Below are 144,179 nucleotides of genomic sequence, written 5' to 3' on the forward strand. Positions count from 1 at the left end.
ACATCCTTCATGATTTAATCTTAGGCATGACACTGGGTGGCTGGACAAACAAACTCAGCGGGTTCATTTAAGACAGATTCCTCTCTCTCTCTCTCTCTCTCTCTCTCTCTCTCTCTCTCTCTCTTCCTCTCTGACTGACTGAACTTCAAACACAATAAAGTCTTTTGCTGTGATTACGAACTTTGCACTGATTAGAAAGAAATGGTTTTATATTTCTGCTTGCAGAGGTTTCTGGCTCTTCGTTTTCCAGATTCCTCAAACCTCCATACCTGCTTCTGTAGAGGTACCGTTGCTATATTGAAAAATATTGCACAGTCCTATATGTCACTGTATCCATGCATGTAGTATATGACCCACTAACCTACAGAGAGCTTGTCCATACTCTGCCTGTTGGTTAGTGACTGATTCCAGGCATGGATTAGTGACTAGCCTATGGGGCCAGTGCCAATGGGCCTCTGACTGCCAGGGGCCTTGGATGACCCCTGATCACAAGGCCCAACTCAAACCAGTTTACTAATGATGTAAAACAGTAGATGAATGAAAAGCCCTTGAATGTATACCAAAGACTGAATAAATAAAACCTACACTGTGTACATTTTGTGAATTTGAAGAACATTTTGCAGTGTCGGTTATGCTTTGGACCACTTTCCCAAATGGATGAATCTGATGACTGCGAGTGCTTTGACAGAGCATTCAAAGAGAACTCAGTCAAAACTTGGTGAAGGACGTACATGGATTATGTACTCATCATCATATCTCAGTGTAATGTTGCTTTTGCATTTTGGACCTAAATCTTGAGTCAGACCTTTTTGGGTCTGTGCATGCACTGCTAGAAATAAAGGTTCTGTGCAGGTACATTTTTTGTTCATCAAGGTGCAAACAATGTAAATGTACACTCAAAGGTACAACAGTGGTTTTAAGGTTCAATTGTGTACCTTAAATATGTTTTTCCAGGTGAAAAGTACATATTTGTACCTTTTCATAAATTAATGTTTTAAAACAGAACAATAAAATTAAAAGCCTGGAGACGAGATGGGGTTATTTTAGTGTTCTGTTTTAAAACATTAAGTTATGAAAAGGTACAAATATGTACTTTTCACCTGGAAAAACTTATTTAAGCTGCACAATTGGGACTTTAAAACCACTGTTGTACTTTTGATGGAACATTTACATTGTTTGTACTGGTGAATGAAAAATGTACCTGCACAGAACCTTTATTTCTAACAGTGAACTCAGTGATGCTACTTATTTCAATATTAACTAAAAAGGCTTAGTCCTCAGGGTCTTCATCCCATACAGTTACCAAAAGCAATACCTTTCACATGAGCATGATTTAATGTGACCAAAAAGAAAGAAATGTGTTGGTCCTTAGTATCCAATCAGAAGCTCTTTGTGCCAGTTCATGTGCATTTTCAAGTGTGAGATGAAGTGACAATCAAGTGTTGGAATACTTCCAAGGGCAAAATAATAAAAAAAAAAAAAGGTGATGAAGAAACAGGGGAACTACAAAGACACTTTGTTGCCCAGAGGCCTCGTGAGACTGTGATTCCTCCCTGACTGGTTCAAACACAAACTGGTTTAAGCACTGTAACCTGGTTTAAGCACTGTGTATAAACCTTGTGCCTATTACCCTTCCATGGCAAACACCTCTATGGATAAAGCTGGCCTAGGACACCCTGTACTGACCTAAATCCTCTGTTGTAAAGTTGTATATGTGTGAATGTGAGTAAAGGTACTTGGCCTCGTCTAGTTTGGTCTTGTTCTGCTGCAATAGACTATGTTGTTTAAGACTTAATGACTCATAGAGTAAGCTGTAGTTATATAACAGCCTCTAGAACACACGTCTCACTCTCTCTTGCTCTCTCTCTCTTCTTCTCTCTCTCCGAATCTACATTCACACCCTCTGTGTCTACATCTGACTCATTCAAAGGAAATGCTATGGGATAAACCCTGGATTTTCTGTTCTATGGACCCATCAATGGGCGCTGAGGAAGCTTTTAAAAAGTGCTTACATTTAGTCAATAAAGCTAAAGAATCTGTTGCTTACCCTGCTGAAAGACAAAGCTGGCAAACTTCTCATTCAGAAATCAGGCAAGACCCCAACATTATCTGCTCAGGCTGGTAATCCTCGCAGCTCGTTTCATGTCTTTTTCAAACTGTTCTCAGAACGGTAACGGAAAACGCTTGACATTGAAGTCCAAACATGACCTAGAGGCAATTTATGTAAAGCCAAACAGTCAAACACAGCATTTGTAAAGCTAAACACAAGGAGCGAGTGAGCTGGATAAGCAGTTAACCCTTAGACTCAAGAGTTATTTTTAACTTTTGCTATGCTGTTTAAAGTACAGAGTAAAACGTGGCTTTTTTTGAGCCTGGAAATGGAATGGAGTAAGAATGAACCATTCAATTACAATAATACTTAAGTACAGTAGAAATCTGAAATAAAAAAAAAAAAAATATAGCAATGAGAACAACAACTCAATTATTTTCCACTCCTGCAAATGTAGTACTTTTACATTTTATGGCATTTGGCAGACACATTTATCCAGAGTGACTTACAATTTGATCATCAGACAAAGGCAGTGTTAGGAGTCTTGCCCAAAGACATAAGGTGGTTACCCAGGCAGGGACTGAACCCCCTTGTTTTGAGTGAGCTACAAGCAAGAAATGAATTACTGTACACCGTGGCTCACGAGCACCGAAGCTAACTGAATCTTCAAGTTAGGGTGTCCACTGGTCAGAAGACCTAACGGGGCCTGCCAGAGCTCACTCAAGGTCTTCCCTCACGGAGGCGAAAGACGAACGGCAGGACCTCGCATGACTGCATGCTCTAGTGGAACAGCAGGGTTGGTTTTGGCTTAAGGTGGAATCTCACAGCTTGTCCTGCCCAGTGTGTGAAGTAAAGACCTCTCGGCCTGTGGTGTGTGAGAGTGTGTGTGTGGGAAGACTTCCCTGTCTGCTGCGGCGGTGGATCTTGTTTTGACAGCAATTTCCTTGGCAGAACGGCAGCATTGGTAAAGGTTAGCTGGCATGCTCTGCGCTATCATCTGGGGCTGAGAGCAGATTGAACAGAGGAAGCCAAAGGCCTGGTTCTCTCTTTTCGCTTTTATGAGCTGCCTTTTCCCACTCTTTTTGCTTCTTTTTTTCACCCCCCACACCCCCCGCCCCCAACGACCCCCTTTTGGCCTCCACACCAGAATCCATTTGGAAAACAGTGCAGTGCCACCATTGAGAGGTCGTATAACACCTGCTCTGTGAAATGTGTCTAAATTTGTATCAATGCATCTCTTTGTGTGTGGGACTGTTGGGTTTGTGTGGTTGTGTGTGTTGGTGAGCTCAGCGGCTGTGTGAGTCTTTTTGTTTCTGTTGGAGTGAACATGTATGTGTCTCTCATTAAGCTATAGCGTTATTGTTTAAGAGATTATGCATGGACAAGTACATGAGTGTGGCTTCTACCAGCTTGAAATGTGCTCGAGGAACATCATCACCAGAGCTTCTCTTTGTCATCCCAGCTAATCTAAACAACAGCCAGCAGTATAAACACACACACACACACACACACACACACACACACACTTATTTTTATCACAGTACTGTGTAAAGGTCAGAGATCACCCTTCACTTATTTAATTTCCAGTCAAAACAGCCATTAAGTAAAAGTTTTTAATTTTACAGCATCAGTGTGTTAGTAATGAAGATGAGGAGCAGGAGTGCAGTGTGTTAGCGATGAAGATGAGGAGCAGGAGTGCAGTGTGTTAGTGATGAGGATTAGGAGCAGGAGTGCAGTGTGTTAGTGATGAGGATGAAGAGCAGGAGTTCAGTGCTAGTGTTGAAGATGAGGAGCAGAAGTTCAGTGTATTAGTAATGAAGATGAGTAGCAGGAGTGCAGTGTGTTAATGATGAAGATAAGCAGCAGGTGTTCAGTGTGTTAGTGATGAAAATGAGCAGGAGTGCAGGGTGTTATTGATGAAGATGACAAGCAAGACTGCAGAGTGTTACTGATGAAGATGAGGAGCAATTCAGTGTTAGTGACGAAGATGAGGAGCAATTCAGTGTTAGTTATAAAGATGAGGAACAGGGGTTCAGTGTGTTAATGATGAAGATGAGGATCAGGAGTTCAGTGTGTTTGTGATGAAGATGAGGATCAGGAGTTCAGTGTGTTAGTGATGAAGATGAGGATCAGGAGTTCAGTGTGTTAGTGATGAAGATGAGGATCAGGAGTTCAGTCTTTCCGTGGAGGAATTTTGCCAAATTCTTCGTTGCAAATGGCTTTAATTCAGCCACAATGGGGGCCTTTGAGCCTGAGTTGCCTGTTGCCTGCAAGGTCTTGCTCCTGCTACAGCATCTCAATGGGGTTCAAGTCATGACTTTGATTTGACTTTGACTAATTTTGTTTGTTTGTTTGTATTCTTCCGTATTTCCTTTTGGTAACTATCCAAGTAAACACAAATACAGTTTTTAAACAATCTTTTTTTTTTGTTTACTGTCCAACACCAACTGACCCTGTGTGAAAAAGTAATTGCCTCAGTCACCAAATTTAGTTGATAATTGGGATCTATTAAATGAGACACACCCAGGCTTCCAGCCCTGTGGAATCTAAACACCTCTTCAATAGCACCTTTCCAGCAATGTGAAGTAGACTAAAAGGTCTCAACAAGGAGCACACTATGCTAAAAGGCTCAAAACAAACAAAATTATACACAAAATTAGTTGAAGTCTAGTCCTGACTTGAACCCCACTGAGGTGCTGGGGCAGGAGCAGGACCTTAAACATGCAGTTCATGCTCAAAAGCCCCCCAGTGTGGCTGAATTAAAGCAATTTTGCAAAGAAGAGTTGGCCAAAATTCCTCCATGGCGATGTGAGAGACTGATCTCCAGTTATGGGAAACGTTTGGTTGCAGTTGTTGCTGCTAAAAGCAGCACAACCAGTTATTAAGTCACTTTTCACATGGTTGATATCGGAGTTGCAAAGACTTTTTTCCTTCAATAAATGAAATAGTCATTGCTGTGTTTTGTGTTTCATCATGTTCTCCTTGTCTTACATTTTGTATTAGGATCTAAAAGCATTTATCGGAACAAATATGTAAAAATAGGGGAACTTAAAGGGGGCACATACTTTTTTAGAATGTTGTACATTTTTGCATCAGTACTTCCACTTTTAAATGAGTAAGATTTGAGGTACAGTTTTCATGATTACATTTGTAACTCTAAGTGCTATTTTTGTGAAATGGAAGCACCTAGTAGCTACTACAGCTAAGCCACGAAGCCAAAGACCATGCAAACTCACAGAGTGGGGTCACCGAGTGCTGAAGTGCACTGTGCCTATCCTCTGTTGAATCACTCACTAAAGACTTCCAAAGCAACATCAGCAAAAGAACTGTGCATTAGGAGCTTCACAAAAAGGGTTTCCATGGTCGAGCAGCTGCACAGAAGCCCAGATCAAAATGCACATTGCCAAGCATCATGGTGGGGGGGGGGTGATGTAAAGCATGCTACCACTGGACTCTGGAGCAGTGGAAATGTATTCTGTGGAGTGATGAATCACGCTGCTCTATCTGGCAGTCTGATGGATGTGTCTGGGTTTGGCGAATGCCAGGAGAACATTACCTGCCTGACTGCACTGTGCCAACTGTAAAGTTTGGTGGAGGAGGGATGATGATATGGGGTTGTTTTTCAGGGGTTGGCCTTTAACCCTTTGTTCCAGTGAAGGGAAATCTGAATGCTTCAGCAGACCAAGACTTTTTGGACAAATTGTATGCTTCCAACTTTGTGGGAACAGTTCATTGAAGGCCATTCTCTGTTCTAGCATGACTGAGCCCCAGTGCACAAAACAAGGTCCATAAAGGCATGGCTGGGTGAGTTTGGTGAGGAAGCACTTGAAAGGCCTGCACAGAACCCTGACCTCAACCCCATCAAACACCTTTGGTATGAACTAGAACAGAGATTGCGAGCCACACCCTCTCGTCCAACATCAGTGTCTGACCTGACAAATGCTCTTCTGGATGAATGCGCAAAAATTCCACAGACATTCTCCAAAATCTTGTACAAAGCTTCCCAGAAAAGTGGAAGCTGTAATGTGTAGGTGTCCAAATACTTTTGTCCATATAATGTAGCAAAACTGATAGTCTGAAAAACTGAAAAATATTTTTCATACATAAAAATGACAGACACCCTAAATGTATTCAAAATCATATCAAATTTGTTTTTTTTTTTGGTTGTTTTTTGGAACAAATCAAATGCAGATAGAAGCTTCTAATCCCAAGAATTTACTTTCTGCTTGGAATTATAAGGTTCCATCTGGCAAAACATGAAAAGAAGCAACGATTTCCAAGGAACACAAACAGTTTACTCATAATTTGTTTTAAAACAGGATGCGTCCCCTTTTGAGTCTCGGTTCCTCTCAAGGTTTCTTCCTCTTGCTCTTATGGAGTTTCTCTTTGCCACCATCACCACTGGCGACGCTCATGGGGGACTGGACCTGGATTTTCTGTAAAGCTGCTTTGTGACAATGCCTGCTGTAAAAAGCACTGTACAGAGTGTAACATGTATCAGAAAGCTAAATTTAATGCTTTCTATGACATTTATATATATATATATATATATATATATATATATATATATATATATATTAGTACAAATCATCTTTTTCTTATTCAAAAAGCCATCGCAGATTAAGTATAAATATCAGTGCTAAGAATGTGGCCTGTGCAGAGGTCAATTTTAATTAGGAAGCATTAATTTAATTTTCCTTTAGGTTGGACAGCAACCAGCTACTGTATAAACTGTCCCAGCAAGTAAGTGTAACAGGTCAGTATAAATCCAGTATGAGGTTTTGTTTTAGATCAAAAATGTGACTCTAATGAGCCAAAATGTCTTATTTTGGGAGAAAGAAGAAAAAGAAAAGATGGATGAATGAATGAAATGAATGTTTATGATGTTATTAAGACCCCATCTAGTCAAATGTTGTATTTAATTTCCTTTAAGGCTTAATATTTACAAAATTTAAGACAACAAGACTTTTTAAAGAACTGCAAGAAGACAGACAGTTTCAGCAGCATGTTTTCATGTTTGATTAAGTTTTAGAAACTTTTCCCGCAGTCACTGAGCAGTGCGGCGACATGACAATGCTGACTGGCTAGCAAATACAACCTTATAGAACTAAGTTAGAGTTTGAATTTGGAGAACTTTTTTGTTTTCTAGATAAAGAGTCCAGAAATGCACACAACTTCAAACTAAGACCTCATGTAATGTTAAAAAGTTGTTACAGAATAACTCAGTTCTGACAAAAGTGTCAGACAGAACCTTGTAATTCCAAGGGGACAAGATGCTACTAGAACCCATGCTAAGTCTGCTCTTGTCTGTTCGTGTGGGATCATTTCTTTAAGCAGGCCACTCTAATCTCCAGGCAGGCAAAAGCACAGGAGGGGACGCTACTGCCAGTGCTGTGGGCTTGCTCAGAGGAGTTGTTTGTAAACTGAGGATTGCCCCTGCTTCTGTTCACCACACTCTCAGGCTTCTGCACTCGCCGGCCTTGCTCAGCGCAGGGCCTTCATGCTTGTTCCAGGATGCACGGTTTCCATCTCCTAAGGAGCCTGGCAGCGATGGTTTTGTGAATGGATGAACTTTCGTAAATAATCAGTGGAAATTTTTCCTCCTCAGCTCACAGCGTCTCTCTCACATACACATCAGAATACTTCCACACAAACTTACCAAACATTTACAGAGACCACCAAATGCGCTCTCCAAATTCTGCTCTGCACACTTTAGTATTCTCTTCCAAGACATCAAGGGAGGACAGAACATGCAATTGAAATTCCATTTTCAGTCAATTTGGTGCAAGAAGTTTCCATACATGGATCATAGCAAAGCAACGCACTACTTGATATCAACCTGGGTTTGCTTCTGAACTGTTCCATACACACAGCGCACGTATCGGGGAAGGTAATAACCGTTCAAATACCTGAATGATTTCCAACACCTGGCGATGACTTTCAATGGTAATTTTTTATTTTGTGCTTTTCTGAACATTTCACTTGGGTAACATGGGAAATATTAGAATACATGGCTTAGTGGGGATCCCTACACTTTTTAAAATCCAATGATTACCGCATTTGCTAACACTCCATTTTAATATGGGGTCTTATGATAAATAACATTAAAGAACAGGATTAATATCAGTTAAGTAAGTTTGCAAAGTTAGCTTTTCTTAGCACAGCTGTTGACAATTACTTTGATAGATCGGTCAGGTTAAACAGGACTGTACAGCACTTACATGCAAAACATTCTGTGTAAAAATAAATATCAATGTACCGATCGACATGCTATATGTTTTGTTTCAGTAAAGCTGAACTACATATGATTTTTGGTTAAAATTGAAAGATGTTGCATTACCGAGTCCTGAGTGCTGCTATGAAATTGTGTCAACAACACTGTGAGATTAAAAACAGTCCTGAATAATGTTAACTAGTTAGCTAATTTGATGTTCATTCATTTTTTCTTATACACTCTAAAAAGGTCTGAAACTGTCACTGGGGCAGTGCCCCTCATGTCACTGGGGTGGTGCCCTCAAGGGTACATCTCAGTACCTTTAGTCAAGGCACATAACTGTACCATAATCCACTGAAATTATATTTTCTAAGCTGTACTGACTCCACACACTCCGTCTCGTCTCCAGGCTTTTTATTTTATTGTTCTGTTTTAAAACATTAGATTATGAAAAGATACAAATATGCACTTTTCACCTGGAAAAATGTATTTAAAGTACACAATTAGACCTTAAAACCAGTGTTGTACCTTTGAGGGAACATTTACATTGTTTATACCTTGATGATCGAAAAATGGACCTGCATATAACCTTTATTTCTAACAGTGTATGTTTATATATGTATGTTTATTTATTATATTTGTCTTTTTTTTTATATGTTAAACTAAATAAATAGAAATTGTGCATTGAACTTTGCAGAAAAATTCAATTTTTGATTATTTTCCCAGTAGAGGATGTGTTAACTTTGCATTTAGAAAAACAACTAAACATGTAATTTTCCTGGGAGCATTCAAACCTTTGCATACAACTGTGCTGACATATTTGCACTTTCTGAAACTGTTACACACCCACACACTCAGAGACACACACACACCATCATCACCCTTATCTTTATTGCACCAAAACGAAGCACAACTTCCATCAACATGTGCTCTGTTCCACTAAATCATCGCCACACTGTTGACGCCAACTCAATCAGCCGCTGGACCCCAACTGCAGGCTCTGAGCACCAGACAAGCTCGGGCTGCTTCTTTTAGCCACCAAGAATGTGCTTGTTTCCTGAAGAAGTCCAGCTTGTTCTTGGTCGCAGCCTCCAATGTTAACGAACTTTGGAGATGGAGGGCCGCGGAGAGGAGCGTAAAATGCTTTAAAGCGTGAAATGGGAGGACGCCTTCGCTGCCAGAGGCGCAATTCTCTCTGCACCTCTTAACAATGTTCTGACCCCGCCATGCGACCCGGACAGAGGGCTGTGTGCTGGTTGGCTCACCTCTGCCTCAAACAACGGCCCAAATGGTTTGCAGATGTTGATCAGCTAATAAATTCTTTGTGAAGTCAGCGAGCGTCGGGGGGCTGAAGACCGGACCGTAGGGGGCTGTTTTGTTTCTTCGCCAGCATGTATTTTTTTCACAAATTTTCTTGAGACTTTACATAAGAAGTCGGGGTCTGTGACCACAGTATATTTTACATACCAGCATACAGATTTACGGAGGTGCTTCCTTTCTCATACATTCACTCTGTCTGTCTCTCCTTTCTTTAAAGGAATATAACATCCACCCTTCTTTCTGCTGCCTTGTCTGTTTTCTTTCTCTCCTTTCTTTTCCCTCATGTATTGGAATATACTATACACCCACTCTTTAGGCCCTTCCCCTTCTGTGAAAAAGGCAAGGAAATAAAACAGCCTTTTCCCTAGGCTCTTAAACATTGATATAGCATGACCACATCTCCATAGCTGAAACTAATAAAGCAAATTTTGTCTGTTTATTTTTCCATCAGCTCCCCCGCGACTCCCACCCAACCAAGAGCACTTTCTTACATTCATTACGAAGCACATGAACCCCCTATATCATTTATATCAGATGAAAGATATTCAGTCCTGTGGTGCTGTGTAATTAAATTAACAGATGCTTTATCACTTGCTGTGTTTTGCTTCAGGCTATGTGAGCACTCCGCCAATGTGTGGTTAAACAGGTCAAAATCCACAATGTAGGAAAATGAGCACCGAAGAGTTTCTCCAACTCAAACTTTTAAAGCCAAGAGGGGGGATGGAACACCTGGGTTTCCTCACAAATGAGCCCCCCATTGATACTCGCTCACACACACACACACACACACATACACACAATGTGAAAGCTTATGTAAAGGCTGTCTCAGAGGAGAAAAGCCTCAGTGACATTAAACATCAGCGGTAGAGAATGCTCAGAGTAAACAAGAAGAGACGCTCAAGGCCCTGCCTTTAAACACGCACACATACAGAGTGCACTTACCCTTACAGCCAGGATCAGCACTGTTTACTGAGGGCCAGGGGTCACAGAGAGAGAGAGAGAGAGAGAGAGAGAGAGAGAACAAGAAGAGTGCAGCCTGACAGGGCATAGATTTGGTTTCAGAAGTGGGAGGGGGCAAGTTAAAGCATACATATACAAACCCTCAGTTCTACATACATTTATATTAGCCACCATGAAAGTAGCACATCATGGTGAACTTGCTTTGCCTAGTCGTTCTTCCAAAATAATGGTAAAAATTAGTTTATAAAATGTTGTGATGCTGTGAATATAGACATAAAGATCCACAAAAAAGTAAAAAAAAAATACATCATAAAACAACTTTAGTCGAACCAACTCACTTGAACTCCAGCTAACATTAATAAACATCCTCCTCATAATTTATGTATTAATGCAGGGACACAAACATTAAAGTTCCATGGTTGCAACCAAATCAAATATTTCTTCTACTAACTCACAAAATATAAATGTGTTGTTCAACTGTATTCAAGAGTATTCTGTGCTTCAACAGAGTGACATAGGGAGAAATACATTTTTGGGTAGGCTAGTAAAAAAGTGTGCAGGCCAGCTTCAAAATTCCAAGCGTGCTACATCCCGCAATGTCATAACATCACGCTACAGCATATTGCTGACAGCAGTGCAGTCATCACCCTACCTGTTCAAACATTTCTGCCCTGTGGTGATAAAAACCAATAGCAAGACTGCGTAGACATCAACCATCCACTCTTCACAGGCACAATGCTTGCCCAATAATGACGACAGTAAAGTTAAAATCAGACGGCCGAGATGTACAAAGAGAAGGAAAAACACCACAACAAACATAAAAACCTGAACTTAATCATTGTACACTAAAGCATGCTGCCACAGCAGGCATTAAATTGTAAATGGATCATTTATGCCTTACCTGTGCTGACTTTATACATTGAAGTAGATGACTACTTTGACATTTTTACAGTTGACTGGGTAGTCCTGCGACCAATCTGGGTACACTTAGGCCAACCTAGGCCTGCTCCAGCAACTACTACAGTGAGTTCTGTATTGGTTGTTAAGTGGCTGCCTAGTCATTAAAGCAGTCACATTTGGCAATTTTGTATAGTAAAAAGCTGCAAGTCCATAACAAAATGTGGCTTCAATCATCAAAGCCATTTCAGAGAAAGAAAAGGGCCAATGATGTCATTAGTTGCCTGCTATCAATAACCCAAACGTCCACAAAACATGTGCATGTGTTCAGAACAGGATGGCCTAATAATTTCAAGAGGGATTTTAAATTAACAGACACCAATTCCAGTTTGGAAGATGATCTTGACTGCTGCTAGTCAGACATTATAAACAGAAATATCACAGCCACAGAAGAAAAGCTGTGGTAGGCTGTAGTAACTAAGGTAGCATTGCTGTAACCTGTAAATGCTAAAAACAATGACATCATGCTATAAGTCTGCTATAAGTGCAGTGATCTTATTGGTTGACATTGCCTCCAAGTTTATAGGGGACGGGAGTAGATAGACCATGCATGTCATGCCACTGTGTTGATTCTTCAGTGCTGTGCAATAAAGACTCACTCTGCTTCCTGCACACCCCTCGATGGCACAAGCTCACATACTGACTTAGAGTTAAGGGATTTGTTAATTTCGTAAATGTAGCCCTTTACTGGAGTTGCAATTTTAAACAAATGACTCATTGTATATGAGAATCCATGCTGTTTTGGTTAAAGAAGGGGTATGGCCGGCCCTGTGCAGCGCAGATGTTGCCACACCTAAAATAATACAACAGACCTCTGAGAGATACAGCAAGTCCAAAAGTATCCACACCCCCTTCTAATACATTTATCAACTTTGTGGTGCACCCATTGCTGATGCAGGTGTTCACCCGACATCACTACCTGACCTCACAAATGTTGTTGTGGCTGGATGCAATCAAGTCCTTACAGCAGTTTTTCCAACATTTAATGTAAAACCTTGCCCAGAAGATACGCTGAATGAACAGGAGTCTATAAACTTATGCATCTGCATATAAAAAAGAAATAATACGATGTGCCATCTGTGTGACCGGTTTCCCTTTTAGTGAAACAGTCACCTCTAGAAAATTGCCGTTACATGCAAATCCTCCTAGCTCTTCTATTTTAGCTCTCCTAGCACATCCTAGCTCTTTCCCTGTTCAACCACAATGATTTCAGTTGCATACTCAATGAACCTCAGAGACAGCAGGCAGCACATGGCACAGCTGGGATTCATGTCTGTGCTATAAGTAACTCACACTGGACACAGTGTTTTAGTACCATTGGAAACTGGTATGATGCTAGTGATGCGAACTGTAGCTCAGCTTGAGTCTCATTACTGCCTTGCTGCAGATGATTCAGTGACTCCAGGCCTGAAGTGGATCAGCGGCTGATGCTAGTTCTCCTCATTTAGCCCTGATCTCAGCACTCAGCTGAATGGAATGTTCCACAGTCCAGCTGTGTCAGGTCACCTGTTGGCTCTTGCTGGAGATGAACTGATGATGGAGACTGGAACTGTTTACAGGCAGATGGCAGTTTGCTGCTCCTTCCCAGTTTGCATTTTTTATTGTCAGTGCTACTACTGAAATGACATCTTGCAGCTAAGACTACACACACTGCAAGCAAGTGTCTGTGTTCATTTACACCAATCAGGTATAACATTATGACCACCTCCTTGTTTCTACGCTCATTGTCCATTTTATCAGCTCCACTTACTATATAGGTGCACTTTGTAGTTCTACAGTTACAGACTGTAGTCCATCTGTTTCTTCTCTGTTTGCATACTTTGTTAGCCCCCTTTTACCCTGTTCTTCAGACCCTCACAGAGCAGGCACTATTTGGGTGGTGGATCATTCTCAGCACTGCTGTAACACTGATGTGGTGGTGGTGTGTTAGTGTGTGTTGTGCTGGTACGAGTGGATCAGACACAGCAGTGCTGCTGGAGTTTTTTTTGGTCATAATGTTATGCCTGATCGGTGTAAGTCTGATTCATCTCTCCAGAGAACATGTTTCCACTGCTCTAGAGTTCAGTGGTGGCGTGCTTTACACCACTCCAGCTGACACTTGAAACCCATGTCATGAAGTTCCCGACGTGTGGATCTTGCACTGATGTTGATGAGGCAGTTTGGAACTCAAAAAAGAGAATGTCATTTTTATGCGCTATGTGCTTCAGCCCTCGATGGCCCTGCTCTGTGAATTTTGAATTCAATAATAAAGAGGGGTGTCCACATACTTTTGGCCATATAGTTTAAGTCTATGTCTTTTGACGAATTCAGGCTAATTCAGGCTGCTTGTTTTTGGTAGTCACCGCCGTATTGTTCATAACTTGGCACAGGGAAATGCGAGTCAGCGTTGCCTCGTGTACTTCACTCACTGTGTGCGCTTGATCAATAAACAAAAGCACTTAAAAGAGATATCATCATCAAGGACGTCGGGGAAGCTCGCGTTCACTGACAGCACGCTGTGAGGTTGAGATTGTGAACCTGCTGCAGGTGGGTGTGGCCATCTCTCAACACTCCTCTCAACACGAGCAAATGAAATCTGTCAGTTAATGTTTAAATCAGTCATTGGCTGTGACAAGAGTTCGGCCTATTCAGATTTCTGCCCATGATTACACAATGCAGTTTATTAATTGCCTAAAACCTGCTGAAATTAAGGCAACTAGCCCAAATTTCATTTGCCTGCCAAGGCACATTTTTTCCTGTGCAATCTAACTGAAAAATGTCTGGCAACACTTTTTACAACCCATGTTTCACTTTAAAAAGGTGCTAGCCAGCTAGCCTACCAATATTGGTTGTTTATGTGTAAAAAACACCTGACAGAAATCTGATCAGCAGATGTGGAGCATTGTTATTTGTATTATTTTTGAGGTGTTCGCTGTCTTTCTTCTTGTAGAAGTTTAATTTTACTCTTCGGGATGAAGCTGTATATTACAGAGGGACGTCTGTGTGTGTGTGTGTGTGCATCTTGCTTTGAGAAAATACAATATGTGCACGTTCCCTCTCCTTGATAGCATCGGTCAATCACAAGGGCTTTCTCTGCCCTGATGCTTGGGGTGCGGCTGAATCAAAGAGACAGGAAATTGCACTGCAAATCTGAGCTTTATAACTCACGGCCAGATGAAAGAAGCAGCAGGCAAAAATCATACAAATCTGAGCATTTATTGGATAAAAATCCATCTAGGGACACACATCACTGATCTCAGAATTCCCTTATTCCCCAGTAGAACAATCATGATATTAGCTCATAAATCACAGCGCTATAGGAATAATGCAGGGCTATGGATGCCTGGACTGATTTCCACATATCCAACCAATAACACTTGTCTCTGTGCTTGCTGCACTGGACTTTATTGATCCAGGGCTCTGACAAGAAAATTACACCAACCACAATTGCATCCTTTGTGCAGTCCTTCTTTGGGGGAACATTTTACTCCAATGTAATTATTAGTTTATATAACCACACCTGGATTTGGCCTCCACACATACACAGGTCAAGCTTGGATATTGTGACATGCCTGAACAGTGTTCATGGCAACAAACACACACAAAACCCCCCTAAAATAGACTGAATATTTATAAAAGAGCATCATTTTTCTTTAACTAAAAAGATTTATTTATTTTTAAATGGATTATAAAACATTTTCCTTCCCTTGTGTCATGATGTAATGAGCAACTGTCTTTAAAAGTGTGTATGTTTGGATTTTACTTGAGTTTAAGGATTGTGATGTAGGGGATAAACCACTTGAACTCTAGCCTATTCATTCAGTTACTACTATAAATTATTAGTATCTATTATGAAACAGATATGTAAACTATGTATGAGAGAGGAATTGCAGTGTGGGCCAAATGGGAATAACAGAATACATGCAACAGTGTTATGTAATCATGATACAAAAACCTACTGTATTCCATTACAGTTGTGGTAAAAAGCACAGTAATCAGATTACAGGTACATTATAAAAATAGAGTGATGACATTCAAACCACATACACCCAAATGGACACCTTCCATAAAACCTTTTGTCAAAAATTGCTCTTTGTTATGATATATATGTCACATGAGTCATGTAGATGGTTTTTTGAATTTCCTGTGGTCAGCTGAGAATTCAGACTCCCCAGTGGCAGTTTGCAGTCTTTTATTCAGCCAAACTATAGTTTACTCTGTTGATCATATCTACTATGTCTATGTTTACTTGTCATTTTAATGCTAAAGTGAGCTAACATTAACTAACAGTTCTGAAATGTGAAAAGAAAGCAAAATCTCCTGAGCAGTAAGGTTGGTTGGTTTTCACATATGTATTTTCTTTCTTTGAATGATGGATGCAAATGTAAATATGTACAAATTTTCATTGCTTCAAACTAAGACAATGAGCTACCACTTCATTTTCATGTAAAGCAGCTTTTTAACTTTTTAAACTTTTATGTGTTGCTGCCAAAACTGCTGAGAGCTAAGGCGGTGTCTCCAAATAACATCAAAATCAGCAAACATCAAAGATCAACAACAAATAAATCACTGCTGTCAGAACAAAACCCCACATCTCCAAAATGATAACTTTACAGAAGAAGTAAAAACCATGCTTTACTCCTAATGAAGGTCAATGTAACCAGCCTGATTTCTAAATCATTTTGGGACATCTCTTTTGACCCATTTATCATGAAATTTACACACAATATAAAGGGCAACTTACATTTTCAAATTATGTTGAAAACTGAAAATCGACAGAAATGGAGATACAAGATTTTGTTCCAACAGTAGCAAAACGTTTGAAGCCTTTTGAGCCTTTATAAACCAATATAGCAAATAAAACACAAACGATGGCCAGAGTTTTTAGGATTGACTCTATTTATAATTATTTTTTGGTGAAGAGTTTCAAAAGAAGATTTTGTACCAGATTGATCTTTTGACTTTTGACCAACCACTATTTCAACCCCTTAAAATCCAAGGCTTATTACATAGTAAGGATGTTTCTACTGCAGTCTACTGCAGTCCCTGTAGTTACTATTCAGTAACTACAGGGACTGCAGTGTAAACTAGTTGAGCTTAGGTTATTGAAGTACAATAAAACTTTGGGCCAGCTGGACCATTTAAGGGGTTAACACAACCTGCATTTGCATAGTTGTTGAAAGCAAGGACGTGAGGTGATTACTGTGCTTTAGTCTCAACTTAACAGAGAATGCTTTCTCACTACTGGCCTCCAATGTCAAGGTACATCTGGAACTAAAAAAGAGCAACTATTGCCACGAGGGATTCTCTGCAAAAACTACAGGTGATGATTGACCAATGCTCAACGACAACCAATGGGCCATGTGTCAGCCTTAAGGCCAATTTATAGTCCAGGCACTAAGCGTCGCTTGACAAAAAATGACGTAAAAGAGACAAAATTCATGTCTGCTAGGTTGTCGCAGAGCTTGTCGTGTACATCAAAAAATTTGAGAGGGCGTAGACACTGTCGCGCACTCTGATTGGATGGGACCTCAAAGTTCTACATTCTGGACTGTTGGTGAAGTTACAGTGTGCGTCTGTGTGTACTTTCTTGCTGCTCTGCTGCTTTCAGAAACAGAACAGGTTGGCAGCTGTTCAAGACTAGGATCAATATACATTTCTAAAAAGAGTTGTTTTCATTTTCAAATGTTTTTTTCGCGACTGCGATTACTTTAAAAAGCAGTCCAAGCAGAAAACGCACCCTGCAACAGTGTAATTTCCCCCCGCACTGCACTTTCAGACTAACTGGAATTTTTGCAAAAAAAAAAGCTGATCTGGCAACCCTGCTTGATGGAGAAAGAGCTTGTGAGTGAGACCCAAAGCATGTGGAAAACAAGTAGTATTTCTGGTTGCCATAGCAACCCTGCAGCTTAAAATCCTACTGTTAATGCAGTTTCACAGCAGCAGCTGTTTTCAGACTGTTCTGTATGGTTTCAATGCTGCTTCATTAGCTGCATCATCACACAAGTTTTCATAGAAAATACAGATGATGTCCTATTCCGGCATCATGCCACTGGTGCAAGACTATGAAAGCCTATAGCGCTGCGACAACTGATGACCACAGTATTTTTTTGTCGAGAGACACTTGGCACCAATACTAAAAACTAGCCTTTAGGGTTTAAATGATTAACAGCAAAAGAAACTTATTACACATTTATTATCTCCCTTACTCCTTTTTAAACGCTTGTCGATAGACAAAAAATACTATTGATATATTTATTTATTTATTTTACTTGAAACAGTATAATGCATTTCCATTTGGTTTATTTTTGGTACCTGAAAGCACCACAATTTAGACTATTAATATAATCAATAATAATGTAATAACAATGTAATTATTAATAATAATTACATGTAGCACAAACACCAAAAACATCTTAATGGAGAAAAACTAGCAAGACAAAAGTAGCAAGTTGGCTGGTTAAGAGCTAAAAAGAGAGACTTTCTGTAGAGGAACTGATTTTTAAGCTTCAGCCAAAGATTTTGTCAGGTCCTTCTCAAGTGCAGGCTCAAATTACTCGCCCTAATTACACTCTAACATACACACAGAAACTAGATCAAGCATGCTGATACACACAAAGCAACTGGTGTCCTGTTACCAAACAATGCTGGAACTGAATTAAAGAGCTTCTACTGCTGTGTGATAGTCTTAAAGCATTTTCTGTGCTTCAATTCATTTTCATCTCTGCTTTTTACTCTTATACTCCTTTGTGCTATGTTTGGCAACCACGGGGTTAATTTTAATCTACAAGCCTGATACAGAGCCTCTTTGTTTGGGGGGCAGGAAAATGTTAAGATACGAGATGAAAGAACTAAATCAAGTCGGTGGTCAAATAAGCTTTAAAAATATTTCAACTGTGCAGACGTGAAAACAGCTCTCTTCACTTCAAACGAAAGGGTTGGGGAGCTTACTCTGAGGTAATCTCTGGAGGATTATGTATTTTATAGTGGGGTTGTACATTAATGAGTGGTGTGTGTGAACATGCAGCAGCACTGATCTACATCAGAAAGCTCTTTTAAGAGAACTTCATGAGATGGTTAGATGCATATACACACAAACTTGCAGCAGAAACATTAAAGTAATGCAGACAATGTAGACAATGTAGTTGGCTGAAAGTCTTCTGGAGTAGGAACTTTGTCATATGTGTGCAATTAAGCCTTTGCACCTACGTGTGTGCATGTATTTAGCTCTTTGTGGGAAAAAATATCCTCATGTTGATAGTAAACCACAAATATTTAGCCATTGTGAGGACATTAACTGGTCCTCATAAGAAAAACATGTAACCCCTTAAAATCCCAGGCTTATTACTTACTAAGGCTTATAATTCAGTAACTACAATGACTTCAGTGCAAACTGGCTGAGCTATTCTTAGGTTATAGAAGTGTGTAATACAACTTTGGGCCTGCTGTCAGGCCCTGGCCATGCAAGGGGTTAACGGGCCTATATCCTGCATGTTGCTAGCATTCATTGTTTTTGTCCCTGAGGTCCACTTATAACATTTGTTTGTGTTTATTTACCAAAACCAGTCATAATTCACTTGTACATGACCATTTTCCAACCCCTCTTTACCCCTTAGAAATACAGGTTATTTTTGTTACTGTTCCTTTAAGACTAATATATACAAATGAGCTCTGTTCCAGTTGGCCACCCTGTATTGTGCCTCATTAAAAAGCAGTCTGGAAGTTATGTAAAATATTTATTTTGCTCATCTAACCTGAAATTTTGGTATCAGTTTACTTAAAAGGTGTCTACACAACACATTCATAACATCTTACATAAACAATTCATAACATGTTCATGAATGTTTAAATTAACATTTATAAAGTATACATGTTTTATATGATATTAATATGGACAATGTCATTTTATTGACAGACCTTTTCAAAATAAAGGTTCTCGTTTTTTATTTTGAAAATGTATGTAATTTTCAGTGCCTCATTTCTGGACAACCAAAATAAAAATGACCTCGCTTTATCTCTTTGGTCATTAAGTGCTTTGACAGTCAGGCATGTTTCGCCTATACTTTGTATTTCTTTTTAATTACCTGTTTTTTCTTAAACATTTGTTGCTTTGCATGTCACTTTACTACATAGACAGTAGATTACTCACAAATATGCTTAGGAACAATCATTCGACTGAATCTTAGTATGGTGATGTACCTAAGTGTCAAAGCACTTAATGACCCGAGGGGTAAAGAGAGAAAATTTTTAATTTGGCTTTTATTTTGTAAAATGTCTCTAAGTAAAATTACATCGTAGTCCATATTAATATCATGTAAAACATGTATGTTTTATGAAAGTTGATTTAAACATTCATGAACATGTTATGAAATGTCTATCTAAGATGTTATGAATGTGTTATGTAGACACCCTTCAAGTAAAGTGTTACCAAATTTTGTGTTACATTCCTTCATTTAAATGTTTGATGAACGATTTTACAGTGTAGGCAGATATACACTATATGGCCAAAAGTATGTGGACATCCCTCCTAATAATGGAGGTCTTGTGTTTCAGCCACAACTCATTGCTAAGAGGTGTATAAAATCAAGCAAAAGGCCTTCCACTCTCTATAGACAAACACTGGCAATAGGATGGACCATATTGAAGAGCTCAGTGACTTTTAACATGGCAGTATCATTTTTGCTCAATAGAAGTATCTAGGAGCAGAAACAGCTCAGCCACAAAGTGGTAGACCACAGATTACAGCTGCCAAGTGCTGCATCAACATCAGTACCTGACTTCACAAATGCTCTTTTGACTTATTGGGCACAGATTCCCAAAGTTGCACTCCAAAATCTTGTGGAAAACCTTTCCAAAAGAGTGGAGGATGTCATAGCGACTGAGGGAGGCCAACTCCACATTCATGCCCATGGTTTTGGAATGGGATGTAAAGCTCATATAGGTATGATGGTCAGGTATCTGCATATTTTGGCCATAAAATTCAGGTAAATGTGTCAGTTTTTGTGAATTACGAAAAAAAAAAATATCAAAATGGCTTTTTTGTGGCTTACTTTCCTTGGACTAAAGAGAGAATGGTATGCTTTGAAACTTGAACAGTGTTTACATGATACATCAAGCTCTTTCATTTAAAAAAATGAGAAAATTTGGTCTCCATTGATATAAACCATTTAAAAAATATGATAAAATTATATTATTTATAAAGAGCCTAAAGATATGTTAGTGTTAGAGCCCCTAATTCAGATATAGTGCTACACAAGTCAATGGAAATACCTCATAAAGATAGTTTAACAAGACTGTGTGTGTGCACAAGTGTGGCATTGAGTTTTTCACATGCCCAGTTATGGAAAATAAAAATCAAAAAGTAACAACTGGGCTCCAGAAAGCCGTTCTCCATTATGAAATCTAAATATTTAGGTCACGCCATTCTACCAGTTCATTTTAGGATACGTTCATAAACAGTAAGCTGCTGTCATCTGAATGAGCGCACGGCACACATGATTAAAGACAATATTAGTGGAACTGGAGTAAACAACTTGGTAGTAATTCTTCATAAAAAAGAATTTGTTGGCATGTACCAACAGTCTCAGGCAGTTTGATATTATTTCCATACAAAATGGATAGCACATTACCATCGTCATGCTGGGAAGAAGTCTCTCAACAGCTTAGCACTACCCAGGGGCTGTTTTTTTCTTTTCTTTTCAGTGCCTTTTAGATGAGCTTATTGCGTAAGTTGCTGAATGCACTGGTTGTGTCAGCGAGCAAGATCAGTAAACTGAAGAGAACTTGTTGACTGGCAGGTTGCTGCTTGGTCTGGTTTAAACTGGGGGTGGGGCATTAGCTGATTTCACACACTATTGCGCCTCAGGTGGATCTGTGAAGGATTCTGTGATTTACAGCTCTACGAACAATAAGGAAGGGTTGACCCGGAAAAGAACAAAAGATATTGAGCAATGTGTTTAAATCATTTAACAAGCAAATGACTGCAGTGTTGCATTCTGGGTAATGGTTTGGCTTTGGATATGTTTTCTCACCTGAAACACTCAAGAATATGTCTACCGTCTGTACATATAGAGCAACAGATGTTATGTGGCATCAAGTAATATTCAAGTTTTTTACAATAATGTGAGTCTACCATAAAGACACAGAATGATATTGTTTTGTCATATATATATATATATATATATATATATATATATGTGTGTGTGTGTGTGTGTGTGTGTGTGTGTGCGTATATATAAACATATTGGAATTTTATTTTTGCAATACAGACATGCATTCAGCTGACTCGTGATGTGAAACAAAAATAATGTCAGCTGTACTGGAACAAGAACAATGGCCATGACTCAGAGACCTGTTGAGCTTTAACTGTCGCAATGAGGACTTACAGCATAAACAACTTAAAGACAGTAATTGATTTGCAAAGGCCTTCAGGCCAAATATGCCCTTTAGTGTTCAGCTGATTTTAAAAACAACAATTTTCCCCTTACCACACCAAATATATATATATATTGTTGATGTCGAAAGAAGACCTCCAAATCTCCAAATGATATTTTATAGGAGAAGGGAAAAAATTACATTTACATTACTTTTAATGTAAGTCAGTAGAACCAGCCGTTTTTCTAAGTCATTTTGGGCTTCTTTTGGTGTATTGATTGTGAAACACAGTGTAAAGGGCAACAGGTATTTTCAAATTAGGTCAAAAACTGAAAATTGACAAAAATGGAGATACAAGGTTTTGTTCAAAGAGCATTAAAGTTAAAGTAAATAAATGAAAAAAATGGAGTTCAAAAAATTACTAAACAATACCAAAAAAATGTCGGAAAAAAAAAGAAATAAATAAAATAAAAACACTAAAATAAATGTGAGATGTGGAGTAAGGTTTCATGGGCTGATTGGTCAAAAATTTATTTGGGCTTACCTGGGTTGCGAGAAGCAGAATACAACCAACTTCTAAGACTGAACTCTTAGAGATATGGAAAGTATCCCTGCAGAATTCTTTGAAAAATCTGAGAGCCAGACTCCCTAACAGAATAGAAGCTGTAATAAAGGCTAAGGGTGGACACACTAAATACTGAAAAATGTGATATTTACTTGATGACCCATTGTTAAATCTTTGTTAAATATACGTTTATATAAGATATAAGTTTTCTGCTGTTTTCCTGAAGCTAAAAAGTAATAACTTGTAATGGAAGCTTATACTCCACCAGTTAACATAGTGAAAAAGCATTTCCTGAATCAGCGCACATTTTTCTGAAATTGCACTAAGATGGTAACTTATCTCAAACAGCTCTGCTTATGTTGGTTTCCGACACTGAGCATGCAGTTATCTATATAAAAAAGAAAAACTAATGGACAAAACTCAGGTTTCAAGATGGCTGCTACTACTGTTCGAGTGATGTGATGAACAGCCCATTTTTAATTATAACAGTATGTCATATGGTATAAGAAACCACATAAGTAAGTCTGTTCATAAGACGTGAGTGTGTAATGACATAAGCATGCAGTTTGTATCACTTTAATTGCTGGGTTATAAGCATCCACAACTTCTTAGCTCCATAAGCCTTGTAGCAAAATCAGACACCAAGCATGTCTTGGCTGATTAACTCCATCTGGGGGAAACAGTGTAAATTAGAATTTTGTTTTGTTTTAGCTGCATTTCAATTTGATTTTCTTCAATAGGAAAGTTCTTTCATGGTATTCAATGCCCTACGTGCCTAACGCTGGTTTGAAATGCAGGGGAAAGGCTGTAACCACAATCCACCATTATAATCTGACTCCTAGAGGGTTTGTTGTTTCAGGCCTAGACAAAAGAGGGCAGGCTACAGGATCACTGTAAAGTAGCCAAGACATGTCCGAGTCTGTGGAATAGCGAGTGTGCTGGGGAGAAGATTGCTGTTCCAGGGCTTCTCCCGCTGCCTCGCAGGAAATTGTTCCATTCTCTGGGAGAAACCACAAAATTGCTTGTAGCGTCCTCGCTCGCAGATGCTGAAAAGAACAAAACACACACATACACACGCATGCACACCAACTCACCACAGCCCACCAGGAGAGAGCAGAGGCAAGTTAGGAAAGACATACAAATGAGCGGCTATTTTTAGGGTCTAACCAGCCGTATCCCATTGTTCTCCACCGCTGTACGAAGCTCAGTGACTGAAGCCCAAACACTGTACAGTAAATCATGTACTTCCTGTTTACAGTAGCACAAAGACAGAATATGCCATACTCTATGCATGTGTGTGTGTGTGTGTGTGTGTGTTTGTGTGTGCATGCATATCGTCACTGTCCAAAGAAAACCATGTATCCCCATTTTTGTCGTTTTTTATTTTTCTACATAATTTCAAAACACCAGCTGTCCTTTACATTGGCTGTGTTTACATGCAAAGATTTTTGCCAATCTGATTGAACATATTCCTATTATAAATTAAGACTGAGGTGTTTATATCCTCACTCTACTCAACAATCTGACTGAAACCTTCATTTGCATGCACACTACAAGTAATCCGATCCAAAATTACGCACATGCATAGAGGACCACTTATTGTAGACGTTACCATGACTACGAACATCATGTGAGTCCAGTCAGAGTGAGACGAGCAGCAGTGAGCAGTGCTTGTGTTTTTAATTACCTTAAAATGATGTCAGACTCAGGAAAACGTACTTCACATGTACATAATAAAGAAGGGCGAGAGGAAGACGTCGTGTTCTGAGGCATGTAAACTGGACGTCCGTCCCACTGCCGTCTTTTAAAGCTCAGAGCATGAACTTTGTCTCCTCTGCAGACCAGTTTCTGCTCCGCCATGTTTAATGTTATAATTTTTCGCTGTGACATGAACAAACAAGCACAGAACGTACTTAAACTTTCCGAATGGGAATGTAATCAGATACAGGCGTTTACGTGGTGATTATTCTTCTATTTAACGGATTATTTTCAGGATTACCCACCTCGTTCAATTGGATAGAAACTGTATTCCGAACGGCCTCAATCAGACTAGTCTATTCTGATTGATGTGTTTACATGGGCGTATTCTATTCTGATTGAGCTATTAGTCGGATTATTAACAGATAATTAGGCTGCATGTCAACGTGGCTGCTGTGTGAAAATTTCACAACGAATGGGACAAAAGAATCTAAAATCACTTGGAATAAAATCTCTTTACTTTAACTTGTATTGAAAGGTAAGAGCGTTTTTGCCTTCTCCTGTAAAGTTACTGTTTTGGAGATATTTGTTTTTGTTTGGACAGCGACAATATTTGGATTAATGTATGATGTTGCATAGTTAGGTTATCCCTTTATATGCTAATATTTTCATTCCTCACACTACATAAATTTTATTTTAATGTCTTAGTTACTGAATAATTCAGAGTAGTTACTAAATACTTAATTGTAGTTACCAAGTATTTCATAGCAGCTACTGAATAATGTTTGTTTATGTGTGTGTGTGTGTGTGTGTGTGTGTGTGTGTGTGTGTGTGTGTGTGTGTGTGTGTTGTGTATCAGTGCAGAAAAGCCAAACTGAACATTATGCATAATGGAAAGAACAAACACAACATGTGCAGGCACGTTCACAAGTCCACATCATAACATCTCTATAAGGCAGCACTGCAGTCGAGAGGAGATGAACATGATAACATTTGATTCTGTAGATGTAAACAGATAAAGAAAGGCTGTTTTTTTTGTGTGGGAAAATCACACTTAGGAGCTTTGGAGAGTGTTGGAGATGATGTGGGCCATCTGTGTGCGTGTGTGTGTGTGTGTGTTAGGCAGGATGTGAATGTGACACGGTCCAGGCCCCTCACACAGTTTGCCCTGTGAAGCCCTGAGCTGTTCCATTCTTTCTGGATTACCACACTGGATGTCTAGTCTTGAGTTATGTCAGCTCTCTATCCCACACAGGCGACACAGAGAGTGGAGGATGAATAAAAAAGAAGAGAAAGAAAGCAAAGGAATTCAGCCTGATGAGGTCAGAGGGGTGGTAATATCACCCATCAGAGAACCCAGTATCACTCTCCTAACCACATCAGCAAGAATGCTCTCTCTCTCTCTCTCTCTCTCTCTCTCTCTCTCTCTATCTCAGTCTCTCTTTCTGTTTTTCTTTTTCTCAGTTTTGCTCTTTCTTGCTTTCTCTCTCTCTCTTTCTCTGACTCTCCTGGCCTCTCTCCCTCCAGCTCTCTCTTTTTATCTCTCTCTCTGTATCTCAGTTTCTGTTTCTGTTTTTCTCGTTCTCTCAGTTTTGCTGTTTCTTGCTTTCTCTCTTACTCTCTCTCTTTCTCTGACTCTCCCAGCCTTGCTCTCTCTCTCTTTCTCTCTGCCTCTATGTCTCTCTCTTCTGATCTCTCAATATCTTGGTCTTTTTGTCCCTCTTTCTCTCTCTCTTTTGCTCTTTCTTGATCTCTCTCTCTCTCTCTCCTGCTCTCTCTATATCGTGGTCTCTCTGTCTCTCTGTCTCTCTTTCCCTTTCTCTCTTTGGCTCTATTTTTGCTTTCACTCTCTTGCTGTTTGTCTGGATCTCTCTCTCTCTCTCTCTCTCTCTCTCTCTCTCTCTCTCTCTCTCAACTCTGTATAGAGGAGATTATGAAATATGCGCCTTCATGCTTTAATTCACCAATTACTTTAAAATCATTTCAACATCAGGCACTGCATGTGCAGACTTGTAGATAATTTATGCTTCGGCTAATCAGGCTAATCAGAAGAAAGTTCGATTAATTAGCCGTGCATTGTTCTCTTTAATGGTTCCCAGCAGCAGAGCGGAGCAGCTGGCGGAGGCTCTATCAGGCGCAGAGATGAAGTGTTTAAATCACAGCTGAGTGATGGGTATTTCCCGGCCTATCACTCATTAACAGGGCTGCGGTGTTTGTTTGACAGTTTGCGAACGCTCTGATAGTGCAAGCAAACACACCATTCATTATCCGAGGACTTTCGAACTGACACTGAGGGTGACTCAACATTTTATCCATGTAAAAACAGAGAAGAGGAGGCTGAGGTGTCTGACCCCTCTGTCCCGACAGCTCGGGACACGATGGACAGCAATGGACCTGACATTAGGCTAAAGACAATGCTAAGAAAGACATGATTTCTATAAAGTCTTGTCATGAGTTAACACTCTCCCACCCCTTTCTGTCTTTCAAGACACTGTGTCTTGACACCTCATCAGCCAGGAGACCCTTAATTGGAGTCGACTTCATTTTGCCGACAAAACAATGGAGCTATTTATTCAATTGTCCATCTGGAAAAGCTTTAAATGTCTTTGGAATCTTTCTGGGGAGAAAAAGAGGAGAAAAAACAGAAAGTCCTCACAAGCTGCCTTGGATGTAATAGGATGTAGCAATCAGTGTGCATGTATGTGTGTGTGTGTGTGTGCGCGTGTGTGTGTGTGTGTGTGTGTGTGTGTGTGTGTGTGTGTGTGTGTTTGCTGGTTTTTGTACCTTCTCTGGACAAAAATGCCTTATAAACCAGAAAAACACAAACAAAATGGTCCTACTTTAATAAAGTGCTTTAAACAAAAAAAACATTTTTTGAAACTGAGTAGATAATGACATTACATTATTTAGGTTTAGGGTTAATCTTATTACATAAATACTTTATCAGTAGTTTGTGTTTCCACCTTTTGCTTTTATCACAACTTTCATTCTTTTCGGGATCTAAAACTCGGGACGCCCTGTGGCTTCTGATCTCACTGATTTTGCATGTGTGTTCTGTGACATCAACTGAAGTGCTCAACGTCATCATGTTAGACTTGTGAGGCTGCACAGGTGCAAGTAAACACTGATTAGATGGCACAAAATTTGCACATGAATCATGTATTACTTCTCTCTCAGGAATAAAGGTCTGAAACTGTCACTGGGGCAGTCCCCCTCTTGTCACTGGGGCAGTACCCTCAAGGGTTCATCTCAGTACCTTTAGTCAGGGATCATAATTGTACCATAATCCATTGAAATGATATTTTCTAAGATGTACTGACTCCACACACCCCGTCTCGTCTCCAGAGTTTTTATTTTATTGCTCTGTTTCAAAATATTAGGTTATGAAAAGGTACAAATATGTACTTTTCACCTGGAAAAAAACATATTTAAGGTATAACTGGACCTTAAAACCACTGTTGTACCTTTGAGGGGACATTTACATTGTTTGTACCTTGATGAACGATAAATGTACCTGCACAGAACCTTTATTTCTAACAGTGTTCCTGTGGACATTGCTTGTCTAACAATTTTTATTTGTTATTTTTTGGAACTTCTCCAGTTTTATTTACGTCATCAGGTGCGTTTCACCATGAACTTTGGATAACTCCATGAGCAAAGTCTACTGGAGCCTGCATCCCAAGCGGCCTTTCTAGAAGTTCACAGAAAGTCTAAATTATCCTCCTTATGGCCTTGATGAATGGCAGCCCTATGACTGTGGATTTTCTTGATAACGTGCACATTAACTCTGTGTGTGTTTTCAGTTGCGAATTTTCTTCTCAGTAACAGCTTCCTGACAGCTACACATCCTTTCAGACTCATAGTACTGAGTTGTCCTCTCACAGTGGAAGGAAGGACAGAAACATTTGTGGATTTTTCAGATCTGAAGCAAGAGTGGAGCTTGAGTTTCTCTTCTCTCTCAAAGATGATGATGTTGATATCTGATGGTGACAGTTTTGGTGGTCTACCAGGCCTTGCATGTTAGGAGTCTCTTTTTTTTACACTTATTTTCTTCTGATTTTCCTCTTTCTTGTGCAAGTGGAGTAACTATATATATGTTGTCTGAAGAAAACTTCGTATCTCCAATGGTAACTTTACAGGAGAAGGAAAAAACATACTTTGCTTTTAATGTTAGTCAATAGAACCAGAATTTTTTGTCATAATTTTTGCTGGTCCATTCATCATGACATTTACACGTAATGTAAAGTTATAAGCTATTTTAACAATTACACCTTCTTGATCCATCAATTTAGCAATATTGGTTTTTTAAATCAAATATAGGAAATTCCAAGCACCACAGAAGTGTTCGTTCTCAGTCATGTGTAAAGGGTGAGGCCATATTTTCAGGGAAAAAACATGTTTTTCTGCAATTTTGACTGCAATAATTTATACATGCCTATGAAATATGTGATTTAAATGACATAAAGAAAACAAATGCCAAATAAATATTATGAAATATATAATAAAAGTTCTCTTATTTTGAATCAAAGATCACACTGATGACATCACTTGACTTCCTTTTACCTAATTCTGAAGATCCAGAATTAGGAATACCAGGAATTTTCTCATTTAGCTCATGATGTCATATGATGCTTTTAGTTGAAGTCACTTCTATGACCTACTTTATTCTTAGGAACTTGTGAAAAAATACATATATATATATATATATATATATGGACTGTGTATTTGCGTGCATGTATATCTGCTACTATCTTGTAGAATAACACACGTAACTAGAATGGATCTCTTGCAAAACAAAATGACGACACCAATCTACCTAAACAGCCTTCAGGTTGAAATAACACACGCTTTGAGGAGAAAAAAGAAAACATTTTCTCCCTCACGAAAGTCAAGCAAGTTCATTCGGATCAGGCAGTTGGAGGGTTGGGGGATGGGGAAAGCACCGTTGATGTGAACTGTCTAGCCTCTGCTGTGTTTATTGATCTTTTTGACTTAAACACAATTCGTCTTCATTTTGACCACGCCTGTGCTTTCACAGCCTGGCTCAGGTGCCTGCACAGACTCGCTCTGATCAACCAACCTTAATGCACTCACACATGCACTCGTTGTCTTTCACTTTCCGCTAGCATGACCCACAGGGACTTTCAATTACTTTTCACACGATGGAGTGATTGAAGTTGCCTCACATGCTTGAGCAAACCGCACCTACATACACCGTGCTGTGTAGTTGAGCGCAAATTAACTGACACCTCAAGTTTCTAAGCCCTAATCTGGACACAGCTCACTCCAGCCAAACAAGCCTGTGGCTGGACTTCAGTTCGGTTATTACACTTAACATGTGGACGGAACAACACACTGCTGTCCAAGTTAAACAATACCCGCGTTTCCAGCACATTCCCAAACATGTACTGACGTTGTGATAAAATAATTGCTAAGTCAACAGCTGAAAAATATTAAGCCTACACAACATCGCTCAGGACAAACCAAACAGATAATGTGACCTGTACTGAAAGGTGCTTTTTGTTCCGCGGTGCACCAGCTTGATTAAAGGTTTATGAAGTTTAATGTTCTTTATGTTCTATTTTCATTCCGTCCCCTTAGGAAAAAATCTGCTACACCAGTTCATATGCTTTAATAAGTGGCGCTCTGTTGTCCAATTTCTGCACACCTCCTTCATTTCTTTTTCATTTCCCGAGGCCTTTCATTTCTCCTGGCTGTTATACGCTACCTCGTACGGGTCAGGGGTATTTTCGACTTTGCACTGCCCCCCTTTACCCTCGCTTCACCGCCTCTCCAAAGCTTAGAAAGGCACTTCAGATATTAGTTTGGAATCATGCTAATTTCTGACATTTCATAATAAGTGGTGTTTATGGCCCTGCCTTGTTCTAGAACTTTCCTCTGACGCCTCTAATTGCCCGCTGTTTCTGCTGACTTGCTCTTGGAGGGGCCTCGGTCCAGCCCGTCAAAGCGCTCGGCCGGCCAGCTCTCCCACAACAGGCCGCATTATTCTCCATCCTTTTACTGTAAAACTCACACTTTTACGAGCTGGACAAAAGCGTAGGCAGGCGGAACTCCAGGCCTGCAAATCAATGCGCCTTTATGAAGAGCAGAAATGATTGCAATAACTGCTGCCTTGTAAAAGAGAAAGGGGGAGACAGAGAGAATGTGTAAGAAGGAGAGAGAGAGTGAAAGAGAAAGAGAGTTGAGCGAGAGAGTTTCGGAATGAAAGGGCTGTGGAAATGGGAACTGGATCGCATTTGTGTTGGTTGTGGATAATAGGGCCCAGTCTTGGGTAGACTCAAGTGATCCCTGATGCAGTTTTTAATGGGATGTATTTCTGTTCTAATAGTGCAAGCTGTTTCATTACCAAAGGGAACGCGCTCAATCAGTTCAAGCTGTCTGACGCTATCCCTGTGCTTCAGCGTATGGCGATGACAGGGCAGCCCCCCAACACCACACAGCCCTGAGAGACATTAGAGGGAAACGAAGGGAAAAGGGACCCGCTTTCCATCAAGTCTCCACAGCAGTTTTGATTCAGCTCAGTGTTGAATTCATGTGAGTGCTGCTTACTTCAGAATGAAATGTATGGTAGTGCAGAACTGCTCAGTATCCTGAGTGTGAATTATACAGTGACATTTCAGAGGGGTCAGCTTTTGTCCACAGTGACTGTATGGGGCTACTGCATCAAAGCTTTACACTCATCTGATTTTCTATGTTGGAGCACTGTATTACACTATATGCTCATCCAACGTATATCCAAGGCTCATAATAGGGAGGTGGTTGCCTCTTTGCTACAGTAACAGCCTCGACTCTGCTGGGAAGTTTTTACACTAGATGTTAGCACATTTGATTGCATTCAGCCTCAAGAGCAATACTGTTGTTGAATGATTAGATCTGGATCACCAACCCATCCCAGCCCCTCTCCTGAAACCCCACCACCCTCCTCCCCCTCATGTATACATTTCTATGCAAATACAACTTTAACAAGTAGAATCTAAACAGACCTGCCGAAAAGGGGTTGTAAATTGTGAATAACCATCACCTGCAGCAACACTACCAGCAACCCAAGCAGTTTTTCAGCAATTTCACCATTAGTGACTTTACACACTTTTAAAAGATGGTTCTTCAAGGGTTCTTGAGTAAAGAAAATGGTTCTTTATAGAACGATGAAGACTCAAATAACCCTTTGTATGATTTAAAGCTTCTTTGCATCATGAAAGCATTCTTCAGATTGATAGAGAATGTGCTGTAGATGGTTCTTTGGAGAACCTTTTGAAAAGCGTTCTATATAGCACTAAAAAGGGTTCTTCTATAATAATAAGCTTGACATCGTAACAATAGAAGAATCCTTTTAGGTGCTATATATAGAACCATATACAGCACTTTCTCCATCAGTGTGAAGAACGCTTTCACAATGCAAGAACCCCTTTAATCATGCAAAGGGTTTCTTTGAGTTTTCATGGTTCTAACCCAGAATGCCCTTCTGATAGAAACCATTAAAAGGTTCTGCTGTTCCCTCCATGATTGGTGAGATGAATGGCTTCATAGGATATCTGAAGATTCACCTAGGACCACACCTCACAGCACAACTTAGACACTACCACTCTGTAAGTTCGGCAAATTTGGGGAATTGGCAACCTCTCTAGTGGAAATATATAACTGCACAGAATGTGCGGAATAACATAATAATGTGCAGAATAATGGCCTCGTTTATCAAACAATAGATGACGGGCTCTGAGGCAAAAAAAGACACCATTAGCAAAGTAACTGGCTAATATTAGCAAATTAGCCAGCTAACTTTATACAGCTGAAACAACTTCGCAGTTACAAGTTTCCCAAATAAGGAGTGAACTCTGGAGCAAAAAAGGCACCATTAGCCAATTAATCAGCTAATATTAGTGAGATATTAGCCAGGTAACATAATCTATACAGCTAAAACAACTTCACAGTTACAAGTTTCCAGAACTGAGAATGTAATTTGAAGCAAAACAGGCACTGTTAGCCAATTAATCAGCTAATATTAGTGTGATATTAGCCAGGTAACATAAGCTATACAGCTAAAACAACTTCACAGTTACAAAGTTTCCCAAAGTGAGAATGAACTTTGAAGCAAAACAGGCACATTTAGCCAAGTAATCAGCTAATATTAGCGAGATATTAGCCAGTTAACATCAGCTACAAGGGTACATTGTATTATGTTACAAGGGTAAAATTCTACAACAATAATAATCTGGCTGGCTATTTTTGGTAGCTAGCTTGCAAACAATCAACATAACTTACCTGTCCATTAATAAAAAAGCCAGTTCAGCATCAGTCCTCAGTCTGTTAAGGTCACAGAGCTGTCGCCACCTCTGAAAAGCCAAGCCAGTGTTGATTCTGGTCTTAGCTCAAGCTCTGTCACGCTCCCTTTTAGCTTGCTGGATCTCTTCAGTTCTACCTTTCTTTGCTTTGACCACGGGTGACGGCGCAGAGGATGACTGCGTTTCCAACATGCCATTAGGCCTTTTCTCACAAGGACTATAACTGGAGTCGACACAGCTGTGCGCTTAAAGACATAAAACAGGTGTTCACCAGGAGATTTGGGCAGTTTAGGAATGAACAGGCTGCACTCAGACTACTTGCAGATCTGTTCTCTGTAGGTACAAAAAACTTTACCTGGTGTATTACAGCTTGAAATAATGCAACTCCAGTGCTCTGCAGGATTAAGATGTAGACACAGGGAGATTACGCTCCTCGAGTTTTATCAAGCCGTGGACAGGGTCAGTTTCTCAGACTCTTTGCAAATCACAGCAGTGGATCTCCATGTTTGGAAGCACTTACACATGTGAACAAATGTTTTCCTTAATGATGCTGAACAAGACTAACTGATGAGAACCTGCAGGCAGACATATGACCACCTCACTGGAGTCTGACATTAATCAGTTGGTGTCAGAGAAGTGCTGCAATATCTCCCACTGACAAGACATCTGTGGCATTTGGCAGACGCTCTTATCCAGAGCGACTTACAATTTGATCATTTTTACACAGGTAGGTGAAGGTAGTGTAAGGAGTCTTGCCCAAGGACTCTTACTGGTATAGTGTAGAGTGCTTGCTCAGGAGCAGGATTGAATCCCAGTCTACAGCGTATAAGGCAAAGGTGTTACCCACTACACTATACCAACCACATTTCTTGTATGTACCTCATATTACGTAATAAACGTATAGTAGTATACTATATATTGAAATGGGCAAGTCTATAAAAATATAATTTTAAAATCTGTAGCCCTCTGGTGTCGGCGTCCATATGAAATTGGCCCTTGATAAAAAGAAGTTGCGCCCCTGCTGTAGAGAGACGGTAGAAGCTTTTACATCCACCCCTTATATGCAAATTTTACACTTCACTGAAACACGTAAAACTGTGATTTTTCCAAATAAATGATGAAGTAGCGGAACAAAAGTCGGTGATCTATTTATATGCTTAGGCTTACACTAAACGTTTCACCCACTAACCTATACTGAGCACAACCTGGCAGCTGGTGTAACACAATTTCGGCCTTACTGAAGGTCTGATCATGACACATAACTCCTCAAATGTTGCTCTCAACATTCAAACGTGCCTCGCCCAGAGCTTGTATATAAAATGGTTTGGCATTACATCCTCCCACTCTGCCCAGCGTCTCTGAGCTGTTAATGCTACAGCCATGTACAATTGACTGTATACAATTGAGGGCTGTCAAAACTGCTCTAAAATTAAAGGTTTAAATTCCTCCACACATGGTGAGTAAGAGTCTTATCTCATGCCATATGGTGCAAGTGTATGATGTCATCCTCAGGAATTTGTGCATGGAACAGTAGATGATGGAAACATTCATTCACCTTTTTTTTTCAGAAATTCGGGAATGTTTGAATGGACATTCCACTAGTGTCACCAGTTATGGTCTGCTGGTGGGGGGTTCACAGATATATAACATGTGTCTAATACAACTGTGAAGACCTTTACAGTGGATTTCCTAAAAGAGAATTCCGCTGATTTGACCTTTCTGCATAATGAATTTGCTGAGATGTAAACAAAGTCATTCAGAGTAGTTTGATTTGAAACGTTGCATTGTAGATAAATGTAACAATCCTTAAAAGACTCTCAATTATACCTTATAATATATATTCTTAAATATTCTGATTTCTTTACAATGGTAGTGACAGGAAGCAGGGGTCTTGATGTCTAAAATACACTCACATTATTTACCATCTATGACCTCTTTTCCACTGCAGGGCCAAATGGTTCTGAGCACGGAGGGAATCGGATGTGTTTTGTGGTGGGTGATGTGCGTGTTGCTATTAGCCTGTTAGCAGTTAGCCACTCATTTGTGTATTTTTCTTTGGTATTTCCTGGTTCTGATTTAGCGGTACGACAGATGGAAACAGAAACCGCAACCGGTCTCACCAGTCCAGACCAGAGCGGAACAGACCAGTACAGCCCTGAGAACCATTTGGCTCGATAGCGGGAAAGCGGCCTATGTGTCTTCTGAATTTTTATATATACTGTTCATAATGATGAATCTGAAAAAATAAGTTTGGGGATTATTATGCTTTACAATGAGGGAGCTTTTAGAGGCATTAAACGCTTCAGACATCTGGTTCCTATCACTACCACTGTAAACACTTCTAACTGTTGTTTCTATAGAATGGCACCTTTCGCATCAAAATAAGTCTTAATGGTTTTGCTTACATCTTAATGACGTAATATGCAGAAATTCATAAAAAAGATGGAACTTCCCATCAACTGTTGACAGTTGTACTACATGTGTGTCTTTATGAAAAGTATTTTTTCACTGTTAACATTATTTACTACATGTAATGTTTCAGAACTTTTTGTCTTGTTTTGAGGGATTTGAAGTTTTAACTGGGGCGGGGGGCAGAGGGGGGTGGGTCAGACTCTCTCAGTTCAAGTCAAATGGCTTTATTGGTAAGGCAATTACATTATCAACCATCACCGAAACAACAAGAATAAACATTTAAAGATTTAAGAAGTCTCGGTTTCAATCTCTCTCTCTTTCTTTCTCTGCCATGCTAGCTTTTGAACCCATCTCTTTCCTTTTGAATGAATTGTAAGCAAGGCTTTGGGCCGCTGAGAGCAGCTGGTTGTGTTTAACCGTGGTGAGTCGTGTACTGTACTAAAGTTTGTGCATGTGTGAGTGTGTGCGTGTGTGAAGGCAGGCCCGGACTATAAGGCGTGTAGAAATGTATACTCCATTTCCTCACTACTTGCATGAATGGTACAGAATGTTCCTGGATGACAGCCAAAGAGAGGAGATGGACAGTATCCGTTCTCTCTCTCTCTCTATCCTCTCTCTCTCTTTCTCTATCTGTATGTCTCTCTCGGTCTCTCTGTTCCTATCTATTCCTATCTCCTCCACTCCCCTGTGCTCTATCTCTGTGTGGGGGACAGGCAGATCTGCAGTTTTTTGGCAGTGGAATAAGGGAAATTCGAGCAGCGGGGATTAGGTAACTGGAGTTTATGAGAGTGTGCGCACCAGGCCTAATACATAAAATCTATCTAGTCTGACCTTCCTGTCTCCTTAACCTCCTCAGCTTAACAACTTTCCACAACATGCTTGAGCAAGAAAATGAGTGTGTGTGAGAGAGAGAGATGTTATGCACGCTCATGAGTGCGGCTATTTGTGCGCATTTGCCAACCGCAAGCCAGGGTGGGGTACACTGTTCCCCATTCAGTAAAAGTGCGGCATCCATCAGTGCTGGGAAAGTGCCGGGCTAATGGCCGCTGACCCGGCTGCCTCTCGCGGTTTGTTTTCCCCTGCCGTGGAGAACAAGGACGTGCCAAGCTTACTCTGGCCTGAGAAGAGTAGGCGTAAGAGGGTGCCAAAACTTACGCAAGCCCCCCATGTCCCAAGACAGGACAGGATGGAGCAGAACAGCATGCAGGACCCTACAGCTGACTAGGGGTGTTACGATACGCGTATTAATGTTATTTATTTATTAATTTTGATATGGGGATGCATTTCAACACATGCTGTGACTGAATACAGTTAGATTTAATGCTATAAAGATAATATTCGTGATTGTGAACTTGAATTTCAGTGAATGGTTTCCACTGCTCTATTAAAACGTTCTATAATATATTTAAAAATAAATAACCTCAAGTGCAAACCATGATTCCTTAGCGAACTAAAAACTATTAACATGGCATTAAAATCTATTTTTAGGCTTATAAATGTGAGAAAGACTGGAGGTCTATGATATTTATATTAGTCTAATCCATGTTTTCTTGCACCAAAGTAGCCAAAGCTGGCAGAAGTAATCTAGTCAGCAAAGCTAGTTAGCCAGTTTCACTAATGTTAAGGTTGATAAAGCAAGCTAACCTAGCTAGCTAGCCTATGTGAGCCCCTGCAAAAGCAATTAAGTTCAAATATGAACATAAATATTATCCCTGACCTATTCTAAATGAGACTATTCACAGTATTGACCACTGACAAGTAAAAGTGGAATTAGTAGATCAAATGAATATACTGGCCCCCTAGTGTTACAGTACAAGATGGACCAGAATGGTCGAGCATGCTGGACCCTACAACTGACTTGAAATGTTACAATACACATATGTTACATGCTACTTTATTGATCTTATGAGGAAAATTTGGGTGCCTTGCCCAGGGGCACAACCAGGAAACCCATTCAGCACTGGGATTTGAACCCATAACCTTCTGGGTTCACCTCTCCTACCAATAAGCTACTAGCCAGTCCATACTAATATAATATGGATTACACACTTTGAACTGAATGTGTTAGATTCTAAGCTATAAAAAATATAAATTACTAATAACCTGTTTGTGTTAATTATGCTTGCACCAGATGCTGCAGTCTTGTTTTGGCTATCAGATTTTTACCAAAAATATAAAAGCAAAATGGACGTTTTCTTTGGCGTTTCTTTTTTGCTTTTGAATTGAATCTGTTTTGGGCATATCATGACATCTGTTTATCATGACACTTGTAGATGTGACCATACAAAAAACGCAGTGCCTTTACGGTGTGATCATTTTATTATTAATGGACTAAAACAAATGAAATTTAATTAAAAGCTTTCATTCCAGTAAGCTGTATATCCATTTGCAACAATTTTGACAGTGACAACTTTCTGAAGAAGAATATCAGCTGATGTATGATGCAAAACACTGTTTTCTATTTTTCTTACAGACCATCATATTTCTTGTGTGTGAAGTCAGCTCCCAACAACGTATTACATGAAGAAGTGTTCAAACTTCTTCAGGCCTGATGGAAAGTCATCATAAGGTGGCTCTTCATGAAGCCATTTGACTGAATGCTAACAGTGTCTTAAGCTGAAATAAGGCAAAGAGGAGCTACTTTGAAAAATGTAAAGTCTAAAATAGTTTTGATGGGTTTAACAAGTTGCTGCATGATTACTTGAGTGCTGTTTCATAGTTTGAATGATTCTGTTATTATTCTAGTATGTGGAAAATGATAAAAACACAGGAAACTTGTGTATGGTGTGTCTGAACTTTTGTTACTGGAACTGTACTCACCCACTGAGAATAAATGAAACCCAAATCACTCTTACAATAACACTGAAATTAGCCAAGCACACAAAGATATGACAGACAGCATCAAATTCATCAACTTTGTTGGCTAGAGCAAATCCCTGCCCTTCCATCATCCAAATCAGAAGTGAACAGACCTGCTTAGACATGATTACTGTTTAGACTTCGCTGGATAAATCAGATACAAATCAACTGAGTTCAGGAAATCAGATGTGACTGCCTAGAAGTTATGCACCCCCTGCCTTGTCTGTCTCTCTCTCTCTCTCTCTCTCTCTCTCCCTCTCTCACTGAGTTCCTGGTTTATTTGTGGTGGTCCAGTGTGCTCGTAGCAGTATGCAGGGATGTCAGTGATGATTGCTGTGTTAATTAAAGGTCAGGAGAGCATTTCTACTTTGTGTGTGTTTGTGTGAGTGTTTGGGTCGAGGCCATTGAAAATCATTTCTTTCTCTGTATTACAAACACATCTGAAAAATGATACTGTATACATTCTGTGTCTGCTGTGTATGTGTGATTAAAAAGTTAAGTTAGCCCTTTAAACTCCTTTGGAATGAAGGAAGGTTTCCATTCCTCACTTTCATAACTAAATAACATTCATATATGGTTTCATAGTAGTTACTGAGTAATTCATAGTAGTTATAGAATAATTCATTGTAGTTACTGAATAATTCATGATGGCTACTGAGTAATTCATAGTAGTTACTAATGATTTATAGTAGTCACTAAATAACTTGTAGTATTTACTGAATAATTCATAATGGTTACTGAGTAATTCAGAGTAGTTACTGAGTAATTCAGAATGGTTACTGAGTAATTTGTTGTAGTTACTGTGTAAATTGTAGTAGTTAAGTAATAAGCCTTTTAATAAATAAATGAATAAATAATAGAGCAGTTATTAATTAAAGATTAATAACGGCATAAATGTCTCCTGTTGAAAGGGTTAATGTTTGTGTATTTATGTTTGTACATTTTCAAGACAAATGTTCCTATTTTATAGGCAATTGGACTTACCTACAATGTCAGGACCAATTAAAGGACTCCTGACTCGGTAGAGGAGTGATTTGAAATATGCTTTTCCCCTTTTTTCAACCAGAAAGAGGAAAACATTACTTTTTAGTAACTAAGGTTAATTTTAGATTTAGAAAAGTTTTATTACATATATGGAGTTACATATGAGACATATGTGTGACTCCTTGAGCTGATATTGTATAAAAACAAACCACAAACCACTGTGTGTGTGTGTGTGTGTGTGTGTGTTTGCACTCGTGTGAATGAGATTGTATCTGTTGAACGTGTTGCTGGTATGTGGTGTTACCTGCTTGTTGATAGCTGTTTACTTCTTATTTTACCCCCAAGTCTTCTTAGTGTTTCTTACCCTCCTCAGTTCACTGTGGATCCTCAAATGCTTCATTTTCTCTGTTATTTTTAAATGAAGAAAACCTTCTGCATTTCATTCTTTTTTTTTTATTCAGCTATTTTAAGGTTCATCCATTGTATTGCTGACAGAAGTGTCCAATTGCACAAACACAGTTTGTATAATCTCCATAGAAAAGCCTTGACAAATAGAACAGGACACTCTCGAGCAGCCACACATGAGCCTAAGGTCACTATACCCAATGCCAGGTGTCAACTAGAGGGGTACAAAGCCCCTCAGCATGGGGTTGAGGAGCAGTGGAACTGTTCTGGGATGCAAACACCTTAGGGATGAGTTGAAGTGATCCAGAACTGACCTTACTAATGCCCTTGTGACTGAATGCAATCAAATCTTCACAGCAATTTATTAACATTTAGTGTGAAACCTTGCCAGAAGAGTAGAGGTTGTTACTGCAGCAATCTGGAACACACACCCCATGATTTCAGCAGAAGCATTCTTCTGAAAGCAGGTGCCTATAAACATTTGGACATATGGTGTATCTGTGCAGGTTTTGTCCACATTCAATATCTTTTTATTCATGCATTGGGTATATTTTACAACACTCAAAGTGTCTTCCTGAAAGATTTGAATCCCGATCAGTGCTGACATCACAGCTGGAAAAAATGCATGCAGTATCTCATTATGTTGAATTATTGCAAACTGACAAAGAAAACTAATGTATGCTAATGTATGCTCATTCTAAAAAAAACATTTTTAGTAAGCCATTCTCAAATACACCGGGTTCCCCATTCTTTCACTCCACCCTGAGGACCTTCTACAGTACAATGAATAAGTAGCCACTGTTTTGATTTAATCATTTTAAGAGTTTATTGAAGCAGTACAGGTCACTAACCTGTTGCTCAGGTCTCAAGATGGTAAAAGCCACCACTAGGTGGAGCTCCAATGCTGTGTGTATGTACTGGGACGTCGTACTAAACATGTTGCTATTTGTGATCCCACAAGCTTGTCATCAGAGAGAGAGAGAGAGAGAGAGAGAGAGAGAGAGAAAGAGAGAGAGAGAGAATGCACCAAGCATTCGGCCTCTTGCTCACACTACAAACACAAGCACTCTCAGAGCCACAGATGAATAGCAGGCTGCACTTATGGAGGCCCAAATGAAAAGATAAGCCCCCGAGTAGATGTTTTTTTAACAGTGACCCGCCGTGAACGAGGACCTGTCAGTCAGATTGTTTGGCGAATAACATTTTTTAATGGGCTATTTCAGGCCAGCTCTGAACGCATGGTCATTTGGGCCAATTATGGCTGATTGCTTGCTGTTAAGTAATTAGAGGAGTGAAGGGAGCGGAGTGGCCGCTGAATGCAGGGCTGATAGGGCTGGGGAAGGCCAGGTTAGGACACAGTCCCAAACTACTGTGGGGTTTGGGGCTTTCAGGCTCACGCCAGGGGTAAACAACAGCACTCATACTGCATAATGGCTGTTATATATTGTTTTGTGAAAAGCTCATGCCTGAATCCAAATTAGCACCAACTTAAATTGTATCCATGTGAGCCCACATACATGATAAAAAGTACTGTGCTGATATTTTGAACACTGTCAAAAATTTCTCTTACGTGCTTGTGGTAGGAATTCTGTAAGGATTTGGACTTTGTAGTAGTGTTGGGAATGCTGTGTGTGTGGTGGTGGGACTGAGTCTCCTAACTGTAAATGAGCCACTGTTCTCCACAGCCTGAATCCTGCTGGCTGGGAACTGTGGACATAGCCAGAGAGCGATGGTGTCTATGACCACAAAATTGCCTGGAGATGGTCTCCTTGAATCCTCTAATGGGAGTCAGAGTTATAAGTGTTCTTTAAAGCACTGGAACACCTTCAACTTGCTGCAAATTTTAGAGTACAATTTCTGTTTATTTGCCGAATTGATCATTTTGGGGAAAAAGTAGAACATATAAGATGTTTTATGTTTTATTTTTTTCTCCAATATGTTAAATTCAGCAAATAAACGGTACTAGTGCATTAAAATGTCAGGCTTATTACATACTAAGGCTTATTATTCAGTAATTACAAGGACTTCAGTGCAAACTGGCTAAACTATTCATAAGCTATAGAAGTGTGTAATTAAACTTTGGGTCCTTTAAGGGGTTAAAATGTGCAGAAATGTGTTCTCTGTAGAGGATGTGTTCTTGTATTTTTGCTTAGAAAATCAACAAAACATGTCAAAACATGTCATACAACTGGACATACGTACACAACATGTCCAAAAGTTTGTAGACACCTGCTCATTCAACAGCTTTCACTTTTCTGGTGAGGCTTTTCACTACATATTGGAACTGTGTGCTGTGAGGATTTAATTGCATCCAGCCCCAAGAGCATTAGTGAGGTCAGGAACAACGACACTGTGCATCCTTGCAGGTTTCAAACATAAAATAAAATAAATCAATAAAAATAAATATTGCAATAAATGTTAGATGTGTTCAGAATGATAAAGAAAGAGATGTAGATGATTCTACAATGATATAAAAACTGTAATATTGAAGATAAAATGATTGCAGAATTGATTAAAAGTAGACAGCTACACTATATTATTCACCATTTAACAACTTCTTGCTGTTTCCAACTTGGAATATTGAATAAAACATTTTAAAAGACCTCCTTGCACCCACTTTGTATTATTTCAGTCTACACTGTGTAAGCTTTTATTGAATGAAATAAGTTTTCAAATGATTATGTATTATTAGGAATTATTAAGTATGAATTATAATTTATATTTCACAATTATTAACATGACAGAATATTTGAATGGTAGTGTATGTGTGCCACACCTTCTTTATCCTCAGTCTGTCTCAGAAAGTTGAGCATGACTAGGCAGAAATGTTCTTCCTCTTTCAGACGGGGCACAGGCCGCGGTGCCGTCTTCAGTTACTCACCCTCAAATACATCACATCCAGGACCACCGCTCCCTGCCCCCCTCCCTCCCTCCCTCGTCGCCTGTTTTGAAACGCTATCTGCTGCCGACTGGCTGTAACGCGAGCTTTTGCGAGGATTTCAGAAATCTTAATTGGACGTTGGGGTGGGGGGCGGGGGGGGGTTGTGATGGGCCAGTTGTCGGGGAAAGAAGGAGAGGGGCTGAGACTTTATCAGAGGTTTGAGTGTTTCTCATAAAACCACAGCCTTCTCTGTAGCACATATGCAGCACAAACTAATGTAAAAAGCAGCAATGTATGTTTAATAAGTTACATTCAGTATGTTCTTGTTTTATGTAGGACCCAAAAAAAGCTAAAGTAACTACAGTAGCATAGAAAGCCCTGACGAGATAGACTACACATCTCATTCAGTCTAAAATGTATTGCCATAACAAAACCTTGTAACTACATTTTTTGGTGTTTATTGTCTTCAATCCAGTAATCCTTTATATGCTATGAACATTTCATGATGGGTGGACAAGTAGAAAAGATATAAAATGACATAAAATCTGGTCATATTGACATACATTAAAGTTAAATATGTGTTGTCATTATCGTGGAAAGTTTCAACAAATTCTTGTTTGCCATAATAAAGCCTTGTAACTTCAGTGCTTATTGTTTTACAACAGTTACTCTTTCCATTCTATGAACATTTCATGATGAATGGACCAACAGAAAAGGTCTAAAATTGCTTAAAATCTGGTCACACTAACACAAAATGTCCAAAATTACTCAAAGTTTACTCAAGTTTTTGATTCTCCTGTGAAATTGCAACAGCAATGAAAAGTAAACATACTGTCTTTCTCTATCTTCTCCTTTTCCTTTTCTCTCTCTCTTAGTCACTCTCTCATCCACTGTCCATCTCTCTCTCTCCCACTTTCTTTCTCCCCACCTCTCTCTCTCTCTCTCTCTATCTCTCTCTCTCTATCTCTATCTCTCTCTCTCTCTCTCTCTCTCTCTCTCTCTCTCTCTCTCTCTCTCTCTCTCATCTTTCTGTAAACAAACAAGGGCATGGCAAACATATAAGCATTCAAAGGTGTGTATAAAAGCATGTGCGCTCATTTTAGTAATTTTGTGGGTTTTTTATGTCGTTCTCTGAAGTAAGCAGTTAGAGTGAAGGAATGCAGTTTAAACAAGCGTATCCCACCACCCCCTGGCCAGCTCAGACAGCTGGAGAAGATATCAGGCTGTGTCTGACTGTTGCAACACACATGCACAGTGTTGATGTTTAACCAGTCTCAGGGGCAGTTCTCCGTCTGAGCTCTGTGTGAGTGTGCATCTGTGAGGCACACAGTGCATCTTCTCTGCTCTCACTTCGTGTAACTCTATAGGCCGTAAAGCCGTTAACCGTTCTGCATGCATTTTCTACATGGAATTTCAAAAATAACACGGTCCTGCTTGGTGTGTAGTAGTGTCTGGATGGGTAGGAATACTGTGCCTTATGAAGGACACCCATTCCAATGTGTGAGCATCCATGCACCTCAAACACACATTTTCTGTTTAGAACACTTTGCTGAGACATTTCTTGGTCTCACTTTATTTGGCTAGTCCACTATTATCATCTATAGCTTATACACCGATCAGGTATAACATTATGACCACCTCCTTGTTTCTACGCTCATTGTCCATTTTATCAGCTCCACTTACTATATAGGTGCACTTTGTAGTTCCACAATTACAGATTGTAGTCCATCTGTTTCTCTGCATACTTTCTTAGCCCCCTTTTACCCTGTTCTTCAGTAGTCAGGACCCCCATGAACCCTCACAGAGCAGGTACTATTTGGGTGGTGGATCATTCTCAGCATGCAGTAACACTGATGTGGTGGTGGTGTGTTAGTGTGTGTTGTGCTGGTATGAGTGGATCAGACACAACAGTGCTGCTGGAGTTTTTAAACACTGTGTCCACTCACTGTCCACTCTATTAGACACCCTGACCTTGTCAGTCCACCTTGTAGATGTAAAGTCAGAGACGATGGCTCATCTGCTGCTGCACAGTTTGTGTTGGTCATCCTCTAGTCCTTCATCAGTGGTCACAGGACGCTGCCCACAGGACGCTGCTGGCTGGATATTATTGGTTGTTATTCTCAGTCCAGCAGTGACACTGAGGAGTTTAAAAACTCCAGCAGCACTGCTGTGTCTGATCCACTCAGACCAGCACAACGCACACTAACACACCACCACCACGTCAGTGTTACTGCAGTGCTGAGAATGATCCACCACTCAAATAGTACCTGCTCTGTGAGGGTCCATGGGGGTCCTGACTACACTGTGTAATTTACTACTGAATAAAATAACAAAACCAGTAATAAGACAAGTGAGTCCAAGTCCTGAATGGTATTGTATGTGCTTTAAGTCAAAAGCTCAATATAAACTTAAGGGAGATTTCTGCTGATTTTCATCTGAAAAATATCTGCATAATTCAGTCATTGAGATCTAAGTATTGTACAGAAACTCACTCACTCAGATTTCTTTACAGTGGTGGTGATGGGAACCACAGAGCCATGATGTCTACAACACCAATACCATGAATAGATTTTAAAAAATACAACCCCGTTTCCAAAAAAGTTGGACGTTGTGCAGAATGTAAATAAATAAATAAATAAAAAAAAATTATTTATATTTTGCACAGCGTCCCAACTGTTTTGGAAATGGGGTTGTACATTATAGGCTAAAACTAGTTGTAAAACCATGTCTCTGGCATCAGGCAGTGTGTTCATTACCATTTCATGTAATACCTTTCTGTGAGGGAGCTTCTCTTCAGACGTCTGGTTCCTATCACCACCACTGTGAACAATTCTGACTTGAGTAAGTTTCTCTAGAATGGAGTTCTACACATGAAACCACTCTGAATGGCTTTCTTTACATTGTAACAATGTTATGTTGAAATTTAGGAAACATAATTCTGCTTTACAGTAAACTATAAGGTAACACAACATAATGAAAACAACATTTAGTTCTATTTTATTCATGTATAAAGGTTAAAAGTTGAGAATTAAGGGACGAGGGAATAAAATCAACTCAGCAAACTGTACCCATCCTTGCTCTGACCCTGAGCAACGGTCACAGCTTTAATCTAAAGATACAGCCTTGTCTCCTCACTGACCACAGATAACCTGCCCTGCAATAAACAAACACTGCTGACGGATAACCCAGAGAGACAATATCCTTACTGTATTGAGCCCATTTGTCTTATCATTGCATTATCTTAGGTACCGTCAAACAACAAACTAGCAAATAAGCTTTGTATAGCAGCTATTGTCAGGATTAAATAAGCTAAGCAGTAAAGCAGTTAAGCAACAACGACGCTGGCACAGAGGACTGAAAATTGGATGAGAAACATAAATGATGAAAAAACCTTAATAATGTTCTTAATTACTCATCAGTTTACATTCTGTGCAACTCCTATTAATTGATCTCTTAGCAGCGAATTATATTAATGACAGAAATAAAAACAAATTTTGGTTTTGTAGTCACCAGCAGCTCAAAGTCAAGCTGTATTTTAAATTCATCTTTTAAAAAATGCTGCTTAGTGATACTATAGTGTGTTCAATAACATGTGCATGCTAACATTTAGGTCATTTTTCTGCAGCATTTATTTGTTTGGTTTCTATAAGGGCTCTTGTTGTGAAGATGGGACCAGGCATGGCTATGTTCTGTGTAGACTAGGAAATACTAAGGGGGTCTTACGCTGAAGGCTGAGAAAGCAGGATGTAGCTTAGGCTGTACGGCATGGCTGTGGCCAACCACAGCTATTTAATAAAGCACAATGACTTGTGCATAAGCAGTGTCCTCTTTAATAGAATGAATGCTACAATACTTTTTGGTCATTTCATCAAGAAAACACTGAAATGCACAAGTAGGCTTACTAGTGCAGACCTGTGAACTGTTCTAGCAGCTGTGTTAACTGTTATGAGATTCTGGGAAGCCCTAGTTTGCAAGAGCAGAAAAGATAAACAGCCGAAGAGAAAATGGCTACAGTGCACACAATAAGGAAAAGCACTGCCTTGTGCTTTTAGCCATAACAGCTTACTTCTGAAGGAAAAGAGCAGTTTTAGATACTTCAACACTGTAGCCTACAGCATGGCACATTTTAGTATTTAACACAGGATTCTTACCGAGAGCGTGATAATTATCTAATGAGTGAAATTATATGTGTTAGGACAGAAAACCACTAAACTACGCCGCAGAGCTGTGGTGCTCCAGGACTGGACGTGCCCATCCTTGCTTTGTAGAGTTCAACGTTTCAGCTTGCAGGCTATGGTCCAATCAGCATTCACACCACACCTGCTGCTCATTCTGAGAGAGCACCAGAGGACGACACCTGAGGCTGTTTCCAGAGAGTCAACAGCCTTTATATAAGCTTCTAGGCTAAGATTCAGTCCCCACCCACAGTGGAAATAGAGCAGACATGCTAGGACCCAGCAAACACTTCACAAAGGCAAATTATTAATTAAGCCCCTGTTCATCAAGTACACTGGTAGAAACTATGATGCTGAGGATCTGGGCTTGATTTGAATGAATGATTTCTTTATTAACTCTTTACTGCTGAAGCAAAAGAGCAGCTATTTCTGTCTTTTCATCTGTTCATTTACATTGCTAATATGATTATATATATATATATATATAGATCACGCATAACATTATGACCACCTCCTTGTTTCTATGCTCATTGTCCATTTTATCAGCTCCACTTACTATATAGGTGCACTTTGTAGTTCTACAGTTACAGACTGTAGTCCATCTGTTTCTCTGCATACTTTGTTAGCCCCCTTTTACCCTGTTCTTCAGTGGTCTGTAGTAACACTGACGTGGTGGTGGTGTGTTTGTGTATGTTGTGCTGGTACGAGTGGATCAGACACAGAAGTGCTGCTGGAGTTTCTAAACTCCAGTATACATATATATATATATATATATATTATATATATATATATATATATATATATATATATATATATATATATATATACTTTTACTTATAACCAAAACTTTCTTAGCTTTTAAGACCACATACTACACACACACAAATTTTCTAAACCGCTTATCCTTCTGGATCACGGGGGAGCTAGATCCTCTCCCAGTGGTCTTTGGGCGGAAGGGCAGGATACATCCTGGACAGGTCACCAGTCCATCACAGGGCAGACCACATACTAGTGCAAGTTTAAAGCCCTGAACAATAAAAAATGTAAGTATAAAGAAAAATTAAATGTATCACGAATACAAACCCAATTTAAAGAAGTTGTGAAAGTTGGTAATATAATAAGAAAAACAGAAAGCAGTGATTTAAAAATCTTCGTTGTGCTGTATTTGAACAAAAACAATACAAAGACATGTAATGTTTTGATTTATCAACTTCATCGTTTCATGTAGATATACATTCATCTTGAAACTTATGCCTACAACATGTTCCAAAAATGTTTGGACAGGAGAAATTTAGTACTATCACTGTCACTGCATCCACAAACGCAAGACTTTACTATGCACAGTGGAAATCATATGTCAACAACATCCAGAAACGATGCCGTATTCTCTGGGCTCAAGCTCATCTGAATTGGCCTGGCACACTGTGGAAACTGTTGTATTGCAGTCGGACGAGTCAACCTCTTAGATTGTTAATCTGATGGGGACAGCTTTGGTGGTCTACCAAATGTTACACGATTGTTGTGAGTCTCATTTTCTTTGTATATTTTCATGCATTTTTTGAACTTCAGTTTTGGAAACTCCTGTTTCTAATATCTTCAGAAATATCACCTAATAAAAGAAAGAACTTGTATTAAATGGTCATCTGAAATCTGAAAATAAATTAAATTAAGGGTGATCTCTAACTTTTGCATAGTTCTGTATGTTATGTTGTAAGAGCATTGTCTGGGAATGAGCATTGTGTCGAGGATGCCAGCTTGCAGTCAGTTTCTTCTTCATTAAAATGTTATCCAGGGCAGATGGACAATGGCCTCAGTGTTCTGCAGTTTTTCACTGGGCCTCTCTCTCTCTCCTCTTTTTCTCCCTTTAGGTCAGTTTGGTTACGGTTGCGACCCTCTTACCCTGGTTATTGCATTACACAGCCTTACAGGAACATTTCAACTTTGCATGACATAAAGTGTAACTGATCTGATTTCAGTCAGACACGCTAACCTTGACACACTAACCATAAACATGCCTGAGCTTTGGAGTGTACGTTCGCAGTGTGTGCGCTCGTGTGTGTGAGTCATTCTGGAGTGTATGGTGACCGTGACACATAATTTTCCATGGAGCACTTTTATTTTTCCTCAAGTTTGCGTATCCTCAGTAGAGTATTTCTCTTTGTGTTTGTATCCATGTGCTTGTGCACATCATTTTAAACCTTGATCTACTTCAGATCTCTCTCTCTCTCTCTCTCTCTCTCTCTCTCTTGCTCTCTCTCTCCGTTTCCCGGATTTCACCTGTTGCTGGAGATCATGCTCAGCTGCGTGAGGGATGTGTTTACACTCACACAGGAATCAAAGTTCTCCTCACAGGCTCTTCTCTCCTCTGGGCCGCTCTGTCCGGCCATCAAAGCCTACATCCAGCGTGGGAGGAAGACAGGTGGAGCATTACACTAAAGTGAGGGAAAGACAGAAGTGCAGCTGGACTGCTGTCTCACAGTCTAAATCAACCAGGATTTTTCAGGTTTTTTTTTATATACACTGCTGTTCAGAAGTTTACAATTACAGTTTTCACCTAGTGAAAACAACTGGACCTTAAAACCACTGTTGTACCTTTAAGGGTACATTAACATTGTTTGTAACCTGATGAATGTATGTACCTGCACAGTACCTTGATTTCTAACAATGTAAGTGATTCCCAATTTTTGAACACATTGTTGCATACATTGTCAGAATCTACCATCATACCTATCATTACTGTAACAACATGTTTCTAAAATGCTACATTATATGTTCAAAAGTACCTAGACATCCATTCTGTTTACAGTTTAACTTCCATAGAACAGCATTGATCAATAGAATAAGATGCCCTGGAGCATGACCCTAAGGTCATCATGCCTGAGGCCAAACATCAGCTAGAGGGGTGTAAGACCTTCATTGGGCTGTAGAGCACTGGAACTGCGTTCTCTGGAGCAATAGACCACCATTCAATCTGGTTGTACTGGCTTTAAGATTCTCAAGAAAGTATATGGCATCACAGGCAAATAGAAGGGCAAACTGTCAGATTCTTGTCAGGATTGGCATCAATAATGATCTAAGATGTGTTTTATGGGAAAAGAATTGCCATGAAGTCCTATTCAGATATTCACAGTAAGTAGAGCTGCAAGTCTAAAGCTGTTCTCTGACTCTAATTACTCTGCTGTGTCTCAGTTCAGAGTGAGTCATAACTCTCCCTCGCTCTTCACTGTCTCAGTAAGTCTGTCTCATACAGACTCATACACACACTCTCACCCCAGCACACATCTGGATGTATTTCTGGGCTTAAGCAGAACAAAATGACTTAGCTAGCACACAAAGAAGGAGAGATACCCTTTACTGGACTGGGACAAGCATGAAAAATGAATATTTCTTTCTTTAGTGTAGTCTCTGTCGACTATAAGGTCTTTATTCTATATTGTTTAGAATTTGTTCAGTCTACTAAAAAAAAAACAAAAGTAAAGCTGTCTATCTATCTATCTATCTATCTATGCAAAAGTTTGAACTAAACGGTACTGAACTGTAATTTGATCAGGGGTGTCCAGTCTTTTTCTTATGACAATGTAGAACTATGACAACTTGACAACTTTGAATACATAAATGCTTATTCCATTCTTCTTTATGATGGAGACCCTCTTGTATATTCTTTTAAGAAGAGCAAATTTTGTGCAAATTGTAGTGCATAATTTCATCTTATTTGCTGAGTTTTAACACATTCAAATGTGCTTTAGCTTTTGCACTGGCTTCAATTAACTAAGCATCAAATTATGTATGCTGTCTGTAGATGACGTGTTAACTTATTCTCATTTAGAAAATCAACAAAATGTGTAATTTTGGGCACCAAAACATGCCTGAAACTGATCTAGGGTCTGCGCAGCTGAAGACGTCAGAACGGTCGAGGGTCATTTTGGTTTTGGAGAGACCAGACCTCAGATCAGCAGCTGGTTCCTGATGGATGCTATGGTGATTTGTCACTCTTTATGCATGCTTTTGTACGTTTGCACCATGAAATTATAGCCTGCCAGCCAGCCAATCACAAACCATGTCACTCTAGCGCCCACCAATGACAGCTCATATTTCGGTTCACGGCAAAGGTTCTTATTTTCCTCCACGGCCTGTACTTAGTGTCAGTGGGAATGTGAGGTCAGTCGCCACGGCGCCTTGCTCACCTTGCCAAGACCGGTGTGAACACCGGGTCAAAACCCAGGTATCTGTCATCTACAATGAACGAATGAGCAATTTTGGTGTTCTTACATTGTTGCTGAACCAAAGCCATGGAGACACGCCCATTAATTCAACCCAAATGTGTCTACTCAGCTGTCATGGACTCATTTGAAAATTAGCCTTGGGCTCAAATCCGGCCTTAAATTGTTTGGAGAGCTGCTTTTGTGTAATGGTATGGAAAGAAAGTCAAATAAAAGTTAAAACTATTTGTGTAGGCATTCGCTACCAGCATATATTATATGAAGGCTCATTTCTCCATAATGCCTCAAATGATTTTTTCCATTCAAAAGCAGCTCCCAGGAACAATCCAATGCCCCATTTATTGCAACTGGAAATCTGGATCAGTAATGTTGAATCAATAATAATTGCTCTCCTTAGTACTCCCCCTACTACCTTCCCAAATACATAATATTTAATGGCTCATTTCTCCGCATGCTTCATTAAATTTATTTATTTTCACTCAGACCTCATCTGAACGCTCTTTTCGTGCAGATTCTTTTTTGATACAAAGGCTGAGAAATCCCTGTCTGAAGTACATAGACACAAAAGATGCAAACTCAGATTTCATGATAACACTCTCTGACGTAAACCACTTGTACACAACGTTTTGTAGGTTTGTAGGTCATTCAGGCATATTACGTGTGGAATGCATGCACATTATCAAACTGTGCCAAGTAATAAACCTTTATAACACCAGAGCAAATGAAGCTGGCAGTATACCTGACCTGAAAACCTTCTTATGAGCTTTGATAGGACATTAGCCATGAATTTAAGTGTTTTGATAGGAGTGGGAGATCTAAAAATAGCTTATTTACACCTTTACTTACTAAGCTATTTATGCACTGACAGTCATGGACCAGTAAATCCCATAAACAGGTGTTTAATGTATTCTTGGCCCCCTTTTGTGTCATTGCCTGGCAGCAAGCAGGAGCCCTCCCTTATTTAATGTCATCTTCTTTTCCAGAAGACTCCTTGCTAGAGTCATTATGAGCCCACTAGTTCACCCTGTCAGTGTGAGTTATGTGATTGTTTTAATACATTTTCAGGGACAGGAATGTCCAGACTTTGCAGGAAAGCAGAGAAACAGTTAACCCCTTTAAGGCCAGGGCCCACCAGTGGGTCCAAAATTATATTACATATTTCTATAATCTAAGCATAGCTCAGCCAGTTTACATTAAAGTTCTTGTAGTTACTGAATAACAAGCATAAGGGGTTAACATACTATATCAATAAAATGTACATAATAATCCACTTACCCCAAATGGAGTCCAAATATTGCTTCTTCAGTTTAGAAGTGAAAAAATGAGACTAACATTGCTAACAAACATTAGAACTCAATAGTCATCCTAATAGCCCAAATTGTTTCTGTAAAAATACATCACCAAGACTTCTTTCAACCCACTCAAACCACATCCAGGTGGTTTAGGACTTACTGTGAATTTTAAAACTGAACACAATATTTGTGAACACAAACCTGGGTGTTGGCTGAAATAGCTGCCCATTGCAGTGAATTTTTTTTTTTATAGCCCACCATAAAATTTGGGCTCCAAACATGTTGTGGTCAATTGACTACATCAGGGATAAGTGAAAAACTAGGTAAACAAGGAATACGATGAATAAACTATTCCTTTAAGGTTAGGGTAGGTTTAGAGTTAGTCTTAATCTCTTTCTGTAGGCCCCCTAGTGGCCATTCTGCTGGTAAAATGTAAATCAGATATAATTTTTCAGATATTTTGAATTCATTTAGTCTGACAAGGGCGGCACGGTGGTGCAGTGAGAAGCGCTGTCGCCTCACAGCAAGAAGGGCCTGGGTTTGATTCCCGGCCGGGCGACCGGGGGCATTTCTGTGTGGAGTTTGCATGTTCTCCCCGTGTCTGCGTGGGTTTCCTCTCACGGTCCAAAGACGTGCAGTCAAGCCAATTGGACATGCTAAAGTTGCCCCTGGGTGTGAATGTGTATGTCTGTCTGTCTGCCCTGTGATGGACTGGTGACCTGTCCAGGGTGTATCTTGCCTTCCGCCCACTGACAGCTGGGATAGGCTCCAGCAGCCCACCGTGACCCAGGAGGATAAGCGGTTTAGATGATGTATGTATGTAGTCTAACAATATATTTTCTCCTAATTCCGTTATTGGATTATCTAGGACACTGTTGGCTGTCTGTGTGTTGAGCTGTTAGTGAGCAATGAGGAGTGAAAGGGGAGAGGTGAGAACCCCCTGCAGTGAAAACAACTCCACAAATATGGCCGTGCTGAGATAAAATGGACACCATAGCTGCAGCTTTCCTCAAATCAAACAGTCATACACAACTGCTACCATAATAAATAGCATTCAAACACAAGACAAAAGTCCAGCTCACTTATGGTTTTGTAAATCATACACATTTTCATATCGAAATATGTTGCATCACTGTTATTGAAGAAAAAAATGCACTGTTCAATGGAGCGACGCCTTCGGAATTGCATTTAATGCAAAAAATTGTATGGCTATATATATATATATATATATATATATATATATATATATATATATATACGTATATGTGCCAAGCCCTGACATTGTATAAAGACAAGTTTGTGTGTTTATAAAGAAGCTGTGTTTACAGTTAATCACAGTGTTTAAGCCTCTGTCATCACAGGCCTTTGCCACAACTGTACTAAGTGGCACTGTAGGCCCCACAATGCTCCACTCAGTCTGAAAACAGCTGTATGCTTTGCCTAGCCTAATGCTAACTTCCACTGTGGATACAAACAAGCCTCGTACTCCGACAGCACGCCTGCCCATTGACTGAGGAGGCACCGAAAAAAAAAAATAAAAAGGACAGAGAAAAGAACACCAACAGAGAGTGAGTCACACATGAAGACAGTTGTCTTTACTTGTAATCTGGTCCTTTTAATTACTATAATTACAAGACTTTTCTCCCTGCCTCTCTCCTTCCTCATTCAGCTGAAGCCCATGTGTTCACACAGTGCAAACAGGGATTCCTTAGAAGAGGGTGTGCTTGCATTAGAAGAGTCTAAAGGGATTTTCCAGCTCTCTCTGTGTGGGATATATTCCCAGAAGCAGTCAGTGGTGGTAGCTAGTGGCTCAGAGAGCGGAGCATGGAAACAGACACACTTGTAAAAGTCGCCTGCAGCGTTAATGTATTATGCAATGTGTTTATGCAATATCTTTGTCATAAAAGGAAAAACTCAATCTCTTCTCTTCAAGACTCTTCTAAATGGTCTCCTTTGATTGTATCACATTAAATCAGAGCTCTACAGAACCCTCACCTCCCTAAAATAAGACCAGCTTTGTTATCATATGATATCATACTTCACAGTAATGTTAACAACATCACTTCCTGCTCTTGCTTCGTTTGGCGCTGCTCTTTCGGGCTAATGAGCGTTTATTTAATTGTGATGTGGAACAAATGAGTTTGAGTCACTACTTCAGTCCAAGTTCTTCCAAACAAGCTGAGAAGCCAAAAAGCATCTGGAAATGTCAGTGAGGATTCAGCCCCTGCTTTCAGTAGAACTGTGCTGGTCATGTGCTACAGCGCTGTAAACACATCTTAGGCCTCAGAATTGCTGTCTGCCTTACATTTGCATTACTTCTTACTCACAAAACCACATGCCATGCCAGGCCACTGTCAACTCTGCAGAAACACAGTTAGTCAGAGAACGACTGACCCAATCGTCCATTTCTGCAAACAGCCCATAAAGCGATATGAAACTAGACCTCCTTTCCACTTAAAGAGGAATTCCACCAAGTCGTTTGATGTGAAATGTTCAATACTAGAAACGACTTGCACAGTCAGAATTGTCCACAGTGGTGGTGATAGAACATCTAAAGCCTCTAAACAAGATCCCTCGCAGAAAGTTATTACATGAAATGGTTATACATGCACTGCCTGAGGCCAGAGAGAGTGTTTTACAATAGTTTTGAGATAAGCTGTTGACCTGAAACAGATTTTTTAAAATCCATTCATGGTGAAGAGGTACATGCAGGATGTTGAAATGTAAAATAGCCACCATTTCTTTTCTAGATTTACCACAATTTTACCATAACCAACATTACAATCAATAAAAACTCAGAAGACACCTATAGATTCACTGGCTGTTTTAGATAGTACATGAAATGGCTATATTATTGTAGACATTGCAACCCCTTTGCAATGGTTGTTTGCAGTCATGTGATTCTGATGACTCATGAAATCCAGATGGAGGGCAGGAAGTGAAAAGTGAAGTATTCATTTGATGTAATGAAGGCAAGCTCATACCTTGGTGGAACGAAAAGTATAAACAGAAAACCACAACATAAGTTGGAGGTGACTTTCTGTTTATACCTTTCTCTCTCAATATCGTCTAAACAGACAATCACAGCATATTTGGACGTCTCACAGTATATTTTTAGACTTAAATGGTGCAGCTGTTATTTTCATGATGCCTGATGCCAGACTGTAACTGCTCCACCATTTAAGGTGGAACAGGAACATCTGAACAAGACGCTGGCATAGCAGGGTAACATATTTACATTCGCTTGTCTGTTGCGTAACTGTTAACCCCAACGTAAGTGTTAGTGGTGTTGCTTGTAGATATTGTTCTAAATCTACCAGCAGTGCACACTCACAGATAGACTGTGAAAAGCCATTTTGCTGGCATTTTTCAGTCAATTTCTTGCACTTGTCCCCCTCATGAACATCAAAGTCAGCACTCATTGAAAGCTCATAGTGGTTTCACTGTTAGATTGACTTAGACAACTGTTAAATAATTGACTGTTAGACAACCTTAAATAATGCAAATCATAGGCATTTTGAGAGCCTGTGATAGTGATTCCATTGTAGAAAATCACTTCTTGCCCTTCATCTGCCGTTTGTGCTGCAGCAACACAGAGACTTGACGTCAATTTCAAACAAGCTATTAAGTTTGAGTAGGTAAGCTTCTCTAGTATGGAACAATTCCCATCAAGCTAATCTAAATGATCCCAACAACTGGAGTAGGCAGAAATTTTGTAAATAGGTGAAACTGTGTTACCCTTCAACATCAATTATAATGAAAAGTCATAATGTATTATAACATATTCAAAAAATGCTTTTGACATCTAGTTATGGGTTAATTGTTCTTCAGCATTTATTTCTGGGATTATTCTGCTAAGGAATTATTGTGAAGGAGGGCTAGTTTTTGCCGGAAGATATGTGTGTAGAGCAGGAAGAGCTCAGACTCAGTCTAGCTCTGATGGGTGAGAGAGGCAGACATAAACTTAGCTGGGGATTGAACTGTTAGAGCAAAGCTTGTATAGCATAGCTGTGGCCAACAACAGCTGGACAATAAAGCACCATGGCTCGTGTGAAAGCTGTATCTCTTTTGATAGTGGTGTATGCTACAGTATTTTCCTTCACTATTCAGTGAAATATGATATCAGGGAGGGGCTCTAAGCTAGCTGAGCAATTTGTCTTGATGATGGTGGTGAGATTTCACTTAAGTTCATCACTGTCTTGTTGTACGATACACTGACTACATGGAGGCCTAGAGGTGTCCTGTTTTTTCGTTACTTTCTTTACTAAATTAAAATCAAAATGTGGTGTACATTAATATGTATATTGTGCATATGTATATGTATATATATTTAGAATCTAATGTGTGTATATATTTTTTCTCTCTTATATTTTTCGTATTTAAGTTCTGCAAGGGGGCTACGCACCTAAGATTTTCACTCACCTTCTCACCTGTGTAAATATGCTTTGACAATAAAGGTGATTTGTTTTGAAAAACATATAGAAGTGCATCAAGGATATTCTTCTGCATTCACCACCAATTTACCATTATCACTGACTGAAATGCTGAAAGCTTGCTTTATATGTCACGCTTGGGAAATCTGTGCATCATTTAGAATCCCACCAGTAAATATGAGTTTGCTAAAGCTGTTAAAGTGCCATTCACAAGTCATAAAATTGGTATTTCCTAGTTTCCAACACCACTCAAACAGCATCCAAATACATTTTTGAGGAGTGCAAAATTCACTCACTCTTAAGAAAATAGTTCTTTACCGGATCTTTAGTAAAAGCAATGGTTTAATGTAGAACCATGAACACTCAAAGAACCATGTGAATTCATAGATGGTTCATTTCATGGCCAACACATTCTTCTCTATGATGGAAAACGAATTGTATATGGTCCTTTAAAGAACTTTTCTAAAAAATATATGTCATTAAAGCTATTGTTGTGAGTCAAACAGCCTTTTTTCAGTACTATATAGGACCATCTTTGCTAAGAGTGTATGCTTCTTTAAAGATTATGGGAAAACAAGATTTTTCTTTTCAATTTTATGATGGGATCAATTGTCCTTAATATAACCTAAACAAAACTAAGAAGGTAAAACAGGTCAATTTTAATTTCAGATATTTGATATTATAGAATCTTCTAGAAAAAGCTGTACATTCCTTTGATTTGAATGTCAGTGTGAGCATGTATATACGATTTGATACAGTAAAAATGGCTGTTAGAGACGTTTTTCAATTCAAAAAAAAGTAGTTGTTATTTCTTTGTGGATAGCTGATTTCTTGAATCTGCTATATTTCCTCTCAAATTGACATAAATAGCTTATAGTCATAAGGCTGCTAGTGATTTTCCCCTGTAGGTGTTTTGCTTCTACACATTTTTTAAACAAGGAGTCAATGGCGAAAAAAGAGGAACACGTATGAAAGCTAATATGTTTGATAAAATCATATTAAAAACTTTGTTGAGCTGAATCATAACATACCCTAGTTAATGCATTCGTGCTCGCTCAGACCCTCGCTAGGTCTTATCGAGGAGTCGGTGCTCTGATGTCTCCCACACTCCCACACTCCCTTGTTTTTGTTTTATGGCTGAATCATATCTGCATGTTGGTGAAATCTCCCGCTGATTTATGCTGGCCCCTCCTGAGCTAACAGAGCCCGCGCTGCTCAGATAGAGTCGTCACATTCGGCACGTAGCCTCACCGCAAAGGGAACATAGCTAGCATGCTAAAGTTCCTCTGTGTGTATGACAACACTGAGCGATGACAAAAGAGCCAGCTAAATATAGAGCGGCAGAGATAGAGAGACCTTGTCACGTCGTTGCTAAATAAGCACTCCTGACACTGCTATGCAGACAATGCGCATATTTATCTGTCAGCTATTAATGTTACATTTATGTTTTAAAAAATAACAATGGTTACCGTCTGGTCTGCTCTGAAAGACAATATCTCATATCTCTCAATATCTCATATTTGACTCTCAAATAATGTTGCTGTCGTAGGCGTTACGCAACACCTGAAAACAAGGAGGTAGTGGGCAGTGAAAAAAATTCTATGCAATAAGCAGAACTGAAACTTGCGAATTCCTGTCGTGGCTCAGATCTACACTTTAACATAAATAATAAAGTTCATTTGAGTGGTTTTGGGTAAGGTCATCTGAGTTTGTTCAGCAGTTAAGTCATTTGTGGTCTGTGGTGCATTTGCTTATCTTGCAGGTGAGTAATGTGTTTCAGAGTGCGTGCCGTATGTGTGTGCGCTGTGGTCAGGGCCCATGTTACATGCTGGTGATTTATCTTGCTGGTCTGGTTTGTTGAGTCATGGTGGCATGGTGGATACAGGATGGAGCCGGATTGGAGGGTGAATATATACAGTAGTGGTATATATACAGTACTGTGCAAAAGTCAGAGACCACTTTTTATTTATTTAATGTTCAGTCGAAGGTGGTTATTCAAGATATTCTACTTTCATAGAGAAAGTCAAAGGAAAATAAGAGAAACTGGAGTTCAAAAATGCTTAAAATATACTGAGAAAATGGGATTCCTAACAGTCATGCAAGACCTGGTAGACCACCAGAACTGTCAATATCAGATAAACAGCACTTAATGCTTTCATCTTTGAGTGAGAGGAGAAAATCAGGCTGCTTCAGATCTGAAAACATCCACAGGTGTTTCTGTCCATCCTTCCACTGTGAAACAACAACTCAATGCTATGGGTCTGCAAGGATGTGGTAAATGTATACACACAAAATATAATGAAGTGCATAAGATGAAACATAAATTTGACTTTGTTTTCATTCTGTTTTCAATTCAAAACAGGTCAAACAGCTTTTACTAATCACAACTTTCTGTTCTTTTTTGGCATTTCAGATATGTTCTGATACATTTTGGACGTTCGCTATTGCAGTCAAAGTTTTAAAGGCATTGCTTTTATGTTTAAGGTGTTTTTAAGACTGCAGTGTGTTTCTAAACTTGAGCTTAAAACACTATCAACATCACATTTCCATAGCATCTGTATTGTGAACTTATTTTTACTTAGAAACTCAACAGAACATGTCATTTGATGGGGGTGTTCAAACCTTCGCACACGACTGTATCCATTATCTTCCCTAAAAGACCCTTAAAGAACACTCTTTTAGGGGTATATGGTTTTTTTTAAAGAATGCTAAGCATTGTTAAAGTGACCGGACCTTCCTGTCATCAGTTTGCACACACAAACTCTTGAAATGGCTCTAAGCTAACACGGTATCGGTTAACCCGCCGCTAGCACGCAGAGAGCCGTGTGACGACAGTTGCCAGCTGAAGCGTACATGCACTTCCATCCACATACCTGCCAGCTTACATACACCACCTTAACACACTAGGAATGAAGGAACAAGCCAGAAAGGAGAGAAGGAAGGAGAGGAGATGAAAGCGAGCCACCTTAGGCCCTGCTGGGCTCTTCCATCAATCACAATCAGCAGCAAGCCCAGCCCCAATTACAGGCGGAAGCCTCAGAGCCATGAGCTGATTGTTTGCACGGTGGAAGAAGGGGAGAGATGGAGGGGTGATGATGGGGGATGGAGAGACTGAGGTGCGGGCAAGCAAGAGGTGCATGCAGGTGGCCCCATTTCCTCACTAATGACGACTCTAAAGGGGGGGTGTCTTGTGAAGTAGCTGACCCATGGTGACGTTCTCTGCTCCAACCCCAGCACATTCAGCTATGCTGAAAGTAATGGCGCTCTCATTGGTGTATGGCTGAAATAGCCCATGCTTGACTGAACATGTATGGAGGTGTGCTGTACAACTTCAAGACAGATGCAGTGCAACAAGTTACAACAGTGCATTAGACTCAGTTGACTTGTTTTGTTGGTTTTCTAAGTTCACACATCACCTACAGGGAACTTAAATATGGCGTTTGACTGCAAATTTTAGTTCACGATTTCACAATTAGCACAGTAATGGCGCTCTCATTGCTATATGTCTGAAACAGCTGGTGCTTGACTGAACATGTATGGAGGAGTGCTTTATAACCAAGACAGATGCAGTGCAACAAGTTACAATTGCGCAATAGACTCAGTTGACTTGTTTTGTTGGTTTTCTAAGTTCACATATCATCTACAGTGAACTTAAATATGGCAATTTTTATGCAAATTCTAGTTAATGATTTCACAATTAGTGCACAATGCTCTACAGAGAGCCCACCTTTGCACATTTAATTGCATAATTACTGTCTATTTGCAGAATGTTACCATATTGAATAAAGGAAAAACAAAAATGTAAGATGTGCCAAGATATGCACAAAGAGTGCATTAAAATGTTCTCAGTGCAAGATGTGTTTGCTTAGTTTCACTTTGAAAATCAACAAAACATTTCATTTGATCAGGGACACACAAACTTTTGCATAGAACTGTATAAGCACTGTATTGTGCACAAACACAATCCACTGCCCAACTTACCTTTTTTAAATGTTCCCTCTGTGACTTTTCAATTCAGCAAAAACAGACATGCAAACAGCTTGTTAACATTAACCAGCTATTTGCTGGCTCTTTGGGAATATTTAAGCAGTAGAAGATGAGAGAAGGAGTGTGTCATCACGAAAAACATCATGGCTGTCATGTGGTCACAGGAACAAGCCAAGGATACATACCGTAGATCACTGAACACGTTATTTGCAAGAACACATCCTCTGCTGCTTAAATCAAACAAAATAAAATGTTCTCCTGGCATTTGCCAAAACCATATTCATCCATCAGACTGCCAAATTGTGAAGCACGATTCATCATGCCAGAGTTTCCACTGTTCCAGATTCCAGTAGCAGTGTGCTTTACACCACTCCAGCCGACACTTGGCATTGCACATAGTGTTCTTAGCCTTGTGTGAAGCAGCTCAGCCATGGAAACCCATGTCATGAAGCTCCTGACGCACATTTTTTGTACGGATGTTGCCTCCAGAGGCAGTTTGAATTCTGCAGCGAGTGATGCAATAGAGGATATGTCATGTTTACATGCTACCCGCTTCAGCACTCGGCAGCCCTGCATGGTCTGCTGCTTTGTTGATGAGATTCTGTTGCTCTAAGATGCTTCTATTTCGCAATAATAGCACTCAAAGTTGAACAGAGCAGATCTAGCAGGGTAGAGATTTCATATACATTTCATATATTAATGTCACTGAGCTCTTCAGTATGACTTATCCTACTGCCAATGTTTGTTTTTGGAGATTGCATGGCTATGGTCTCGCACCTGTCTACCTTTATGCACCTGTTAGCAATGAGTGTGACTGAAACACATGTCCACATTCTTTTAGTCATGTAGTGTAACTAGGACACTTTTGACTCTCTGTGTGTAAAATGTTGGGCTGCTAGTGAGCAATGAGGGGTAAAAGGGGAGGAGTGAGAATGTCTTGTTGTAAAAACAATTCACACCTTTCCACAAAGATGCAGAACAGCAGATTTTTTCATATAAAAAAATGTGCACAGTTTCAACAATAAAAAATAGCATTTAAACTTTCAAAGAAAAACTTCTAGAAACGTCACCCTGCATGCTCGCCTATGAAGACAAATATCCAGTTCGCTTCCAGTTTCCATCTGAATGTACACTGTAAAAAAATGAGAAGTCTGCTGAACTCAAAATGATAGAGTAACTGATTACATGGCTTTTCTTGAGTTGACTCAACTTGAGGACACCTGAGTTCACCCAACTCAAACATCTTAGCTGAGTCAAAATTCTTCCAGTTACTGTTTCTCCGTCTGCATCTCAGTTAGATAAACAAAACTGAACTTGTGTTTTTTACTCAGTTTCCCCACTAGCTGGCGCTCCTTCTGTCACACAGTCCCATCTGGCATATCTTCCTTTTGAGCATCCAGAAATGGACAGCTGTGGTATTCAAACTCACAATCTCCTGATGTTGGGATGACTTATTAGACAACCCCACAGGAGAAAATGCCCTGTTGTAAAGTTAAAACAACACATATTTTCTCCACTGTATTAAACATTTGTAGACACAAAATCTGAGTTGCTTCATGTGTTCCCGAGCGGTGCAGTGGACTAAGCCATCAGCCCAACAGGAGGTTGTGAGTTTGAGCCCCAGTAATGCCATAGCCATCCATATGTACATACCCAAGAGGATAAATGTCTAGCAGGATTGTGTGATGGAAAGAGTCCTGGCTGATGGGGAAGTTGAGTATAGAAAAAAAAACAAGTTTATTTAGAACGAAAAAAAATTAAGAGCACTTTTGACTCAACTAAGTTTGAGTTGTGTGAACTTTTGTGTCATGAAATTGAGTCAACTCAAGAAAAGCCATGTAATCAGTTACTCTATCATTTTGATTTGAGCTGAACTCTCATTTTTAACCGTGTATTCCATCAATGTTATTTAGGAAAAAAATGCATAATGTGAAAAAGGGATAAACATCTGAAAGGTTGGAATGCTGATGAGTGTTTACATCAAAACAAAGGGATAAATATGTGTAAAGTTTGACATTATTTACAAGATAGCACCGTCACAAATACTTACATGTGTGATTATTTTCCTGTAGCTAGTCTTTCATATTTGAAACTAAGAAAACATGCTCATGTTCATTTAGAACATTATAACATGCTAAGTATCCCCAGCCTTTTGACAGACAGTGTAGATATGTATGCAGTGTGTGCCTATGCTTGTGTACATACACTTACATGCAGATCCAGACATGTCCCCACCACCCACTGCTGCTATATATAAATCCAAACACATTAACTCTCGTGCTTGAGACTTGCATGAAACAGTGTGGTGCACACGCGCTCTGTTCATGCTCCCTTAACACACTCCATCATAAAAACAGCCATGCGATTTACACTCCAGTTACATAACATCACCTCATATATCTCACACACCTCCATATATTCCCACTCACACCTCAGTGTGTGTACAGTACACACTCCCATCACACATAAACCCACTCACACTCATAAATTCCTCATAAATTCCCAGCGTTTCCCCAGACGGCTACTAAATCCCTGACTGTCATCCATAAGAGCTGGCTTGCTGAGCAAAAGCAGTTGAAGTGAAGGAAAAAATGAACCGCTTTTCCCAGTTGGGTAAAGTAGAAAGGAACAATACAGCAATTAGAGAGCTTCCTCAGGAACCAGGGTTGGTGTTTGTGCAAGGAAATCATGGAGTTCCACAGGTTGGACGGGTCTGGCTGTATGCAAACCCATTAACTCTGCTGGCCTTGTCTGCTAACTGACGTTTTAGATCGCAGTCAAACACTGTGGAGATAAGAGCTCTGCTGCTCCTGTTACTTATTAAAGTGTCAAAGGAACTGGAGTCAATCGCTTTTATGTTTAAGGTGTTTTTAATTGTGCAAGGTGTTTCTAAACTTGATCTTAATACACTATCAAGGTCATATTTCCCAAAGCACTTTTATCTTCATTGTGAACTACACTCTTAAAATAGAAGTTCCTAATCAGTTCTTCCCGAGAACTCTACGCAACTGTTACACCCTTTAAAAACATGGTTCTTCAAGTGTTGTTTAGTAAAGAAAATGGCTCTATATAGAACCATGAACACTCAAAGAACCCTAAACATGATTAAAGTGTTCCTTGCATCATTAAGTGTTCTTCAGATTGATAAAGTATGTGCTGTATATGGTTCTATATAGAACCTTTTAGAAAGGGTCTCGATAAAGCACCAAAAAGGGTTCTTCTACAGTCACAATTTCAAGCTTGAAACTATAGAAGAACCCTTTTTGGTGCTACACAAAACCCTTTCAAAAGGTTTCTGTATAGAACAATACACAGCACATTGGAGCGTTGATGGAGCAACTCCATCATTCTGAAGAATGATTTCATGATGCAAAGAACCCTTTAATCATGTACAGGGTTCTTTAAGTGTTCATGGTTCTATATAGAACCATTTTCTTTACTAATGCTCCCTTGAACAAGCATCTTTTTAAGCATGTAAGGATCAATTACATTGTGTAAACCTTTTCTTTTAAGTGTTTGAGTTCTTCACACTTGCACAAGAAGCCCTTACTGAGAAAAGGGAACAGATTAAAAAAAAGAAAATTTGCAAATTAAACAAAGAAGCTGCAAGTGTTCTCAGAACAATGGACTGACATCCCCAGAGCAGGGGGGGTTGGCTAAGCATCTTTACCCAGATGTTTTCATGGACCTGTTAAATTTCCAAATTTAACCTTTTTTAATCAATGCAGCCATAAAAAGTTATGTAAAAATACCAGATGTTTAAAATATCACAAGAGGTCAGCGCACGGTTCTCCTTTAGCAGCTGTAGCCAGTCAGCAGCCTGTCCATGTTGTCCACTCTCACACACACACATATACAATTACATATACACACACACACAGACACACACACACACACACTAACAGCAGGCCATGTAGGAGGAGAACAGAGCGAAGGACACAGCACCTCCACACTTTTATTCCCCTGGGTTCACCCAACACCACATGTGTAATATAAATGTGTAGGGGGTGAAGTCACTGAAATGTGTTATTTTATATGTTCTTCATAGAAAATGAGCAAAGGACAAGGAATTTGAGGTTGAAATAATAATAAATCACATTATTTTTTCTTTTGCTAAACATTGAAAACAGGTCCCACAGACCTGAACACCACACATGTGAGGATCTACACATCAACATTACCTGCATTACGTGTCTTACAAATCATAAAAAAAGACTTTTACAGAAATTTCATACACTCTTTCTTGCATGCGTGCACACTCTCTCACACTCTCTTGCACACGCGTACACTCTCTTGCACTCTTTCTCTACCTCTCTTTCTTTCTCATAACATTATAGTCTATGGCTGCATTTGTGAACAGCTCTGGAGTTTGAGAAGGAAGTGAATGTTCCCCTGAATTAAACACTGGATGATGACAATGATGTGTAATTAGCTGAAACCAAGCCAGAGTCCAGACCTTCATCGAATGTGATTGCATTTACATGGATTGTGAGAAAATGCAGCCAACTTCTAAGACTGAACTTTGGAGGTGTGGAAAAATCTCCCTGCAAGTGGTCTCTTACTTTTGCACACTACTCTATTTCCCTGATCACAATTCAAAAGAAAAGTTTTTTTTTCTCCCCACCATTTTCTTTCCTCTGCTGTGTTTTTCTGTTCTTCTCCATATCGTTCCAGCGTCTACCAGCGAATAATAAAAGCCATCTGTTCCCGCCAGCTTTGGAAATATAATCTCACTTCATTTGGTTTAATAAGTGAAACCAACTGAGTGAACGCAGTGTGTGTGTGTGTGTGTGTGTGTGTGTGTGTGTGTGTGTGTGTGTGTGTGTGTGTGTGTGTGTCTGCGTGCGAGCACATGTTCATATGTGTATGTGTCTGTCCATAATTGTGTGTTTTATAATATCAGTGAATTAGAGCTGACTGCTGTATCTATATTTAGCCATCGCTGCTTCTCTCTCACTCTTTCTCTCTGTCTGCCTCGCTCTCCCTCACTCTCTCTCTCTCGGGCTCTGTTTGTGTGGGTTGGGGCCGGAACTGTGTGGGGAAATTCAAACAGTCCTCCATGTTTCTCTAACCCTGTTCTCAATCGCTGGGACTTGAAAGGCTGCTGTTTAGAATATGGAATGACAGCCATGGTGGTTGGGGGGGATAATGTGATGGTTTGAGAAAAAAAGCTTTAGAATGGAGCCTTAGGGTTATGCAATGATCCCTACACACGTCCATCTCCTGTACAATACACCCCGCTCCCCAACACTGGGCCTACCCCCATCCCTCACATAATGGAGCTGAGGCCTTTCTGAAAGTAGAGGTGTGGGTCAGTTATGGTATGTGTGGGGTGGGGGGGGCGGGGGGCAGGGTGGGCTGGCTGTTATTTTCCTCTCATGTGCGCCAGCTCTCTGTTCACTTCAGCAACTTTCTCTCATAATGCAGCTTACAGAATATTCCAACATGCACATACAAAGCCCATCTAATGTTTTGGACATTCTTTTGCATTCAAAGGGGAATTTCACAATTTTTTTAAATTTCTGCGCTATTCAATCAATGAGATGTAAACAAAGTTATTTAAAGTGTTTTCATGTAAAATGGTTGATTGTACAGAAACATACTGTCTCTGATTTCTTTACAGTGGGGTTGATAGGAACCAGGGGTCCCAATGTCTGCATCACAAAATACTTTTCATCAAAATGTAATGCACTGTTGTATAAGCTCCATAGAAAAGCATTGCTCAATAGAATGGGATCTGGAGTTGCTGAGTATGAGCCTAAGATCACCCAGCATTGGGCTGTGAAGCAGTGAAATCATCCCACATCAGTATGTGACCTCACTAATGATTTTCTGTCTAAATGCAACTAAATCCTCACAGCAATGTGCCAACATCTAGTATAAAGCCTTCCCAGAAGGGTAGAGGCTGGTAGCAAAGGGAGACTTTCAACTTCTACTTTCTACTTCTAGATGCACAAATGTGGTATTGCGATGCAGAATTCTGACAATTCCACCACTTGTTTCAATGTGCAACTTTTAAGGGTTAAACCCCTGAAAGCTTTGAATGCTGATGAGTGTTGACCTCTTGGTTTAATGAGCATGATTTGTCTTTCATACAGTACTGTGCAAAGGTCAGAGACCACCCTATCTAGTCAAAATGACCATTAAGTATAAGTTATTCATTTTTCATCAGGTAAAAGAACGGAAAACATATATTTAACAGAAAATTACACAGAAGCCTCAACAACTAAAATATAATATCAAATTTTCCAGTATTAAATCCCTTACATGGCAAGTTTTATTACACACTTAAAATAATTCCACCCGATTTTAAGGGGTCAATGTGTCCACATTTTGCCTTTATTATAGCTTCCATTCTTTTCAAGAGACTTGCTTTTAGTTTTTTAAAGAAATCTGCAGGGATTTTTTTCCACTCCTCCAAAGTTCAGTCTTAGAAGTTGGTTGCACTTTCTGCTTCTCATGAGCCACATAATCCCGAACATTCAGTGATGTTAAAGTTGGACTCTGGGGTGGACGGTCCATTGTCCTGAGAATCCCAGCAGTTTCTTTGTTTAATTAGCAAAATTTCTTCTTTTTTGTCTGTTTCCTTTTCTTTAAATTTTGCACAGTACTGTATTTTAAATGATTGAGAAGCAAAGCAAAACACTATATTAAAACATTTTAAAAGCTTAATGTTCCCAATTCTTTGACAGGTGGTCTACATACTTGTATATACAGTAGCTCCCAGTTTGTTTGAGAAGGTTTCTCACAGGATGCAGCATACAATGTGTCTGCATGCACATACATATACTGTCACTTTGGCCCTTCCACCAGTAATTTATACCGGAACACTCCACTTTGCATTGCATAGTATGGGTGCCATGTCTAGTGAAGGCTGCAGAAGTGCGATGTGTGTGTCTGTAAGAGAACAATAGTGGTCTGTGAGGCTTCAGTAATGGGAGCACAGAGCATATCGGACTGTACTGTATGCTGGCCTCTATAGCCGTGGTGGGACAGTACTGCACTGCTGTCTTCACGCATTCCTTCTCAATTGGGGGCTCAGAATTAGGAAGCACCATGTCCTGTCAGCTGTGGACTGCCCTTTAGTACCCCCTGCCCACTGCAAACATGGTCACCATGCATGATTTAGTCTGGCTCTCAGAACGCAAACAACTCAGGGCAATTACCCTGCACTGTTTGTTACAAAAGCACAAAAATGGGAAAAGAATACAGTAGATAGACACATAAAATCAAACTGCACACACATTTTATTCTGTTCCCAAAGAGGGATAACATAGTTTTTTTAAATTACAGTGCATAATGTATTGCAACTTTGTACAGGCTACACATGGATGCGTATAATAGAATGCCATTTGAGTAAAATTTAAAAATGTAAATGATGTTTGTTGTTCTGGAACAGAAACATTCATTTCAAATGTCTGTTAACAGTCAATAATGTTATTTTTTCATCACCCCTTGCCAAGATTTTAAGGCTGATTTTACGCAGTGAAACCTTGACACAACTTTAGTTCCTTGAAACCTACATTAAACTAAATTGTACTTGAGTTGAATAATGCAAAGCATCCAGCAAGTCACTTGAAACTCAGCTACAGCGGTTGCAAACACCTCAACTTCATGGAACATGTTTCATGGAACAGCCAATCAAAATGAATTTCATGATTTATTTTTTATTAGTTTTTTGGGAAAACATACACAAAAGGACAATCAAGAAACGTTATTATACAACCCCTTTTACCCCACACCCATCCCATCCCATCCCATCTCAAAGATCAAATTTTTAGGGGATTCAAAGGATGAAAACTATTACAGAAAAGGAGACCGAGACACACTCTTCAGTGCATTTGCAGTGCTTCTAGAACAGGGTGAATGAATGAATCAAGTACAACCATAATGTCTACTTACAAATGATTTTTCAAAGTTTTAACATACACACAACAGATTTGAAAGTCAAATATATTGTAGAAATCCACAGATAGACAGATACATGAATATAAGGGAAGAAACTGTCAATGACAGCTGGAAAAAATATACAAATGTGCTGCAAATACGTAAATAAAACCTGGAGACTTAGCAAGAATGATACAGTGCATAGATAAATATAAGCTGCTAATTAGCCTGAGGTGTGGAGTGACTGAGTGCATTGCATGCAATTTTGATTGTTTTTTAATTGCTTTGTCTAACTGTCAAGTTGCACAAAATTTTTGTTGCATGCAACTCACAGCATGCAACTAGTTGCATGAAAGTTTCACCATGTACAGCCAGCCTAAAAAGAATTTGTCTCACCTCCAAACGCCCAAACATCTCTGTTTCATCTCACTTATGTTTGCTCGACTTATTATCTCGACAGCTGATATTAGCGAATGAAGTCAGCTACAGCTACCGTTATTACACAGATCATGGATAAACCAAGTAAATTGAGCTTACACAACATGAAAACAACATAAACATCCATGGACTATAAATTACACAGACAATCATGCTTGTTTGTTGTTTGTTGGTTATGAAAGCATAGATAGCCTAATAAGTGCAATGCTGCCATCATAACAACCTCAGGGAAAATGATTGTGGGTGACCTGGTTGTGGATTCACTAACAGTATCATTTCACATCATATGTGTGTGAACATATTCTTAACAATACAAACACAACTGCTGGGTCTGACAGCTTTCCAAACTTACTAATTAATTACGTTAGGCCTGTATGCAGCCCATGTGAAAGGAGTGGAAGTAACTTTTTAAATTTTGTTCTCTCTGGTTTAGGAACATTGTGTTGGGGTTGGAACACAAGAATGGAAATGTCAAAATACTGGTTGTTCTCAGGGCAAATTTGTTTTCTAATTCTCTTTCTAAGCCCTGGTTGGAACATCATACTCGACTGGGGTATATTCCTGTAAAACTCACATCAAGCATAGATTCCAAAGTATTTGCATAACTGATGTCTTGATTGCCACTTGAATTTCTTATTTTCCACTGTTTGTTTTTCTCCCCTTTACCATGTCGAAACACCACTACCACTCAATATGCGTTGCCTTCAACGGCCTCAGACCTCAGCCCCGGTGTGGAATGAGCTGTGCCTGTGGTAAACAGTTCATTGTGGTTGCGCTGAGTGACATTTAAATTGCTTACATGTTTTGGGATAATTACCGATCCTGCAACTTCTGTTAAATCAGCGCGTTAGCGCCTCTGGACCTGTTTCTATAATGGGAATGTTTTGTCAGGTGAGAAAGGCAAGTTCACTGTAGGCTAGAGTCATTATAATGCCCCGCGCCGTTTATAATGCCGCACACAAGCGGCAGTTCTGCCCCAGCGGCTTCAGCAAATGACTATTTTGATCATAAACAGGTACTTGCATGCTAAATAAGGAAAATACGCATTGTGGTACACATCAGTGTTTAAGTGTGATCTTATCCAGACTATCCCCATACTTAGCGGAGGAACAGATGCAGTGCTTTGAACATTTTTTTTTTTTGTAATAAAGAAAATTTTTCCATTCAACTTCGGTAATTTCTCACATGGGCGAGCTTTGTGAGACCTCGTGGATGTTTTGAAACTCAAGTCCTGTACTGTAATTCCCCCCATCTTGACGAGAGTTGCTGTTGTGTAAATAGAGTTAGTCCTTATGCGATTAACAGATTCGATCCGCACGGCATATGATTTTTTTTCTCTTTTAAAACATGCTTATTTTGGAAGAGGAGCCCTGGTCACAAATAGAACAAACATCAACGGCTTGTTACAGTAATGCGCACATTCTCTCCCTCGAAATGAGGGAAAATGACATAATTAAATAGGAAATAATGCATTCGTGTAAATCATATTTAAATCAATGGATGGGATTCATGCAGGGGACTGTCTTAAATGAGCCAATTATGGGAGAGACAAGAAAGCAGAAAGGAGTCTTTGGTGTAGAAATGTATGTGTATGACAAGGTACCAAAACTGTCAGAATATATTAAAGTTTGGATGTTCTGGAGACACTTCAGTGGACCTCGTGAGGAAAAAAACATCTTTGATAAACTAAAAGGGTAACAATGGGCCTCATTCAACAACCATTATTAAAGAAGAAATTTCTTCTCAAAACCCACTCACACAGTTTTCACAAAGATTCTTACCTTCACCCGTGTTTTCTTATTTGGGATTTCTTTTCGGGTAAGAACAGAAACTACGCACACTCAAGATTCCATCATGAATCTGCTGTACACTTTTATTTAGGACCTTTCTTAAGAACACATTTAAGAGAACACTTAGGAAGATATTAGTGGATGAGGCCCAATGGGATTAGGGATTAAATTCAGGCACAGCAGCACTATCATCATAAAAATACCACCCTATAAAGATAAGTCACTGTCCAAAAAATCTCCAAAATGGTAACTTGTAATGTAAACCAATGCAAAGAGATTTTATTTCAAGCCATTTTGGAGAAATTCTGTTTGTCCATTTATCATGAAACTTTCACACAATGTAAAAGATGAATCAAATTATGTAGAAAACAATTGACAAAAATAGAAAACCATAGAATTTTTGGAAAGTGAAATGTCTTTATAGGATAGTATCTTTACTATTTTGCTGCTGTGCCTGAATTTAATCCCTATTAGGCCTCATTCGCTAATAGAATTATTACTATCAGCAAAAGAGTAAAGATACTGTCCTAGAAAGACCTCACTGTCCAAAAACCTTGACAGAAGAGAGCAAAGAAAGATTTTATTTCAAGCCATTTTGGAAAAGTTCTGTTGGCCTACTCATCATGAAAGTTTCCCACAATGTAAACGGCAGCTGCTGTGCTCAAATGATGTAGAAAAAAATGGAAATAAGTGGATTTTTTTGGACAGCGACGATATGAGAGAGAGAGCTGACCTACTGCCTGTATAATGACAATGAAACAGGCAACAGCTATATGGTAACTACTGGGTGGTGGTATTCATTCCTTTTGAGTCTCTTTCCCTTCTCTCTATTCCCTATTCATTAGCTGTACAGTTCAACTCCAGCACAATCCCAATGAAATTGACTTTTAACTGAAAACTCCTGCTTTCTTATGGGAGCCGCTTCAATTTGGCCCATATGTAGACAGCAATGCTCCATGACAGAATGCATTTGTGCTGAATGCCTGTTCCACACAATCAGGGCCTTCATAAATCTTCAAAACAGTTAGCCCACTATGGTCCAGGTGCACCATGCCCAAAGAGCTAACGTCTTTAACCCTGGCGCTTTAAGGTCTTTGATGCTGGCCAAAACACCGGGCATATGAAGCCAAAGTGGCCCTTCCCTCCCCCACCTTAAGCTCACTCTATTATTGACCTTGTCCACTTTGTTATTGTGGCCAGTGCACTTCCACCATAAAAAACAGGCATCTGGTCTTAATTTCGGTCAGGCGTCCTCTCCCGCGTCTTTGCGAGGAAGCCGGTTTCGGACCTCTGCTGGTTTTAAAAGGCTACGAGAGCCGGTGATTAGTCAGCCAGGCTCTTTATGAACAGTTCATTAAGTAAATTAGCTTGATTAAAGTCCAATTAAGTGCACATGGTGAGGGGGAAGACTGGCCTTTAAAGCTGACCCGTGACTTCTGAACTCTGACCCTCAGGCCTCGTCAGGCTGTGAAACCTGCAGAATCCCCTATTAAAGAGGTCTTGTCAGGCTTGGATTGAGACACCCCACTGAGGATGGAGGGAAGGAGGAAGGTATGTGAAGATGAAGGCAATCGAGGTTGGAGATTTCAGCGCCCATAAACGTCCTCTGTTGACATAGTTCAGCTCGGCTTCTCAGACTTGTTATACCAGTATGCCTGAATGTGTCCTTCACCAGGTCAGTAAAGCACCAATAAACGCCTCTCCTTCTTTCTCTATTTGTCTTTGTATCTTGCTTCATGTCAGTTGAGAGGCATTTAAGTGAATGTTTAATAAGTTTCATTAGGCAAATATGTTTAAGTTGCTTAGTAAGGCCGTTGACAGGGCCTCCCCCAAAGACAGTAAGACTGAAACTAACAGTTAGTTGTCAGTCGTGCACACACACACCTCTTTCACTTCTTTAATGACTCAGTGGATGCCACATTTACCTCCAAAACCACACTCGTAGACTCTGTTATTCTTACGCCTTGGCCGCCCAGTAAGTTACTGCCATATACACCACTGCTAATAAGCTGAAAAGAATGTGACTTTCAACAGTACGGCAACCATAACTTCAGAAATAGAGAGAGCAAGAAAGAGAAAGACAGACCTTATGAAGGTGTCTGTTGTGGCTATAGATGTGAAAAAGATAGCAGAGAGAGAATTGTTCATCAAATAGGTGTGAAATCTGCGAGGTCACTTGGGCGCACGGACTTAAAGCGCACAGGTTTCGGAGAATGGTCCCAGCTGGGTTTGAGCAGAATGGCCACTGTCTGCTTTATGGCCTGTGAAATCCTCACATGTCAAGGAATAGCCCTCTGTGGACACACGGGAAGAAACAGAGATCTTTTTCCTTCATGTAGAAACCCCCCGACACATACATACCCTCAGGAACACCCGTCCAGAACAGAGCCCAGAGATAACCGGGTCAGGCGAGCAGGAGTCAGAGGTCAGGGGGTGTGGGCTCACAGGGAACACATGGAGAGGATAAAGAGGGTCTGGTTTCTGTAAAGCGTGAGTGAGGCTGCAGTTATTTATGAGCCCCTGGAAAACAACCCCAAACCCCTGAATCACCGTCAGCCATGCCCAAAGGGACGAGAGAAACAGCTAGCAGGGATGCTGCACTGTGTGTCTGTGTCAAGACCAACAAAATGTCCCTGACTTTATAAAATGTTTTACAAAGAATACATCCATTTTTTCCTTTCTAACAAAGGATGCAATCATTTTCCAGTAGACTCCTTGCTACAAAAACAGAGCTAATCTTCATTATCAAGACCACATGACCAAGTTAAACAAAAAACAAAACAAAATTAAACAAAAATGAAACCAAATTTTTATTCCCTTAAATGACCAGGATTTGCTGGTGGGTCCGAACCTCTATTACATACATTGACAGCCCAGAACAACCAGTGAAGAATAAGCCTTAGGATGGAGTAAGTGTGAGATAATACAAGGTATTAAACCTAAAGGATAACCAGTTTGCTTTTTGGTTTAGGTTAGGTTTATGATACACACACTGACAGCACACAGTCATAGTTAATTACATATATAGTTACATATATATAACACATGGGAAATACTTTTATTACATATGAAATTTACCTTTTGGTAGATTAGCTTGATCTCAGACTGAAAAAAATGAGAAAAATTCAAACTTTAATTGAAGTAAATTTACTAAAAGTTTAAATTTAAAAAAAAAATTAACAAAACCTTTTATGCCACAATTATTGGCACCTTTGGAAATTGTCAGAAGCAAAATGTAACTGAAGCATTTTTTCCATTTATGTTTTACCTTTTAAGTTGCTCAGAGTGTCTAGGAGCTTTCAGATCAATATTTCCTCTTTCACTGGGGTAAAGTGACAAAAAGGTCAAATTCCCTTAGTCATTCTTCAACATGAGAAAGACAAGAGAATACACAAATTAAATAAGGGAAAAGTGTGTTGACCTTCATAAGAGAATGGCTATAAAAAATACTACTCTTCTGAAAATGCCCGTATCTACAGTTAGGGCGATAATTAAAAAGTTTTAATCAGCTAGAACTGTGACAAACTTGCCTGGATGAGGACCAGAAGTTTATTGTGCCCCCATGTACAGTGAGGAGGATGGTAAGAGAGGCAAAAGATCACCAAAGATCGCTGGAAAGTTACAGAAAAAAAGTAGCATCTAGGGATCACCAAGTCTCCAAAACTACCATCAGATGCCACCTCCCTGCCAACAGATTAGTTGGAAGGAATGCCAGGAAAAAGCCTTTCCTGTCATCTGACCACAAATGTAAGTGCCTGGAGCTTGCTAAACACTACTGGGACTTTGACTGGAACTGTGTTCAGTGGTCAGATGAAACAAAAATTTAACTTTTTGGCAACAACCACTCAAGGTGGGTTTGGCATAAAAAAACTACACTGAAAAGAACCTGATGGCCACTGTCAAGTATGGTGGAGGTTCTGTGATGTTGTGGGGCTGTTTTTGCTCTAAAGGCCCTGGAAACCTTGTTAGGGTACATGGCATCATGGATTCCAGGACATTTTAAATCAAAAGCTGTCTGTCTCTGCCAAGAAACTAAAAATGGGTCATCATTGGATCTTCCAGCAAGACAATGATCCAAAACGTTAAGCAGATCAACACAAAATTGGTTCACTGAACACAAAATCAAGCTTCTGCCATGGCTAACTCAGTCCCCCATCTAAACCCCATAGAAAACCTGTGAGGTGAGCTAAAGAAGAGGTCCTCTGGACGATCTGAAGAGATTCTGTAAAGAGAAATTATCTCAAATTGTATTCTCCAACCTTATAAGATGTTATAGGAGAAGACTAAGTGCTATTTTATTGGCAAAGGGAGATTGTACAAAGTATTAAATGCAGGGATGCCAATAATTATGAAGCATCCAGTTTTGTTAAAAAAAAAAAAACTTAATGAGGGATTTTCTTTTACCTCAGAATAATTTTTCCTCAGTTAAAGGTTGAATTTTTCTCATTTTCCCAGTGTGAGATTATCTAATTAACCAAAAGGTGAATTTTATATAACATATGTGTGGCCAATATGTGTGGATGGGACTGTGCATATATACAGCATGGGGTTATATTCCTTATACAGGCCCTGACATTACATAAAAATAAGTGTGAGTGTAGAATGAGAAACATATGAATCCTAATCATGCACTTATACAATTGTATGACTAAGACCTCTGCAGCAAACCCACATGCTCATGTTATCCTCCTTTAGGTAAACAGGCTATTCTGATGTAGTGTTTCATGTCCTGTGACTCATTAGCCAGATTTGAACCATCTCTGTTTGATTTTATTTCAACCCTGTGCACACAAAAATCTGTGAATACCATCAGTCTAACTCACACGCATAAACAATGAGAAGCTGAATCATCTGCTCATTATTCCCTCTGAGATAACTTCACTGGAAACTGCCATACGTTCCAGCTCCTCAGTCTGTGTACACTTAAGACCTCGAAGTGTGAGTTCCTCTCTAAGCAGCATACAGGCATGAAGAGAGGAGAGAGAGAGAGAGCTAGAGAGAGAGAGAGAGAGAGATACACTCACTCAGTAAACACCCTCAGTGACTCAACACTCTTAAAAACACACATATAAACTCCTGAGACACCTCAGTGGGCTCTTCCAGGTATATGTACTCACAAACAAGGGTGGATAGTTACAGTTACTCAGTTACGTGTACTCAAGTAGTGTTTTAGTGTCGTAGTGTGTTTTTTCAAGTTATAAAACTTTTCCTTCAACTCAAATATATTTGTGGAGAAGAGGATCTACTTTTTATTAAGTCAGATTGGTGCCAGCATCTGTACTACTTAGTGACTAGTCATAGCATTGTATTTTAAACCAAAAGGATGAAGTAGAGAGGAAAAGAGCCTAACATACAAACTTCCAGTTTCTACATTAACATAATAGATATACATAATAGATCCTGACTGTAGAGGCTCCTCTGCAGTTTTATAAGCCTCTCAGTACAGTTTTCAGAATGGTGGTATCTTCATGGACAGAAACGCCTGTCGATTTTTCAGATCTGAAGCTCTGAGTGGAGCTTCATTTTCTCCTCTCTTTCAAGCTTAAAGTGTTGTTTATCTGATAGGGATGTTGCACAGTTCATAGTATTGGAAACTCCTGTTTTTCTAAATTGGCTTCCTTTTTTTACTCTGTAGTGCATACAAAGACAATCTACATATGAGATCACAAATACATTCAACAGCCTACTGTACCTTATAGTGATGTTAAAACCATACAGTTTTAGAATATAATGGGATAGTACAAGTGGGTGTGTGTTATTGTGTGTGTGGGTTGTCATTAGATTAAAGCTGCACTCAAAAAATAAATTGATGTATTAACTTAATTCAATTATGTCACACATTTCCACTTAATCAAACAGAGTAGAGTCAGTATACACATATTATCTTACCTCAACATAAAGTTCAATTGTTGATGGAACAAAATTGAAAGACTTCACTGCAATTTGTGTTGGTTTCATTGGAATGAAATTCTCTTCTGATGAACATAAACAGTTTTCATTCACTGAAATGGGCACAAACTATTTTGTTGTCCATTTTAGGTAAACCAGTTACTTAAAGACAGCACAATTAACTTATTTAATGTTGACATTTTTTTTTGGAGTGAGGTTTTTCCATGCTGTAATCAGCATTAGTGATGACTCTGAGTAAAGAAGTTCAAATAACATTAGTATGCATGAGCTTGAGTTTCACACACATTAGAAAGCAAGGGCATGCGCTGCAGGGAGGAGTGTGTGTGTGTGTGTGTCGGAGGGGGGATATTATTCTGTTTGATTTTTCTCACACTACGCTATTCCCCAGTGAGTAACACGTAAGTGTCAATACCTAGAGATGGTAACTCTTATATTTCCGGACTGTATAAATTCACTGATATCTGTATAGTACATAGTTCTACTGTTACAATCATTAGCAACAACAGTAATTTAACCTGTTTTGATTTACTTTACGATGCTCTAGTCCTCTCGTAATCACACTAACTATTTCAGAAAAGCTATTTTTACTAAAATCTGAAGGTTAAACATCGTTTCTTACACAGTTAAATACACATACAAACACAAAGGCAGCCAGAAAGATATGATATGATGAACTGATGGATCAATAAGTGTCTTGTAGCATAACCTGCAAGCTGAGATTGAGGAGTAAATATGTTATTGATGATGTATCTTCATCTCACAGGGGACACAGAAACTAAACTTTTGTCCCACTAAAGACAGTCTATTATTACAGCACAACACTGTTTCAGTTCCAGTAAGTGATGTTTTGACAGTTTGCCTAGTTTCACTATTGTGGATTGATATCTGTTTTGTTTTGTTTTGTCTGTGTACAACATGTATGTGATGACAACATGTTACATACGCACTAAACATCACTTAAAGTTATTATACTTATATTTTTTGTACTTTTTTTTTGTCCCTGAGGCCGATTCGTCCATTTGGTCCACTTATGATGTGTATGTACCAAAAATGTACCAAAAAAAATTTTACATAACCATTTTCCAACCTCTCTGTATCCCTTAGAATTAAACAGGATGTTTTTGTTACTGTTCGTTTAAAATTAATGTATGTAAATGAGCTTTGTTCTGATTGGCTGCCCTGTATTGTGACATATCGAAGAAAGTAGTCCAGGCTGAAACGCTCCTTGTAACAGGGTGAGTGGGTGAAGCTAAGCTGCTGTAGTTGGAATAGGTGAATAGATCGCTGCTGTCGAAACAAAACCTTATATCTCCAAAATGGTAACTTTACAGGAGAAGGAAAAAACATTCTTTACTTTTAATGTAAGTCAATGGAACCAGAATTTTCCAAGTAATTTTGGGCTGTTTCTGTTGGTCCATTCATCAAGAAATATGTCCACAATGTAAAGGCCAACAGGTAGTTTCAAATTATGTCAAAAAACAAAAAAACAACAAAAGAGGAGATTTGAGGTGTTGTTCCGACAGCAGCGATATATTTTGTTTTGTTTCGTTTCATTTTGCATCTTAGTTTCCATATACAAACTGTTTAGACTGGGGAGTGAACACTATATCTTGAAACTTTAACAATGTTTACATACTACATCAAACTTTTTTCAATGGTTTTCCATGATATTGACTCTTTAAGTACGATGAAACAAAAAGGGAAAAACAAATCTGAACATGATAGAATTATAGATGCTAATAAGGCACGATTTCATGTATCTCAGCCTTATATGGGAGTTTACCTCTAAAACTGTTTCAAAAATATTCTATATAGGTAAACATATGGAAGGCAAAACAGAAATATTTTTGTTAATACATTTTAAAGGTACAGCATGCTAAAGCATACAGAAAGATAAATAGGCAAGAACAGTATCAGTAAAAGTGTAAAACAGAAATCAGGTCTGGTTATTTGAGAGTGAAATCTAGGTGAGAGCATTGTTCTTGGCTTGTCGTTTGGTCCTGTGATTTGAACCGGGCTCTCAGGCCTGAGAGAGAGAGAGAGAGAGAGAGGGAACATATGCTGCTGTCTGTCTCATTTTTAATCCCTGCATGTTTTTCTCCTCTCTTTCCCACGTTCTGAGTGTTAATTGATAAAAACAGGGAGGGAACTGAACCCTGTGACTAATCGCCCCCAGCTAGCCTGGTGTGATTCTGTCCTGCAAAACATTTGTTAAGTCTGCTCTCCATCCTGTATCCTCTCCAGTTTGGCCATGCTGGGTTATGAGGTGAGGAGCTGACGAGTTACGTAACGGCCCACTGTAGACCCCCGTCTCTGCACAAAGACAAAAACACACACGAACCTCATGCATTTACTGTGATCCAATATTACAGTCTGAGCTTCTGGGAACACAACTGTCATCCATCACTTGATTTGAAATTATAACTTATACAAACCTACAATCCTGCACACACACAAATACACAGTCCTCATCACTCTCTCTCCGCTCCAAGACCCCTTAACCTCAGACCTTTTCTTATGTAACGAGCTCATTCTGCTATTTTGCCAACAACTCCAACAGAAGTAATGTTTACCTCAACTGACCTGAAACAGAAATCACTACAAAATTGCCTTTAAAGTAATAACAAACAGCTAATTATAAGCCATAATAAACCATTTTCTTTAATATATTTAAAGCGCCCACATGCTACATTTTTCTTGTATTTATTTGTTCCCCCGAGGTTCCACTCATAATATTTGTGTGCTTTTATATACCAAAAATGGTCATAATTCATAATAATTCATAGTCGTACATGACCTTTTTCCAATCTCTCATTATCCCTTAGAATTGAACAGGCTGTATCTGTACTGTGTCTTTAAGGCTGATATATGTAAAACCATCTCTGTTCTGATTGGCTGTCCTGTATTGAGCCTCATTCAAAAAGCACTCCGATTTGAAACTTCATGAGATTGGGTGGGGCTAAACTGCTGTAGGCTTAATAGGTGAATATATGCAAATTCTTGTGACATTACAGAAACGATGAACTTAAAACGGGCTGTTTTTCACAGCTTATTTACCATATATAGACTGAATGGACTGGGGAGTGAATGGGACATTTTGAAACTTTAATAACTTTAATAATAATATATTAAATCAAATTCCATTATTTAAAAAAAAGTGAGGGAAATTCAGTTTTGGGCCTTTTAAAATTGAACAGTGATAACAAATGTGACAAGTGTTTTCTTCATGTGTGCTGGTATCATCTAGAACTTGAAATATTTGACCAAACCTGCTTCAGACATCATTTACTAAATATACGTCAGGCTTGGGACAGGTTCAAAATTCATGTTCAATAGGTTCTATGTAAGGGGTTCTATGTACAGATTTAGGAGTTTGAGTTTTAGGATTAAAGAGGTGAGGCTAACCGCTCACTATATTAGCACTGCACAGTATGAAAAGTTTATCCAGATTAAAACAGTTTGAGATGCTGTTCAATTCATTTGATGAACACATTTGTTTAAAGTTAACACTGAGCGACTGATTATTTGATTTTGTCATATTATTTTATTTGTTATTTTATTTATCCATGACCTAATTACAACTATTATTGTCACTAAATGGTAGTCGGTGCTGTCCTGTCAGGTTTAATCTTTAACCTAAACACTTTAGTTGATGATAAGTCAGTTTCAGACAGAGTTTTACTACACTTATTACAATCTGATTACACTTTATTACACAGCTTAATGCTTAAGATAGCGTGTTTGGCAGTAGTTCTACTTCCATTATTTCTTTTATCATATTTCATACTGTCAGATTAAGACACAGCAATCGGGCACTGAATGATGTGATCAGGACTTAAACAATAGTTTATTACAAAGAAGACCAAGTTACTATGCAGTTCTCCGTGAGATATTTGAGACTCAGTAACTATTGGTTAGTTAATAGTGAACTACCCCAATCATTAGTTTATGGAGTACAGAGCTATGGAGTAATTAACCAGTGTTCATTAGTAGTTAATAGCAGAGACTTAAGCTTTAATGCAGCTCTGTTCATTACTCCCTGCTTAGTTCCCTTCATATAAAACAGTTTTATAAAATGTTACTACTTTTCACATTAAGTTTTCTTCTGTCTCATCAGTGCAGTCTTGGACGGGCAGTAACCATGTGGCCGGCTGTGAGGCGAGGACGGGGGGGATAAATGGGCAATCAGTGCGATCATTGGAAAATTGCTTTACATCCAGCACAATAAGCCCACTAAGACAGGAAACAGAAGTCTTAGGTTTACAGCTGAACTCACACATGCACCCACACAAGATTAAGAGACTATGCAAGCCTCCTTCTCCTCCCCAATATCCTGTTCCAGTGATAAATTTCTTTCTACACACAACCTGTTGATATTCATAGTGATCGTTGCTAAAGCCAAAATGAGGCTTTCACTTTTCACTTTTAATGGAAATCCCCCCATATCGGCTTCATATGGTTCACGTTACTGAAGTATGGTAATAAAGCAGGGAGAAACCCGGGGCTTTACCATTATGATGATCATTTTCTCAAGTCATTCCAGCACAGTGGAGAGCTGGAGGAATTCCCCCTGTCTATGACTGCGCAGGGGACTCATTCAGGCTCAATAGGACCTTTGTTGGACCCCTGCCTCTATACCCCACCCCATCCCACCCCCATCAGGCCCCATTTTGGATGGCCCACTAAGGCCATCCCCAGTATTTCTGTATTCCCTCTGCCTTTCATATGGTAAAGGAGGCTAATGGCTTTACCAACCTCCTCCTCTTCTCTTCCCTTGCTTAGTAACCCCCCTGGCAACCGCTCTGCTGCCTCCACGGTAACCGCTTCTGCCCTGCTGAAGCTGCCCTGGGGACTGCTTTTCACTCGCCATCAGATGAGCTCCAGACGTGGGCCAGATTCACCCAGTACAAACACAACTGGAAGCAACAAGAGGAGACAAAAGGCGGTACTTCATAACACACATGTACGGCACACAGAACACACATACAGATACATCTAGGGCATGTTTTCTGAAATGTTCCTCTCTTTTCACTTTCACTTTCTCACTTTGAAACACACACATAAATTGGTATTTTTATATTTGGGGTAATTTCCATGTCTTGTATTGTTGTAGCTAAATGCTGCTCTCCTACATGGAGGGTTAAAAATGGGCCAGAATGTTATTATTGGAGTGCAATTTCAAGACTAAAAGTTGATTTCAAAATCCAGCCAATTGTTATTTTTATAGAGAAAACCACATATACACTCTCAGAAACGAAGGTATGAAACTGTCACTGGGGCAGTACCCCTCTTGTCACTGGGGTGGTGCCCTCAAGGGTTCATCTCAGTACCTTTACTCAGGGAACATAATTGTACCATAATCCATTGAAATTATATTTTCTAAGTTGTATTGACTCCACACACCCCGTCTCGTCTCCAGACTTTTTATTTATTGTTCGGTTTTAAAACATTCAGTCATAAAAATGTACATATATGTACTTTTCCTCTGTGAAAAACACATTTAAGGTACACAGTTGGACCTTAAAACTACTGTTGTACCTGTTATTTCTAACAGTCTAGATGTTTTACACTGTTTCTAAAGCATGTGCAAGAACCAAAGTGGTGTCGAATGCACCCCGAGTCCAGCTTACAGCCCATTCAGCCAATGCAAAGTCACAGTGCAGCAGGGTCCGCCTACTAAGTCTCCACAGTAAGACGGTCTGCAGCACTATGAGTATTCAGAAGGTACGGCAAAAGCAGAAATTCGAAAATAAAAGTGGTTGTTAGCTTTGTAGTTTCGTCAAAGCTTTGTGGAATCATATGAATGTCAAAGAAATAACTGAAAATTCAAGTAAGTGAGCTATTTCAAAATGTCCATGATAAATTAACACATAAGCCAATGCAACAAGCAAGGGAAGTAATAATTTACACTGAGTTAACAAGTCTGTTAATGTCAGCCATTTCGCTGCACATTAGAAAGCTAAAAATATGAAAATATAGCCAAATGGGCTCTGGATATTTTTGATGATGTCATGTATGAGCAAGATAGATAAGCATTCCTGTCAAAATAGTATCTGTGTTGGCAAATGTTTGATGTTTTTCCAGAGTGTTTATGTTCTACCTTGATGAAAGGCTTGTTTGGTAGTTGCAATGAAAGTTCCATTAACATTTATGTTTATGTGCCTGTGGAGGGGAGGGGGCGGGGGGGCGTGGCTGAACGTCACATGCAGGATGGAGAGCCAGTCATGCAGAACTGGCGGGCTGAGTAGCTGATAAGATTCACCTGTGCCTTGTTTATGCCGGCCTACTTATAGCCATCTCTTTTCTCAGTAGGGGCAGAGCCCAGAGAGAAGGAGCTCACAGGAGACACAAGCGAGACAAGAAAAGAAAAGACAGAAAAGTCCCCGTAAACATGCTCTTTAATTTATGTATGTTGGCTGAAAAGCTGCTTGCCTTGCGTTGTTATCAGAATTAAAAGAAAACGCTGTGTCCTCACTCCTCCCAGCCTCACAAAAATCATCACAGTACCCTAATATACCTTTTTCATATGGTGCTGTTTGTTTAATTTATGGAAAATGCCTATACCTCTTAGTTTATAAACCAGTTCAGCTCCCTTTTCCAGACTGTAAATGAACTTTACATTAACAAACATATGCTAATAAACTTTCCTACTTTTTTATCTTCTTTGTAAGAAAAGTTCAAAGAATGAGGTTTAACTTGTGGTAAAACTGATTTGCTCGCAGCTACAAATCATGTTCAGATGCAGACATGCAAAATGTAAGTGTTTTAGTTCCTTTAGCTTTAGCCAAAAAGGTTGTAGACCCTGACATAAAGAAAAATCAAGTTTCTAAGAAACATTTTCTCAGGTTTCAGTTCTTGACTGAAAAATTTCTATATTTCAGGAAAATCTGTGTATTATTTTGAGTGCAGGAAATGCACTATATTCACACATTAAAAGAAAAAAAAACAAAAAACTGCCATTTCCACCCCTAGCTACGCCTACCCTGACCCTAATCTTAACCCCAGTGATCAACAGCAAACCTTTTGGCTTTGATACTTTGAAATAAATTCAGAAAATTTTGTTTTGTCTATTTTGTCTTAATAAATTCTGAACATTTATCTTGTGGAGACCAGACAAATCTCCCCACAACATCAAAATGTTCATGCTTTTCATCATGCTGGGGACATTTGGTCCCCACACAGAGCTAAACACATGCGCATGCACTCACTGTGCAAAGGCATTAGCTTTCCCTGCCAGCAAGGACACACACACAAACATAGAGCACTGGCTAAATTAAGATTGTCTTTTATTCAGAGTCTTATTTGCATGTGAATCCATTTGTAGCCGTTTCCAGTGAGCTGCTCAGCAGTGCTCCTCAATGCAGGGGACCCAGTTTGGCCTGAGCTCCGTCGCCCCGGGACAGGCCATTCCAGTCATGAATATGGATGAACTGGGCTCAGGACAGCTTTCTCACAGCCGGAGAAAGTAAACTGAAGAAAGGGGGAAAACAGAGAGAGAGAGAGAGAGGAGAGAGAGAGAGAGAGAGAGAGAGACACCAAATGCCTTCTTGTGGAAATGGAGCTCTTTTCTTTAGGGGCCCACTCCAGAAAAGGCTCACTCACACTGCAAGCCGACAAGATTTAGGGATTAGGCCGGCTCAGAGCATTGTCTTTGGCCGTATTTAAGAGCCGATGTACAGGACAATACATCTTGCATGCACGTGAGCCACGATATTCAAGGGAGAACGGAGAATGAGGGTCGAGAGCAGCAGAGAAACACTCTGCTAGTGGTCCTGGACGCAAACATAGGCAACCTACAGCAACAGCCTGGGTCGAACATACTGAAATGTTTGGCAGTTTATTCTATGCTTACATAATTAGTCATAGTATCTGTATTAGATCTCTTTGAAGCTCAACACTGACACACAAGTATGATGATGTTATATAAGCCTATAAGTATAGTAATATCACCAGTAAGGAATGAACTCTTCCAGTATTTATTTGATTCGTATCCTGTTCTACTAATTCGTCTTAAAGTGATAGTTTAGCAAAAGAATTTAATTAACACAGTTTTCCTTTCACCCCAAATACAGTCAGTTAGCCAAGATGTTTGGTATGGGGTTTGCTTCTTTAGCTTTGTGGTGAAACTACAAGGCTAATTTAGCTAAAAAGTAAGGGAGGAGGATGCCCTGTCAGTTAACATGGTGCAAACTGAATGGCTAATCATCACATACTTTCCTCAACTGTTTTGAGTTGTTAAGTAATCTCAGACAGACTCGCTGATGTGAGCTTTTTATATACTGTTATTTATAAAAATGATAAAAAAGTTGCAGAACTAAAAACAATAGCCCTCTTCTAGTCTGAATTTTATCTGTCCTTATGTTAATTTTTTATAGATAACAAAATATCATACCTCCTAAAAGCAACATAAGCAAGACTATTTGAGATTACTTAACAACTTGAGGCAGTTTGAGACAAATGCAATGATTTAACTTCCATTATTTGTTAGCTATTTACAATAGATTCACTACAATACTACAATACAATCACTATAAGTGTAGACTGCTCAATCAATTCCTGGGCAAAATCTCATTCACATTATAGTAGTGCGTAGCGCTGTCGCCCCACAGCAGGAAGGGCTTGGGTTCGATTCCCCAGCCTGGCGATCAGGGGCCTTTCTCTGTGGAGTTTGCATGTTCTCCCCTTGTCTGTGAGGGTTTCCTCTGGGTGCTCCAGTTTCCTCCCACAGTCCAAAGCCATGCAGTCAGGCCAATTGGACACACTAAATTGCCCCCTAGGTGTGAGTGTGTGTGAATGTATATGTCTGTGTATCTGCCATGTGATGGACTGGCGACCTGTCCAGGATGTTTCCTGCCTTCTGCTGAATGACTGCTGGGATAGGACCGTGACCCAGAAGGATAAGGGGCTTGGACAATTACACGCTATCCTTTCAAGATACTGAGAAATAACTATTAAATTAGAGTACTGTAATGTGTTACTGGCTGGCAGCCCATGTGCTTTCCAGGAAAAGAAAGTTTAAGCATATGACTCCATACAGTTTGTGCTAGCTTTCTGTTGAGTTCCACATCAACTACAAGGTCTTGCTTATGACACTTAAAACTCTTAATGGCCTAGCAAATGAAGCTGTACAGCCCATCTGGACCACTTTGCTTAGCTGAGGCAGGTTCAGTGTGAACACTTGGAATCTCTTTCAGCTCAATTGGTGGAAGTTTTACAGCTCCAAATCTCTGTGATAGCATTCCATAAAATATTAGGATTGAAAAGCTCAATAGATGTTTTTTTTTTTTTTAACCTATTTGTTAAGGCAAGCATAAGCCTAGACATATTTTGGCCCTTTTGTCCCGTTGTTTGTAATTGCACTGTTATTTTTTTATTTACAGTGTTTTATCTTTCCAGATGTTTACTTGTATTTTGGTGTCATGCTTTATGAGATTTTGGAAATAAAATGAAAGGTGGTATATAAATAGAGGTTTGTTATTATTACAGTACAAACCAAATGTGTTTCCAGTACATTCACATCACCTTTCAGAGGAACTGCAGCTGTGGGTGTGTGAGCAGCATGGAAAAGCACTTTTGATGAGTGGCTGACAGCGATCTCTCACTTAAACACACAAAATCCAAGCTCCTGTGGAGGAATGCAGCAGGAGCTGGACCTAAAAGGGATCGTATGGCTACGCCTGCTTAATTATATGGGATGGTGCAGGCTAGGGCCAGGTCGAAATGACGGTGAGATGAACTGTCACTGGCCCGGGCCTGATTCTTCTGATCTGTGTTTGATGGCATGTTGTTGGAAGGATGGAGAGGGGCCAGGAATGAAAGAGAGGAAGAGAGGGGGGCGAGTTTGGCTGTAGGTTCGGTGACTTACAGTAGAAAGATTAGGAAGGGTTTAGGCCTGCCTCTGGTGAAGCCTGCACTGAGGAGTTAGTCATTTAATGTGTTGGGCCAATTTTTTTTTCCATAAACTTTTATTCAGACTTAGTCATACTTCCCCTGACTCATGTGCGTGTCACAGCCCATCTCTGTGCTACAGCTAGGGTTAGACATATGCCCCCACACACGTACACACACACACCCTTACGCTCATTATTTTACACTCACACGTACACCCTCACCCACACACATTCATTCACATACTAACTCAGTGTAGCACACAGTGGAACTCGTGAAATATTATATTTTACCAGCATTACATGTGACCTGGAACTACTCTTACCTGCACACACACTTCCAAATGCAACCCTTACACATGGCTACACACACACACACACACACACAGTAGGGGTCTCTCATTAGAGGGGTGTCAGTGCTGTGTTGAGTGCATGGCTTGCTCTGAGGAATGCTGTGAAACAGAAGTTAACCCTTCTGCTTTTGCACTCACTTAGGGCCTACAGAAGGGCGTCTCACTCAGGGGGTAACCCCACATCCCCCTGTCGTCTGCGGGTAGTGACCATTTGTAAATCATGTAAAAGTCCTGAGACGTACAACTCCCCCCACCCCTTCTTGTCGAATAACCTTTATTTACAGTGCTGTGCAAAAGTCAGAGACCACCCTTTTGTTTATTTCATTTCCAGTCAAAACAGCCATTAAGTTATTCATTTATCAGCATCAGAAAAAAGAAAAAGCAGAAACGGAAAATTACACAGGAACTAAAGAACTATAATATCTGTTTTTTTTAGTGTGTACTTTTATTACAGCTTAATTTTAGGGAGACTTCCTTTTTTCAAAGAAATCTGCAGGTATGTTCTTCCACACTTCCAAAGTTCAGTCTTGGAATTTGGTTGCGTGTTCTGCTTCTCATGATCCAGGTTTTCCAGTTTAAAATTTGGACTCGTCTGTCCATAAAACTAGTTCTAGTGCAAAATTTCTTCTGTTTTCTTCTGTTTTCTTTTCTCAGTGAGGCTTCTTGACAGCTACGCATCCTTTCAGACCCATAGCTGTCTTCTCACAGTGGAAGGATGGATGTAAGCTCCTGTGGATTTTTCAGATTTGAAGCAAGAGTGGAGTTTGATTTTCTCCTCTTTCCCAAAGAAGAAAGCTTTAAGTACTGTTTATGTGATGTGGACCATTTACTACCAGGTCTTGTTAGGAGTCTCATTTTCTCTGTATCTTTTCAGCATTTTTTTGAACTCCTTAGGCAAGTGCACAATGTTTTATCTAATGTCCTAAGAAATATCTGCTTTAGCCATGTTAGATGCAACATAGATTTGTAAGGCAGCTATGGTGCCTTCATAAGTTGCCCATGATGTCAGAGAGCTTTGGGAACAGCTTTTGTTAGGAGGGCACAGCTGTAACTGGTTGGGTTCAAGATTGAAAGGATGAAAGTGTTGAAGTTGCAGTAGGATGAACAAAAGTAATGAGTGGACAAATTAATGCAGATGGATTTTGTATTATTCCCAGTGTTGGAGGCTTTTGTGTAATTTTTTGTTAAATATGTTTCCTGCTTTTTCATGACACTGAAAAATGGTGTATGACTATTGCAGTGCTGTTTACATCACCATGAATACAAACAACTGTAATGTAAAGTGCTTTACAGATACAGTTAGGAAAAGAACCAGAAAAGCAAATCAACACACTAAGATCATAGCAGTTAACATAAGATAAAAGAAAATAAATTAATAAATAATACAAGCGACAGATGAAGGAAGTGTTTGGGGAAAATCAATTAGATTTCAGACAACAACAATAACAACAGCAACAATAATGTGTTTTATTTATATTTTATTGTGTCTTTCCGAAGCTTAAGGTGATTCAACAATGTATCAGAATCGTCTAAACAATGAAGTACAAGAATAAACAAAAAGAAAATTAAGGATGGAAAAAGAAAACAAGACAGAACAATGAAACACTGTATTAACAACAACAAAAGGAAATCAAGGGGGAAAAAAAAACAAGAAAAACAATACAAGCCAGAGGAAATGAGATGACCAGGCCAAACTAAAGAAGCGCTAAGAGCACATTTGAACAATTAAACCAGCACTAAAAATGAAAGTTAAAACCAAAAACAAAACCCCAACAAAGAAGGAAGAGGTTAAAAGCAACCAATACAAAATCTATCTTTAGAAAACATGTCCACTGACTCTAGTGACTTCAAGTCCTCTGGCAACCATTTAACCACGGCAAAAGTCATTTACACTGCAGTCTTTCCCGAAGACATGTGGGCACTAGAGTTCGCAGACGTTTTTAAACATAATTTTAGGACTTTCAGACCTTTTTAAATCTCTTTTTGACTTTCATTTTTGGTTTTGTTTTGACTGTTTAGTTGTATTCTTGCTTTCGTGGCTTTCGTTCTCAAAAGCTGCCTCTTATGAGTATGAGTGTGCCTCACCGCTGGACGGCTCTGACCCGGGATGCTCCGTCAGCACGGCGACAGTTCAGCGCCCATACTGATCACCACAACCCCTCTGTCCGTCCGCTGGTTGGTCTGGTTGGCAGCACTGAAAACCAGGGGGTTGTGGGGTGGGTGAAGTGGTTTTGGGTTAAACAAAACCCTGTTTCCCCCCCAAAAAAACACTCCCCCTACCCTTACACCCTAATGACTGGCTGTGGCGGGCTGACCCGGTTCTAGCTCAGGGGCTAGAGGGCCACAACGAGACTTGCTAACCACATTCCCATGGCCCAGCGAACACAGCCCCGTCATTATACTTTAATATCCTATAATATATCCCCTCTGCACCCCCTCAAAGGGGCTGAGGCAGGGGGATTCTGTCCCTGCCACAAATAACAGAGGACACCTAATATCCCCCCTCGCTAAATGTGCGCCCAGACCAGCGCATAGCTGCCTAACTGCTCACATCCATTCCGGCCCAGCCCGCTAAATACGGGCTAGCGAGAAATGTCATCAACAAGCAGCCATTTAGGTAAGCGGCGCTGGATTTCACGGTAACAAGGGCTCGAATGATTACAGTTCCTGAGGAATTTGAATACCAGGATGAGTGTTATGTCATACTTGTGAGGCTTTGTAAATATACAGAAGCGTACTCTGCTGATGCTAAGAGATTGTTGTTTACTAGCTATATATTTCATTAGTGTCATAAGAAAACTTTGCAACTTTCCATTGTTTTATTTTCTTAACACTATTTAAAAGTGGCAGCTGCCTTTTATGTTGTGTGAACATTTCATGACGAATGCACTACCAGAAATGCCAAGGGCTATCAAGCAGTGTCATTAACACACAGCTATTTAGGTAAGCAGCATTGGATTTCACAGTAATGAGTGCCTGAATAATTACAGTTCCCAGAGACTTTGAAGAAGGATAAGTATTATGTCATATTTGTGAGGCTTTGTTAATATGCAGCTTACTTTACTGCTTCTAAGTGATGGATGTTTTCTAGCTATAAATATATATTGTTGCTGTCATAAGAAAAGCTCTTAAAGGGGCATTCTTAAAACTAAAAATGTTCCTAAAACTAGCATTTAATATGTCACATTATGAATTTCTATCGTTGATATGAGTTCATTTATCAAAGTTTTGCCCAGCATGCATTACACAAACACATCACGCAACCATTGGTGAATCCCCCCAGAGGCTAATAAATACAGATGTCATATTGAAATGTCAGCTACACAGCTCCCTTCTGCATTAGCCAATTGGCAGAAAAAGTATAAACTTATAACATATAAAAAGTATACCTTTACTGTCTGTAATCAAAGTATCAAACTGTTGTCAGAGGCCCTGACCGCCCAAAAAAGAATGTAACCCACAACTTTATAATTTCCACTTGTGGCCGCGTTTCCAAATAGCCCAATTTGGTAGGAAAATGCTGCATGGGTGACAGAACCTGCGAGTGAGGCATGTACATGCAGAAAACAGCACAGTTTTTCTAGTTGCCATAGTGACTCTACATCACATAGACACAGGAGAGTATTTTAAGTTTTAATTTTAAGAATGATATGTGACTTAATCAATGATGTCATGTGAAACGGTATGCCTTTTTTCTTTGTCTCTTTTTTTTTTTGCTAATTTACATCAAGCAGAACGTGTCATACAGTGCTATGATGAGGCGAGAGACAAAAGTAAATACATCTGACACATCAAACCACTGCTCTCTGTTCTGAACAAACTTTACGCAAACGAGCTCACCAGTGACCAGTCAGATTGTTGATATGTGGTGTGGTAACTGATTGTGTCACACCCACAGGCACACACTGAGATTTAACACTGGAACGCACACAGAGTGGGAGATTCAGCGGTTGATAAAACGTTATTAATATGTTAGCGACGTCTCCGCAAAGCGACTGACAGTTTTTAGCTCACTGTAATGAAAATACGACGTTCGCTTAAAAAGTGCATGAATAGTGCAGATTTTTAAAATACAAAAAACTCCACTCTAAAACAAGCACACATGGGTCTTTAACATGCTCAAATTATTATACAGTTCAGAATATTTCATTGTTATCATTTTTAATAGTTGCAATCCTAAAATCAGGGGTGCTGTCACCCCTCAGCAACCCCACTTCCCCCGTTCCTGCACTGTATGCTAAAAATCTGAACTGTTTTTCAACTGTTATGTGCAGTTTCATTACCATGGCTTTTGTCGGCCTTTGTGCTAGGATTCACCTTTAGTTTTCTTTAGTTTTGTGGGGCCAGTGACCCAGTGCCCCCTTGTAATTGGTGCCTATGAGACTAGGCATGTTTTCGACAGATGTAGCGTTACATTTTTTTTTTACACTATTTGAAAATCCCAACTGCCTTTTACACTGTGTGACAATGACAACATAAATTTCAACCATTTCAAGTCTTCAATTAGATTAACAGATGTTATGCTAACCTTTTTTATTCCCCTATAAAGTTACCGTTCTGGATGGTTTTCTTGTGATACAGTGTATAATACTCAGACATGTGAAAGAGACTGAACATATGAGTAAGGAGTTTAATAGCTGGCAGGCCTTCATTGCATTCATGTGTGTCCCATCAGTCTTGAGTGATTACATAGCTATGAATGAGGCTTAAGATTCATACTCGACTACAAGTCTTGGTATCTCCGCTCTAGGACTATTCGAGCTCCCATGCATAAAGATGTTTATGGGTATGTGTGTGCGTACGTGGCGGCAGCAGCAAAGATAGCTCAAATGTATCGGGTATCGCAGAGTGAAGAGCGCCATTCACAGAGACTGGAGCTGATAAGAGTCCATCTCATGAATCCGGCCACTGTTCGGCATGAAAGCGTGTGTATGTGTGTGTGAGAGGGAGAAAGAGAGAAAGAGAGAGATGGAGAAACAGCGAAAAAGCGAGCCGTCTCTTTCTTATCCTCTTCTCTGTGGAGTGTGAGAAAGCGGTGGGCGATCAGTGCTGGGCGGAGTGGTCCGGCTTTAGCGTCACCCTGAAGGCCAACACATTTTAATTAGCCGGATTAGCCAAGAAAGAGGGAGACGGAGCAAGCAGGAGGGAGAGCGGGAGCGAGAAAAGAAGTGAAAGACATCAGAGAGTGCTCTGCGCTTTTAACATCTATCAAAAAACAATCAGCAGTTGATTCACGTTTCGCTGAGAGCGTTTGATGTGCCTTCAAGTGACGCTCCTTTCACTGATGGAGCACATTTAAAAAAGAAGCTTTATTCAATACTAAGCAGTCCACAAGAGTCTATGTTCGACTGTTCTACTGTGGTCTAAAACCCAACCATGCCCAATCCACCATAAGCTTATTAGCCAGCGCACAAGCCATTGTAAATGCCTTATGCTATGTAAAAGCAAGTGAAGAGTTTGGGTTGAAACTGTCCGTTTCTTGGCCACAAGGCCGATTATAAGGCTTTTGCTAAATTGAGTCAAGGTTCCTTAGACAAACTTTGACCCCAGACAGTGAGACTCCTCTGGATTAGGATGAGTGTTGACCTCTGAGAACAAGACCCTTGCTTATCCTTGCTGACCTTTGAACCCATGTGCCGCCAACACATGAGACGCGTGGAGATACAGGGTTAGTCAGGTGTGTGTTTCTTGGTGCATGTAGAAACTCACCCACAGGGTATCACAACCTCAGCCATAGTAAACTGTTTTGGAAGGTTGAAGATGCACGTTTGGTTCCCTAAAGAACCTTTCAGTTGAGTGGGTTCCAGTCAGCTCTTCAACTATATTGAACCAAGTGTTTTGCCGGCAAGCCATTCTAAGAATTTCTTCCCTCAAACTCATTTAAATCTGCTGCCAGAGGTATTATGGCGTGTGCATGTCCATGTAGGCCAGAGTGAAATGTATCAGCTTTTAGAATCAGAGCTTGCAATGTGCTACTGTGTTTCCTATCACTGTATGAAAGATGCACAAGACTTCCTTTATTGTTGGAGGCACTGTGATTTTTTTTTGAGTGGGGGAGCTCATTTAGAGCACAATCAGTTAATGTTTATTTATGATTGTTTAAATCAAAGTAATAATAAACCCAGCTAATATCTGACTTATTTTCCTATTCATGCGTTTGCATGTTCAAAAAGGTAGTTTGCAAGACAAACTAAATAAAAATGAATAAAGTTGTGTTATTAATAGAGATAAGCAGATTAAATGGCAAAAATAGCCATAGAGGCTTAAATAAACATCCACTGAAAGGGATTTTCGTTTTTTTAGGGAACCAAAAATGGTTCCTCTTTGGCAGAGGTCACCAATCTTATCCATAAAGGGCTAGTGTGGCTGCAGGCTTTCATTCCAGCCAAGTAGCAAGCAGGAACACACCAAATACCACTTGTTTAGTCAGTTGGTTTCAGTTTTATGAGATGTGCTCCTGCTTTGCTGGAATGAAAACCTGCAGCCACCACTGGCCCTTTGTGGACAAGACCCATGTTTTACGGCATCCAAAGAACTCTTTAATTAGCACCTTTATTTTTAAGAATGTCCAGTTTAAAAGAACCTCTTTTGTGCATAGTACTGACTTACCAAAAACCTCTATACCTCTGTGTTCTTCTGTGTTCTTCTCATTTATCTTTTCTAGCTACCCCTAATTTCTTCTGGAAGTCCCTGCCAAATAAGGAGAAAACAACAAGCAGACTAAGAGACTCAAGTGTTGATTATACTGCACTGGCCTGGTTTCAGTGATTGGATAATACGCTGTGCTGTATCTAAGGATAGCATCATGCATAATGCTGTGTCATGGGACCCCAATTAAACTGCATTACCAGCCATCAGGGCTGAGTTTAAAGAGATGCTGTCACTAAATGTTCATGTGCTTGCACTCTGATTACCACATGGAGAGGGTTTACGCAACTCATGCACACCAGGGACCGCAGGCAACTGCAGACCAAGTAGGATCAGAAGGAACCAATAAGAACAAATGGTCAGAGGCTTCACGGCTCCTGTAATTGTTGTAGACTGTTGCTAGACAGGTTTTCACAGGAGATCACAGCTTTACTCCCTTAACCTGGATTGACCCAGCACCGTCAACATTGCAAGGACCAAAACACGGACTTTATTTTCACATCTGTGACATTTGCGTTGGTATTAGTCCTGGCAAGAAAAGACTGCTCATGACGTACTATACCAACCAGAGATTTGTCTTACATATACATATTTACCTTGGATTTCTCTTCCCAGCTTTCAGTTGTTCCCTCAGCTTAGGGTCTACAGCGCACAATGTCTAGTGTTGAATGAATTCTGTGTACATTTGTCTGTTAACGTAGGCCAGGGGTGGCCTTGGTGGACTGGAGACCAGCATATTTGGTGATTTTCCTGCTACACGTCCACTAAACCTGTTTGAGCAGGGAAATCACCATGCCTTCATATGTGTGTTGGCCTATGCTTGGTACAAATTTGTTCCATTCATGAACCTCTTGCACCCCACTGGTCCCCTTCCGGCCCTCCACTGATCTTTCCTCGGTCATCCTTTGCCTTCATAATGGCCATCCTTTGGCCTTGCTCATTAGTCTTGTTAGAATCTCATTCTCCATTTGGGACCCCATTGGGAACAAGGGCGCCCATGTTCTGAAGCACCTCCGGACCCTGACAGAGTCGGTCTGTCTGTTACCGCTGTGCAGATGTCCAGAGGGTGACATCAGTGTAACCGCGCCCCATTCCCTTACATGAAATAGCCCTGCTGGCCCCCTCCAGAAGTCCCCAAGGCATGCTCCAGTGCGGACAAGGAGCAGAAAATTTATAGCTCATCGTCCAAAGTTCTATGACTTCATCGCCATCTGAGTGTTGCTCCGGCTTTGCAACACTTCAAATGATGAAATGATTAGTTAGCTGACACTGGGAGTACTGTGAACCATGTTTTATAGAGAGTTCAAGGCAAGGACTGTCTTCGTTGTGAGGTTTCTTTTGAATTTATTTGCTATATTTTTCTCATTTCCTATTTTTATGTCACATGACAAAATCTTTAAGGTAAACTTTCCCACTTGGCTTGTAATCATTCACAGCATTGTCTCATGAAAGCTGACCCCACATTGGATTCTCACAGTTCCACAGTTTTTCATTCCCTCACAATGAGAGCAGGCAGGCAATGATAGAGCTATGAGAAACCTATGGGCCGGGCCGAGGCTGCTTTGGAATCGGCTCTCTTCTCTCAGTGTTGGTGTCCATGGCAACCTCCAACCTCTGACCCCGAGCCCATCTTCCCCTTTGACCCTGACATGTCAACCAATGGGGCCACATTGTTCTCTCACTTGCTTTCTCCACTCCTCTTTCATCGCTCGAAGATAAACTGGGAGCACTGTTCAGTCCAAATGGCAATCAGTGGTCCCCAGTGACAACAGGACTGGACGCTGTGCCCACACGCAAAGAAAGGCATATTGTTTTCAGTGGATATTTCGGATTCCAAAAACTAATATGCTGTTACATCATGTTCATACTAAATCCAATTTAAGCTCAGCAAATTGGAGATTCTTTTATATTCTGTGTAGTCTTTCATGTGGTCAATTGGGACTATTATTCTCAAGTCTTTTTGTGTATTGAGAATTGTATGAATATCTGTTTCATGGAGACAAGTCATTGACTCAAGCATGGCTTTTTAGCATTCTGTTAGAATGACTGCAAGCATCTGCCTCAACACAATATAAACTGTTGCATGCTTAAAGCAGTAATAATGACCCAGTTATTCTGACCAACAGAGGAGGTTTGAATTGAGTATTTACTGTATTCAAGACAGTTATCAGGCCTAAAGCAGTGATATGCTGCTGACAGAGCCATAAGGGCAGCTGCCTTCTGTGTTCTCTCAGTGGACCCAATATTTTGGAGTGCAAGTTGAGGCATGGGGGTGAGCTCAGGAATGGGGGCACAGCCCAGCTAGCATAAGCAGGGTATTAGCATGTGTCTTTTCATGCCACTGGTGTGCTGTCTCACTATCTTTAGACATGCCTGGGTATTTTGGGAAGTGAAGACGAGGCCTTAATTTACCCCTGTATGTGTATTTCCAGAGTCAGGGGCAGGAAAGGATTCAGGAAGGGGTATCATGTTTTGCATGTCTAGACAGCAGCAACTGTCACCATAAGCATGGGTCAGACTATAACATCAGCTTACCTAACCTTTGTGTGGTATAAACGGAAAAAATCTGATTAAAATTTCAAGTGCTTTTTCAGCAACAAGGCATCTTCCCACCACTTTTAGAAATGCCATAGAAGAACCATATTTGGTTCTCTGAAGAATTATGTTTGGAAAACAGATTTGCACATGTGGAGAACCCTTTAAAGATTTAAAGAGTCATCAAATATTCTAAATGTTGTTTACCAACTTAAGGGTTCTTCCCAGAACCTTCACTTTATGTGGAAGTTCTTTCAGCTTTAAAAAAGGTTCTTCATGCTCACACGTCTCATTTACAACAATGGTTCTCAAAAAGAACCATTGAAAGGTAATTTAGGGAACCAGAAAGGTGGTTCTATATGGCATCGCTTAAAGAATTAGTTTTGGCACCTTTTTTTTTTGAGGGCCCTTGAATAAAGAGTGCCCCTAATTTGGGGTGTAAGGGGTGATGAACCAAAGTCTTAGCTTAGAGAACTCTTACTAGATTTGTCTCCTTAAAGGACAAAGTCTTTCATTCCAGATCCTTACAGTAGTGGACAGTGAGAACAAAAACTAGGCTTCTCAGCCGTATCATAGATCTCTTTACACATATAAATTCTTGAACAGGTACCACAAAGGGTTCTTTGTGTGATGCCATAGAAGAACCACTTTTGGTTATATAAAGAAGCATGTTTGAAGAGGTTGGTGAGTGTAAAGAACATTTTAAAGGTCAGATAGGTTCTTTCTAGAATCTGTACATTATGTGGAGGTTCTTTAAACTTCTTCAGACTCATACATCGCATTTACAGAAATGGTTCTCCAATGATCCACTGAAAGGTTCTTTAGGGAACCAGGAGTGGTTCTTCTACGCCATTGCGCAAAGAGTCCAATTTGGTACCTTAATTTTTAAGAGTGAATCAGGAATATTTGTTATCAAAAATTGGCCGTGCAACTTGAACGTTCTGTGTTTCTGTCCTTTGTCCTCTTCAGACTTAAACAATAAGAGTATCACATGGATAGTGAATGGTTTGCATGTAGCTGCTTAATATAATAATATAAATATAATGCATTTCAAACTGTGATGTAATCTGAACAATGCAAGTAGGAGCAAGAGAGATGGATTTGGGAGAAGTATCTGTTTACATAGACATGCAAACACACTCTCACAGAGAGTCCCCACTAATTTCCCATGTTACCCCACTTTTGGAAGCACAAACACTGACCCGCTCACTCATTAAGCCACAGGTCAACCTGCGGGTCAGGGGTCAGAGTTCAGGGCAGCTCCAAAGGCTGGACAATGAGCCTGAAGCCACCTGGAGTAAATCAGGGTCTCCTTTTGCCAATCGCCCGTGACAGAGACCATTACCAGAGCCAAATAAACAGGGCACAGAGAACACCGAGGGATTGTGGGTAGCTCAGGGACATACACGACCCCTTCAGTGGCCTAAAGAGTCACAATTCACTCTGCGTTTTTCGCATGTGGTGGTGATTAATGAAGGAGTGAGGGGACAGGGCTGGGGGGCAGGGACCAGGGGAAGGGACGAGGGGAAGGGTCGACTCGTGAAGGGAGAGCTTTGTTTTTCTACTCGTATTTCATGGGTCGAACTGCTTGTTTGTTGGTTCAGGCCAGCCGGGTGGCGTTGATCTGCAGCAGGGGTTTTCGATGGAAAATCTCTTTCCTAAATCCCATCTGACAGGCGTTTTAGGCCAAGATGCTGGGGCTGTAATATCGAAATGATGTTTTGGATAATGAGGCAGTCCTAGCCACACAAGACTAAGTAAGCGTGAATGAAATGTTTTGGTGACGGAAAGTCAAGGAGGTTTCGATCAAGCCTTTGTGCGTGTGCTTGTGCCTGCAGGCCCTGGTGGCACTGCTCATGTGAATGTATGTGAATGTGGCTATGCATGTGCGTGCAGAGGGGAAGGGGAAGTATTGGCAAATGTACCACACAGAAGGGGTTTCATGACTCGTTCTGGTCACTCTCGCAGGCCAAAGCTCCTATAACTGAACCACCCTGTTATTATAGTGACAGTCAGGTCCTGTTAAACCCCAATCACCCGTGATAATAACAGTTTTAATAACCCCAGCTTGCAGTCATATTTCATCCATGTTTTGATGAGTATGCCACTTGAGAGTTGCGACCGCGGAAAAAAAGAGTCAGGGCCGCGGGCTTGAATTCAGAATTTGAACTTTGTTCAGAGCCCGTATGTATTTATTTCAACCACGCTTCAGAAATGTGTTTGCTGAGATATTTGTGTTTTCAGTCTGTACTGCACAGGCATTGGTTTTCCTGTTTTGTAGTAAAAGCTACAGAAAATGCACAAAAAAAGTTTTGGCATTTCTATGGTAAAGGCTACAAACCCAGAGTAAAACTAAAACAAAGCTAAACAAAGTAAAGTAAGACAAAAAATAATTGTTTTTGATGGAAGGGCATACAATTGTCAAAGTCAGCACTTTATAGTCATGATAAACATTTGGTTTTGTGCTTTTTTTCTTTGCATACAAGTAATTTGAGTTTCATTCAGAAATGTTCCCAGAATATTACATATTTATATAGTATAATCTGTTAACTTTAAAATATAGTATCACATACCATGCAATCATGGAACAGCCTGTCTAGTTGAAATCTCTCGTTTCCCAGCATAAACCTGACAGTCATTATGTTCAGACCCAGGCACAGTAGCATGGGCACTGTATGTGAGGTATAAGCCATTCTTCTCATCTGGGGAAACTGGATAATTGCTCATCTTTACACATTCCATGCCTGTGGGAGGTGAAGTGCCTAGCTTTCTCCAGAGCACAGGCCCAGCCGCAGGCAGGAAGCTCAGGGCCTGGGAATCCACTGTTGGTCTGGTTAGCCACATCAGAGCAGAAGACCTTGAGCAGGTCTGGCCTCATTAAAGGCCCACAGAGAGACAGAGACCTGCAGAGAGGAGAGCAGAGCACCAGTCTCAGCCACCCTTTCATAGCCTGCCAGAACATCTGAGCAAGATTATTTCCAAATGGAGCCCTGGACAAGAGCTCTGCCCTACACAGGCAAACAGCAGTAACTATACCAACAGTGAAACCAACAAAATCAGCTTCAAAGGTCTGTTGTGGGTAGGTGTGTAAGTGATACACACATATATCAGTCAGTTTTGAGTATTTTTATGCGTATCACTGACATCTCTTATATACAGATACTTCGTAATGCCTTTGTAAGACTGTAAAGATGCACTATGTGCTGGTTTCCTGGATATGGATTAAGCCAAATCTTGGACGAAATTTCAGTGTCAGTGGAGGATTACCATTGGAAAATCTTTTTTAGTCTAGGCTTAGGCTTAATCTGGGTCTGGAAACCAGCCCTATGTGCCCCAAAGTGTGCAAACACCTGCTCATCCAACATTTCTTCTGAAATCAAAGGTATTAATAGGGAGTTTGTTCCCCTTTTACTCCAGTAACAGCCTCTACTCTTTTGAGAAGACTTTAAACTAAATGTTGGAGCATTGCTGTGAGGATTTGATTGAAGTCACAACAGCATTAGTGCGGTTAGGAGCTGGTGTTGGATGCACCTTAAAATAGCTCAATTCACTCATTAGAAGATGGGTCTGGACACTTTTGGACATATACTACATGCTACTCTGAGTAATTCAAAGGTCTTGGTTTAAGTGTGGATTTTGTAGTTACTACAAATTTCATACTGTTTTCTTGAAACCAAGAACTTTCGTCATAAGGTAAAGCAAATCCTGAGACACCCAATTTCAATCACGACAGAACTGTGTTTTGCCTTTATAAAGCTTAGCTGTGTGCCGTAGGACCTGATGAATGTACAAACATAAAAAATGATGATGGATGGCCAACCATTTGAATTTACATTCATCACAGGCCACATTAATCACAAGGAATGATTATAGTTTATGTTCACTTTGGCTCTGCTTGGCATGGAGCTTCCCACTCTGCACTCTCAGGCTCTGAACCACCTCTTTTCAAGACTTTTCTGGTGGAAAAACGCAGGACACAACTTCTTGAAGTGAAAAATGTTCTAAAATATTTTAAATTATTTTAGATAATTGGGCTCACAGCCCGTGAAAGCAGTCATTATCACCAAGGTTTTAGAACAATAAAACAATGAAAAAAGCCTTGAAAGGTTGGAACAACTCAAATGTTCTTCAGTGAAACTGCTCAATGTGCCTTCACATCTGTGCTAGTTTGAAAGATTAAAACAATAAATATGTTTTTCCATCATATCAATATCAAAACACCATATGTAAACGTGTTCCCTGCAGAGGATCTTGAGGAACTTTGAAAATCAACAAAACATGCAGTTTGACTGAGGTTTTTTCAAACTTTTGCGTACGACTGTTGACTATATACTTGGGGTTAAAGTGTTAGCCCCTTCCACATTTTTCCTCTTTGATTCTCTTTCCTCCTCTCTCATTTCTTTCTCACATAAACACTTTCCCACACCTGTCTCACTCACCCGCGGCTAAAGGGACAGGGGACAATCCCTAGGATTAACCTTGGCAGTGTGTTTCTAAATCAGTCAGGAGAAACACACACACACACACATACACATACATATTACACATTCAGGATTTGGCTCCTCATTCAACCTTTTCTTGTCAAGTATTTGGATCAGTACTGCATGAGCAGATGCGACTTTAAGTAAAAATAGAGTCAGGATTGACTGTACTGCTAAACTTTAAAACCTGTAAAGCCTTTTGTGAATCTGGCTTAGGAATCGCCTCCCTCTCCACTGACTGGCTTCCATATCCCTCTGAAGGCCACCACACACTGGATGCGCTGCGCCACATAGGGTAGTGTCATGTAGCAGAGTGCTAATATAGAATGCTGGCAGTGAGAGCCAATAAAAACTAGGTTCAGGTTCATTTTTATACTCTGCTCATATAAATCGAGTGAAATAAAATGTTCAGCATCACCTCACATTTGACATCCATCTACTACCTCTTCACAGACTGGCTGTGTTTGAGCTGAAAGATATGAACTGAAATAGGCTAGGATAGGAACGCTGATATAATTTACCTTTAGAATTTGCCTGTTTACCTAACACACTGGCTGCCTTTGTATAAATTTCAAGCCACATATGATCTATTGTGGCTTTCTGTTATATTGGTCTCAATTAAATGTAGTAATCTGAAAAAAGCTGCATGGCGCACTGTAACACACTGAGAAATTGAGCAGCGCTCAGGGTCATGGAGCGCTGCCACGCCTCAATGCAAAGTGGTCAGGCTGGTGTGCCTACCTCCATTAAAACAATAAATCTGAATATTTAGATGCTGCGCAACACGACACTTCCATTGTGCTGTGGTTTTTACACTCTTAAATACAGTACTAAGAAAAACTCACCACCTTGGGAAAATTCGATTTAAATAAGTACCTGTTTGCTCAAAAAAATGATAATATTTGAATATATACATACGCTGATCAGGCATAACATTATGACCACCTCCTTGTTTCTACACGCATTGTCCATTTAATCAGCTCCACTTACTATATAGGTGCACTTTGTAGTTCTACAGTTACAGACTGTAGTCCATCTGTTTCTCTGCATACTTTGTTAGCCCCCTTTTACCCTGTTCTTCAGTGGTCAGGACCCCCATGGACCCTCACAGAGCAGGTACTATTTGGGTGGTGGATCATTCTCAGCACTGCAGTAACACTGATGTGGTGGTGGTGGTGTGTTAGTGTGTGTTGTGCTAGTCTGAGTGGATCAGACACAGCAGTGCTGCTGGATTTTTAAACACTGTGTCCACTCACTGTCCACTCTATTGGACACTCCTACCTCGTCAGTCCACCTTGTAGATGTAAAATCAGAGATGATAGCTCATCTGCTGCTGCACAGTTTGTGTTGGTCATCCTCTAGTCCTGCATCAGTGGTCACAGGACGCTGTTGGCTGGATGTTTTTGGTTGGTGGACTATTCTCAGTCCAGCAGTGACATTGAGGTGTTTAAAAACTCCAGCAGCACTGCTGTGTCTGATCCACTCAGACCAGCACAACACACACTAACACACCACCACCACATCAGTGTTACTGCAGTGCTGAGAATGATCCACCACTCAAACAGTACCTGCTCTGTGAGGGTCCATGGGGGTCCTGACCACTGAAGAACAGGGTAAAAGGGGGCTAACAAAGTATGGAGAGAATCAGATGGACTACAGTCTGTAATTGTAGAACTACAAAGTGCACCTATATAGTAAGCGGTGCTGATAAAATGGACACTGAGTGTAGAAACAAAGTCATAATGTTATGCCTGATCAGTGTATACAGAAGCCTCAACAACTAAAAATAGTATCAAAATTTTCACTAAAATTTTTATTCTTTTCAGCAGACTTTCAATTTTTTTCAAAGAAATATGCAGGGGTATTTTTCCATTCCAAGTTCAGTCTTTGAAATTGGTTGTATTTTCTGCTTCTCACAATGAAAGTAATCCCAGTAACCAAATTAGACTCCCTGCTCCATAAAACCTTCCTTCACCTTACTTCTAATCTCAGATGTCCAGTTTTGTTGTTCTAGTGCAGATCTTCTTCTTTTTTGTCTAGTTCCTTTTCTCAGTGAGGGCTTCTTGTCAGCTACACATCCTTTCAGACCCATAGCGCTGTGTTGTCTTCTCACAGTGGAAGGATGGACAGAAACACCTGTGGATAACTTGTACTTAACATCTTCACTGGAAATGTTGTGAAGGCTGGTCTCTTGACTTTTGCATAGTGCTGTATAATGGTTTCTAAGTGTCTCTTGGCCTAGACATATAGTTCCAGGAAAACACTTTAAAGGATTTAGAACATTATTGGACGTTCTTCAAACTTTAAAAATAGTTGATCTTATTCATAAAAAAATCCTTTCTAACAGCCAAAGAACCACTATGTCACACATCTCTCCGGAACTGACTCTTTGCAGAACTCCAATTCCCAGAACTCCCTTGATGATCATGTGACTGTCACACCACCATCCACAGTCAATCGTCACTCCCCTTCACCTGAATACTAATCTCTTTCAACTGTCTTGTTTGTCATATGACTGGTGATCGATAGTATTTAAAGCCCGGACTTTAGTTTAGTTTTGTCTTTTCTCCCTGTGTTTATTTTGCCCTCCTGTGTATCAGACTTTGCCTTTTTGCCTTGCCCTTCTGGATCATGTTTGCCTGTTTTTGTTATATTTGTCCCTCTGTGTTTTTGTCTTATTTTGAATTTGACCTGTGTCTGTTTTCTGACTACGAGTTTGGATCACATTCTAACTAGTAAAGCCTACGTTCCCCATTTTATCCATGAGCATCTAGTCAGTTCTGTCATATTATACACCGAAAGACCCTATAGGCAGCCAAAAGTGCTCCTGCTATGGCATTGCTCCAAATAACCCTTTTTGGCACCTTTAACAGGGCAGACTATACGTCCACTGGCCCATTCTGCGCAAGTAATGGATCAGGTCCTTTTGTTCTTCTCAGCACTGCCATAACACACACCCGTTAATCAGCCTGCCATGCGAGAAACAGGGTGTGAATTCTCGCTCCTCCAAACCGCAGCGTTACTCAACATGGAGACTGGAAAATGGGTCATAGCAGACCGCATGGAAACACCTGAGAGGAATCAGCCTGGAAGCACTCCCCAGCCCTAAGGAGAGGATTTCTTTCTCATGTCAGCACTGAACTCCACACTTTCTCTAATTCATCACTCTGAACGAAACAGTATGTTTTTGCTTTTGGTTTCATACAGGGCCTCGACTGTTCCTGAAGCTCACGCAGGCCCGTTCAACAACAGTAAGAAGAAAACATGTGGGGATATGCAAATACACTCTGCCAGACCCATGCAACTGTCTGGTTATAATATGCAAAATAAGTATATTTACAAATGCACTTTTCAAAACGTGTCTATGTTTTACATATATTTATACAAATAATGATAATACTAATACTATCTTTATTTATAGAGCACTTTTCATACATGCAGAAATTCAGAGTGCTTTACAGACAGAAGATAAGGCTTAAAAGTAATATAATAAACCATGAATATTAATTTAAAATCATAGGACAATGACACATATCAAATTTTAAAAAAATAATACAAATGAGGCATAGAATTTCAATTCAACACTAAGTTAAAGAGATACTTATTCAAAAGTTTCATAAATGTGTTCATTGAGCTTGACTGTCTATTAAAAGGTGAATTGAGTTCCACAGTTTAGAAGCAGAATAACTAAAAGAGTCTCTCCATGTTTTCATTTTACAGAAGGTGTTTGCAGAAGGTCAGTATCTGCAGATCTAAGATCATGTGCTAGAACATAAACAGACAGACACTCTGTGATGTAAGCAGGTTCTAGGTCATTTAGAGCCTTAAAAACTAGTAGCAGAACTTTAAAATCTATCCTAAAAGACACAGCCAGCCAGTGCAGCTGCTTCAAAATGGGAGTGATACGAGCTCTTATTAGTTTTTGTTAAGATCCATGGTGCTGCATTTTGTACGTGTTGTAGAGGATGGACTGTTTTCTTATGAAGCTCCATAAAAAGAACATTACAGTGATCAACTCTGCTGTAACAAATGTGTTGACAAGTTTCTCGGTTTCACTCTCAGACAGAAAAGTATCTCCTTGGTACTAAAATTCACATATGTATATGAATGTATTGACATATGTTATGTTAATTTGTCATTTTGCTGCATAACTGTGCTCTGGGAGCAGCACAGAGTCACCAGTAGAGCAGTGCTGCCTGGGGCAGTGGGAGGTTAAGTGCCTTGCCTAAGGGCACAAACAGGAACATCCAGTCAGTCCTGGGATTTGAACCCATGACCTTCTGCTGGCAAACCTCTCCTACCACTCCTACCACCATGTTACAACACCACGTCTACTGACATTCTCACATATTTTTAATCTGAACAAATACACTGCAAGGAATCATCATTTTTAACAATATAACAATATAAATTTGTTGAATAAATGTTTACGGTATGATAATATATAATGCTACAACTATACAACCTCATAGTTTTCAACTAATTAGTAGGAAGCTGTATTAAGAAATGTTCGATGTGTCCAGGATGATGCACAGAGCTGTAGATGATTCTAAAATGACAGAAACAGCTATTTAGGATTAAAATAAAGTCAATAAAATTAACATCAAGAATTCCTCATTTATGAAACGTAGTGATTATAAAAGAAATGACTATAAATAGGTAACTGTGGTGTACGATTTATAATTTAACAACTTTTTGAAATTCTTGATTCAAAGTATTTAATTACTCGTCTTAAAATGTTTCCCAATGGCAAACTTATATTATTTCAATCTGCTCTCTTTAACTTATTAATGACTAAAATAACAGCAATTATATTCATATAGCGATAATATGATAAGTGATTGTACACTTTTGAACGGCGATGTACAGAATGCAGAAATTTAAGCACCCCAGTCAAATTCAATATTTTGTTGATTTTCCAAGTGAAAATAAATAAACATGTACTCTACAGAGAATACACTTAAATATAATATGGCATTTTCCAATAATTTTCCAAAAATTTAACCAAAATGTTCAGTATAGAATGTGCCAACATGGGCACCAAAATCACTTGTCATAGAATCGCTACATAAATACAATGAATATTAATATTTTTTGGTAATAAAGTTGTTAGTTGTTTTAGTATATTTTATTATTTATCTTTACTTCTTCTATTCATGCTTCTGTAAATAGTGTACAGCAATACTTTTGCTCCTGTATTTGCTCTTGTTTTGCTCTTTACTGTACTTTGTACTGCTGCAATAGAAGACTTTCCCCTCTGGGATAAACAAAGTGATCGATCGAACCTTGTGTCTCCATTTTTATCAGAGTTTACTTTTTTGCATAATTTGGAAGCTCAAGTTGCCCTATATATCGTTAAAATTTCATGTCGAATGGACAGACAAAAATGGTCCAAAATTACTTTGAGAGAAATTTGGTTACCTTAACTTCCACTGAACTTAAGAAGGAATTTTTCTTTCTCCTCTAAATTTATCAATTTGGAGATACAAGGTTTTGTTCCAACAGCGATGATACATTTCAGTCACGCATTCCCTTGCGCACATCCATCTCATGAACAGAAATATCTCTCACAAGCAATTGAAAGACCCCTACTCCCTCCACCCAGGGGTGAATTAGCATTTTTGCAGGGCTCACTTTTGTCTTTTCCTTAGCTGCGCCCTCTGTGCCTGCTGGAATGCGGCGGTCATTAATTCTGCCGTACTGGCCAAACACAGCTCCCGCGGGCGGCCAGCAGTGGGAAACGCTCCCATCAGCCCCCTCATTATCAGTCTTCCTAGCGCCTGCCTCTGTTTGTCTGTGCTCACACGTCCTAAATGCGCGCTCTCATTTGCATCGGGGCCCTGAGCCGGGTCCTGCCAGGCATTATCGGGTCAGGCAAGAGAGAGGACGCCTCGCTTTTGTGCAGCCCTTTTACAAATGCAAAGCACGGCCGCATTAAGGTCCCCCACCAAGCCAGCAGCCCTCCCCAGACCCAAAGACTGGACAGTGCTGAAAAAAAACGACCCCCCCTCCTCAACACCATCCCCAACACCATCACTACCATTCGTTTTAAGAAAGCAAGTTGAGCTAGATCCAATCCCATGTCAAGAGCTGCGCCAAGTCTGTGCCAAAGTGGTGCCAGTCAGTGCCCTCCTACCCTGCCATAGAGCCTTCAGACTGACCTTGCCGAGTTAGATGAAGTCACATGGTTCAGCACTGAGCCAAACTTAAATCTCCATCTGCTCCGTGTCCTCCATTATAATGGACTTCTCCTTCTCTCCATGAAGTGTGAACTTATTAAAACGTAAAGGAGGACTCTGTTGAAATTCTATAGTGCTTATCAGTATAATAAAAATTCTTTACTTATTTAATTATTTTACTTATGCAGGGGTGGGTTAGCCCAACATTGCGAAAAATGGTATTTCGTCAAGTGAAATGATTTTAAATCTAGTCAATATATCTAATATTCTCCATTTTGAGATGGTTGTGCACTTATTATAAGACTATTTAGCTTATTTTCAGACATTATGTACTTGTTTTAGGTAAATTTACTAAGTAAAATGATCTCACTGTACTGCCAGATCATTTTGCTGGTTTCAAGCACATTTCCTTAAAACAAGTAAAAATGTCTGGAAATAAGGTAAGCAATCTCAAATTAAGCTTACAACATTCTCAACAGGAGAAATATTAGATTTATTGACTATATTTAAGATCATTTTACTTGACAAGAAACCATTTTTTGCAGTGAAGGTCTCATTTACAGTGGGGCTCTGTGACACATTCAATAAAATACAATTATATGGTAAATGAAAACAAAAGAGCATTTCTATTAAGATAAGCACTCATTTGAAAGTTATTTCATATTAATGGGGTTCTTCCAACTCCCCAGCTCCTCTAGTTCTACATCTCAGGTAAACAATATAGAATTCATTTTTGCTCTGTTTCTATATTAGCTGGGACTTTTCCCATCACACAGTCCCATCAGGCATTTTATCCTCTTAGGCTTCTAGATATGGGCAGTTGTGGCTTTGCTGAGCTTCAAATTCACAATCTACTAATGTTAGGATTAATTATTAGATTATTACACATTTGCATCACATATGATCATGCTACTTTCCCAAGTTAAAATAACAGATATTGACTACAGTGTATTAAACATTTATGGCTTTAGAATTTGAATCCCAACAATGCCATAGTCATCCATAAGTGGGTGGCCAAGAGGAGCAAATGTCTGATGAGAGTGTGTGATGGAAAAAGTGCCAAATAGTGGGGAAATCACTCAATCTCAACCCACTTCACCCCTTGCCCCTACCACTTAGCCCTACCCATCTGTTTTGCATGTTCACACCTAGGGGTAGGGTGTCCCGATTCTTTTTGGGATAGTGAAGTGTTAGGGCTACATGGCCCTTCAAACAGAGGTTTATCAGATGCACACTCCAAACAGAGTGTTATGAGAAATAAACACAGAAATCAATAAAGTTATAGTTATACATTATAACAAAATTATTGCTGCAGGCTAGTATGAACATTTTTTAATTTTCATGCAGAATGCATAAGGAATTCATGTTACTATAAGATCACATGTGGGCAGTGTCTGAATCCAAGATGCTGTTGGCATAACAGTCATTGTATAGGGGCTTCTGAGTATGTATATCGCTGCTGTCAGAACAAAACCTCGTATCTCCATTTTTGTCATTTTTCAGTTTTTCACATAATTTGAAAATGCCTGTCGCCATTTATATTGTATGTAAATTTCATGATGAACGGACCAAATTAAACAGCCCAAAATTACTTGGAAAAAAGTCTGGTTCCATTGACTTACATTGAAAGTAAATTATGTTTTTTCCTTCTCCAGTAAGGTTACCTTTTTGGAGATACAAGGTTTGGTCACTGTAGTGCCCAGTCAGTTTAGAAACACACTCAGCAATAGTCAATATGGTATTTTGCTCTTACAGCCAACAATAACAAGGCTAGTCAATTAACCAAACTGTAGTGTATAGGAATACACCCTAGGGAAGATAGATTAGGAGGAAAGACAACACAGAGTTGATAAGTAAAACAAGGGGAAAGATCTGCCCAATATGCAAATAGACAGAGCCAGGAGCCAATAGGAAAGACAGTGATTCACTCAGCAAGGTTGTGCTGGCCAAACAAACATTTATCAAGTGGATGTCATGGTATTTCATTGAAACGACTCATTTGTTAAGTACATCAATCACAGAGAAATAATTAAACCCACCAACAGTGTTTTTTTGGTTTTTTTTTAGCAGTGTTGCAGCCAGCCAGTAAAATCTTGCATCTTGTGCCAATGTCTCCAGCTGCTGCTCATAACAGACTAAACTAAATTTCAATACACTGATTCAGCACAAAAATGCAGAGGTGATAAACTCAGGTCCAGAAAGTAAAATTCCTCCCCAGGATTTTATTCCAGCTGCCGGGATTTTTGCAATATGCAATTTGAGTATATGAAATCATCCCCTAACTCAAAATAGGTGAGTACTGTGGGATATATCCTATTTTAAGTACAACAGACTTAATTTATTTGAGAATGCATATCGCAATAGTAAGTGGAAATCCTGTGCAACCTGGAAAACACAATTCATTCTATTTTATTTGACTTTGCCTGATTTACTGCTTGGAGTTCCTTTTTAAAATGGGTCAATTTGGTTAATATCAACTTGATTTGACATGTAGGAACAGATCACATAGGTGAAAAAGCTCAGCCTTTGCCTAATTTTTGGGTGTTAGACTATAAGATTATTTCATCAGTTGCCTCAAAGCCTCAGATGCAATAAATGTTTCATCACAAAATACAATTATATGCAGGAAAAGTCAGGAACATCTATGTTTGCACTCGACATTTTAAGCCAGAAGGTCATGAACTCAACAGACTCTCAAGTTCTAGTCACGCCTTCATTTCAAAAAGCCCCACCAATAGTTGGAACCACAAAGGCATTTTTTTACCATGAAATTTGAGTCACTTCGTGTTTGTTTACGTATATTACAGTAGATAGAAGCATCACAGAAAGCAAGTGTGTGGCTAAATTGGTCAAAGCCAATCACATCTACACACATATTGGGAAGTAAGTGCAGACTTCAGGAAAGGTGTAAAATCAATCCTCCATTCATTTTCCACAGACAAACAACAAGGAAAGTCTAGTAAGAGGGTTGAAATATGCAGTCACAACAAAAACACACTGTGAAAAAGAAATGGGCAGACGTACCTGAATCATCATTTGACTTCATAATTCAGACCTCTTTATATTCAAATTTTCATGTGCTATTTGAAGTCTGTTATTGTAACTGTGTGTTCGGGGTTCATAGTTCGATAGTTTGAGCAGGAGCTCAATCACTTAGTTTTCTCTACCAGGTCGACTTGCAATTGACCTGCACCCCCACCCTCCAAATGATAACCAAACGCACTGCTGTGTAAATATAATTTCAACTTCATAACCTGCCAATAACTCATATCAGAATCCCATCCACGTCATTAAAAGATCTGTGTGAGAATTCAGGCCCACATTAAAATCTACTGCTGAATATTTCACACTCTCTCTACAGACTCACCCTGCAGCACACTTCCCCAGACACAACACACACCCAGTGCAACCAGAACACACATGACAGTATTCCACAAAAGTGCATATGAATTTAATACTTTGAGAATTCTGAATATGTACTTCAGTCCAAGACACATTTATTGTACTTGTGTCAAAATCCTTTGTACTGCAAGGATCTCTGATCCACATTCAATGCCTCACCCATAACTACATAACATAGTTTTATAGTACTTACCAAATCATTTATTGTAGATACTGAATAATTTATAGTGCACAAATAAAAAACAGCCTTTTAAATATCACATATACTACATTTTTTCATGTATTTTAATTTTTTCCCAAGGCCCACCAATAATGTTTGTGTGGTTTTACATACCAGAAACAATCATAATCTATTTTTTCATGACCATTTTTCAATCTCTCTTCATCCTTTTGAATTAAACAAGCGTTTTCATTCCTGGGTCTTTAAGACTGGTATATGTAAATGACCTCTGCTCTGATTGGCTTTACTGTATTGCGTCTCATTCAAAAATAAGTTTGGATTGAAACACTTTCTTATAACTTGTGTTAATGGGTGGAGTTAAACTGCTACGGGCTGAATAGGTGTATATATGTAAATATGTTGGTTTTTATGACATCACAAAAACAGTGGGTTCAAAAAGGATGGTTTTGCAGCTTATAGACTGGATGGACTTGGGAGTAGACGTGCATTTTGAAACTTTAGCAATGTTTACATCAAGGTCTTTTATTTTATAAAATCAAGGAAAATTTGGTTTTGCCTGACATTGTATGTCAGTTCAACATTTTCTACTGTACATTCCGAATTGTACAACTAAACCAAAAAAATTGCTTAGGAATATGTTTGTGTTTTTTAAAGTTTAGTTAGTGAAGTCATGAGAAGTCATGAGATTAATACCTTAATGATGAGTCTGCTTTAGTAGTAGTTATTGTATTATAGAAAAACAAACAAAAAATATTACTATGTATAAACTTCAAGAACCTACTAAAATGGCACTGGAGCATCCAGTGGAACCCCCCAGAAATTTTTCATAGGGGTGGACAGATGGGCCACAGAAAAGTTTGGGGTGGGACACCAAAACCAAAAGCCATAACTGAATTTCAGGAAGTCTATTTTGCTTTTGTAGTACATAGACTGGTTGAAAACTATGTCAATATGAGAGTTAAGGAACTGCATACTGATAAATTTTGGTTTCTTATTTTACAGTTAATGTTAATGTTAATGTGCATTAGGACTGTCAATATTGGCCAAAATCGACATTTGATTATTCCTTTAAAAAAAAAAGCAAAATATGTCCATAAGAAGGCAAACCAATACAACGAGAGTGTTGCATCACATTCCACTTTGCAAATCAAGTCTGCAGGAGCTGCATTCACTGACCACAAGTCATCACCAAACAACACTGCAACTACGGAACGTAAAAAAGATTCAAGAAAGGTGTCAATCTTCACTTCGCCACCAACTGGATTATTAAATTGAGGATTTGGATGCATATTTTTGCAATGTGCCCTCAAGTTGTTAGTGCTGGAATGTTAGGCTAACTGTAGCTTACACAGCTAGCATACAACGTTATCTAGAGGTTCCACAATTTTGATATTTATTGACCTTTAAGTAACATTACTGCTCTGAAATATCTCTAAACAGGGTGTTTTAGGCTGTTCAAAGTGCAAATCACTCTCTCTGTAGCCGTGTTGAGTTGTGAACTCTTGTCCATGTGAATTATTTGCTTGTTTCAGCTGGACCTACATTTCATTTTCAATCATGAAAATGATGTGGTGTGACCCTTGTCCATCATTCAGAGCATTAGGTGCAGCAGCCTATCTGCCTGATACCCAGCACCACTGAAGCATCCCTAAACCTGTACACACCTTAGACATACAAAGAATTATGAGTATCCAAATTGGAAACACTTTCCTAACCAACACTTGATAACTGTTAAACAAGGCTAATAGGACAGTAAAGTGGAGTTGGTTGAGATGCTAGCAGCTTAGCCAACAGTCTAACAGATCAATAACCACTAAAGAGGTGATAATCTGACTTTCCGTCCCTACAACACCACATCATCTTCATCTCATCAGATTTGAGCACCCTCTAAATGTGTGTCCTTAGAGCAGGAGCTAGTTGGATTTGAATACATCTTGTGGTATGTGAAGCTGTTAGCCTGTTAATTTGGACAGTATAGTATATGTTAGCCTGCAATACAAGCTACCACTAGCATCTAGTGCTAACTATAGATAGTATTCACAAAACCTATATTGTTGACCTTCCATCAGCATAACGTGCCTGAGCCATCAATGCCTTCCAATTCAAGATATCATGAAGTTTGAGTCCTGATAATGCGTTATTGCCTGTGACACATCCGGACATCTATAATTACCTATAAATACTGCATTAGCCTGCACATCTCAGGAGCCAGAATTACTAGAATCATTTATTCCATCTATGGAGGCCTCAGTGATTTTCTGTCCTTTGTACCATCAACTACATCATCAAACATCGTTGTAAATCACACAAGTGAGTAATGGTGATGTGTCTGTGTTTGATAGGGCTCATCTGTGTTGACTTACTGATAGGTAAAGTTACATTCAGTCAGTCATCAATCAATGTCCTTTGTCAATAGTGAAAGGTTTTCCTGTCCAAAGATTTCTCCTTTGCTTACTCAGCTTTTTAGTTCCTTTCCTCTCACGACGTTGGAGAGCTGGGACGCCATTTTGTTTTTCATTGCTGTTGTTACTATAGCCATGAACCACGTTGTACACCATGGCCATATTTTATCTGTCAGGATGCTTTTTTCATGAATGGTGTATAAACTGCTCTATGAGGGTCACTGTCACCACAGTCATCGCTGCATTGACTGGTGGTATGTCAACAGTATGGTGGCAGTGACAAGCATTACATCAAGTGAATACTATTTATAGGAAAGTAGAGGGTTAGCTTAGACAGTGGGCTAACAGCTCCACACTGTATGTGAGAGTTCATCGGACAGATAGTGTACACTATCCAGTATTTGGCATCCTTACATTTTAAAATTACTGCCATTATTCATCTATTTCAGTAACTGAAAACTGTCCTGACAACATTTATGGCAGCTACATAGCACAGGAGTGTTCTGTAGCTACACGTTTCCTGCACCACATAGTTATCGGTTGCACCATTTCTGTAACGTATTTACGGGAATGGATGCAAGAGGGGCATCTCGACCAGTGATGTAAACCAGAGCATTGTCACGCTGACAGAGTGACCTGATTAACGCATCAGCCTGTTTGCGGGAAGATGAAAGAAGAGAGAGAGAGAAACCAGGCCAGGCAAAGTTTTGAGCCGTTCTATCTGCAGCTCAGATCTGAGGCATGAAAATATTTCACAGCTGACGAGTTGTAGAGGACTTGAAGGGGGTGGACTGCCATGTGTGTGTGTGTGTGTGTGTTGCAGAGGAGCCGTGCCAGAAGGGGGTAGGGATTTGGAAATCCGTTATGTAATGAACTCTCAGGGGGAAAAGGGGATCAGCAATAGGAGAAAAGAGAGGGAAAGAAGGTTTCCTGTAAATGAGAGCACATTCTTCCTCATTTGTCTCCGTCTTGTCACTATGTCTTTCTCTCGCCATCTGTCAGCCAGCCTTTGAGGCACCGTGAATGTATACATTCATACTGTACACACGCTTTCAGATGAAAATAATTTTAATTCTGTTTTATGTTTCTTATTTATACTGCTCCATTGGAGAACAGCAGCTGCCTTTTACATCGTTTAAACATCATTTGATGACAAATTAACTTATAGAAATGTTAAAAAAAAGCAATCCTTGCAATTTTTTTAAAGTTATTAACAGGTGTTTAGGTTTTAACTTTTTCCAACAAAGTTACTATTTCTGAGACACAAGGTTTTCTAAACGTCTGTTTTGTCTTTCAAACTTTGTCCCACTTTATTTAGATACTCCCTTTGTTGGGAATCTTTAGATGCTCTGATTATTAGCAACATATTGGGTGAAACTCAGTGTTGAGTTTCAGCAGTTAGGTATAGGATTAGAATTGAGATTTAGGGTTAGATTTAGGTTTTATGTTGAGGTTCAGATTAATATTAGAGTAAGTGTTACATTTAGGATTAGGGGACAATTAAGGTGCTTTAGATATTCAGTTCAATGGAAGTAATGATGACATAAGAATCCACACCAGTGGTGAATCAAGACGACTAGAGCCAGGCCTTCAGTTTGGGACATAAATATCAAAGGTTGAGCAAAAAGAAGGAAAATCAATACATTTTTTGGTTGTTCTAGATTGAACACAGATATTTTAAGCTTGTGCAACACATTCCATGTGTTTTTATCTGAAGCTTATAACAGACATTAACATATGTTTTACCTTGTAGCAATTTTACAGTGACTACTTCAGTAAAGAGCCCTGACATAGGCTGCCCCACTCATTGGCCCCACGCACTGGAAATCAAATCATGACTGGTTGATTCCTCTGTCAGTTCCTAATTATGTTTTTCTGACATATTAGGCCTTCAGTTACTCTCCTGAAGTCCTAACCAATGGGAGATACTGTTTGGCTGTATCAACCAACAGAGAAAAAAAAAAGAATTCTGATTGGATGATTTCCCAATCAGGAGTTTCAAGACTTCCCACTGAAATGTGACAATGAAATAAGAGTATTACTGCAATATGTGCACACTTATAATACTTTAAATTTAATTCAACAAGAATGATGTATATGTACATTAAGTAAATGAGCTAAAAAATTACAGACATGAAGTGTTTCTCTATCAATGTACATATAGTACAAGTCTACTAGTTTCACACTGGTCTGTAACATTCCATCACTCCCTGGTCCAGGTTAAACCATAAAACAACAGTCTGCAGTTTAGACAATGACAAATGAAGACCAACAAACCAACATGTTCCACTAAAGTAGTACCTTTAAAAATGTCAGTATGGCTTTTGTATTCTTTACTATTCAGCACATAAGGAAGGGTCATTGCTGTATGAGTGTAGTTCAGGCACTAGAACAGGCCCAAAAGTCCCTTTCTACATTTTCAGTAGAAATAATCGTAAAACGTTAGCAGTCTGGATCTGGCGAGGACATCAGATTTGTAGTTCATGAGAGAGCGTGGCTCCAGTAACACTAAAATGCCTGTACTGTTTCATAAGCTCCATAAAACAGGTATTTAGTTGCCTCCTTTGAAATCAGCAGCGCATGTCTGGAGCCTAGGAGGGCTCAGGAGGTCACATTCCTCTATTGCATTACTTCCACATCTCTGCCTTTCTGTTCTTAACTTATTATAGCATCTGTGAAGTCCCTCCTTAAATTCCCCTATTATATTCTCCTGTTTCTAATCTGGAGTGTTAGATTCGTCCTGTCCGCAGAAGTGGAAAATGCTTTAATTATGGGTCACTCATAGCCGGCCAGCCTTGCTGCTGCTGTTATGGTGGCCCGGTGAAGATGAGTAAGTTAACAGAGAGAGTGAGAGAGAGAAAGAGGGAGAGACATAAAGAGAGACAGGCATAGAGAGCGAGAGATTCAACTCAGAGACGTGCTCTGCAGTCCATAATTAATGGACTCTGATGGAGGCTCTGGACAATAAGGCCTTTTCAGCGGATTGAGGCCCGGCTCCTCAGGGCGCATTGTTGCCCCATCGTAACTTCTGCCAGCTGGGCTAGAGGGGGAAACTCGGGCCCAGCAGGGGCAAGAGACACCACGGCCCAAAATACAAAAGGGGAGGGGGGCATGGCCCGCTCCCACCAAATTGGATTATGGGAGATAGCAAGAATAGCAGGGAAAAAGAGTAGAGAGAGAGCAGGTTAGAGAAAGAGGGAGAGAGATGGAGAGGAGCATGGACAGAAGAAAATTCATCAAAAATGTGTGATTATGACTACAGAACTTTCAGACTCTTACTCGTTTTCTGTATGTGAGACAGTGCTGGGCAGCTTTTTGACCAAATCTCAACTTTTCCAAAGGCACCACAGAGGCCGTCTCTATCTTCACATTCAGATTTTGGAGAGAGTTATTATTGACAAGGCTTAATATATCATAAGCCTTGCCATTCAATATCTATATGGAAATTAGAAGAATAATAAGAAATGGAAGAGAGGACCCACTGTGTGTCCTGGTCATTTAAGGGGTTAAAGTGCTCACCATTCTACCAAAAATGCTAGCTACCCTGCAAAACGTTTGAGAAACAAAAACTTTCCAAGAGAGCTTATTGGAGTGGAGGTCATTTCTTATTTGTTTGCTTTCCTGAGGTCAGCTATCATAAGAGAAATGATACCCCCCACCTGTTCACAAGACATGCCAGTTGGACCACTCTGTGATAGTGGAAATAGGAAGAAGCCAGCAGACATGGAGAATGGGAGAGACAGATAGAGAGAGAGAGAGAGAGAGAGAGAGAGAGAGAGACAGAGAAGGGCCCATCCTTACAGACAGGCGTATGGACAGGAAAAGGCTGAGAGAGAAATAAGAAAGTGTTATCTAATCTCCACAGTCTCGGCAAGGAAATGTTGTCTAGATTTACTGGAGCTCCTTCCCCTCAAGTCAGACAGTCTAACTGTCTCTCCATTTCAAATCAAATTTTAAAACTCATCTCTTTTCTTTGGCCTCCAACCTACCCGAGACTTAACCTAACTTCTCTACTATGTCTATAATATGTCCTCTCCTTTTCTGTTAGTCACTGCACTTTGTTATATCTCTGTTTTCTGGTGCTCTGTTTAATGTTATAATTGTAAGTGGTTTCAGATCTTAAATATAAATATAAAGCACTATATAATAATCATACCTTGTGTCTTTAAAGCTTCAAGCATGGCTCAGCTTGACCAGCCATCCTCCAAGACATATAGAAGACAGGCATGAAGACTCTTCTCTGTCCCAGCACCCAGGTGGTAGAGCAAATTTCCACTGGCTGTCCGAACAGCAGAGTCCCTCCCCATCCCCAAATACTGACTGAAGACCGATCACTTTGTGAAGCATTTAAATGAATGTTAATCTAGCACCTACTGAAATGACTGATATGTATTATTTATACTTGTGTTATTTCTGTAATGCATGCCTTTCTATCTAAGTAACTTTCAATGAGTGCTGACTCTTCTTTCTGGCATTATCTTAGCTTAAGGGTATTTTGGACCTATTTGTACTAGCTAGGTGGACAACAAAGCAATTTTTTAAGTTGGTCTGGAGCATCTGCTAAATGCCATAAATGTAATAAATAAATTATTTTTATTTTTCTTCTTCTTCTTCTTATTGTTATTATTAGCATTGATGTGAAGGCAGTCACACAGTACGTGGACTGGGGGTAACTGGTTTCATCCTAGAACTCAGTGGCCAGTAACAGCCTGTCTGGAAGTCTTCCTGGTAAAGAAAGAAACTTTTTTGCTACAGTAACAAGATCCGAAAAGGCTTTACACTAGATGTTGGAACATTGTTGAGGATTTGATTACATTCAGCCGTAAGAGCTTTAGTGAGGTCAAGTACTGATGTTGAATGATTAGTTCTGAATTAGTAATTAGTTCTAACTCAACACAAAGGTATTGGTTGGAGCTCTAATACTCCAGAGAACACAGATCCACTGCTCCTAAGCCCAATACTGGCGTGCTTTGTACCCCTCTAGTCGGTGCTTGGCATTGGGCATAATATTAGGGTTACATGCGGCTGCCCCAGAGTGTCCCTTTCTATTGCCATTGCTTTTCTGTGGAGATTATACAAGCTGTGTGCGTAGTTGAACTGATGTGTCAGCAATGTATGCACCTTAAAGTAGCTGAATTCACTAATTAGAAGAGAGGTCTGGATACCTTTGGGCATGTAGTCTATATGTATGTGTGTGAGCTACTTACTTTCTGAAGTTCAAAAGATGCATTTTTTATTACAGTGTAGCATAAATCATCTTCTCCACTAGAGGGCACCGTTGCAGTCTGTGTAAAAGCCGCCCATCCTCTCTCACTGACGCAGTGATGTATCTGGCCTTTGTAATTTTCTGAAATAAATAAATAAATAAAATAAAAGATAAAAGATGTTTCTGCTTCAGAGGCTGGTCTTGGCACTCGTAACTGTGACATAAGAGCATTTTGTAGTATAAAATAGGCACAGTGGGTTACAGTGGGCACTGAGACAGAGTGCACCTGAAGAAAACACTGACCTTTTAAACCTCTTAACAGAGAAACAGCATGGCATCCTACTGCTGAAGTGTGTGTGTGTTTGTGTGTTTGTGTGTGTGTGTGTGTGTGTGTGTGTGCACGCTCTTGACCTTGGCCCTCACCAGTAGTCCAGATGTCTGTTATACACTATACCTAACGTGGGCATTAGTCACACACACACACACACACACACACACACACATCACCTCTCACATTCTGTTTATAGCCATGAGCGCAGATGGACAGGTGCTGAAATAGCAGATAGCACAGACATACATTCAGTCAGACTGACAGACAGCATAGCAGGGTCACACTAACACAAACACACTAGCTGGGTTTCCATGCACATATCTTTATTCATATTTTAACATATTGAATAAAATGACTTGATGGAAATGGCAAATATCAAATAAAATCTCCAAGATTTAGATAGATTGGTAGATAGATTTTGTGGATAAAAAAGAAATGCTATAAATTACATCAAAAACACATTCAGGAGAATAAAATAAAGTCATCTGCTACCAGACACCAGGCAGGGACCAGTGGACTAATGAAGAAATTAAAATGTACCTTTATCTTATCAAAGAATAAAACATAATACTGCACTATGAAAAGTATGCAGAGTCCACTGAACTTTAAACAACAAGTTAACAAGTGTAAAACACAAATTATTCTTCTGTTAACACTATAAGTTCAATGTGCTCAATATTTCAAGTTTACCCGGTTACTTACTTTTTTAAGTTTAAAAGCCGCATTTTTTTACAGTGTGATTTTAGACTAATGTAACATAAGGAACTTATTAGTTTGTGCTCATATGATGTAAAATGAACAAAATAGCACACATTATTAAACATTTGACAGTAGGCTCAGTATTTCTCAGAGCTGATGGAGTTTAATTTAAGTAAATTGCAGCCCAATCAAGTTCTGCTATTAATGGTTCAAAGTCCCCAGCTCACGGTGCAATCAAAGTCTGTTATCACATTGAGAAGTTCCCAGTTTGCGGCCACTAAACTCTGCTGTCGCGATGTGAAGTCCCCAGTTTGCAGCCACTCAAACTCCACTGTCTTGGTACAAAGTCTCCAGCTCCCAGGTCGCAGCACAATCAAACAAAGTTCCCAGTTTGCACAGCAATTAAACTCTGCTATCGGGGTGTGAAGTCTTCAATTCACTTAAACTCCACTATCGTACAGCAATATCCCCAGCTTGTGGTCACTCTAACTCCACTATCATAGAGCAATGTCCCCGCTTGCAGCACAATCAAACTCCACTGTTTTAGTGTAAAGTCCCCAGCTTACGGCCACTCAAACTACACTGTCAAGGTGTGAAGTCCCTGGCTCACAACCATTCAAAGTCCACTGTGGAAGGACAAAATCCTAGTCACTCCGCCACTGTGGTGCAAAGTCTCTCTGTCCGATCTCAGCAGATGATGGAAAAGTTCTGAGCCAGCAGGAAATGTTCAAAACAAATTACAAAACATAATACTACCAATAATAAACAAACAAACAATATATAGCAGCGCTAAAATGCACACAGCATTCTTATACAGGAAATACACACACTAATAGTGACACTGTTATGTTACTGAACAAAATCTGTCATAACAAGTGTTACTTTTCAACATTTCAGATATTCGATTGATTTTAATTCGACAGCTGAAAGAAACCTGGCTTCACACACACACACTTGTGAGGATGTACTTGTGAGGACTTCTGTAGGTTTCTATTGATTTTTGTATTGATTCACTGTAGCCAAATAAAACTACACCTACACCTAAAACTAACCTGAACCTCAGGATCCAAAAGCCCTTTTTTCTGTCCTAACTTAAGCAAAAATGTCATGCTGTCCTATCATGTAAAGAAATGGTCCTCACAAGTATAGTGTCACAAGAACACACACACACACACATATAGACACACACCCAAAGTGAAACAGTCACAGTGGTCTCCCCAGACCACCAGCCCCATGTCAACCACACACACTCAGTCACAGCAAGCAAGTCTGCTTGTAATAGTGGTTATGAGCTGATGCTCGTCTGTCACTGGGCATATCTGTCTGTCTGTGTGTGGGGGTGGATGCATGCATATGCATGTATGTGTGCACTGGCAGACTTATCAGCAGGCTGCTGCATGTTCAGTGTTTAGTTAATGTAAGGTTAAAGCAAACAAGTGGCAAGTTTGGAGGGCAGAGAGAGATACGGGCCAAGGAGAAGTGAGAGATGAGTGGAGCGAAGGATAGAAACAGGTCAGAGCCTGTCAGAGAGACGGCGAGAGAGAGGAGCGACAGAGTGTGACAATGTCAAGCGAATCTAAGAGCCTGTACTTATTCAAACCTATCTAGCTATTTTGCCGCTACAACAATCCCACCTTTTTTCTTCTTTCACTTTGTGCAATGTTTAAAAAGTTCATATCCTACGATTTTCTGAAATTTTATTTTTTTTCTGGACTTTTCCTGTTTGTGTGGTTTTATGTGACAACAATGGTCATAACTTTAAAAAAAAAATGGAGATGCAAGGTTTTGCTCAAACAGTGACAACATGTAGTACATGTAGTACTGAATGTGTGCAGCTTTAGCAACAGTATAGCATTAAGAGGGAAAGAGAGAGAGAGAGACAGAGACAGAGAGACAGAGAGATAGGATGACTGGAGTCTCTAGATTAGGCTTGGGTTACTGTGTCTGCAGCTGTGGATCTGAACCTCGAGGTCGACCAAAACGTCTATCACTCATATAGACACACACACACACACACAAACACACATACACACACACCTCATCTCATCACCTCAGCCCCTGCTGATGTTCCCGGATTCCTCGTCAGGTCAGCCAGTGGGTTGATATTACAACTCATCTGACCTCTGTAATGTATGTGTGTGTGTGCATGTGCGTTTATTTTCTTACATTGACTTTGCAGGAAAACCAGAGAAAACAGGCCTAAGTGAACACTTTGAAGAGTCGCTACTCCATCGTTCAGTGTTTATAACAGAAAGGCCTCAGCGTTTCTGTTTGGTTACTGAGGTTAAGGTCATGGTTACGTTTAGGGTCAGGCTTAGAGAATTCTTATTAAACAGTACTGTGTAAAAGACCCTTAATTTATTTCATTCAGCATTAGGAAAAAAGCAGAATTACATTTAACAGCAAATAACACAGATACATCATCGACTAAATATAACACTACATTTTAGGTATTTAGTGTGTCCACCCTTCACTGAAAGTGTGTTCAGTGTTCAGAAGCTGGTTGGTCCAGTGATACTTTATTTTGAGTGGTCCTTTTTATATGAAACAAGCACACAACAGGCTCTCAGTAACATGTCAAAAACATGTGAGGGTAAGGGTTAGGTTTTGGGTTGAGGTTAAGGTCAGGGTTAGGATTAGGGTCAGGGTTAGGTGTTGGGTAAGGTTGGTAAGGTTAGGTTTTGCGTAATGGAAGTAACATATTAACAATGCAGCTACTTAATGTAAGTAATGTATCAACAGAACATCTACAAGATATTTACTTCAATGTATTCATTGAAGTATCACTGATACTCTGTTAAGTAGTACCTCTGCTCCTCACAATCCAAGTAATATCAAACACATTCGGTGATGTTGAGGTCTGGACTCTGGGCTGGACAGTCTATTGTTCTCAGAAAACCAGCAGCTTTTTTGTTTGATTGGCCAATTTCCTTTTCCTTTTCTCAGTAACGTGACACCCTCTCAGACCCATAGCCTTGAAATGTTTGTGGATATTTTTCAGATCTGAAGAATCTGAGTTGAAGGCTTTAAGTATTGTTTATCTGATGGGGACAGTTTTGGGGGTCTAAGTCGTGGACAGTTGTTAGAAGTTGCTGTTTCCCTGTATCTTTTTGAATTCAAGTTTTGGAAACTTCTGGTTTTTCATTTAGTCACCTTATGCAATTGAATGATCTCATATCGAATCTTCTCAGAAATTTCTCCTTAAAAAAGGGGATTAACTTAATACTTAATAGCTTAATACTTAATACTTAATAGCTGTTTTGGCTGGTGCTCTCTGACCTTTGCACAATACTGTATATAGGTAGTTACACATCATCACAGTTGGACACAAAACTTCCTATCTCCAAAATGCCAGCTTTACAGTCAGTGTTACCGTTCATTTTGAGTCAAAAACACTGTATGCATGACACTGTCTAAAAACAAATGGGTGGGCACATACTGAGCATGTACTTGCTGTGATTATTAGTCTCTTATGTTTGAGGCTTGTAGTCTTATTTTAAAGTGCTGTATAATATCCGTGTTCATAAGGGCCTGAGTGTATGTGTGCCCTGGTGTAAAGTCCTCATCCCTATTTAAATCTGAGCGTATCATTCTTTTTCCCCAGTATAGGATTTCAGGAAACATGTCTTGCCAAACAGTCACACACATGCTAAGATTAGCTCCATGCTGTGTGTGCCTGCCCATGTACACAACCACGAAAGCGTCCTCCCCTGCTGGGGCACTGGAGGCACGCTCGGCTATGAGGAGCTGTATTTAAAGAGGAGAAGGTGCATGGCATCATATATGTGGATGTGAACTGTGTATAATCATATATGTTGAAGGAAATTGTATATCATCATCCCAGAGCCATTGTTTTGGCCCCATTATTATGCCAATCCTGCGGCAGATGTGAACGCCTGCAGCCGCATCTGGCACAGGGAGCAGGTGATCGGGTCCATCTCTGTCTTAAAATGTTGGTCAGTGTGTGCGTGTGGAAGTGTGTGTTTGTGAGTGTGTATTGTCACCCTGTCGTTTTAGATTACAGGCTTGTCTCTTTGCTGGTCTTTTGTAAGGCTTGGCCTCTGACTATCAGCCTCGTTGAGCGTGAATCCGAGTGTGTCAGTGTGTGTCACTGTGTGTGTGTGTGTGTGTGTGTGTGTGTGTGTGTGTTGGCCATGTGTGACAGACAAAAGTAGAATCTGAAGCTGCAGAACTTTAAGTGGACATGCTTTCTATGTTATGGACTTTCCTTCACTTTGCAATGAATGAAAAAAAGAAAGTCTGTTTTTTTGGCTTAAGTGAGTGTTTGTGTGTGTGTGTGTGTGTGTGTGTGTGTGTGTGTGTGTGTGTGTGTGTGTGTGTGTGTGTGTTTTACAATATATATATATAATATAATATACCAGGGATCTATTTGCCCTGATTCGGCACAAGTTCAGCCTTTCGGTAGTGCCAGTTATTAACACAAAGATAATGTTTACAATGAAAGTAATATGTAAAAGCATAAAAACTGGGCATTGTTTCATGTTTTTAAAGACAAGGCAACACAATTTGATTCAATATGTTTTCTGTGTAAAGAAGTGCAGTTTTAATTTTCAAGGTGAAAGCCAACATCTTGTTTTGTCAGTCACACAGTGGGAGAAGAGCACAGTTTGGACGTTTATCTAGAATAAAAAACAAAAAACTTTACAAGCATCGCTGAATCTGAGTCTGGGATACCAGCCCAAAGCACTTATATACAATATATATACAGTACTGTTTAAAATTTGGAATCACTGTTGTCGGTAACATAAAACCAATTTGGCTGCAGACAAGTGTATAAAATGATTATATTTTACGAGACCTGCACAGCACAGGTTTTGATTCATTAGTGAAACAGTAGGGGCCAGTTTCCCAGACCCAGATTAAGCCTAAGCCTGGACTAAAGAGAATTTCCCATGGTGAGTCAGCATTGGCACTGCAACGTAATACGAGACTTGACAAAACCCATGTTCGGGAAACGAACCAGTAAAATAAGAACGAACCTGTAAATAATAAATTTCAGACGTGTTCACAAGGTTGAACAGAGACATAGCCAATCCTAAAATGACTGAGAGATGGATTACATTAATTATGTTACGAAAAAAAAATAATATCCGGAATTCATCGTATTTCAATAGTGCTGCTCAACTATTAATTCAGATCACTTGACAAAAAATTTATTTGCACAATTGCAGTTTATGAATTGTCAATTCTATTTACTTGTTATTCACAAATTATTGTAATTAAAAAAAACATCTAAAAAGCCTTTCAGAGTATTGACTGTAATATTTACCTTCAGATATTCTTGTATATAAAACAACAAAAAATGTAAATATAGAAAGTGATTTCAAACTTTTGAATGCTACACTATGATTCAATGTTTTAACTTAAAAAAGAATGTAACCGTGGATTCCTTAGAATTTTGAGTTCACTGGATATTAAATAATAATTTAACAATACAAAACACAGATTCTTGTTCTGTTAACTTTTTGTTTGAAGAACTCAAAAATTTAAAGCATATGTATGACTCCATGTCCTGACATTGTATTTAAAAACAAAAAAAAAGAATCTATGTGTGTGTGTATGTATGTATGTATGTGTGTGTGTGTGTGTGTGTGTCAGTGTGTCCCTGTGTGTGCGTGCACAGTCGTGTTCTTCGGTCCCCTTCCTCTTCTCTGTCCGGCACGGTCCGAGCGCTAATGGGATCAGGGAGCCACCATCACTAATTCAGACGAGGTCAAGCAGAGGTACTGCCAACTTTGGTTAAGTGCAACAGTGTTTCCCCCCTGTGGGACAGGTGCATTCTCACGCCATGATTGCCTCCTCCCTTGAATTTTTTTCCCCCTGTTCACTTACTTTGGCAGGATGCCCCCCTCTATCAGAGACCACAGCTCACTGCTAAAGCCCTGCTGTCTTGGCCTATCAGGCCCCAGGCCTTAGCGTTCAGCAACACAGCGCACAATCACACCCACAAATATTGAGTGTCTGCCAAGTGTAACATTTGACCACATTGGCACTGAAATTGAGAGTGCTGAAACATTATTTCCTGTATCAGACATTTGAAATTTGATATCTTCCGAGAAATTTGATATCTAGCAAGTTCTGTGAATTGACCTACTCATGCTCTGAAAATACCAGCTGCTGTTTATCTTGTCTCAAAATTTCATGAGGAAGAGACCAATAGAAATGGTTCAAAATGACTTAGAACACAATGATGTTACACTGAAAGTTAAGAATGTTAAGAATCCTGAGATGTTCTTTGGAGATACAAGGTTTTGTTCCATCAGTGATGATACCAAAAAGAATGCATGGACAAGCCTTGCAGAATATTAGCAGAACTCCTGGTAACATGTTTGGATAGGCCACTGTAAAAGCTTTGTAGATGCTTATCTTTCCTTTAACTTACAATTAACTAAATATTAACCAAATTGACCTCACTTTACTATACCCCAAAATCTTGACTTCAACCCACAACATAAATCTAACTCAGACTTAGGTCCTAAACCTAACCCTGGTACTAATCCTAAGCCTAACCTTGACACCGTTGAGAATTAACTGACTTTCAACAGATAGTTTCTTAATAAAATGAATATCTAAACTGGGTTGTACCTAATTGACACTAGTCAGGTTGGAAACGGCACCAGTAGTTTGCTAAGAGTTTGCTAACTTTAGCTCCATTACGTGAAAAGAACTACATTCAGTTTGTCCTAACAGTGTTACCTTTCATGAAATAGCACAAAAACTGCACTTTATTCTATGGTATGGTAAGTACCTAGTGTTTCGTAGGTAAATATATAGGAATCACAATTTCGGGTACATTCCTTGAAAATCTCAGTTGCATTACAGGCAAGATGCGAAGTGCAGGGAGACCTGAGGGATCCAGGACCTCCTAATTAACATCTTAGACCCACAGAATGTCTTAAAATCTAAATCCTGCGGTCCTGAAAATAAACTTATTATAATGTTATGCTGTCTGTTAGGGAAAAATAGACACTCAAATACAAATTCAGGGAAAGGCCACTGTTTAGCCTGGTTTACCCACAATGTGTGAGCTTCTGTCTTTGGTATTCTTAGCCAATGAGTGATACAGCACTGCCTCAGGGTTCTTGGTTCTTCATAGCCTAACAACTGTAGCTATGCCCAGGATACCTCTGAAAAACAAAGCATATTTACAAATCTGAAATCTTGCACTATTGTCCAAGATATTGGTGAAAAAAATGAATTGTTACTCATTTTTAAAACCGAAGAGACACTTGAGGAGATGTGTAAGATCATGGGGAGTGAGTTAGCAGCCAGCCAGCTCTGGAGTAACCAGCCAGGTTGGACCCCCCCCCCACCTCCCGAATACCAGGGGTTTTTTCACACTCTGATTGCAGTACTAAGTGCTGCTGTATATACTAGGCAGTTTTCACATAAGCTACTATGTATTTGCAAAGTATGTTCCAGAAATTACTTTTAATTCCTACATACTGGTAAATAATAGGTACTTACCAGCCTGTGAAATAAATTGAGCTATGCACTATAATCTCACGTAAGGTTAGATGGTGTTTTACTGTAAATCTTGTCCAACAGTTGCTATGAGAAAAATGTATTTGTGGGCAGGGCTGACAGGGGCCGCAGTAGGCCATATTGGAATGAGGCCAAAGTGCAAGTTCAAGTCAGGATGTTGACACTGTGGAGGCCCAATGATGAACTTGATACCTGCCCATCAAAACCATATGGAGAAAACATGTTTGTGAACACTTTTTCCTTCCACATGGATGAGTAAACCTATTAATGTTCCATATTAATAGACCTCAGAAGCATGGCCCAGCGATATTTATGTGCGATAATATAAATAGATTTTAAAGCAAGCTGGGGCACGTGTGAGTCATGCGGAACGTTATGGTATTCCTTCTGGCCTTACCCGTACGCTCAGCAGCAAGACGTGCAGCAAGATGCACCAACTGCAGGAACACAGGTGATTGCTGGGAGCTGTTATTGCACCGGAAACCTGCGGCAACCTGCACAGTCTGCTTCAAAACCAGAGTTCATAGCATAAACACCTATACACACCTACACACACACACACATACTGGCTCGATGTAATCTACTGAGTCAGGTCTGACTGTGTGTGTGTGTGTGTGTGTGTGTGTGTGTGCAGCTGGAGAGGTAATCTGCATTTGCATCATTACATATCAGCCAAGTTTGTGTGTTCTACATCTTATTTACGCACATTGAGGTTTCCCAGCCCAACAATGCACTCAGTGGCGTGACAACACATGTTTTATCTCACCACACCAACTTCCTCCAGTTACACACACAGACACAGAGGTTTGTTTGTATACCTTGTCAGGACATGGTGTCATATGCACATCTCAAAAATATTAGATATATTAGTACCTATATATAATACAAGTTTTCTAAGGCTAACTTTAAACCTAACTCTAAGCTCAACATCAGTAACCTATTCATTTTTACACAGTGAAGCTAGAAGCTTTTGCTTAAAAGCACTTCAAAAGTAAGTTTGCTCTAAAAAACAAGTATGAAAACAGCAACACCCACCAAATATTTCATTATCAAGTACAAAACAAATGAGCAAAAGCTTACTGTATAGACCAGATAGAGGTTTGTGCTCTGTTTGGATGGTGAGAAGTGCTGAACTCTGTAGGTCTGACTGGCTCATTGGCTGACTAAGTGACTGACTGACTGCATTTAGTGCATTAGTACACCATCAGAAATGAAGGTTCTGTGCAGGTATACTTCTCATTCTTCAAGGTACAAATGATGTAACCCTCAAAGGTACAACAGTGGATTTAAGGTCCAATTGTGTACCTTAAGTAAGTTTTTCCCAGTGGAAAAGTACATATTTATATCTTTTCATAACCTAATGTTTTAAAACAGAACAATAAAATAAAAAGCCTGGAGACGAGACGGGGTGTGTGGAGTCAATACAACTTAGAAAATATAATTTCAGTGGATTATGGGACAATTATGTTCCCTGACTAAAGGTACTGAGATGTACCCTTGAGGGTACCACCCCAGTGACAAGAGGGGTACTGCCCCAGTGACAGTATCACACCTTTTTTCTGAGAGTGTACAGCTCTCTTTCTTAGTCACTGTGTGCTGTTTAAGTTTCTCTTTAGGGATGCCCAAGTACCCATTTGTTTCATTTCCAGTTAAATGGCCATTATGTACAGTTATTCATCTTTCAGGGTCAAGAAAAAAAAGCAGGACACATATATGCAACAGGAAACTATCCAGAAAGGATTCTATGTGTAGTGCTAAATATAATATCTAGTTTTTCAGTATTTAGTGTGTCCACTTTTTGTCCTCATTATAGCTTCCATTCTTTTCAGCAAACTTGCTTTCAGTTTTACAAAGAAATCTGCAGGGATTTTTTTTCACACCTCCAAAGTTCAGTCTTAGAAGTCGGTTGCATTTTCTGCTTCTCATGATCTGAATAATCTCAAACACTTTCACTGATGTTGAGGTCTGGACTCTGAGGTGGACAGTCCACTGTTCTGAAAACACCAGCAGCTTCTTTGTTTGATTTGCCAATGTTTTCTTTTTTTCTAAGTAACAGCTTCGTGATAAGTGCTTATCTTTTCACATCCATAGTGTTGAGCTTGTTTTTCTGCTATCTCTCAAAGATGAAAGGTTTAATTACTGTTTATCTGATGGCGATGGTTTGGTGGTCTACCAGGACCTGCACAGTTGCTAGAAATCCCATTTTTTTTTCTGTATCTTTGAATCATATTTGAACTCCAGTGTTGGAGACTACTGTTTTTTTTTTCACTTCTTTCCATTTGATTTTCACCTTCCTTATGCAAGTGAAATATCTTTTGAAAAGTGAATATCTTGTACCTAATGGTCAGTTTGACTGGACATTAGATAAATGCATCACTTACAATTACAATCAGTCTCTAAAAGCATTCAGAAAAGTTATGTCAATAAATAAGCGCACACACACACTCACAATGTGGTTGGAAGCCTAAAACGAAGACAGGCAGCAAGCCACCACCAGAGTGTTTCCCGTAAAGCAGTGAGCAGTGTTTACAAAAAGGGCGAATGAAGCATCGGAGCAAGGTGTTCTGATGCTATCGCAGTATCTCCCTTCGCTGCTTCTCTGATCGGCCTTGCGGTTAGCCCAGCCTGCAAGTGTGTGTCTGAACATCTGCAGCCTGTGGTTAACGGCACACACTGCTCAGAATTTGGCTTTGAAGAGGTTTCGGTGCTCCGCCATATGTGACTGTGACAGTTTCCTACTTCATGGTGTTACTGCGAAAAAAAAGTGTGGATCACTTGTGAAATCTTTCAAAACAGAGCTGCCTTACTGTTTCCCAAGTATTAGTGCTTTCTGCAGCTTTCTGGAACCGCATTTCACACTCTCAATCTCTAAGAACAACATTAAAGATTTAGTCACACTTCTTAAACCTTACCACCCCACAATTACCAAAATGAAGTATGCAGTATTAATCTTATCTTTTGGTTTGATCACATGGTCGGACAAAGTTCCCCATTCTTTTTCTCACAAATTTACCACTTCCAGATGTGTAAGGTCTGTAAGTAGCAGGTTCTTCAGTCTTCTGACACAAATTCTGGCACATCTTGTCGACAAAAAAACAAAAAAAAACAGCTCTTTAACTCAAGAGAATGAAGGTTACCCCGCAGTGTGTTCATGATATACTATGTATAACTTACACAACTTTACAATCATTTGAGATGTCAACATACTTTCACATTAGAATGGAGAAGCAAGGCTGTAGAATGGAGAAGCAGGGCTCAAACAATATGCTGTATGTGAAACTGTGTCATACATACCTGTAAAATCTCAGGCCTCATCAACAATACATCTGCAGAGTCATATGCATCACCACCCATTAGATCAGTGTATGCAGATTAATGTTTTTTTCTTCAGGTGTTGTCATTGCTTTGTAGCCAATCAGAGGATAAAATGTGCCTTCCAGATCTAATCAATGCAGTGATTTAGCTTAGAGACCCTCCCACACTGCATTTCAAAACATGACTGCCCAGCAAGCAAGATGGATGCTAAAAAACTACAAATGCTTCCAAATGGCACCAATGAACAGACTGGAAACACTAGAGGTATGTCAAGAGGGGGTGTCTCATGAGGTCAGATGTGACAATGAGAATACACATCTGAGGACTACTTCTCAAACTTTTGGTGCTGGATTGCAATGAAAACCACAGCAGCCAACGGTCCCCACCCCCAAATTTCTCTGTTTTGTGCCCTTTAACCATCTGGAGTAAACACAATGATACCAGCAACACAAGCTGGCCTGAGAAACACTGTCATTAGCCAATGGAACAGATTTTCCCCTGAAAGAGATTTTGTTTTACCGCAAGTGGTGTGTTCTCCACACACATGACACATACTTAAATGGAGTTTTTGTGGGACTTTTCAGCCATGCTAGCTTACTTTACATCTATGGGAACCAAAAGTGGAATATTTTAAGAATATTTAAGTAAGTAAGAATATTTAAATCCTTCATTTTGTCAAGCATGTATTTGTTTTGCACATGCACAGACTGAGAAATGAGAGATATGCTGCAATATGGCTTAATTGACCCTGCTGTGTTTCTCTTATCAACAGGAACACCGACAAAAATGTCATAAACTCCAGCACAAAGTATAACTTCAGCTCACATGCACAGAGGAAATGAGCAGAAGTTATACTTTGTGCTGGAGTTTTTGACATTTTTGTCGATGTTTCTGTTCTAGACTTTACTCCAATCTAAGAAATCGGAGTACGCTGCGTATATGATCACTTAATAATCAGATAACTGCAGAAATACAGTTCTGATCAGATTACTGAGTGGATGTGAAGCGTTGTATGTGGCCTTAGGTTCGCCTGATTATCTGATATGCTGCAATATGGCTTAATTGACCCTGCTGTGTTTCTCTTATCAACAGGAACATCGACAAAAATGTCAAAAACTCCAGCACAAAGTAGAACTTCTGCTCACTTCCTCTGTGCATGTGCTGGGTGCACTTTTGGAAAGAGAACCACCTACGTATCACACACAGGTTAAACATAGGTTTCCTCTAATCTACATGTTGCTCTTCTTTCTCTTTCATCTTGTTTTACGTCTTCTAGCTCTCTCTTCCACGTTTGTTGCCCAACTTATATGGGCCCCTAATAAAGGGTTGGTTTGCAAACCGAGCAATTACGCAGTTGCATGGTCCTGTATTTGCACGTATGAAAAGCGAATGAGGTCAGTTGGTCACTTTTTGTTGGGCAATGATGCTTTTATTTGTTTGTACAAAAGACATTGTAGTAAATGAGGTTAGCACTGTGTGGTTGCGTTTCGTCATAGCTTGTGAAATTGCAATCCGTAACAAAATCAGGGAAATGTGCCAGTTATGGTGGACATCAAAAATAGATGTGTCTTAAACTTGCCCACACTTGAACTCTGAGGCCATCAAAGCCATCAAATCCAGTGCTGTGAAGCTTTCACATAGACAGACTAGTTTTCACTCTTTTTCCTGATAGGCTCTTCACTGTTTTCCCCACTGTTCTACAGCCAGAGAGACCTCTATTGTCCCAGCCACAACGGTATCCATTTTTACGGCCGCTGCGCAACAATGTACCCAAGCCACTGAAGCTCTTTATGAACTTAGCTGTCTCCCTTTTACAAGGCCTAAATGAATGAGATAGGTAGACACACTTGAAAACCGGACCTTCAGGAGAGGAGAAAGGGAAACTGACATGACAAAAGAGGCTGTGCAGTAAGCTTCCTCTTGTCTGAGCTGTGGAGAAGCCCCGGGTGTTGGACTGAAGCTTTGATGTAGCAGCAGCCTGGGGCCCAATGAGAAAGGCCTAGAGAGGGTGGGGGAGATGGGCTACTGGATGGAGGCTGAAGGCTGTGGAGAAGCGGCTTGATGGGCTTCGGAAGTGGAGATAAAGAGAGGCACAGCTGGACGAATGGGAGCAATGAACCCTATTTTCACACATAAATACCCTGGCCGTAACACAATACCAATTTTTCTCCTAATTTTTAATTAAGTTAGGAAAAAAAGCAAAGGTTTTGTTACTAATACTTTTGTACCAATACTTATATTTGGTATAAGTATTGTTTTTGACAAACTAGTGTTTTAATAGTTTTCCAAAATGTTGTTAAAAGCACACATTGAAAAAACTCAAAAGTGGCTTAACATTCAGGGCCTATTTACACTTTGCATCAGTAAGCATGTTTGCAATCATTACACTTTTGGATTTCACTTAAATAGCTGTTAACTGAAAAGACAAACTATTAGTCATCTAAAGTTAAAAGACTCCTGCCCAAAACTTCCTCTCAAAAATATGCTGTGAAAATAGTATTCATCAACACATAGATCACTTTACAGTCAGACTTTCCACCCCCAAGACCTCTGTCACAGTCCAAAGCCTGCATATCTGTATACAATACAATTACGTGCCTGGAAATGTGTCTGCTGAGTGCTGACTGCAGGAGAGGATAATCAAGGAAACGAAACATGGAGGATATGCAAGTCTGGAATTTTGGAAACAATAAGCATGTTTGTGATCGTTACACTTCTGGATTTCACTTTACTCCATAAAAGTTCAGGTGTAAACACACCCAGGATACCCAGGGCCAAATAAATGCCTTCAAATTCTAAAAGCTCCATAATTACTCAATCCATATAATATGTTTTTATATATTATTTACATTATACATATATTATTAAGTGTGTTTTACATTCGGCGGCCGACATGGTCAAATTTTATCATGAGACTAATAATTTCACACTCAGGCAGTGAAAATGGGGCAAGCTCAGAATCCAACCCCTTGTACAGGGTCCAGACGCTTGGAACATTTAGCTTAGAAAATTTTAGTTATTTCAAATGAAAAGGAAGCATTATGGTGCATTCAGGTATTTTGAAATGTTTGTTTAGAATAACCTATTACTTACCATATCAATGTCAGTGTGTACAAAATTTCTCCTTTTAAGATCCCTCCTCAACAAAAAAATGGAGGCCATTCTAAAAACTCACTGTCATTTGTGTACTACCTGCTGAAAGGCCTGTACTGGCACCATGAGGCATTCAGTGCTTGGGCCCCTATGATTGCCACTTGCAATGTAATTTGTAGACGATCTCTGCTTTCATAGACAGTATAGCTCACAGAAATCAACATATTCTACATCAATTTCAGACATAAATGCCCCTGTGGCGCTGCCCCTAGATCCACCCCTGGTAGAGGTAGAACTTGATGCGGTATGCCGCTACCACTTTCAACCACTCTGGCCGCCGACCAGTCAGAGCACACTGGGCTCTGATATCCCATAAAAGTAAAGGGAAAGATACAACTGAACTTGGGGGGGGGGGGTCTCATGTTATTTCCTTGAATAAAATATGCATTTTCTGACAAAATGAATGTCCTTTCACGAGGTGACCATTTCCTTTTCTACATTTTTATTGTCTTCAACATTGTCCTGGATAAACTGTAATCTCAGGCAGCCAGGATTCATAACATAACAGCAAAAACCAGTGCATTGAGCCACGCTGCTGAAGCAGATTAAAGGTCGATCGCATCTCAAACTGCTGGGATACTTTGATTTTAAGTCAGCAACAGCTGTGAAGACACATAGGAAAGAAATGGCATCAGCAGCTATGACATATGCCAACAAATGTGTTTTCTTCTAGACTGTTAGAGAACCTGCAGTGGGTAACGTCCTCACTAGACTTTGTGTGATTGCTCAACAACCAACATATGACTCATTTTACCAATTTGCGTAATCATTTGTATATGTTTTTGTCCAGTTTACTTACCAAACCTGCCTGCTGAAGAATATATAATTTTTTACTACCTGTGTAATGTAAATTTCAGTTCATTAACAGAGAAAAAGATCTACTTGCTGCATCTTCTAAATTTTACATTCTTTTCATAGAAATTTAGTATAATAAAACTTCAGTTATAAACTTGACACATTTCATATCAGGTTACTCTTCACAAACTGACTGTTTTTCAAACTGAAAGGTATGAAGTTTAAGAAAATATCTGTTAACTGAGAAGACAAACTATTAGTCATCGTTATTAAAAACAATGGTTATAAATTTTTGGACATCTAGTTGTGGCCTTAAGTGCAATAACTATGTATATTGACACAGATATAAAGTTAAAAGACTCCTGCCCAAAACTTCCTCTCAAAAATATGCTGTGAAAATAGTATTCATCAGCACATAGATCACTTTACAGTCAGACTTTCCACCAGGGAACCCCCCCAAGACCTCTGTCACAGTCCAAAGCCTGCATATCCGTACACAATTACGTGACTGGAAATGCGTCTGCTGAGTGCTGACTAGCAGGAGAGGATAAACAAGGAAACAAAACGTGGAGGATATGGCTGGAATTTCCCCCAAACCAAGAGCCTTCTCTCACTCTGGGCTGATGAAAGCATCCAAGCCGATGAATGATGAATGACGACATTATAGCAAGTGTTTAAATATGTGAGGAATTATTCCCAAAGTGTCACTTTTGTCCATATTTTCTTCAGTTTTCCATGTAAATTTCCATCTAAACAGCATTCTATTTCTTGTATCCCTATTGGTTGTGTTTTGTTGTTTGTTTTGTTTTTATTTGAAAATGCCAGCTGCCCTTTAAACTGTCTCAATATTTCATGAACAAACCAACAGAAATGGTCTGACTTCAATGTCCTTAAATGCCCACATTTTTCTCACCTTTTATTTTTACACTTCATTTATTTTGTCCCCTATAAAGCCCACTTCTGATTGGCTGGCCTGCTCTGTGTCTCGTTCCAAAACAAGTCTGAGATGAAACCCTAACTTAAGTGGGCACTGATGGAGCTAAACTGGTGAATGGATGTGTGTTTATAAGTATATACACATATGTGTGTGGGAACAAGGTAATTAAGTCATGGCCACAATTTAGTAAGGCATGGAAATGAAATCCTAATGCGTGGCCACGATTTAGTAAGCAGTGAGAATGAGATAATTAAGCCTTGGACACAGATAAATAAGGCATGATCTCGTTCCCATGCCTTCCTAAGACATGGCCACAATGTAAAGGGTGTCTACATAACACATTCATAACATCTTACATAAACCCTTCATAACATCTTCATGAATGTTTAAATCAACTTTCATAAAGCATACACATTTTACATGATATTAATATGGACTACTATGTCATTTTACTGACAGACATTATTTCAAAATAAAAGTTCTGATTTGTTATTTTGAAAAAACTACATTGTTTTCAGTAAAACGCCTCATTTCTGGACAGCCAAAACAGAAATGACCTTGCTTTATCCCTTTGGTCATTGACTGCTTTGGCACTTAGGCACACCAGCAAAGCAACAAAAAGAAAAAACAGATAATTAAAAAGAGACTGAAAGTATAGGTGAAACATGCCTGAGTGTCAAAGCACTTAATGACCAAGGGGATAAAGCGAGGTCATTTTTATTTTTGCTGTCCAGAAATGAGGCATTATACTGAAAATAATCTACTTTTTCAAAATAAAAAATCAGGACTTTTATTTTGAAAAAAGTGTATCTCAGTAAAATGACATTTTTCCACATTAATATCATGTAAAACATGTACACTTTACAAATGTTGATTTAAACATTCACACTTTGTGAAGTGTTTGTGTAAGATGTTTTGAATGTGTTGACAAAGAAAACAGGCTCATTTATTTAAAACATATTTGTGTGTAAACTGTATTAAATACAAGCTTGCTGATTTCCCTGCACTGACACTGTAGAGCTTCTACCCACACAAGATCATAACAGTATCAGTGTAGGAGTGTAAATAAATGGACAGGTAGATATGCTCTTTGTTTCAATCAGGCGATCTTTACTTTCCTGAATTCGAGCTGATTAACCAGTTCCTGGACATGCGTGCTTTCTTTCACAGAATAGGTATGTAAATTAGGCCTTATAACTCTATCAGTGATTGTCCCCCAGTGTGTTCTCTGATTCATACTGTGCAAACACAGCGGAAAATCCTAGCCATTCTCCTCGCCTCCCTCTCCTCTCACAACCTACTGAATCTTTCGTTTCTCGCAGATAAGGAAACTGGGTTGAAAAGAAAACAGAGACTAAAGACGAAGTGTCAGGTTGGCAGTGGATCACAGAAAGTATTTTTAAAAGGATTCAAAAAGGTAGAATTAAACCAATCTATTATGAAGAAGCAGAAGTCAAGAAAAGATGGCTGTATTGGGCTTATTGTGATACTTTTAGACACAGTAGGCCTGTAACATATTTTAGCATGCAACTGAATGGAAAGGATAAAAAGAAGACAAGAAGTTATATGTTTGGTATAGCACAGTGTGTAACACCACTGACCAAGCACACCATGCCAGCACACGCCATACCTTGGGCAAGACTCCTAATGCTACATTCACCTACCCTGGTAAACATGATTTTTTTAATATATATATATATATATATATATATATATATATATATATATATATATATATATATGTAGATGTAGATAGACCTTCACATGAGAGGGAGTTGTTATTGCTAATGTATTTACACAATTATACGATTAACAACATAGTTAACTATACATTGGAACAAATTTACATTCAGTTACTGAAGTTGATACATTTGTGTATTTACATAAGCTGTTCTACTGTGATCTATCTGTAACAGTGAAAACATCACCCATAGTTACATTGTTGTTGCATGCATTGCTTTTGTGTAACTGCATAGTTGTTAGTGATGCTTAATATGAAGTGAGACCAGTAAATAGCAATTTACATATTTTTTGTTATAGCGGACAATGTTAAACAAAGACACTGTAGTAAAATTTCTGGCAACACTTTATTTGGAGTGGTCCTTTGTAAATGATTAATAAACTCAGTAACAGTAACACATCAGCAAACTATCAGTGAAGTAGCAGCAGTGAAGCACCTGAATACATCTTGACGATATACTGCTGATACATTACTTACATTAAGTAGCTGTATTATGTTACATGAAGTAAACTTTTTATGTTACTTCCATTAAGCAAACCTAACCTTACCCAACCTTACCCAAAACCTAACCCTGGCCCTAATCCTAATCCTAATTTTAACCTCAAAACAGAATCAAATCCTAAACCTAACCTTAGCGCTAACCCTGACCCTGATGTTAACCATAACCTAATCCTAATCCTAAACATAACCTTAACTTCAGCCCAAAACCTAATGCTAACCCTCACCCTGGCCCTAATCCTAACCCTAACCTTAACGAAATCCTAATCCAGTTAAGATCCAGATACAGAATGGTGTCTGCAGCGCGTCTATAAACAAATTATATTTGCATCGTCAATTAAAAATCTCTTGATAATGTATTAAATGTATTCACTGCTGCTACATCACTGACTTGTTGCTGGTATGGTACTGAGAGTCTGTTGGGTGTTTATTTCATCTAAAAAGGACCATCCAAAATAAAGTGTCACCAGGTTTTTTTCGGTGAGCTTCTAGTGCTCACCATCATCATGCTTCACCAGACATTGCCTGTTAAAGTCAGAATTACTCTCCAAAAGTCCAGCGCCGTAAACTTGACTCCCCACAGCTCTCTCTCTCCCTCAAACACAAACCCTGACACCCACAGAGCACTCAACCCACCCACACACACAGAGAAGGAAGAGAAAGCGCTGTAAAGACAGCGACGCCCCCTCCTCTCTCGGCAGGACTGGTCATTTCCATTAGAAGGAGTGAGGGCTGTGATCCTGGTCCACTACTGGGGCTGTAAACACTGTAAGGCTATCACCATGGCAGCCAGCGCAGCATAAGCAGGCATCTGCTGGCCTCCCAAAGCCAAGTGTCTCCTGTAAATGCCCCCACCCTCGGCCCTCTTTCTGCTCACTGTTGCCCAGCACAGCAGATGTGCACAGCAGAGCCCCCTGGCCTTGCATGAGTGATCCCTTGGGTCTGGTGTGGAGGGGTGGTGGAGGGCGGGGGATAGTGTGTGTGTGTGTGTGTGGCAGCGGCCCAGCATGCCCTTGAAACAGCATTGTGCAACCAAGGCCTGTCATCTGAGTTTGGAGTGTTTTCCCAGCAGTCCTGACAAAAAGTTAGAGCGGGAAAGCAAGAGAGGGAAGGAGTGAAGCCATAACTGAGTGTGTTTTACCTGGAGAGGTACTGTAATTTAAATATTAGCTTTGTGATATTAGTCCAGTATGAATCTGCAACATCAGAAGTTCTTGTAAGTCAGAATGAAGTCGGAGCTCCCTCAGCCATAGTGGTCCTGTTCAGATTGACCTCATAGCAATGTAATTACAGAACCTGGACTGTGTTCTAGTCCCCTAAGTGTTCTGTGGTCCCCTAGTTACAAACCTGCTACATTTGAGCACTCTACAGCACTAATACGGACAACCAAATGTGTGATTCAAGCGAGAAGTTTCGGTACACCAACATTAAATGGGTTTCCTTATATATATTCCTTATGTGATAATAGTGACATATGACAGCGCATTATGGATATTCTCTCTCTGCTAGTATACACTGTTCGCACACTACCTGTCATGTGCTGTGAGATTGTAAGAGTGCACTGGACATTCACTTTTATCCCCCTAAAATCCCAGGCTTATTGCAAACTGGCTGGGCTCTTCTTGTGTTATAGAAGTGTGTAATAAAACTTCGGGCCCACTGGTCATTTAAAGGGATTAAGACACTTTTACAAAGTGGCATGCTCCCTAAACTGTTCACTATAGAGGTGCAAATTTGAAGAAATTCTGTCATAAGTTAGGGATTAATTGTTAACCAACAAGCCCAAAATCAGAGAGGTGACCGATCAAACTATCAATTATGGATAGCGGATAGTGCTGGGCATGAATTCTGCTGGGCATGAATTCTGCTGGGCATGAATTCTGATTGACTGAGCCATGTTTGAAGCCGTTGTGAAAGATTTGATGTATGCACACTTATGAGCTCACATCACCTGAATTCTGTTTTAAATGCCCCAAGATATTAAAAAGTGTTGCTTACATGGACTGTTGAATGTTACCCCAATAGCTGGGGCAGGCATGAGGGTGTATAAGAATAACCTGAAACTGTATAAAACATATGTGAGAAACTGGGTCCTCATTTGTCACAGCTCTGGTCATACATGGCCAGGCACATTTACACAAATGTCATAGGTAAATTATACATATCAGTTATATATAGCTATGTATATAACTGTATATCTTTATATCTTTAAGTCCCCAGTAGCCTATGAAGTATGTGAAAAGTTGAATTGAAAAGTTCTGAAAAGTGCTTGAGAGTAAGAGAGCAAGCCAGGGAAGAAGGGAATTTAGCGAGATGTGGAAAACAGGTGGTTCTCAATAGTGCACTTTTCATAAATCTCCGCTTGTGTGCGGAGTCACTAGCCGATGCTGTCACTCAGGGGATCCGTGTTTGCTTTGGCCAGAGCCAAGCCGTAACTGGCAGGCACACTAATGGCTTTATCACAAACACCCTGGGACTGGTGAGCTCCCTTTGACCATGGACTTGCACCCAAACATGCCACTGCTCCAGCACTACCCTGAGATTGTTTTGCTATGCTGTAAGCTCAGTTCTTTGTGTTATTGCTAGATGGAGGAGTTATTTTCAGTAAGGGAAATGTTTTTGGAGCACAGCTGAGCTCAAGGCACAGTAGCAGGACTGGGTTTTGGGCGTCTACATCTAGAGAGGTCAAAAAAGTGGAATTTCAAACAATTCCACTGCTTACATTCCCACTAATCCATCACAACCTTACAATGACTACAAGGCCCGGGCAACTGAAGGCCGGTTTTCCGGACACAGATTAAGCCTAGTCCTAGACTACAAAGGGTTCTCAATGGAGAATTCCTGTTGACAGTGTAAATTAGTCGAAGATTAGGCTTTGTGTTTGGCAAGCCGGCTTAAGTCTGAATGATGGCCTGTTTTTTTCCATAGGCATTGGAGTCGTAACATGAAAATGGGTTAGCAGGCAGAGGCATTCACTGCATGCATTGTGGCTTTCTGGCACATGGGAACTAGCTTCCTCAGTCCACAGTGAACCCAAAGCCCAGCTAGAATTAATCTTATCTGACTGTTGTGCATTCATTTCACTCCTGCCATTGATCACCACCTGACGTTTTAAGGGGCCCAATAACGGCTAGCATCTGCTGCTAACTGAAACGTACTGTACCGTAAGCCTGGGTGGCATTTCTCTGTTCTGCCGGGCTGGAGCCGCTGAATTCAGCTCATCAGTTGCCCATGCTGACTGCTCTGTATTACCCATGTGACCCTCTGAATAGGCCACCAAACCAGGGCATTATGACTGGGTGTGTATGTGTGCGTATGTGTGAGGTGCGCAAATGTGTGTGTGTGTGTGTCGTTCCGGGGCCTAGAACAGGTTGTGTGAGTCAGCAGGGGCCAGCGGATGGCTGTAATCCCAGACTCCCATTCAGCCGCCATGTAAAGGCGCTTTTATTGGAATCCTGTCCTTTAGAGTACGACTATTGATTCGTTCCCTCACACAACGCAAAAGCAAGAGAGCGGGAGGGAAAGAGGAGAGAGAGGGAGAAATCCGCAGGCCAGGGAGAGAATAGAGAAACCATGAGGCAAGAATAAGATGGAGTGCAAGGGAGAAAGAGAAATTCATGCTCATATGCTCAAAACAAGGCCATATAGTCACTTTTTTTGGGACTCATTTGATAGTTTTGCATATAGTAGTTTTAGTAAATTTGTGTAACCTAATAGTTCCAAAGCATTGTAACTAAATTACCCTAAAATGACCAAGAGATTCTAGATATTTACTAGGGTAACATGGTACAAACTTCACAGTGCTGGAAAAAAAGTACCAGTCATGTTAAGAGATTGTATACTAATAAAGTACAAACTGCCTTACATAATATGAATCAGTTTACTACCTGTAAACAAGACTGTAAAAGAAAGCAATAATTCCTACTAAGATTTAACTGGGTCCTTACCATTTACTTCAGAAGAATATCTTATATTTATATACTTATATATATATTTGTGTCATTTTACACCATATAACTTATCAAGAACTTGGAGATCTTACTTGATCTGCTTTCCTGCAAATTTAGTGTGACAAACTCTTAATATGTTTGTATTTACCACCTTGTCGCATCACACAATTATAATATTTTTAATATGTTTTTTATTGCCATAATAGCCAATGGTTTGTTAATCATTTCAATGTAATTTAGTTAGTCATCATTTAACCCAAAATACATTTCACAGCACTGTGGTATCTGTACTCCACACTTTCTCAGTTAATATCTAGAACTTGTTTTGCATTTCAGTGCAACTAAGTTAAACTGTCTCTGAACTTATCATCATGTAATCCAAAATAGTTTTCTAATACTTTGGAGTTACACACCCCTGGTTAATCCCTAGAACTTCGGGGACTGTAAAGAAAGCATCACTGTGCACTTTAACAGTCTCAATGCAGCAAAACAAGTAATGTACAAACAATGTACCCTGGCAGACGTGGAACACCCATAATTTATTACGTCATTTGCAAAGGAATCTGACTACCGTCACAGAACGATGATCATGGAATGTTAGTGTCTGAATTATGTTCTTCATTATTGTGCAAAAAGCAGAGACCACATATAAAATAATCATCTTGCCTAAATAAGGGGAAGTTGAAGAAAATTATGTTTTGAAAAATTATTGAGTTTAAAAAATTATTGTAAATTGGAATCCTAATAACTATGCAAGAGCTGGTGGACCACCGAAGCTGTCCTCACCTGATCAACAGTACTTATAGCTTTCATCTCTTTCATCTTTGAGAGAGAGGAGAAAATCAAGCTCCACTCTCTCTTCAGATCTAAAAAAATCCCCAGGTTTTTCTGTCCATCCTTCCACTGTGAGAAGACAACTGAGCACTATGGGTCTGAAAGGATGTGTAGCTGAGAAAAGAAACAAACAAACAAAAAAATATATGTAAATTAAACAAAGAAGCTGCCAATGTTCTCAGAACAGTGGACTGACCACCCCGGAATCCAGACCAACATCACTAAATGTGGTAACTTGGATCATGAGAAGCAGAAAATGCAACCAACTTATACAACTGAACATGAACTTTGGAGGTGTGAAAAAACACTGAAAGCAAGCTTCCATAAAAAAGGCAAGCTGTAATAAAGGCAAGCAGTAAACTAAATACTGAAGGCCTTGCTTGTGCGTAAAGACTATAGCTCATCTTTTCTGTGCACAATTTGGGTCAGTCATCCTTTAGTCCATTGTCAGTGGTCAGTTTCTGGTCACAACACCACTGGCTGGGTATTTTTGGTTGGAGGACTGTTCTGAGGAGTGCAACACACTCCAGTGCAACACTCAGCAACATACTACTACCATGTTTCTGCTGAGAATGGGCCACCACCCAAATAATATCTGAGGTGCTGGCATATTGTGCTACAGCTACAGTCAGGAACTGTATATCCACAAAGTGCATCTATATGGTAAGTGTTTCTGATAAAATGGCCAGGGAGTGAAGATATATGGTAGGTGTAACTAGCAAACAAAATGCAGTTGTCCTCATTTTCCAATGTGATAATGTGACTGTTCTGAAAACAGCTTTTGTTTTGCATGCAGCTAGCTGTCAGTGGGAGAGATGGTGAGGAGGCATGCTGCAGGCGGCACAGTACAGATGCCTCTATTGCCTCTATTGGAGAGATGGGCACCTCCCCTTCCCGACCCCTCTGAAAATGCCCCAGCTCTTGGCATTGTGAGCCTCTCAATGTGCTCAGCAAGTGCTAGAAGAGCCCTTCTTCCCTTACCCCAGTCCTTCTTTACAGACCAGCCTTGAGAGCTCCTTCCAGGGTGCTTTTGCTTTTGAGGCCTGCGCTGGGCCTTTGAGACCAACATGTGAAGCAGCACTCACAAATTCCAGCGCCCTTAGGAGCAGGGTGAGGGGGGGTTTGGGGGGTTTGAACATCTTCATTGGCAACAAGACATTTGTGTGTCAGAGGCAGCCATAGAGGGAACTGTTTCAGTATTCTGTGGCTGGCGGGGTGGCATTTTTTGTGCCAATGGGGAGCCAGGGCTTTCATTCATTCAGAGGCTTCAAAGCTAATGAATGGCTTGGGGTTTAGCACAAGGGTCATTTATAGAGCTGCAGGTAGAGTAATGGCAGATTAAAGTTAATCTCGGCCATTTAAGGGGGCTGTCAGTCACTGGGTTGCTCTGGGGGGGCCTGCAGGGCCTGAGTCTGCATCCAGCTGTTTGGCTGTCAAAGTAGCTTTGTCATTAAATTATCAAATGAACACCTAGTTTAGTTTCAGCAAAAGATTTTCAAAAAGGTACTTCGGTGTGAGTGGATTTGGAGTGGCATCCATTCAGGATTAACGGGGCATTTTTAATTCAGGCCCTGTAACACAACAACGTGTAGGTTCTACAGTGATACCTATTAAGTTGAATATTCAGCATTATGTTCTTTTTAATACATCTGCTATGTCAGTGGTTCCCAATCCTGGTCCTGAAGTAACCCTGCTCTTCAGATTTTTGTTGCTGTTGCATAACTGATGCAACTAATCTGTAAAATAACAAGTCTTTCCTGAGTTGATATGGACTCGGACAGGCCCTTAAATGACTTGCAACTGGACTCGGGCTTGAGAACTTACAACTCATGAAATTTCACCCCAAGAAATAAACATGAACAAGATTGATTAATTTAGGACTGCAGATCTTAATATGGCAAATAAAGAACAGCATCATTTCCAACCTCACATATGCAAGTTTGCCTGTGCAGTCATTACTGCAGTGGTGTTCTCCCGCAGCTCGCAGCACGATCTGGTTCAATTCAAAGCCTTCCATTATAGAAAAACCTTCAGTCTGAAGGACAAAATGAAGCACTACACACAGTAAATGTGGTGTTTAAAAGGAAAGAGGCAAAACAGTTTAAAACTGTTGGCTAGCGCTTAGTTTAGACAGCAAGTATGCTATCTAGTTCAATAGCCATTACAGCTGAAGTTGTCAATTAATCTAGCTGAAGTTTTAATAAGTTACAGATCACAGTCATTTAAAGTTTACTAAAGTTTCAGCTGGATTAGTCCCTAGCTAGCTAGCATACTTGCTGTCAATTTGTGTGGGTTCTTTCCCTTAAAAACCACATTTCCTGCATGTAGAACTTTGTTCTGACCATCTGATTTAGGGTTTTTCTATAAATAAAGGCTTGTTTGAAGCCATATTGAAACTGACAGGTTTTTGTTAGGTGTTCACTTTTGTATCATGCAATGCCTCAAGCAAATAACAACACTAAACTAAAATGCTCTACTACAGTGTTTCTTGATTTCTTGCATGATGGCACAGAATTCAGAAGCTCAGGTGTTTTGTTTTGCTTGTGTCAGTGTAGCTGAACTGTGGACACATTTCACTGCATTTCTCTCAATACATTTTTCAAAGATGAAAGCAGAAAATACATATATTTGGAAATTAGTTACACTCTTTGAAAAAAAAGGTATGAAACTGTCACCGGGCAGTACCCCTCTTGTCACTGGGGTGGTACCCTCAAGGGTACATCTCAGCACCTTTAGTCAGGGAACATAACTGAACCATAATCCATTGAAATTATATTTTCTAAGTTGTACTGACTCCACTCACCCCGTCTCGTCTCCAGGCTTTTATTTTATGTTCTGTTTTAAAACATTAGGTTATGAAAATGTATAAATTTGTACTTTTCACCTGGAAAAACTTATTTAAGATAACACAGTTTGACCTTAAAACCACTGTTGTATCTTTAAAGGTACACTTACATTGTTTGTACCTTGATGAATAAAAAAATGTATCAGCCCAGAACCTTTATTTCTAACAGTGTACAGAGCTCAGACTGTAATTAGACAAACATTACACTCCT

This window comes from Colossoma macropomum, unplaced genomic scaffold (genome assembly GCF_904425465.1).
Source record: "Colossoma macropomum unplaced genomic scaffold, Colossoma_macropomum, whole genome shotgun sequence".
NCBI classification, from domain to species: domain Eukaryota; kingdom Metazoa; phylum Chordata; class Actinopteri; order Characiformes; family Serrasalmidae; genus Colossoma; species Colossoma macropomum.